The sequence below is a fragment of the Ylistrum balloti genome, unplaced genomic scaffold (genome assembly GCF_031769215.1).
Source record: "Ylistrum balloti isolate Yb309-2 unplaced genomic scaffold, AGI_CSIRO_Ybal_v1 Utg369616, whole genome shotgun sequence".
NCBI classification, from domain to species: domain Eukaryota; kingdom Metazoa; phylum Mollusca; class Bivalvia; order Pectinida; family Pectinidae; genus Ylistrum; species Ylistrum balloti.
The window spans coordinates 1,749,654-1,893,832 of record NW_026781889.1 but is presented as its reverse complement, the minus strand read 5'-3'; the positions used below and the strand labels follow the sequence as shown (position 1 = coordinate 1,893,832).

General features: G+C 33.8%; 5 protein-coding genes across 6 annotated transcripts; 2 read left to right on the top strand and 3 right to left on the bottom strand.

The window, feature by feature from the left end:
* Positions 1–21,094: 21,094 nt before the first annotated feature.
* On the bottom strand, positions 21,095–25,194 carry LOC132548674 (toll-like receptor 2). The gene is made up of 2 exons (XM_060212557.1): positions 25,137–25,194; positions 21,095–23,517 (listed from the first exon to the last, which is right to left on the bottom strand). Exons 1-2 carry the CDS (start codon positions 25,192–25,194, stop codon positions 21,095–21,097), a joined length of 2,481 nt encoding a protein of 826 aa, XP_060068540.1.
* A 16,904-nt stretch (positions 25,195–42,098) lies between these two features.
* On the top strand, positions 42,099–92,215 carry LOC132548286 (transforming acidic coiled-coil-containing protein 3-like). 2 transcript variants are annotated; one of them, XM_060212148.1, is made up of 18 exons: positions 42,099–42,129; positions 44,224–44,800; positions 45,564–45,645; positions 46,102–46,366; positions 46,616–46,671; positions 47,128–47,197; positions 63,726–63,780; positions 67,142–67,316; positions 72,572–72,667; positions 77,873–77,941; positions 78,270–78,284; positions 82,781–82,959; positions 83,271–83,314; positions 83,899–83,966; positions 84,680–84,772; positions 85,324–85,430; positions 86,664–86,784; positions 87,260–92,215. In XM_060212148.1, exons 2-18 carry the CDS (start codon positions 44,280–44,282, stop codon positions 87,323–87,325), a joined length of 2,082 nt encoding a protein of 693 aa, XP_060068131.1. In that variant the 5' UTR covers positions 42,099–42,129; positions 44,224–44,279; the 3' UTR covers positions 87,326–92,215. The 2 variants fall into 2 exon arrangements, with proteins under 2 accessions (XP_060068131.1, XP_060068136.1); XM_060212153.1 differs by lacking the exon at positions 72,572–72,667.
* A 3,210-nt stretch (positions 92,216–95,425) lies between these two features.
* Positions 95,426–112,059, bottom strand: LOC132548726 (rab GDP dissociation inhibitor beta-like). The gene is made up of 10 exons (XM_060212609.1): positions 111,941–112,059; positions 108,339–108,546; positions 107,941–108,078; positions 104,722–104,968; positions 102,171–102,302; positions 100,887–101,058; positions 100,427–100,529; positions 98,732–98,891; positions 98,026–98,080; positions 95,426–97,109 (listed from the first exon to the last, which is right to left on the bottom strand). The coding sequence occupies exons 1-10, from the start codon at positions 111,983–111,985 to the stop codon at positions 96,960–96,962; spliced, it is 1,410 nt and encodes a 469-aa protein (XP_060068592.1). The 5' UTR covers positions 111,986–112,059; the 3' UTR covers positions 95,426–96,959.
* Positions 112,060–116,514: 4,455 nt separating this feature from the next.
* LOC132548354 (ADP-ribosylhydrolase ARH3-like) lies at positions 116,515–123,201 on the top strand. The gene is made up of 7 exons (XM_060212214.1): positions 116,515–116,665; positions 117,314–117,455; positions 118,122–118,335; positions 118,808–119,034; positions 120,721–120,824; positions 121,284–121,366; positions 122,550–123,201. The coding sequence occupies exons 1-7, from the start codon at positions 116,515–116,517 to the stop codon at positions 122,766–122,768; spliced, it is 1,140 nt and encodes a 379-aa protein (XP_060068197.1). The 3' UTR covers positions 122,769–123,201.
* Positions 123,202–137,851: 14,650 nt separating this feature from the next.
* On the bottom strand, positions 137,852–140,671 carry LOC132548684 (M-phase inducer phosphatase-like). The gene is made up of 8 exons (XM_060212567.1): positions 140,645–140,671; positions 140,203–140,361; positions 139,938–140,015; positions 139,231–139,377; positions 138,805–139,056; positions 138,544–138,668; positions 138,268–138,385; positions 137,852–137,986 (listed from the first exon to the last, which is right to left on the bottom strand). Exons 1-8 carry the CDS (start codon positions 140,669–140,671, stop codon positions 137,852–137,854), a joined length of 1,041 nt encoding a protein of 346 aa, XP_060068550.1.
* Between the last annotated feature and the right edge of the window lie 3,508 nt (positions 140,672–144,179).

Sequence of the window (144,179 nt, the reverse complement as noted above, 5' to 3'; positions counted from 1 at the left end):
TATATTGGTAACTGTAGTTGCATGTGTTGTGTTGTATTACCAAAGGAGCAACGGTGAAGGGGAGTTGCTCTCTTAAAATTACATATGTATATGTAATGACATGGGTCTTATCCACACTTCTGTTACTAGTGTAAGCTTGCCCACATATTATGTAATGTTTCTCAGCAGAAATAACAAAACGGAAAGTAAGTTTCTTACGACTGTATTGTAATATACGGTAAACATTACACATAGCAGAATTAACTGTGGTAAATGTATTTTTTAATCATCGTCAATAAATATCTTCTCGTCGTTGTAATATTACGACTACAGATTAATCATCCCGTCATCACACACAGTTGTCATGCAGGCTTGTTTGTATTTATTTGCAACATTCATTGTAATAGTATTCAATAGAGATTACCAATAAACGATTGACTTACTAGGACTGATTTTAATCTGAAACCCATGACAAGATGATTTTGGAATGGCTGTTGCTAATTCAATGAAACATTATTCGTCGAGTTTAGACATTGCTTTAGAACTACGTCACGACAGAGTATTTCGTCATCGGGAAATAGTTATATGGCTTTCAGCCAGATTTTACTCCATTTCAAGCAGTATACATGTCAGCAATTCCGCTAAAGGCTGATTATGAAAGACCTCTGCATCACTGAGGCCGCTTAATTGTAATAAACGTTCATCCTGCATGAGCCTTAAGGATATTTAGCTTGAACAGTGATGTAACAGATTTTTTTTCTAAATCTTAAAAAAAAGATTTATGAAGTGAAATTAAAGATGTAATCGGGATATATTATCTGATGTTTGATTGGTAAACGTGAGACCACAGGAGGGCCAGGAACACTGGCTCGGATGGGTCACGTTTTGTATTAAGGTATTGTAAGGTCCTTCCTTTAAGTTGATCTGATCTCACCCAATCAGACGCTTGATTTACTGACATGATTATGTGTGATCAACATCCTTTAAACACTCCTAATTACTAGTATCCAGTCATCCAATTGACGTACCGTTATTTCCACAGTTATATCTAAGTTGTGCCGTTCTTATTAATATTAAAACTTAATACTATTTATAGACAGAATAGCCATCCTCTTTGCGCGCATGTGTGTGTGTGTGTGGGCTGGTGTGTGTATGGGAAAGGGTGTGGGTGGATGGATTGGTGCGTGTGTGTGTGTGTGTGTGTGTGTGTGTGTGTGTGTGTGTGTGTGTGTGTGTGTGTGTGTGTGTGTGTGTGTGTGTGTGTGTGTGTGTGTGTGTGTGTGTGTGTGTGTGTGTGTGTGTGTGTGTATGGGTGTGTGATGGTGTGTGGGTGTGTGTGTGTGTGGGTGTGTGTGATGGTGGGTGTGTGTGTGTGTGTGTGTGATGGTGTGTGTGTTTATTAGCCTGTTTTTATTCTTTTGAGGCTTTTCCCCTACACATTTCTCATTAAGAAGAAGTGTGTGCCGTTATTCTGTTATAGCTTTGGAATCTATAAGACCTGCATGACATATCTACTTTTTTTAAAATGTTTAAGAAAATTACGCCGACAGGAGAAACATATCAAGATGATTGTCTTCAGCATACCTACCATTTTTGGTTCGAGATTAGAACTGATGACAATATTTTAGGTCCTCGGGGTAAGAGCCGTTTATCTGATACACACCTACACAATCAACAGTATGTGTGAAACGACTTCAAATGAACGAAAACGTGTTTTAATATTCACGTTTAAAACCTTTTGACTCTCGTAATTAGTGAAAACGTTTTCAGATGCAATAAGGAAAAGTAATGAACATATTTCGATTTAGGCTATCCCACTTGACTCTATACATTTATATATACCGAATGTCCTTCATTACTGCCGATGTCCAAGTTCTTTTCAAAGAAAAGTATCCGGTACACTTAATAGCATTGACATATAAATTATGTTATACACTTGATATACCCAAAACACACGTAATGCAAAAAATGCACTAAAATCATACATAATGCACTAAATATACCAAAGTGATAAGAAATACACTAAAGATACCAAATACACACGCAGGACATTAAATATACCAAAGTGATAAGAAATACACTAAAGATACCAAATACACACGCAGGACACTAAATATACCAAAGTGATAAGAAATACACTAAAGATACCAAATACACACGCAGGACACTAAATATACCAAAGTGATAAGAAATACACTAAAGATACCAAATACACACGCAGGACACTAAATATACCAAAGTGATAAGAAATACACTAAAGATACCAAATACACACGCAGGACACTAAATATATCGAAACCAAATGAATAATACTATATAAACCAAAATCAAATGAAATAAACTAAATATCCCAAAACACACGTAGTACACTAAAAATACTCAAATCAAACGTTATACAAAAACATACTTCATTCATATATAATGCAATGAACATACCAAAATCATATAAAATACACTAGATATACATAAACCATATGAAATATACCAAAACCACACGCAGTACACTAAACATATCAAAAAGCATTACATATATTAAAATTGAATTTCTCTCTCTTTCATTATATATATAATGCATCAGTATTACCGTAATTTCATATAATGCATCATAATGTGCCACGTACAAAAAGTACACAAAGATCATTTATTTCTGTAATAGTGTTATTGATATTTTTTTCAAAGAATCACCTTCGCTAAATTAACTAAAAAAAACTAACAAATAACGGAAAACATCTCACCTTATAAGCGTTAAAAACGTGGTGCCAAGGAAAGGCAGGATAGGGTCATTGGTAAAATTTTTATGATATGTTTCATGGTAGGATCATCATTTGAAGCAAAGATCAAAAGCCAAATTGAAACATCATTCACAAAAGTATAGAATATAGAAATGAAAAGTCGTGTCTATTCAATCTCTTTTTGATATAGTAGGTTATAATTTCTCAGCTGGAGTATATGTAGACTATAAGTGAACCGTCCAAAACATTCGTCAGGTATGTTGACAAAAACACAGTTAGCAATTCTGATGCACATTTCATGAAAAAATGTTCCCATTTTAAAAGAAATAACGGAAGACGAAATCTTAAAAATAAATTTCTGGTTGACAATATCTTCGTTGAGGTTGGTGGTACGATCTTCCAAACAGGCTATTGACAATACCTACGGGAACTAACTGCGCCAAACAGGCTATTGACAATACCTACGGGAACTAACTGCGCCAAACAGGCTACTGACAATACCTACGGGAACTAACTGCGCTAATCTCTTTGCTTTCATACCAGACTGGATTTATCGAAGAGCTTATCAAAGCATGTTACAAATACATTACCAATTCCTTCGATTTCACTTTCAGACACATTGATAACGTGTTTTCTTTTTCAAATAACAATTGACCATGTCCATAGCTTATATTTAAAAAAATGGAAATCAAGGACACGTCGGACTGTATTCCTACAATGTAACCAACAGCGACATCTTTCCACCAAACTGTATGATGAACGCAATCATTTCTATTGCCCTTTCGTGAATTTTCCATTTATGGAAAACAACAGTCCTGTATTCCTAACATATGACGATTGCAGGTTATATGTATTGGTTGTTATATAGAGGGATTGTTCCCATATCACGATTTTCGTGCAAGATTTCGACAACTAACAGACTAACTCTCAACACGTGCTTTGAGAGATGCAGGTTGATAAAGTTAATGGAGAAAATTTACAGTCGTCATAGTTATGTCATCAGGAAATCTTTACATGGCGGGTGTCGTCGAAGAAGCAGAAGACGTTTAAGCTTCCTGAACACCTGGTCTTTCCTTGTACGTTTTCAGAAGATCTGCGTATAAATATTTTTGTTCATATTTTACTTTTGTTTCATTGAATTTGAGTTTGGATTAAGATTGTATTAGTATTTAACTTTTTATCGCAAATTATTACAAAATAAAGGAGATGAATCTGACGCATAAATTGATGCTGTAATGGATTATTTCTTCTAAACCAGAAAAGTTATGGCCATTCTGACGAAGCGATAAAGTGAAATATCTAATAACATAAAATAATTACTGCAATGAGACTTAATCATTTCAAATTTTGGTTATCTGATGCAAACAATGTGATAAACACTTACTTCTTTACATCAGAAAATATCACGAGTTGTATGGAGGATTCTTTATTTTTAGTACGTCAAAAATCATTCAATGTCTTGTTTTGCTCAAGTAAAAAGTCACATATCATGAATCGCTCAGTAAAATAGACTGAGATATTTAACGTAAAAAATATCAAAGAAAATATGTAACAAGACAACACGATTGAGCAGCCAGCGTAGCATTACACCATGAATTCGATGTGTCTTAATTTTCCGCTTAAAACTATCATGTGAAAATGTACACAGTTCACTAGGTTTATACTCTCTGCTATCCGTACAAATGTTTCTAGCTAAGATATTTTAAGGTAGATATCCTGTTCCGCATTTATCTTTTTTTCAAAATTAATTGAAAACATTTTCCGCTTGGTGTATCAAAACATTTAGATAGTTTACCTGCCCACCTTTGCGCACGTATGAAATACCCCGAGGCATTCCGGAAACCACGTGTGTCCAACAGAAGAACTCTGGCACGTGTATAAAACTTTAAGCGTAATGTATCCTTATTTGGAATTTAACTTCAATTTTGGCTTGGCCCAGGACAGTCATTTGGTGGGAAATCCTGGAAAAACAATGCGAGTGATATGAATGACGTTCCGGATGAACGGATAAGGTCAGTATATAAGGAATAAAGAAATCTTCATATTCATTCCCGTTATACAGGCTACAACACAATTGTTTTAAAATGACTATGCTGTTTTCATGTATGTATTGCTTACCTTCAGTTTTTTAAAACTTAAAACATTTAACGAAATTTAAAACTTTTTCGTTTACAGATCATTGCTATTATTTATGCATTTATATTCAATAAATTAATATTTCCATCAACAGTTAAAGTGGGTTTTTTTTTTTTTTTTATCTAAATACTATTTATATTTCTAATTTTCGTGTTGAATGCGGAAATGGTGTTCCTCTGTTCGAACTATACATGAATGTTACTTTAAGTTCTAATTATTTCTGTGTTTACAGTGACTGGATTTACCCGGTTATTTCTGCTGTTCTGGATTTATCATACCGAATGTTTAGGAAATAGACTTCCCGGAAACGTCAGTTTTTGTAGCAGCCGACGAGGTGGTGGGTCGTGGAGCATTCAGAACCCAGAAGCGGAAACGAGTTTGGATAACATTTCCGTGTCATTATCTGAGGTTTCACAACGATTGGTAATAAAATTCCAATATGTTGCTGATACCACGAGAAATCTAAAGTCTTCATACGTAAGTACTCATCAAATAGCAATATTTTGTGACATATTCCCTTGTGATAACAGATGAAATTATTACAGTTTGCTTGTCATCATAAAAGGCCTACTTTATTATACAAAGACAGTGATGCTATAGTGCTGTTATTTTGCTTTAAATATTTTGCTTTCATGAAATATCAGTTACTAGGATTACAGTTAATACTGCAGTAATTTCCAGTCTCGTGGTTATGAACTTGTAACCATAACCGACATTGCCTCGCTAATAAACATCTTAAATATGGTTTAACCACATACTGGGACGTTCTATCATACAATCACTATTAATTTTCTAGTTCACTTTTCGACCAATTTTTCTAGGCAACAACTTTCCCAAACAAATGTTCCTAACGTTTCCACGTTGAGCTTCATATGTGCAGTAATCTTACCTTATAAAGAATTAAATGTTGTTATCACTTATCCTACTGCCTCTTTAATACGGTCATCACTTCTCCTGTCTCCTTACTCGTGCCATCACTTATTCTTCATCACTGATACGGCCATTATTAATCTTTCTATTAATGTCATGAATAAACATACCTCTTTAATGAGGTCTTCACAAACCCAACCTCTTTAATGCGGCCATCTCTGATCATGCCTTTCTTTTGTGATCATCACTAATCTTTTTTTCTATTTATGTTATTACTTATCTTACCTCTCTAATACAGTCATCATTAATCTCACCTCTCTATTGCGGTCATAAGTAAATTTACCTCTCTATTACGGTCACCACTAATCTACCATTGTCTTTTTATATGAAAAACCTCCCTGTTATCTAATGTCTCATACGAAGTAATTTCCAAGACAGTAGATGACTGGGTCATCGAGAGCCTGTCATACCTAATACCAAATAACCATGCCTATGAGCAAAGTATTACATTCTGATTGGCTAAAGAAGTGAATTGGTCTGAGTTTTATTTACTATACTTTTGTTAAATCCTTATTAACGATCATTCGCATTATTTTTTTCTATTTAAGGCTGTTAACAAAATAGAAGATTCCAGTTTACTGGCCGTCCTGGCCACCACATCACGCTTGACCGGTTTCCCGCCGAATCCTACTGGAGGAATGGTATGCTTTACAACGTTTAGAATTAGGACAGGATCATTTTGTCAGCATCATTTATAAGCACTTATAGACAAGCTATGTGGATCAATGTTTCTTTTACTATAATGGTTGTTTGTCAATGCTCCAATCGTTAAACAAATTGATAAAAAAGACAATATTTACGTAAAACTTCTTAATTACTAGGAATGTTTCCTTTTATCATATTGCATATTCAAGATATCTATTTGTCGCGATAGAGTTTCGTCCTTGAACAAAGCTAAACATAGAACCTTTCAAAAATAGCAACACTTTCCATTTTTTTTAAATATCAGATAACTACCATCATGTCAGACTAATTTCCTGCTGAAATATATTACAGTTTGGAAATTTTCGCAAAGAGGCCCTATAAGTATTGGTGTAATGGTGTACAAACACCTGTTTCATAAGGGATTTCACTAAATCGTCTCAAATGTACGCTTTATATAGATAAATCCTTCCGAATGATTGGGAAAATGACAAAAATCACAGTCTCCGTTCTCGCCATTTTGTAAATGATTGCAACTGAACTAGAAATTGTTTAAGAATAGTTCATTGTTACAACGACTTTAATTTTGGTTCACGAGAACTGTCAGTCTAGAGATTTGTTTTTATCTGTACTTATAAAATCACCTCATGATGTCATAACTTTATCCCATGGTGTAAAGAAAGTATAAATCTAAGGTTGAATCATTAATTCTGATATCGATGTACAGCCTTATTTCACAATTGTATTCCTATGTTGCAATTCTCGAAGAGTCAAGCTCAAAGTATATGCGTTTTCCACACCAAATATTATGAATTTTACACTCTCCGATTTTTGCAAACGATTTTGCATTTTTTTAAAAATGTTATCAACCAATGATTTTCCATTCCAGCTGAGAATCAAGATTCAGGATAAGGTCACTTTCTTTATCATGACGTTGTGACGTCATTGTAAAATATCAAGTTCATGTTTATTCTACGAAATATCCAATTACTGTAGTTCCGAGATTGTAACGACAATTAAAGTCTACAACGTGACGCTAGGATTAATTGTAACACTCTCAACAGTATTCCGTACATGAAATTCTTGAAAATCCTGTTCATCCGGTTTTGAATTAGACGTTAAGACTAATTATGACAAGTATCGCCTACACATCATTTACCGAGATAGGTATTGGTGTGCTTGGGGGATCTTGGATGCAACTCGACCCGGAAGCTCTTTTTCATTGTGTATATGTTTTGATAACATCGGTATTTTAATGGTGGGAGGATATCAGTTTATCTCGCAAATTAATGTTTAAGTAAGTAATTTTCACTATTTAAAGAATATAAACCCACCACTAACATCTCCTTTTATATTCTCCTATAGAAAAGAAGTTGATATTGCGTAAAAGTAAATATGTGTAGTGGGTTTTCAAAATTATCACCGTGGGTCTTAGCACGCAAATGTTTTCAGTTTTTAATTTATAATTTTGTTAAAGTGAAATAATCCAACTTTCCTAGTTATGTGTACTCTTGTCAGGACGTTAATTGCAGAAAGGTCACCTCTGTTTTAGTAATTAAAATTGTGAAGTCATAGGATAAGTAACATTGTTCATTAATCATAGTGGGCATTAAGAGGCGGAACCAAAAAACGGAATGAGAAATATTTATAAATAGCTTTTATATGATAAACATTAAATCATGCATTCTACATGAAGATAAGAACATAAAATAATCGTTATATTTAATATATACATAAATGGTATTCATATTGTGAAGCGCTTAGTCATTTCTTGAAACAAAAGGAAAATTTTCTGTTTTCAATTTTATGTTATATATCAGTAAGACGGATGTTACGGTAGTGTGGTGTATGTCCTGGATACTAAACCAGCTTCAATGGTTTTGATAATGTTGTTGGGGCAGGACAGTATCAAATATCTACGTGTTTTTATAACGTTTATATCAATAACGAGCGGTGATAACCAAAAAATGAAAGACAGGGAAGCCTTAGAGTGATCTGTCCTTCTTGTAGAGGCATATGAATAACACATAGCTCTAACGTCAACCTATTGTTTTGGAAAATTAGTTCGTTTTGTAAGAAATATTGTATAGATATTTCCGATTTTGTGTAAAACAAAAGAAAATTTTAACATGTCAACATAATAATCACTTAATTTTAAATTCAATAAAACTAAGGCAAAATATGAAAAGAAATATTTACACAGCGACCCCTGAAAAAGTTCGTGTGAAATTAGACCAGATGTTCCGGAAGCGTAAGAGTCTTCTGCTTCAACTATGACACCCACCATGTAAATCTTGGTTAAACCAAGTAAGTAATGTCACGTTCACAAATGAGAACAAGGTATACAATAACGAAACCAGCCGACAGACTAAGGAGCAGCAAACACATCTAGTTTTGTATCGCACAAAAAAATATAATAGTTCTCAATTATATCATTATGACGGCTGTAGAACTTTCCCATAATTTTCATCAACATATTTACCAGATTCTGGGTTTTTTTCAGGTCAATGACACATTGCTGAACAATTTCAACGGGTTACAGAATATTCTAGCTTTTTTAAGATTGGCGAAGAAAAACGAATATTCCCAAGTATACAAGAGAAGAATCAGCGCCATTTTGAATCGTGTTAAGGGGATCCTCTGTGAACTTTCAGTACTGTTAAGGAGGAGGGATATATCAACAGACCCAATCAGATTTCGTATGCCGAACGATTACAAGACCATGACACAGACATCCCGATACTCGTGGATATATATTCTTTTACGAGATGTTTTGGAATTCTTTGAAGGAAGCATAACTCTGTACAAGTCATATAGTCGATAGAACTGGAACGAAAACAGAACATAATCAACAACAAAAACCAATGTGGTGAAATCCAGAATACGTTTGTGGATATTTTGTGCGAGTGTGTGGGAGGTAGATGAGTGAATGTGTGTAGGTATGTGTGTATATGTACTTATGTGAAAGGGTGGGTGGGCAGGGATGTGTATGTATGAGTGAATGTATGTGGGTGTAGACACATATAGGTGAGATAAAGAAAAAAAATTGTCATGACTTTGTAATAAATCATAATTTATTTATTTATTCATCTATTAAATTGTGATATTTGTGTTTATTGACCTTCGTGACCTCAGGTAAAGAGGTCAGAGGTTAGTGATCCAACGCTCCCTTACCTCTGTGGCGGTTTTTGTTTCTCTAGACGACGGGCCTCCCCATGGTGCTCAGGGAGTTAGCCACCAACTACAACAGTATGACTCCGTTCAAAATAAATCTGAATGTAGAGTGGTCACAACAGACCGGGATCTCGGAGATGTTAGTAATTATGGTACAATTTTTCAGAACATTAATTATATTATACTTGACATAATAAGATAAAAAAAAAAAAAAGATAAGATATTTCATGACTGTCATTTCTACAGAATTACATTTGTCTACTGTAAATTTTCTTAAAAAGACTGTATCCATGTATCTGTTATAACAATATGATTTATTTGCAACTGCACAATGCTGAACGTGTCTGGGTAAAAATAAACTATCGTTCTCAGTACTTGTTGATATTTGTCATCTGAGAAATATCTTTTACGGAAATTTATATCATTCAAAGTATATATTTCGGTGAAAAATGTAGAAGTCTAACTCCATCTCAGGTCAATTATTTCCTTACGAAAGATACGTTACTTTAAATATTTGAGTAGTATTGATTTATGTTTACTATCATGTGTACAGCTCTACTCTGTTAGAAAACATTTATTCTTATATTCTTTGTGACAAGTCCACCATGACATTAATAAATTAACATTTTCTAATACATTAATATATTGTATGTTATAGAAAATTAAGACTTAGTTATAGAAAGCATATTGGTATAATTTGAAGTTATAGCCATCCGAAAAAAAATACTTATTCAAATAAAAATATTTTCAAATAGTTTACATACTGTGTGTCCGTTTATCTTCACACAATCTAATCATTTACCAAACAAATAAAATTTTTGAATGATTCTCAAAAAAAGGTCAGATGACGCAAACACTACCAGGGCAATCTGTTTCTTTTCTGCAGTTTTACGAGAAATACGGTTCAGGGGAAATAACTCTCGAAAATAGTTTTTTCATGCCGCCGCTCTTTCACATTTAAAAGAGTTGTCTCATATTTATTCGCATTTTAATGCCTCACTTAAAATACATTCTCTACAACATATATGTTAACAATGTTTCTATATTCGATAATTAAACATGAAATATTACAATGTGTATTTCAATTATATACATTATAGTAAATTCAACAGTGTATCATTAATTCCAAAACAAAAACAAAAAAGAAAAGAAAAAAAATAAGAACAAAATATTTGATTGACTAAAAGATGAGCATGTGCAATGAAATGTGGATAATGTTCACATGTGCTACACATTAATAATGTCTGGAATTATGGTCTAGCCCACTTGGCGCATTTGATGCGTCGTATGAATTGGAGGAATATGCAGGAGGCGGGTGGGCGAGAGGTAAAGGTTCTGCATATGCCCCGGGGGGTTGGTTGTCCCCGTACACCATATAGGCGGGAGGCGGAACGTCTGGGTAACCAGCCATATTTGGTTGGGGATAGCCTGCCATTGCCGCGGCTGCTTCTCTTTGTCTACGCTCCCTGCGTTCATCCCTCCCTGTAAAACATGCATCGTACAATATAATCTTCAGTCTCTGTTTTCTTAAGAAAACAGCGTAAAATCAATAATATGTTTTACTACGCTTAAAGAACTTATGACAAGTGACAATACAGTGATTTAGAGACATCATAGAATTACTGCAAAGATAGTTTCGTTATCTTATTTATTTATTTATTTATTTATTTATCACTTTGTCGGAATTACCTTGCAAGTTAATACCCTTCTTTAACGTATTCGTTTCGTAGTTTGTAATAATGATATTTTTTATGTAAATGGATATCGTTTCACTTACGGATCGCTGCATTTTGATTTTCCGTGATTTGTAATACTGCTACACGAGTAGTTTTCCTGGAGTGGTTTTTCATACAACAAATCGCTAATCCTATCGCCAGAATGATAAACACAATCGAAGTAGCAACGACCCCGATCACTAGACCATTGGTCGAGCTCCTGAAAGAATATATCAAAGCATATCTTTACATTTGAGCCATTTTCATCGAGGACAAAGAATATTAATCGATACACGTTTACCAGGCATTGCCATGATTTGATTATCTAACCCCCAAACTTTCGACCGAACTCCCATTCTTGGTCATCTGTCAGCTACCCTTTAAAACACGGAGAGGAGAGGGGTTGGGATGTTGTGTATGAATGAAGTTGATAGTTATATTTCTATAAACCTTTAGATTGTTAAAATATCACTATTTTTTCTTTCTTTTTTTTCTTTTTAATCTTTGTGTTGCGAATTGACAATACAAATTAAAAGTTTTTTTTTCTTTTGTATATATATGGTACCTTATCTATGATGTCATGGCATGGGACGAACGGGTTGACTTTGCTCTATCATAAACTGTGGTGTAGCAGCTTAACTTATCTTTTTACCAGAGTCAGATCATATCACAAAACATTAAGCGACAAGCTTGTTATATTATATCTTTAATAACTTTATGTCAGAGCAACTTATTGTAATATGATACCATTCAAAATAAGAACATGAAAAAATAACATATAACGTCTTCTGGTAAAAAAAAATAATGTTCTTTTATCTGTTATCCAAAATGTTTGGTGTGCCTATTGGTGTATAACGAAAGATTAATGATGAGAAATGTAGGGAAATACGTCCATTAACACGTTGAAAATTGAATAAAAGTCACACAAGTTGATATCTCATTTCAGCGGAAATTTTAAATTAGAAGACATTTGTCAGTTTATTACAAAATGTCATTGGTCTCTGTGACAGTAAATACCCGTGTATATTTAAGATTTACTTCTAATTTCTTTCTTCCTAATATTATAACAAGGAGGAGTATGGTTAATATCATATACAACTAAACATCCTCTGGAAATATTAATCGAATGTTTACATTTTGCCCAAAGAAATTCTTATCTAGGTATGTGTATATAATACGTTATGAAAATAAAAAGATATATATGATATTACTTATCAAGCAATATAGTCGTGATTCAAACTCAGAATTCAGCCATAATGTGAGATGATTTTTGTATAGAACATGTCTTCTTAGGACTACTGTCTAAGGCAGCCGAAAACAGAAATCTTCCACTAAACCGTCATTTCTAAAGGTTTTAGATAATGTATTTGATCGTTCATCATTATCATACCTACTAATTAACTAAAGGAAGGCTTTGTCACGACGTGACACTAACAAATAAAGAAAATGCCGACATGTGAAGAGAATCTTAATTTGAACTGAAAAGAAGAAAACATAAGTCCTAAAAATATGAGTTGTTCCAGGAGATGAAAAGTCTCCGTCTTCAAAACGACACACAACGTGTAAATCAAGTAAGCAATGCCATGTTCCAAAATACGAACAAAGGAACCAACAGGCAAACTTTCCCAATGATATCACTATGACGACAGTAAAACTTTGCTAGATGATGCGATAACTTACTCGCAGCAGTACTGAGCGTTCACGTCTCCACAACATTTTCCTGAACATTTGGTGTAAGTAGCGGTTGATCCTGTATTACTTGTCGTGACTGACTTACACACGCTTTCCCCATCACATACTGCAAAGATAAGAGAATCAAGTTATTCAGGGTTTTTTTTTAGAAACGTTGACTCGCTAGCCTGTCTCCTCGTATTGAAATGTATTTTGTTTAATTTAATGAAGAAATAGTTTCGTTTTGGCTACAGAGACGAAAATGCAGTGTATGTATCCCTATAATATTTCAATAAACGATAAAATTATTTCAGAATACAAAATATAATCAAAGCATAATCAAAGCATAATCAACGCGTAATCAAAAGTATATATGTATATATACATATATATGTACATATATGAAACTGTTTCAAAGGTCACTGATAATAAATAGAGATACATTTGTCTTAATTTCAGAAAGTGAGATTCCATCATTGTGGATTTCGATGATACGGATGCTTATTTCTCCGGATCTTAGTTTGAATAATGAATCATTTTTCAGTAAGGAATTATAACTTATTCAGTCAAGTTATTTCAACACGAGAACGCTGAAAATCATTTCAATGCAGAACATATTGTCAGACAGACCTTATGTGAAAATAACAACAAAAAGAACGACTACAAGCCTGTGCTATATTTTCATTTTTTCTTGTGCTCGACCGTAAAATATAGATTATCTATGGGTCCTAAGCTGAATAGCATGTCATGTTCACCTCTGATATACACTAAGCTTTGTTTATCGTGAAAAGCATATTTCATATATATATATATATATATATATATATATATATGTCTTACAAATGAAATATATGTATGTAAATTCGACATGCATAAGAATGTGTACAATCGCCAATCCTGATATAGTTATATTATCGAAGCTCGGACACGTTCCGGGCGAAAGAGGCAGACGCATCGGTAAATCGATTTCATGTTGAGAGAGAGGGATGTGTGATAACTGACATAGAATTAAAATTACGTTTTTATCTGTCCAGATAAAAAATTGGTACTTACACTGTAAGAATAACCCCAGCACAAAGACGGTGCCTTGTAGCACCGCTATCCGATTCTTTATCTTCATTTGTCATTAACTGGTTGAAAAGATCACTTACAACATGTAGTGAAATTATTTACTAAGTTCAATCCCATAATAAAAACACACAGCCGTTCAATGTCGTTTCGAGACTTCAAAATGTCCCAAAACTTCACCAGGACTAAGTGGTACAATATGTAAAGATTTGTTAGCTTGACGAAATATTCAAATAAAAATGAAATACTTAAATATGTCTTTGTGATATTAATTCAGAAGCATTTCAAGTTGAAATAATCGCTATCTACTCTAAAAAAGATGAATGGATAAATAAGAATGTGTTATTGTATTGTTAACATGTTATTACAAAGTTTTAATAAAATGGAGATAACTGACAAAGCTTGATGTTATAGAATAACAAATATAGTGACGTCACGGTTCAAATGAGATTGCATGTTGTAGTATGTGTACATGTCACGATCGGTATTGTTTTAACTGTTTTAGTATTCTGTGTTTTAAAGCTATTGTTAATTAAAGTCGTTAATCGGCGATCAGAAATCCAATGAACCGATAGTCTTTACAATTCTTAACAATCACAATTTTACAGATATTCAAAACATACAATATAGTTGCCTTCAAAAAACTTCATGTCAATGTTTTTAAAACAAATATAATTCAAATATCTATTTACATCAATTTCTTTTCTTTTGTATTTGATTGTTAAATAATGATCAAACAAGAAAACCTGACGCAATTGTAAATTTTTCACATTTTATATATGATATTATTCTACATAATCAAGCAGTAAAAAATTCTCCACTTGTCGCAATTGTAAATTGTCAGATACTTGAGTTAAATGAAGTACCTTATCTTACCCCTGTTTTGTGTTCTCTATAGACACTATTACAGCATGACTATTTTTAATTTATAGTAGGGAGACATTATGAAAAGAAAACAACCATCTGTACAAACATTGGTCAAAATTTGTATAGATTTTAATACACTAACTCATCACTTGTTTGTTATTTGTTCAATCATATATATATATGTGTGTGGGTGTGTGTGTGTGTGTGTGTGTGTGCGTGCGTGCGTGAGTGTGTGTGTGTGTGTGTGTGTGTGTGTGTGTGTGTGCGTGCGTGCGTGCGTGTGTGTGTGTGTGTGTGTGTGTGTGTGTGTGTGTGTGTGTGTGTGTGTGTGTGTGTGTGTGTGTGTGTGTGTGTGTGAGGGTGTGTGTATGTGTGTGTGTGTTTTATTTCCTTGGTTATTCACATTTAAGTCACTTTTTATTTAAGTACTTGAACAAACCCATATTATTATTACTGTGTATTCTCTTTTGAAGTCCTACAAAATGACTATAATCTGAAAATCACTTTATGTAAATTATCACATTTATAAATTAATAAGTAGGTAATTAAATATTCTGAATGATTTAGATTTCAAAAATCATACATAATGTTGTCCCGATAATAGACATACATCGACTTTTTCCTTTTACAAAATGTAACCAATAATTTTAAAACATTTAAATCACTTCACATTATATATTGTATACCTACTTTTGGTCACATGTGTTGTATCATGTTAACTCTGACTTAAAGGTCCTGTAATCCGACCATTTTTGTGCTGTTCTCTATCGCATTGAATGGTTCACGTTCTTGCAAAATGACAGATGACTGAGGACGAATAAAGTTGTGACGAGCATCATTTTGCAGCATATTTACATGTTAACGTAAATATTTGAAAAGAGACTATCAACTAATGACAGAATATCTCTTCTTTATAGCTTGACTCTGCTTATATTTGACCAAGGGAAAACAGTTGTGGTCTTCAACGCTTGGTTTTGTTTCTTACATTGAAACATAATATAGTTTACCACTGAAGGATACATTAACATTGTTGTGTCATCAGATGGAGGCCCGAATTCCTTGCTATATGGTACATGATTAGATCTCTGTATTAGGTTCTCATATTTTGTTCAAAATGGTTGATCATAACGGTAATATCATCTGCTGTTTTCGTCTACAACAACGTTTTCATTTTCTGTTACTCCATTTATTAAAAAAATGTTTATTTTTCTTTTTGTTTAATATAACATCATTTTTTTAGCCATAATGCTTTACTTTTCTCTTTTAAACGTCAATTATCTAAAAGAAATATAACAAGAGTTTAACTCTCGGGCGCCTCGGGTGCCGGGGTATTGCTCTTAAGAAAATTGTGAAATGGGCATTAAAAAGAGTTGCCTCCTTTCCCACAAGTGGCATCAATGAAAATCGTTTGGTCCTAATGCCGAGAACAGTACTCAGTGGAGAAATAGTCTTACTCAATAATCACTTAAAAGTTTCTGTGGTGATTGCTGTATCTCGTTTTTACTTGATTAAATTCGAATTCATTCATTGATAGAAGAATACATATTTTTATTTTTTCAAAGAAAATTTCCCGATCAAACTCTGTATAGTTTTCAGAACATATGTTAGTTTGAAGTTAAAGTTTTGAGTCTGTAAGCACAGTTAGGTCAGACGAAGATACGTCAAAACTAAAGTCAACTTTTTACCAAACACTTCATGACTCATGTATTTTGCTTCATTTACAAATTAAATCTTAACGAGATACAATATAATAAAGAATGGAAGTTATTATAACATAACCAGTAGAGGACTACATAGTCACCTTCATCAGACAAATGACCAGTGTGGAGCGTAGTAGCACTGACGTGCATATTGTACGAGATAGTAAGGAAACAAGAAACTGGCTGCTTTCAGAAAAATATAGATCAAATGAAACCGATGTTAATGATTCTCCATTCGCCGACAGCAATAGAATGATTATGATCAAAGGTAGGACTTATGTAAACTTACTTGGCTTGAAAAATGATGAGAGAGTTATTGGGTATATTGTCGGTATCGGATCATTGTCCGATATCCATACTGTGCATTTCCACTGTCAGACATTCCTTTACCGTGATGTTGATATTCATACCGGGGTCACATACATTGTGCGAAACTGTAGAAATAAAGGCAGTCAATCCCGGAAGTTGTTATCTTTACGAACATGCTGAAGTTGGCACATAGCCATCTACAATATCAAAGAACGAACAACACAAAGAAGTATGCTAACCATTCACTGTAAAGCATAACAACTAACAGAACATATTGGTAAGTATAGCAACCTTTCACGGGGAATAGCATACTTATGTGCGAGCCCAAAAGGAAGATTAATTCCCCCATCTCCCTTAAATGGGGGGATCTGGCAGTTTCATATTATATATAATTCATATCATATAAGCGGTTTGTATGAATGTTTAGCTGTATGAACTTAATGAAGTGATATTCACTTACATATTACATGTTCACGGTGTTTGTATTGTTATTATACTAAGTATGTTTGGATATACGTACATCCATTGGCATTGTGACAGTCATTACAACCGACAGTGTCATCGGTCGTAATATCATATAAAATGTCACCTTCTTCCAAATTCTCTCAGGCCATCAAATTCGAGTCAATCGTAATGCAGTCCTCTAAGGGAATGTCAGTCAAAGTTCTCTGTAAGTCACTCAGCGGCATGTTTCTTTATCTACTGCGACACTTTCGCCGCACATAAAACAGTACACAATTCCATGGCGAGTCTTAAATCTATTAAGGAATCCATTGGGACATTTGAATACAGTTTACCTTATTTTTCAGCAAAGTCCTCTGCTTTGGCCATAAGGATTGGACCTGGAATGTTGGGCTCTCGTGCAGATGTAAACCATTTGAATAAGGCATTTTCAATATCTTCATGGATACCGGATCTAAACCTTTTACGTTCCGGAGAAATATTTCCTGTTTGACTGGCTTCCAAAATTACATCATGATTCTAAGAAATTTATGTGTGTGTACTCGGGTTAATTCCGAAATCTTTTGAAATCTCACTCTCAGCTTTTTCCTTTCGATCAACAGGTCGAATCCGTTCATAGTTTTCGTCGATCGTTAGTTGTTTATGGTTTTTACTGCAGGAACTCATTACAACTGCGGTTGTGATTTCTATTCTTATGTTGACTGACTTATCTGTGTGTCCGAATAGCAAACACAACTCACTGATTAATACTCACAATTTATTTATGTTCTATCAGACTTTTACCTGGCTATTGACATCGTTAAGTAGATTCATTCTAAGGATATTTTCACTGCACGGTAACGTTAAGCCAAATCAGTTACAGAACCTGTTCGCGATATTATTGTCCAAGAAATTTAGGTTACATGTTAACAACGAAACAATTTGCTTTTAATTCTACTAGTAATTCAGTTGGTCCCTAGATATGTCGTTGAATAAAAACATAAATCAATTTTGATAGTCATCTATCTTTCCCTGCAAAATACGCAAAACTTTTGACTATCTTTCGAAAAATATATATATATTTTACTTAAATGGATATAGAATGTGTATTCCTTACCATCCAATATAGTAATCTGGAATTTTACAGCTAATTGCTTGATATTGCCCGAAATAGAGCTTAATCTCTAATATATCTTAGGATATAATTCTTAAAGATTTTCTTCCGTTACAACCTAATTTTCAATTCATTACATGAAGTTAGCTCTCCCGATGAAAATAATTTCGTTTTAGTGCACCGATTACTCATAAACCTCTAGCTGATTATCTTATTCCCCTAACGTTGACTAGTTTTTTCGAGTTATTCTTTATACTTGTACAGAAAACAACAAGAAAATACCAACTTGTCAACATAATCATAACCCAAACACTATTTGACAAAACTGGGGCAAATATGAACAAAATATACATGGAGACTCCTGACAATGTAAAAGGAGAATAAGTCAAAGTGTTCCAGAAGAGTAACCTTCTTCTGCTTCATCGACGACACCTGTCATATAAAGCATGGTCAATCCGAGTAAGTAATGTCACGTTCTCAAATGAGAACAAGATATACAACAACGGAGCCAACAGACAAACTAACATGCATCAAACACGTCCAGCTTCATATCATACAAAGAAATAGAATATTTCGCAATGAGATCACTATGACGACCATAACAATTCACCATAATTTTACGGGCTCGTCTCTCAGTTCACGACTTCTTGCACGAAAATCATAAGAATAGGAACATACCCTTGAATATCGAATCAACTGCGACATGTAAATACCGTCGGTATAGGATGCAGGAATGTTGCTATCCAGAAATGGAAGCTCGGGGCCGGATACTATGTTTCCCTGATACAGGTGAAAACATAAAAATATATTTAATAGAAAATTGGAAAACGTCCATCATGCAAAATGATGTATATCAAAAAATTCTTTATGAGTTTATTCCATCTACAACGTTTATTTTATTCGGTTAACATACCAATGAAATCATGAGTACATTTATATCAATTCTTAGTCGTAGTTGGCCGATGAGACGGTATTATTACATTCATATTTATAGAATATGTATTAAAAACAGAAGGTGGAGAAGATACGATAAGCTGGATTAGTTTTTGTAGTGTCGAATGTGGGATCATTCGTTTACTTCCAATTTGATCAATCAAAATGTGCAATATTTTAGATAGAAAAAATTATCTATTTTTAGCACTCCATCGTCAGATGGTTCGCAATTCAAACAGCTGTTCGTTTATTTTCCTGTAAATCGCTACTTGCTATGAACTACGGAATGGCGTTTGAAAATATTGGGTCAAAAGCCTCCTTGGGGAAAGAAAATGAATTTTATATAAACGGTGTATTGAAAGAGGGATTAAAAAGTGAAATTGAGCCCTTATTAAGCATCCTTCTATATGAATGATTGCATTTTGTGCATTGTGTGAAACTTTCTCAGGTAAAGTGACTTAATTCTGTGTATAAGGTGGATCTCAGACCTCTCGTTCGGGAGTAATAGGCCCAGTAGGGAAATACAGGCCCTGTTAACCTCTTGTTTAAACTGTTAACTCCAATAGACAGACGTGTTATCGTGAACACGTGTACAATAAGCATTAAGTCTTTATCAGCTAGCCTCGAATAAAAAAATGTAATGATTGTGACAGTACTCATACATAGAAATTAACACGATCTTGTATCTAAATAGGAGAGTTATGCAATACTGTTTTGTAATACTATTTAAAAAATTACTCGCATAGACATCTATATAAGCTTTTCACTACCCAAAAGATTTCCCATTTTTCTTATTGCTTTGAACTGCGCTAATTTCTATTAGGTCTTTATACCGTCATTATATGGCTATGACGTCTCTGTCCTTGGTGATTAATCAAGGAAACTCTCTACGCTTGTTACCCAGTAGCAAAATAATGACATCAACATTTTCACGACCATCCCGAAATCAGCTAGGTCATGGACAAGCGCAATGGGGTGTATCAAGATATATGGAAAAACCAATGTGATATGATTATACCATGACAAGGCAGGATGCAACGCCTAACACAACCCTGAAATACTAGTAGACTAGCACCGGTATCCATATCGACGAAATCTTAAAACGTATTTTCGCTTCAAAGTCTAACAGAGAAGACTAACAATAAAAAGAAGTGCTTTCCACCTTTTAATTTTTAAAGTTCAGGGAGATTTTCTTAATGGATGTAATGATTATGAAAGCTATATATTAACGCAATAGTTGTTTAAACTAGACATGCGAAACATAATAAACCGCACTTGTCCCGAAGATAACTTTATTCTATGAAACAGGTTAGTGATAAGCAGGAAGACAGTGTTGATACTGTCGATGTGTTTCTTATATATAGATGGGAATTGGTGACCACGTTCAAAAATATTTTACATGACTGCCTTTGGGGTAATCTTAATTGAGTTAATGCAAACGAAAAAGATCATGTGTGTATCAGGTATTCCAGAATAACTCAACAGCAAGTATTGTTTTGTAGCAATATGAAAAAAACATGTATACGTACACAGTCTTGGTTTACAATATAACACATATGTTGTCATTGAATTTACAAATTTCAAAATGAGATTACGATCTGGTGTTAGATTAATATACAGATTTCAATGTCCAATTAGTTTTGTTACTAACCATTGTTCCTCGACACAACATTCAAAAGTGTTTCACGGTTTTGACACATTCGTCTCGCATACAGACGTTTGTGAAGCGTTACCCAATTTGAAGCGTTTTAGCAACTGCTTCCAAAATATTTTTTTAGCATTGATAACTTGCTGTCGATATGTGTTATTTTCATTTGGCCATTTTAAAGGACATATGACGTCCCAGTTCTTGCGAATGAGTATTGGAAACTCGCTACGCTTGATGTCGTCCAACCGAATAATAATATTCATATCTTCATGCCCCTTCCGGAATGAATAATAGCTAGCTATTCCCATTGCAAACATTGGCCATTTATGTTCTAAAAACTTGTAGCTGACAACAAAAACAGTTTGACGTGAATTATCTATTGCATTCATTATGTTGTCGGCGAGGTCTAGGCAAAGGTCAAAATCCTTATCATCACAGCAAAATGTAATTCCTTTCTTCTCTAACCATGGCACTAGGAGTTTTCTTACCCACCTAGCATCTTCGTTACCGTAGCATATGTACATGTCATAGTCACATGTTTTATGGACTAAAGGTTCTCGACACCACGTTCGTAACAATACGCTTTGCTTCCAGGCCACTCGAGAGAGAAAAGCAACCAAGATACCAAGCAAGGCAAGAGAAACGGAGATTAATAACCAGAACTGAGCGACACAACTGTCCCGGAATTCGTCAACAGATTCAAGGAACTCCGATATCCTGATTTTATCTCCTTCATTTGTGCTGCATGAAATGCTTTTCCTGTTGTGAACCAACTTGGTTTTGTGAAACCAGACAAGAAACTCTAAATTGTCACAACTGCAGACTAAAGGATTATCTGCTAGTTCGATTATAAAATTTTCTGATTTAGATACGTATGTATCAAGGAATGAACGTTCTCTTTCTGATAAGGTAGATATATGATTGTTGCGCACATCAAGAGTTTTTAATGCATTCAGATTCTTCAGACTTTCTAGAGGGAGATGATCCAAATCATTTCCATTTAGAACTAGAGTTTCCAACGAATACGATTGATCTATAAACGTATTTGAGTTGAAGGACGTAATATCGTTTAAAGTCAGATCAATAAATGAAAGATTGTACAATCCTTTGAATAATGATGTCTTATTCGACCTTAGTCTTTTTCCGAGATTACATTCTTTAGCCTCAAGACGTGATAAGTTTCGCATATCAGCAAACATCTGGTCATTTGGATGTGAGCACTCGATACCAGATACATAAAATTCAGTTAAGTTAACAAGACCTTTGATACGTCCTTCTGAACATTTGAACCCAGCAAAAGGATAACTGATGTCTAACACATTCAAATTGTTGCTTTTCGAAACCCAAATATTTCCAATATCACCCCCGAAAGGATTATGAGACAATTCTAAATGCAGCAAACTGCTAGGGATAAAAAAGGTCTGCTCTCTATGCATTAATTGGCGACGTTTCCTTGAAATAGAACTGGCTTCGTACGAAGCATACACATGAGTTATAGACGGAAACAACACTAGAAGAGTGAGCAGTTGCCCTGATATAATGGCATTGGTTGAAATATTCAAAACTTCCAGACAACTCCTACTTTTCCAAGCTAACACTGCTTCCATTGTTATTCCTGAAATTAAGTTGTGGGCTAGGTTTAATTTCCTCACACAAATTGTTCCTAGAAAAACTATATCTGATTTCTCCAGGAACCCATTTACAGTATAGCGGTAATGATTTGACGTGAGCTTAATTGATTCCATTTTTCGTTCTCGTAGACCTTCGAGAGCCAACAAAACCTCATGAATAGACACGGTTCTTTTGGAATCCAGTTCAAGCGATACAAGTCTGTGAAATGGTGATAAAGATCCGGCCTCAATCTTCTTCATTTCAAAATGTAATTGGAGATGTGAAATGTTAGACATCTTAAGTCCTTCGAATGAAGTGTTTCGAATTGACACCCGTTTTCCTTCTTTGTTATTGACATGTAAATTTTTCAGTTTGGTTAAATTAAGAAATCCCATTCCAAATACAAATCCCTCAAATATATCTATGCTTAAAGTGTTGAGAGATTTGATACTAGATATCGCATTTTCAGGATATGTACCTTTTAAATGAAACATATTACTATGCAAGTAGAGAACTGTAAGTTTATGAAGATGCTTGAAAACTGAAGAATCAAATGATGAAGGCTCGAAATAGTTCTCAGATAGATCTAGATATTCAAGGTTCTCGATAGTGGCAAATGCTCCAGGTGAAATACTATGCATTCCATTGTTGGCGAGTACTAGAGTTTCGAGGTTGGATAGATGGGTAATTGAATTGTTGTCCAACTTTTCAATATTGTTGTTTTTAAGATTGAGTACAGTCGTGGTGATTGGCAGGTCCTGAGGTACGTCTTTCAGCAGACATCCTGAACAGAAGACATGGCTCTCCCACTCCATTCTGGTAATATGGCAACAGTCCGTCACAGAATCTATTTTTAATGAAATATGATTATATACAATATTTAATATATATAATTAAAATACATGACAATGTAAATTCGTAACTGATTAACCACTTTAATTACTTTGGATTTAAACTTTGAAATATATCACAGGTCGAGGAATGGAATCATATTGCGTCATATGATATGGATTACTTAATATATACACTTGAATGTTAAGAAATTATTGTGAAGAAACATCATTACCACAAGGCCTGCATATCTTAATGATATACAGCGTGATGTTTTCCAATATTAATAGACTTCTTCGACCACTTTGAACAGTCTCATAGAACCTTGAGTACATCTCCTTTCCGAAAGTTAACACTTCATTTCATTTTTTTTACATTATGGATGCTATTGAAACTCAAATATGAGTTTCCAAATATATCACATATCATGATTTGTGAAAAACATCATGCCGTCGCCTGTCGAGATTCTGGCTCACTCTAACTATAAACAGTTGTCGTTAGGAGTCCAAGGGGCATGGCTCTATCAATTTGTTGATTTAACTCTACTATACAGAATCTTAAATCTTATTAGAATATGCTATTTACTTAGGTTGTAGTAGGAAACAGTTAATTGCATTGTTCCTGAAATTATTGGTCATGTTTGAGATATACAGGTATAGTAGATTGTCATGTTAACAAACTACTTATATTTCAGGAAATTCCAACTAGGAACGGCTTAGCTGCATGACCACGTGTAAACATTGTGGAAATTTAACTTCCTGTTAAACTAGCCCTTGCTGTGAAATACATATTTGAGACTACCCAAATTGTTATCTACACCATAATGCTAAAATATTATTCCGAAAATTTTGAAAACCCCACATTGTCCACTGTAACATTACAAGAACAACTTCAGCACGGATTTATTATGTAAATATTAATTAAGTTATAATGGGGACATCTAATGAACAAAATATCACCCATGGCCATACCAAGAGACTATGTGCTACTACCAGTGCTATTTGAACACATTTTGATTTTACAGGTAGACATTGTCTGTGGACTAATCAATCCTGCATGATTTAAATCGGATGGTGGGGCACATCAGAATATACACATTTTCTTAACATGATTTAAAATCATTCAATATTTAAGGTAAATGCAAACTCCGCCCTTAATCTGTTAAACCAATCCACCATGGAACATACATGAATATTAAAACCAAATAACACTGTTTTAAAACCAAAACAGAAAAAACAGGGCATCATAATTTTAGGAAAATCCGTTTTATCATTTCATGCCCTGTATCTGACTCCACACATTGCAAACAATTGGCCGAATTCGTAGCATGTAGCTGATAAATGGTGTCCATGTACAGCATCTAATCAAATTTATATCGTCATAACATTAATGTGTAGGTAACTGCTTTGTCAGACACAATGAATAGATTTCAGATATAGCCATCAATAAAATAAACAAAGTACGGATCATGTAGATCAGGAACACGGTCACCAGCCATATAAAAACAGCGACCGGGTTGTTTAAAGGGGACAGTAATCATAAAGGGGAGTTAAAGTGACATCTCGAAAGACAATACCTCTGTCCTCGAAACATATATTCAACGAAGTATATAATTCAATAGTAAAATATCATTACCTGAGTATCGAAATGTAGAGAAAAAGCACACAATCATCACATTTACTTTAGGCTCCATGTTGTTGTGTCTACTATCATTCAGGAAGTAAGGCAGTATATATCATGTATGACATATACTGTATCTCTTAATCTGTAAAACAAGAAAACTGTGTAGCGGTGTAACAAACGCTACCCGTGCTTGTGTGTCTGAAATATCATAGGTTTACCTGTTGACATGATATGTGTTTGACTGACTGTGACGAAGCGATAATTACAATTTTTTTTAAACTTTTTTGTCGAGATAAGGCCGAAGCAATTGAGAGTTTAACTTAAACACTATCAAAATTAAATTATATGTAAATATTCTTAGTTCAGGACTGCAATGGTATCAGTGTGACTTACATTCTTACATCCAATCTATTTCAGCATGACTGGTCAGAACCACAAGCACAGATGAGATCTTGTAAGCAACAATATTTGACCAGAATCATAAAATTCAAACTCAAATTCAATAACACCATAGCGCATCTTAACCTACTGAACGATTAACACGAACACTTCCGAAGAGGTACGACACATGTGTTAGTTTCCTAGTAGTTGTATATGTATAAAGTTTAAGAAAGCAAAGATGACTAAGCGAATATCAACATGTTTCAATATCCAAGTAGTTTTGTAAATACTCATTGTTCCCAGATTTAAAACACGTAAAAGTTTTTTTGGGTTTTTTTTTACACAATCGACTCGCATATAGATGTGTGGGAAGCATTCTCTGGTTGCAAGCGTTTTAATATTCGTTTTCCAAATAATTTGCTGTTTGTACTATTTTCATTTGACCATTGCAAAGGACGCTTGACGTCATAGTACTTGCAAAGTAGACTCGCTACACTTGATATCGTTCAGCAGAATTATGACATGCATATCTTCCCATAATGAATAATAGATGACTTTTTCATTGTAGGCGTAATGATGGTCATTAGTTTGTATGTTGGTTCCGATGTTGTATACCTTTTTCTCATTTGAGAACGTGACCTTACATTAGATTGACCAAGGTTTACGTGGTGGGTGTCGTTGATTAGTGAGAAGACGCTTACTCTCCGGAACATCATGCTTTATTTTCCTTGTACTTTTTCAGGTGTCTACGTGTAAATCTGAGTCTCGATTATGATGATGTTGGTGATTTTTTTCCTCTCTGTGTTTCGAATAACAGCACACATCTGGTCATTTTGATTTGAGCACTTGATATCAGGTACATAGAATTCTTGTAGATAGACAACACCTTAAAAATACACTGAGCATGCAAACTGCCGAGATTAAGTAACATCGTATAATCGTACATTTAAAAAATTGTTTTAATTTAAATAAGTGGTCTTCGTTCTTTTGTCTATCAGGTACTAAAGGGAGGTTAAATAAAGCAGGAAGTATGGTATGAAGTTGTCAGAATCAGGGAAATTGTTGATCATATGTATTCACTTAAATATCTTGATTGTAAAGGAGTACAGTAAAATGTAAAACCAGTGTGATATGATTATACCATGACAAGGCAGGATGCAACGCCGAACACAACCCTGAAATACTAGTAGACTAGCACCGGTATCCATATCGACGAAAAACGTATTCTCGCTTGAAAGTCTGACAGATAAGACTAACAAACAAAAGAAGTGATTTCTACCTTTTAATTTTTAAAGTTCAGGGAGATTTTTTTTAATTGATGCTATCATTATGAAAGCTATATTTTAACGCAATAGCTGTTTAAGCTAGACATGCGAAACATAATAAACCGCACTTGTCACGAAGATAACTTTATTCTATGAAACAGGTTAGTGATAAGCAGGAAGACAACGTAAATTCGTAACTGATTAAAAAGGATTAACCACTTTAATTATTTTGGATTTAAACTTTGAAATATATCAATGGAATGGAATCATGTTGCGTTTTATTATATTAATCACTTAATATATACTTCAACTTGTTTAGAAATATTTGTGAAGAGACATCATTACCACAAGGTCTGCATATCTCTATTTTGAAATACTAAGAATGGTATACACCATATGTTTTCCAATATTAATAGACATCTTAGAACCTTGAGTACATCTCCTTTCCGAAATTTAACACTTCATTTCAGTTTGTTTTAACCGCTTAAGTACAATATTGCCTCCGAGATCAGCTTCAGACCTACACATCATGGATCCTATGAAACTCAAATAGGAATTTACATCGATACTAGGAAAATCCAGAGCCCTAAGTAGTAAGAAAATTATACAAATCACAATCACAATACCATTTGAGTACCCTCAACTTTTCAAATTTGTACAAAAATAGCAAAACACATAAGTTACCATTTGAGTACCCACAAATTTTCATGCTAAAATTTTTATTTAGATAATTATCGTTTCATCATATAAATTTAGTGTTTTTGAATTAATGGACATACCAAGATTTTGGAACTTCTTTGTGTCTACTTCCTATTTTTTCTGATTATCAAAGCACTGAAAGTACATGGTCAATCGTACAACAATACTATCTTAACAAGTGTATGATTAATCGCTCTCCAGTTTTGACATGATTTTATACATTGGACCTAGATGTGCATATTTCAATATGTGACAATGAAAATGACGATCAGGTCTGCAATGCAAAATGTAATGATGAAGGCAAAACAATGACAAAACTCCGTCAAATATCTTAGTGTAGATAATGCTTCCTATGCCCCAGTTTCACATCGAATGTGTAGTATATGTTGAAAATACGAAAAGACATATACAGGATAACAAAGCCAGCTAGAAACCAGTTATTGCTTTGGCATTATATCTGATGTTCTAAAGAAGCGAGGGTATGCTTCAAGCATATGGTTGTAAATGATTTGAATCCTGATGTCACAATGTCTGTCTCCAATAGGGATTAATTAACATGCCATATGAATGACAAATCTAAAGACATAATCAATGATCTTTTGGAGATGATTTGCGAGATGGCATTTCATCTCTTCTATTTGGCCACAAATGCATAGACAATGACGTTATGATAGTATGGACAGAGTGGAGCAACGATCAGTTCCGGAAGATTCGTGATACTATTGTCAATTGTCCAGATATATCCCATATACAAGGCATATCAACTCAGAATCCATTGTAAATGTTTTAGACAAAATTAAAAACAGACATTTTTTTTACCCAGATGGCTTCTTTGTTTAATATTCACAAGTCAACTGTAAGCAGAATATTCCAAATCATGTGTAAGTTTCAGGAGTCCACATTCGTCAAGGGAACAAGCTCTAAGCCATAATACTGTTTTTAAACAGTTTTTGGTGACAACGTGACACTCATTCTTGATGGTACTTACATATCTATTGATAAAAGTGATGATCAAACTATACAGAAAAAACCGCTATTGTGGTCAGGAAAAAAAGGAATTATGTCATATTCATGAGAGTATGGTTATTACTTATGTATGTAAATTAGACACTGTCGGTCCCTTTTTGGGATCAGAAAATTAAAATATAATAGACAAGAAACTAAAATGTGTTGATAATTTGAAGATTCTTTTAATTAATGCTGATTACATAACAGTTGGTCGTGGTTTCCGAATTTTTTTAAACTGACAGATTATGGATATAAGCATTTCGTGCCTTCATTTTTAAAGCCAGGAGAAAGTCAACACGATAGCGCGACAACAAACGCTGACAGATGTATCACTAAATCACGATGGGTTGCTGAATCTTACCATTCTAGATTCAAACACTTCAGATTTTTTCAAACTGAGTTGACATCAAACTTTTTTCTATCTAACACCAGCAATTTACTTAAATTGTTTCAGCAGCAATTCACTCCATATACTCCCCGTCTGATTCCAAGAATTTTAAGAAACTTTCAATAGTAAAATGAAGCTTTTACTAAATACAGAAAATGATTTAGCAAAAGGTGTACAAATCGAGTTTGAACTGTATAAGAGGTCGCAGGCAATCTGGACAAAATTTGAAGAATCCCCTTGGATTCCCTGTGTTAGATTGTGTAGCAAACACCAAGCTATCTTTCCGAACACCTGAGTGAAGCAGTAGCCGTTGAAATCATTATTTATCGACTATACGGTGTCAAATCAGTTCGAGACATACATTGGTTTTCTCAAGTAGCATTGGCAATGAAGTTACAAATATGTGCATAATGTAGCGAAAAGACCCTTTTGTGTCACTTACATGTCGTTTGGGTGCTTAATGATCAGATACAGAGCAAAACAGGAAGTCTCTCCACTGTCTTTTGAGGACTTAGATATTTAGTACTTTCAGTAATTTTATATTAAGTGCAAGTTTTATGGAGGGTGGGGGTGGTGGTTTGGTACAATAAAAGTTTTTAAAAGAATGCCATGTCCAGTTATATTTATCATTTCGACAATTATATAAGAGAGAGATATAACCCTCAAGTTATTTCTAAATGTCAATATTTTAGGGAACATTTCATTTCAGAAATTTTGTCTAAAGTTCTTGATAGACAAATTAAATTGAACATCAGTAAAACCTATGAAAGCCCTCTCCATAAAGTTATATACAAGTGTATGACACATGAATAAGATGAAAGGTATTAAAATTACATAAATCAAATAAGCACATGACAGACTATTTCAAATTCACGCAAAAAGAAAAAAGAAAACACTGCCGTCATTTATCATATTACATATTTTAGAGGAAATAACGCCAACAATGCAGCTGTCCCGGGGTTAGGTCCAGCTGTGTTTAAGGATGAAGAAAGACACTAACTGTCCATACATATACAGTTCTGTGCTTAATAAACAAGGATGGAGAGTGGATCCAAACCTTCATGTCGGCCGCATTTAATAAGGAAATGACTATTTAGTATATTAATATATTTTATTACCTGCCAAATATCTATCCTATGATTGTTACGGTTTATATATACCGTAATCATAATTATTTTTATGGTTACTACAGCACCTTCAGTATTGGTAGCACCTTCGCTGCTTGGTAGCACCTTCACGGTAGGCCTAGTTCCTCATATAAGGAATTGCACCTTCACTATGACCTGCACAATTGAAATATGTAAATTTCTGGGGATGAGCCTATTAAATGAGGCAGTAAGGACAAAAATATATTGTATGTATTTGCTATTTGTGCTTGATAATAATTTTGAAATCTATACATGTATTTGTTTGTCTGACAACTGGGGACAAGAGACCCACAAAAAGTTGTCCTTCTGTCCCAAAATCAAGGCGACAACAATAGGGTGACCACAGTTACAGGCAGGGCTATCGATCAGGTGAGAATGATATAAATCTTCATTCAAATTACTAGCAAAACTTCTTAGTTGACTTAGTTGAATTATATTAACTTTTCTATTTCCATTAAATTTTAAAATGCCAGTACATTGATTCTCAGTATCAGTCGCTGGAGGTAAAAATGGTTTCTTTAGAGCACTTATTGATGTCATAGAGTGCAGCAGACATAAAGGACTATTCCATTCAGACATTATTTTTGGAAAGAAACTGGAACAATATTGCTGGGTTCAAAAAGTCTGTTATATCAAAGAATGTTGAAGAATGAGGAGTTAAGAAACAGTATTTGTTGATCCATATTTCAGCAACAGACTATTAAAGTGAGAGTTGGGATTAAGTTTCAACTTGTCTTGATTAATGTCACCAACCAGAATTACTTCCCTTTGTAACTCAGTTATACCTTCAAGTGAAATTGGGAGTCTATAAATACATCAGAGAAGAATAAGCATGAGTGGTTATCTCAATCCAAAGTAATTCAAGGTCATCTGATTCAAGGTAATGTCTTCTTTTGATATTCAGATTATTTTTGTGTAGATCGCAACGCCACCACCAGAATTATTTCTATCTTTCCTAAAGATATTTCCATATTTTTTTTAAGTTTTACATCATTGTATTAAGAAATAGAGTGATTAAAATGAGTTTCATTAATACATAGAATGTCATAATAAGAGAATTCTGAGAGAGGATGTATCATGGAGTAGAGTTTGATTTCTTAAGTATTTGGATAAATGGTATGTTTATTCTTACAGTGAAACCGTTTAACTGGATTTTGACGATGAACCGTAGTCGTTGCTATGCCTAAAATACTGACGTCATAATGGTCATGTGCTTTATATAATTCTTATATGACTTCGCCGTGTAATAAGCGGTATTACACTAACAGTTTGGACAAAGAAAAAAATATATATTCACATGTATTGAAATTACAATCGATTACTTTCCTCAAATTTTCACAACCAAAACGTATTTCCTTTTTTATTTGTTTACTTATTCAATCATTTTATTTTACTTTATTATTTGTCTTATTTATTTATTGTCCATAATTCAATTTAGAATTTGTCTTGCTAAGTGTTAAGTTTAGAAATCATGACTTGTAGCTTGTCACAAACTATCACTTGTTCTTTAAGAAAAATAATAATCTTTATGTTTTAGTAGTTATTGCCTTTATCCAAAGGGTTACTTTCTGATGTTGTCCCCGAGTTATAAAAGAATCTGAACGATGCTCGATCGAAGTGTTCCCGAGGCAGATTACGCCAATATTTCAAGCCTCACTATACCTACAAAGCCGGTCAATTTTCATACTGATGTTATTATTGAAGTAGTTTATTGTAATTAGACTTCCTTTTTTTTAAATATGTCATATATAAGATTATATTTAAATGTAATAGGTATATGTTCTTTATGTAAGAAAGATTATTTTCCTTTGTGTATGTTACCAGTTTTAAAATCCCAGGAAGATAATGAGAAATCATTTTTAGTATTCTTGCCTGGAAGAAACAACTTCTAGATATTGACACTGTATTCAAGTATTTGGGTAAAGGAGGCACTGGTGTCGTTAATGTTAATGGTGAGATATTGTTTGAAAGAATTATCAAATCCATTCCATAAATTTAAGGAAGAGGAGACAAATACATTTTGTCCGCACATTAGTAGTTAATAGTTATCATATCTTATCAAAGGTAGTAAACGATGAAGACCATCAGGAACTAATCTGTTGTGAACCTATGAAAGTTAGATAGTTTAAACTTAAATGTAACGTAACCAACCAGTTTTCAAGGTATAATATCTCTTGTGAATCAACAGAACAATGACCATACACGACTCTATCAGCTTCTTACTGGACCCTTTTCAAGCCATTTGGCAATCCATCGGAACAACCGTCCCAGACATGGTAATTATATCCACGAGATGTTCTAACGAAATACATATGTATATGTATACGGTATTTAATATGTTCTTACTTCGTTTATTTTTCAATTGTTTTAGAGTAGTTTTAGAAGCAGCTGTTTTGATAAGTTGATGAACGTGATCATACCACTTGACGTTACTGCTGAGAAACACCCCAAAGTGGTAATAAGAATCGATGAAAGTCAGTGGTTTAGTTTAACATCATGTGGTCTATAAGAAAATATAATAACTTTCATCCTTCGTGGATTAAATAACATATAGTTGTTTCTGTTCAGTTATTTAATGTAACGACTCTTAAACAGAAAAATCGTCAGGAATCAATTATTTAAAAAATAAAAAGAATGAGGACCAAGAAAGATCCTTGAGGTACACTAGCAGATGATATTTGAAAGAGGAAACATAATTTCTGTAAATAATTGGAAAACCAGGAAAACAAGGTTCCCTCAAAGCCATACTGAGAAGTTTAAATAGAAGTTCAAAGGAGTGGGAAAGATCGCAGAAGACAACACGCGGATTCTTTCTAGTCCACAGAAGAAACAATGTTAAGAAATGGCTTAATCGGTTGATAAACAATTGAATTTGGTTAAAAAATGTATATTATTATCCCTTGCGAATGTACCTTACCTTACGAATGTCAGTAATTTATCGGGTGACAGTCATCTTTTTTAAATAAAGACAAAGCACAGATTAAACTTTTGAATATCATTGTTAGGATGGATGATATTATCTTCTGAATAGCTTAAAGCATGCGGTTACTGGCCAGGTGTCTTGAAAAACCTTTTGGAAACAAATGAACCAATCAGATTGAAGATCTAGAACAGCTACAATGTGGTTTTCTGTGAAGGTTACAACAATAAGGCTTGTGCCTCTTATGAGACGCCTAGGAAGGAACCAGGTTTATTTTCGATATATTTCCTTGAAACAAAAATAAACTTTAAAAAGAAAAAAAGAGAAAAAAAAACAACACAATTTATCTTGTAATAATTTTGGAACAAGATATCGGCTTATATCGATCAATCAATCTTGTGGGCTCAGATTAACTGAGCGTAAAAAGAAGAAATCGGAGTACCAGCCGGGATAAAGCCCCAATTTGTAAGGTGACTCAACACTTTACATACCACATCCAATATAAATGGCAAGCGGCTCGAAATATGCAACATTTTAGATACAGAATATTGTACAGCACGATTCGACATACAACTTTAAACATAAAATAGGAGTTACCGGCCTTCGGACTGGTGACGCCCTGTAATCGCTCAGCCAGAAATGTGAAATTCTACACTATTGCAGCCTGCTGGTCGGTCACATAAGCTGGACTATGGTATGGAATATATCCGTATAGCTGGACACCTGTAAATTTAACATGAATTACTGATATTGCTCGTCGAAATATTGCATCGTGTCCTGAGATCGCCATACTATTTACATATACACCCGTGTATATGCTCGTGTCCGTCACGCCTGCTGACCACAATATACTGTGTCTTACCTGTATAGATGCGCTGACCTCAGCCGTTTAACACACCTGTACTCATCTGTTTGTTTACATTTCCAGTGCGTGCATGAATGGTTTCTGAAATATTGTATACTCTGACGTTTGTTTATCCATCATGAATACTACTTCAACTTCCAATAAACATCTTCTGAATTCTCCATCGTCGTCGTCTCCAATTTTTCCTGAAGTAAAAAGGCCAGACAGGGATCCCTTACTGAAGAGAGCCAACCGAATTACCCTATGTACCCTGGTCAACCCGGCCTATACCTTCCAATGGGTACATCGACTCCCTCAACTCCCCATGGAAACGTCCTTCCTGGTAACTTCTATCCTCAAACTGCTGGGTATCCTCTGGGCCACGCCTCTAATACTCAAGCCTTTAATGTAAATCTCTCTCCGGAAAACATACGAGATATAGCTATGGCCGTTAAGGAAATGGTAGTGAGTGAAATAGCTGGCCTCATACAAAAGGAAATAGCACCACAAAGGGCTGAGCTAGACGCCGTGAAGCTGGAAACCCAAGACCTCCGGCTTAAACTGGACGATTAAGAGCAATATAGCCGGAGGCCTCTGGTAAGAATTTCTGGAATCCTCGAATCCCAATCCGAAAATACTACTGCTCTGGTCCTTGAAGTCATTGATAAAGTCGGGATAGATGTAACTGCTGGTGACACTAAAAGGTCACATCGTGTTGGAAATCCCACGAAAACGAGGTCCAGACTTGGCCAGATTATTATGAGGCTAAGGTCATACGAAGCTAAACGTACACTTTTAAGATCAAGTAAAACATTTCGGGAGTGTCCTACCACGAAGTCCGTGTCAATAAATGAAGATCTTACTAAATATCGCGACAAACTTGCATTTCTTTGCCATCAGTTTGCGAAGAATCCTTATAGTCCAGTGGTCCAAACCTGGACCTGGGCCGGTAGAGTAATGGTTAAAGATAAGTCGGACCGGAATCATCAGATATTCCAGGAGAAGGACTTGTGTATGTTTGGCCACGTCCTCAGTACCTCCGTCACAGGGTGTTCAAATGTCAGACAATTTCTGAGTATCCTACACGTGATCAATCCTTTGTACTAACAGTCCGAATGTGTCCACAAATGTGCATCTATTCATTATCAATTCCTTTCAAGAAGGAAATGGTAGTATACTTACCTGTAAACTTACCGACATCACATGTTCATATAGCTTATGACGTTTATTCATCTTGAGTGATCGCAAAGAATTTAAGTATTTTTCCAGTGTCCAATATTAATTTTTTTCGTTATATTATCAATCAATGTCTATATCAACGTGAATTTGTACACGTTTTATTTTTTTACAAAATACTTTCTTGAAAAAAAATGGTAATATACTTACCTTTAAACTTAAACGACGTCACATGTTCATATAAAATGACGTTCATTTATATTGAGTGATCACAACTGAGTTTGTGTATATAGTCAATTGTCCAATATTACTTACCTCGTTTAATTAATAAAGTCTAAATTAACGTGCATTTGTACACGTTCTATTCTTTACAAATTATTTTCATTGAAATGGTAATATACTTAAGCCTGCATAAACTTAAACGACGTCACATGTTCATATAAAATGACGTTCATTTATATTGAGAGATCGCAATGAATTTGTGTATTTTCCCAGTGTCCAATATTACTTACCTCGTATTATATAACAGTCAATGTCTAAATTAACGTGCATTTGTACACTTTCTATTCATTACAAATTATTTTCATGAAAAATGGTAATATGTACTTACAACTGGATCAATTTAAACGACGTCATATGTTCATATAAAATGACGTTCATTTGTATTGAGTGATAGCATTGAATTTGCTCCACTATCCAATATTACTTACCACGATTTATTAACAGTCAAATGTCTAAATTAACGTGTATTTTTCACACGTTCTATCGATTACAAATTACGTTCATAAAAATGATCACATACTTACCTGTAAATATTTGTGCATGAATCTGTGCATGTTGGTGTTTTTCATATGTTTATCTTGAAAGTAGCAATAAAAATATAAATATAACATGTGTGCATGGATGTATTGTGCACGCATATTATGCCTATTTACGAGGGTTTGATGTTAGAGTGTATTATATTGGACTTGTTTTTGTATGGTGTACAGTATGGTGGATTCTGTACGCGCATGAGATGATAAAATTTTCAATTTAACTATATAATTTGTAATATATAAACATTGTTGTATGTTGTGTAATAGCAGGCCAAATTCACTAGAATTTCTCACCCAAAGCAAATGATTTCTCTTGGTTATACAAGTTTTTCCATTTCCATTTTAAAATTTTGTTACTCTTTATGTCTTTGTAATGTGGTGACTTATGATACTTACCTTCCTAAGTATATTGGTAAAGTAATTCTACGACTAAATCCTGTGTACATTGTAACTAAGTGGAGCTATTTTTTAACACGTAAACCTCGTCTTTTGCAAACTGACTATGTTTGGACACGGAGATATCCCTAATTACATAATGCCTGTTGGTTGTTTTTCGCACCGTGTCCTCATTGGTTTGTATCACGCGAGGTCAAGTCGGTTACCTTTGAGCAAACAATTAGACTTATCATTTTAGCAACCAATTTATTTTTGGTTTATAAAATCAATGCGATGCCTACTATGGTTTTCTTCATTTGCTTATGAAAAACAAACCTTTAAACTTAAGTAATGTAAATGAGCCGGATGAATATTCTGATACTGATACTGCAAATGCTATTTTGAAGATTATTGTGTGCTATGTATTACTCCTTTGTCTTTACTACTCCCTCTATATTTGTGGACCGTACTCCAACTTGAACTTTGTAAGTGTTATTGACAGTTGGTCGACTGGTATGAGTATTGTATATCAAATATTTTCAACATTTACTCTTACGTTGTGGAGATATTGAAAGTAACCCGGGTCCTGGTAGTTCATCCCTTTCTGATTTATCAATTCTTAACCAAGACTATTTATCAATAGTGCACTACAACGTTCAGAGCCTATTACCTATAAAGGATCTTTAGTGAACTACATCAATATGATATCTTATCCTATACTGAAACTTGGTTATCACCTACAACAGAAAAGTCTGGCGAACCTCTTCTTTCTAAATTTCATGACCCATTTGTAAAATCTCGGTCTGATAGGATCGGTTGGGGTATTGTCGTATATGTTAATAAAAATATTACTGCGATCCGCCGTTCGGAATTTGAAATAAATAATCTAGAATGCATTTGGGTAGAACTACAGCTTAACAATAAAATCATTATGCTAGGAACTTTTTATAGACCTCCAAACTCTGGAAATGAAATTTGGAATTTAATTGATAACTCTATTGATATGGTTGCTAATTACAAATCTGATAGTATATTGATAACAGGTGCTTTTAATGAAAATCAATTAGCTACAAACCCTTATCGTATTATTGATTTAATGTATTGATATAATTTTATTCAACTTGTTGATGAACCTACTCATTTTACAGAAAATTCATCCTCTCTTTTAGACATATTTATGACAAATGATACAGGCGTTGTTAAGGAAGTTGTTGTTGGAGAATCTTTTGTACCTGCTGAGACTAGATATCACCGTCCTATTTATATATTTTTAGATGTTGGTCGTAACTCTTTGAATTCAAGTATTCAAAGGCATAAATGGTTATATACAAACGGTGACTATAAAATGTTTCGGGATAGATTGAATAATATTGACTGGATTTTAAAATTTATCAATTGACGAATTTACCATTTTTTTTTATTCCACAATTTTAAATACTGCTAAAATATGTATTCCTAATAAAACAGTAACAATAAAGCATAATGAACCACTATGGATGCATAATGAGATAAGAAAATTAATAAGGGATCGAAAACGATTACACCGAAAAGCTAAAGGTACCCAAAATCCGTATCACTGGCAGAAATTTAGACAGGCAAGAAACAAATGTATTGATGCTGTAAGGAAAGCAAAAAATGAATATATTTTAAAGTTAACCGATAAGATAAAATGTATGTCTACATCAACACGAGACTGGTGGAAGTTAATTAACAATTTTACAAATTTTTCAACCAAAACCTCTCATATACCAACGTTGATACAAAATGATATATACTGTGGTGATAGTAAACAAAAAGCTGATCTTTTTGATAACTACTTTATAAGTCAGTCTACTATCGACGACTCTAATATAATACTACCACATCATGTAGCTACTCCTAATAATAAACTTGAAAATATTGATGTCACTGAACAAGATGTTGAAAATGCAATAAATATGTTAGACATTTCTAAAGCTTCTGGTCCTGATAAAATGAGTCCAAGAATTATTAAGGAAGCAAAGACGGGGTCTGTTATTTCAATCCTTTCTAAATTGTTTAATAAATCTATCGACTGTGGTATATATCCTTCTGTATGGAAAGTCGCTAATGTTACGCCAGTTTTTTAAAAAGGTGATAAATCCATTGTTTCAAACTATAGACCTATATCTTTGATAAGTATCGTTGGCAAACTAATGGAAATGTGTATTTTAAACATGTTTACAATTTTTTTAGAGATACATTTTTTTACAAATTGTCAATCAGGCTTTTTTTAGGTATTTTCTACACCGCTGAAAATGGAGAGAGGAATTTTACAAGGTGGGGCCCTATCTGCCAAAATGTACTTAATGAACTTAATGAACTATTAAATGAGGTTGACAATTCTGGTTGGGGGGGCAAGAATAACCGACATGCCTATCAATATTCCAACCGTTTAACTATTAAACTAACTGTTTAGTAAGTTCCAATATTGTGAGTCTACAAAAAATGTTAAACATCTGCGGATCCTATAGTCGAAAATGGAGGTTTATGTATTCAGCATCAAAGAGTAAAATTGTTGTATTTTCAAATAAAAGAATTGTAGATATAAGTCAAAATTTCTATCTCTACAACAGTATATTACCAGTTGTCGCAGACATTATACACGTTGGTATTCTATTAAACTGTAAGAATAATTCCATGGAAAGAACAAAATCTGCATGCAATAAATTAAAAAGTGGTGCCATGGCCCTTCTACACTCAGGCGCCCATCAGTGTGCTCTAAACCCATTAACAGTTTCAAAAATTATGAAATTAAAAGTTTATCCTTCTGCACTTTATGGATGCGAACTGTGGTTGCTTTCGACTACTGAGTTACTGATGTTAGAAAGGGCCCAGCGTTTTATTGTAAAGTCAATCCAAGGTCTAGATAATATAACAAGAACTGATATGTGTACCTCTCTACTTGGGTGGACGTCATTAGAAGCATATATAGATACTAAAAAACTTTCGTTTCTCGGTAGAATATGTAGAATGAGAAGAAGTAATTTGACAAGTAAAATTTTTATTGTAAGATGTTTTATGTATACAATTAATGAATATGTACAAAATGGTTATATACCAGATATTGTCAGAATCCTCAAAAAGTATCATTTATTCCAGCATTTCGAACTTTTACTGGATGACGGTACTTTTCCAAACAAAACACATTGGAAGAAACTGACTCATAATTCTGTAAAAGACTATGAAACATATGCATGGTTACAAAGAATGTCTAACAATGCAGATTTTTCAAGATTTAAACTACTGCACGATTGTTTAAAACCACACTGTTTGTGGAAACTAGCTCTGTATCACCCTAGTTCTCTCGATAATATCCGTTATGTAATCAAATTTATTGTTTCCATACGAAACTCAAATACACATTTTTGTGTCATTTTTGTGGATATTTTTATACAGATATTATAAATCATGCAATTCTACATTGTTCATTAACAGAAATTGTACGTGACGAGTATTGAATTTATTTCATACTTACAATCGTTGCCAGAGTATATATTGCTTCACATTTTACTAGGAGGTCCTCTGGCCTATCAGTTAGACAAACATGATTTTGAACAATTTAGACTGAAGTCAGCATGTTCTATAAAAAGGATGCTTGAACAATATGGCTATGTATAGTGCGCCAGGAGGCCTTCTGTATTATATACACTTAACAATTGTATGCTTTTCAAGTTGATTTATTTTGTAATTTGTATGTAATGCTCTTCATCTTTGGAGGAAATAAAGACAATAATAATACATTTTTTTTACAAATTGTCAATCATGCTTCACACCTGGGGATTCTGCAACAAATCAATTACTAGATATTACAAATGATATTGGAAGGGCTTTAGACGCGGGTAAAGAAATCATTGCCGTATTCTGTGACATAAGTAAAACGTTTGATAGGGTTTGGCGCAGGGGTCTTATACATAAATTGGAAAAATCTGGCGTTTCTGGTAAACTACTATCTTGGTGCAAAAATTCTTTAACTGACAGAAGTCAAAGGGTTGTTATAAATGGTCTTTTTTCTGAGAGCCAAAATATCAAAGCAGGTGTACCTCAAGGTTCAATATTAGGTCCTCTCTTCTTTCTAGTACATATATTAATGATATATGGAATGATATAAATTGTAAAATAAGATTAATTGCTGATGACACAGCCTTATATATCATAGTTGAAAATCCCAAGATTGCTATTAATACCATCAACAATGATCTTTCAAAAATGCATGTATGGGCAAATAAGTGGTTAATAAAAATTAATCCAGACAAGACAGAATCTTTCTTAATTAGCCGAAAAACTATACCAGGAATTTATGATCCTATCATTATGGAAAATGTCAATGTATCTTATGAAAAAACTCATAAGCATTTAGGGGTATTAATGTCTGTTGATGGTACATGGAAAAACCATATTGATTACATATTGAAGAAAGTGTCTCCAAGACTAGCGGTTTTAAGAAATTTAAAAAACATATTAGATAGGAGTTCTCTCCAAACAATATATTTTGCTTTTATCAGACCTATTTTGGAATATTCTGACGTAGTTTGGGATATTTTACCAAATTATTTATGTCAAAATTTAGAAAACATCCAAATAGAAGCTGCAAGAATAGTTACAGTGTTACTAAATTGTCAAGTATTAGTTAATTGTACAAAGATGTGGGTTGGGGAAAACTTCTAATTCCAAGTAAAAGACATAATACTAGAGAAAATCATTAATTGCAACTTTTTCAAAAAAAAATCATTATTGAAAACATTTGTGGAATTCTCCAATCATATTTGCGAAAATCTAATTCAAAATGACAATGTAATTATTTCTCACTATTTTAATATTGGTTTCAAAATTTGCATACCCATAGACATAATACTAGAGATTCAAACATTTTACTGTTAATTAATTGCAGGACTCAGTTTTATAAAAAAAAATCATTATTGAATTCTGCAGTATGAAGCTAAGTAAACGTTTTACCTAATGTTTTTGGTCCTTTAGTTCATAGACATCATGTAAAGCAGCTTTGTAAGGTAACCTGTTTTACATACCAATGAATTAAGGTGCCACTACTTAAGTTAGAAATTACATTTTGTAATTCTATCCACCACATGTGCGTAAGTTTATAGATATTATTGTTATATGTAAATGTTACTTTTTCGTCCAATGTCGATGTTAGGTGTTCCAGTTCCGATTTATATTTGTCTTTGTATGTACATGGGAAAGGAATTGATATAAGCTTTAAGCTTGTTTTCCAGTCCCATAAGATTAATGTACCTGTCTGTGTTTAAATGCTACTTATTGAATACAATATCGTTTAAACTAACTTTAAACAATCATAATTGGAATTTCACGCACATATGTCCTTGGAAATACGACGTTCAAACGTTCAGAATGATTTACGCGACAGTTAATATAAACTCTCATTTTCCAGCAAATAATCCAGAGAAGTGGGAAGAATCAAGAGTATCCGGAGAAAACCCAAGCACGTGATCGGACTGGATATTTATTTATTTATTTTGCGTAAATGAACGCTAATTTTATTGTTGTTACAAAAACAGAGACCAAACAACAACAAAAATAACTGCATCTAAATGTTTCAAGCTTTCGACCTCTTGTTTATCATTATTATTATTATTATTATTATTATTATTATATAATCATCTGAGCCTGGAGCTGTAGTGATTTTCATTCTACACGCAAAGAAATTCACTCTTCACTGTAACTTTTCTTGTTTATAAGGCATCCTGTTCAGGTTTTTTTTAGTATGGATATGAATTTCAGTAAAAAAAATACTTTCGTTATGATCAATGATTTTTAACAATAATGGTCCCTTGAGATTCTACAGTTATACATGTATTTCAGCCTTGGACGAATCAGTAGTTTTGTAACGATTGGTAGTTACTTCCCTTGCTTTTGGAACTCTTCTGACAAAAGTACGTGTTGTTATTGTGCAGAGGATGGGACCGCGAGAGGGAAAATGTTAATTTGAGTACGTAGATTGAAATTTAAGTATACAATTGAAACAGATAGTTTCTTAAACGTGTAAAGATATTTCTAGCAATATAGTTTATGTAAATAACTTAATATTGGATCTTCAAATATTTCCGAAATAACTTTCACAAACTTTTGTTTTGATGGGTGTTTGACATATCGTCTGAATCACTGATGGCTGCGGGCTGTCATATGGTTTGTTTCTTTATCATTTATGACGTGGTATACCATCCATTAAGGATTTCAGTGTGGTTTGTTGTTTGATGTGTTGTGAATTATACCTTACGTTCAATATATAGGTAGAGTAAAAACTATTGGTCCTGGTCATCTGTTAAAACTGTTTAATGAAGCTGACCACAGACACGGACGTCTGAATATCATCGAACACAGTCGTCATTAATTGTGAAGAAAAACAATAGAAGTATATTTTTTATTTTATTTTTGCTGCTCACGCCACTGCTTGAAATAGGTGTATTTATATATGTTTGTTCCATCGAAACATTGTTTTTCATCACCAGTAGTTAATTATCAATGAAAACAATAGCAGTTTGTTGTAAAAATCATGTTATGCCAGATGAAAAATCAACATGATTGGTTAAACAAACAGACCATCTGGCATCTAACTGTTGATTTTTACAACACACTTATATTATGCAACATGCTATTTATACCTGTTTAATATTTATCTATTGTTAATCTATACTTACATGCAGTTGCAATATATCATACTCTGTAGTTCTAGCGATGTAGTAATGGATTCAGTTAGCTTGTAATAATAGATTAATACATATTCCCCCAAAATTTAGAAATGTTTTACTTGGGTCTCTACAGAGGAATGTAACAATACATGTCACATGGTCTTTTGTAGTATGGTCATTCATCACTTCTTAAGAAGTGACTGTCAAATGGCAAATAATGAACTATCTGAACCGTGACTTCCTGTAACATTAATTTATGTTAAGGTAGTTGGACCTGACCCAACTCCAGACATCATTATGTCTTCATTAGCAGTCAATACTCAATAACCCTGTTAAATTGTTTGTTGATGTATTACAATACATTAATAATAATTTATAATAATAATTTTTTCATGCTTGTTCTTTATATTGTTTATTAGTATACAAACAGTGCACTTATATACTGAATTAGTGTGTGATCATTACTAATATTCCTGATAAAGAGCAACATGGCATTTAAAGACATAAGATGGCAATCTGACACCCTCTCTGTTTTCAAAGCTTTTTATTATTAAAATAAATCATACTGATGTGTACCCAGCAAAAAATTAGCAGCTTCAGAGAACAAGTCCAGTTTGGTCCTAAAATCAGCAAGTTTTATTTTTGTCCTTAGCAAATCAACTTCATCACTGATTTTTGTTTTCAAGGCATACATGTGCACATGTATCAGATCTCTAGAACTGGGCTGTGAGTGGATGATCATTGATTATCAGTTATTTATGTTGGTTTTCTTCAGCAGTTTTATACTTGTTTGAACAGCATATAATCCATAACCCTGCAAAATATGAGCCATATTTAGCTTTAACACTTTCATTATAAGTAGATTACAATAAATTGATGATCATTGAAATCCTGACTGTTCATTAGCACAAAATTTACAATCCCTATCTGTGTTTCAAGGGAGGATTTTTCAATATAAAAGGAAATTCTTGTACTGCTAATCTTTTATCCAGCAGTTGCAAATTATTGGCCTTATAAAAAAATCTGAGATACATCTCTTTAGTGATTTTCCATTCAAATTTTGAAAATCATTTCATCTCTTGGTAGTATATATATATATAGAGAGAGAGAGAGTACATGAAAAGAAAATTGTCAGAGTGGTTGAAATAAATTGGTATAATGTTTGTTGAAAAGTTTTACTTACTTTCGTAGATCCAAACATTCTCTCTCTGCTTCAGTTTTATAAATGCAATTTAGCCTTTGAAGGTGGATGTAGCTTATGGATGAGCTGCATTCTAGCCTGAGATGCAATGAAATTGATCAAATTAATATGATTGGCATGTCTGGTGATGACAGTGACTCTTGGATTATGATATTCATTTTTTGTTTGAATTTTGTCATACTGTATGTTGTAGGTATCGGTGAACGGAATCCCTGAACTTTGGACAGAGTTCATGTATATGATTTAACAATGGAAGAAGACAGGCACTCTCCAATCCCCATACCTAGGGGTTCCTATAACTTAAACTTTGATGAAATTGATGAAAACACAAATCCATTTCAGACTAAAACAGTTCTAGGACAGTCCCCACCAATTGGCGGAAATGTTAATCCTTTCCAAACGGTATCAAAAATGGGCCACTCCCCCCCTACAAATTCAAACAATAATATTTATGATATTGAAGATCCATTTAAAAGTAAGAACAAATTGTCATCTTCTCCTCCTCCAACACAGCTAGAGTTACAAACAAATCCTAACCCAGTGTTAGAGGAAATTTCCTCAGATCCTTTTGAACCAACACCAGATATCTCAAAACAAGATAACAAAATTCCTTGCTCACCTGAGGAGCCTCAACCACCAACTACATGTACAGAGCAACAAGGCCTTTCTGCAGCTGATGAGGGGGATAGTAAGGTCACAAAGGTCAAGGAGGAATCTAAAGCCACAGATAGCGACATGAAAGATAACAAGACGAAAATGAAGCCTCCAAGGTGATAAAGCATATATACTTTTTTTTTTGAACATTTACAGTGAAAGTAGTAACCATAAATTTTTACCTTTCACCTTTCATTAATTTGATGTTTTGAATGTATTGCTGAAGCATAAAAGAAACTTGTTCAAGAAGTACATAATTGAGCATGCATATTAGAACTAATTCATAATACATATTTTTATGCCCCCGCCATTTATGGCCGGGGGCATATAGCGTTGCCCATGTCCGTCCGTCCCGTCCCATCCTGTCGCGTCCCAAATCAGTATATATCACCTAACAACTTCATTCGGAAGGCAATTTTCATGAAACTTCATACAAATGTCAAGTATGGAAAGACCTCATGCAGTGTTGAATTTCTCGGCATTCTAAAAAAAAGATGGCCACCAGGGGGAGATAACTCAAAAAAGAGGAACATCATCTTATTTCTACATAATTTGGTACTTGTGGGTTTTAAGGCATAAGGAACTAATATACTCCCTCATTTTTTCCAGAGAACAAAATTCCAAATTCATGTACGTTAAATCAACTTGTCAATTTAAGTATGAAACTTAAGTTGTACATAGTTGCATACAAATTAACAAAATCATCTCTTTCGGACCTTTCACCATTATTTCACATAGGGGGGGGGGGGGCGGGGGCATTCATGTCTTACAGACATTTTCTAGTTACAATTATTATAATTTCTATATTTACATAAAGCTATAGACGATTGTTCATTTATGATATGCAAATGATATATGTTCTTTGCATACATATTTCAGCAAAAAACCTGGTGGGAAAAAAGGAATAAAAAAACCGAAGATAAGATCCAAGTTTAAACCTCCAGAGAACTTTGGTGCACAAGTGAGTTATCTACCCTTAGACCTTTTGACCTTGATATTAGCCTAACAACAATTCAATTTTATTTGAATTTTAATCTCATGATTCTAATTAATGTTTGAAGAGATTTTAAGTTTATTAGTATTTCTGTGTGTCTAATGTTACTTTTGGAGATAGTGTTTATTTCATTATTGGAAAACGTTTGAAATTTGCAAAAGAAAAAGAAATTCATTTAGATATTGATTTCAATCAGGGATTTAAAATCAAAGAAGAAATATTGTAAATGGAACAGTACTTGTAGCAAACATTTAGAAAGTTAATGGGGAAAACAAGAACTGTTATGGAACATAGATATATACTCTAGGAAGCAGTGAAATGGATGAATTTCAACTGAAGTTCTCATCAACTTTTTGGAGGGTATTTGATTTGACATTTTTAGAATATGTAATTCATTTATATACTTACATTTTTCAACCACAGGGTGATGAGGACATTCAAATTTTTGCTCCAAAGAAAGAAAGCAGCCCATCACTACCACAGGAAGATGAGTCAGTCAGGGAGACAATACCTGTCATGGAGGGAAATGTCTCAAAACAACAAACAACCAATGAGGAGGCTGGAAGTGGGTCAGGTGATGTTGAAACATCCGATCAAATGGCACAAAGTTTGGAGATTATGCATGACTTTGGAGCAGCTGAGATGCCAGATTCCGATGAGAATGAAGGTTTTGTGCCTGCCAATGAAGGTATGATATTAAAAAACTCATGCAAGTATGTCGGTATTTAAAATATAGTTATGACCAGTCATACATAAATAAGATTATTTCAGGGCATTTATGATTAAATCAACATTCATCATTTCTTCTTTAATATCTTTATTCCAATTTTTACTTTATAATTTGCAGGAGAATATTCCTTTAGTCATGTCTTATTTACAATTGTATAAGAAGTGTCCTTTATTTCTTCTATATATTTGTGAAAACTTTCTGTTGCAGTTTTCTCAGATACAGCTGACTGGGAGATGTTGGAAAAATTTGGTAGTAAAGGCAAGGTAGGATGATGTTTATCTCCGAATAATTATTTACATACTACAGCTAGTTTATATTCTTTTGGTGTCTCATTGGTAGATATATCTTCAGTAAATGATACATAAACTTAAGTGCATAATGACTGACAAATTAGCAGGTCAGTTAAGCTACATTTAAATAAGTTAGGTATTTTTTTATTCTGGGGTGTTAAAGATATACAATATGACCCAACTGTGACAGAAAATGATATATTCAATTTTGTTATACTTATTTAAGCATATGTATTTACAAATTTTTGAAAATTTATGATATAACCAGCAAACTAATTTAGAATTGTGGTTGAACATCTGTGGCCCAAAATGTTGTTGTTCCTTCCCACATCCACATAATCCTCTCAGATATGTTTTTGTTTTCATGATTGTATTCTCTCATTCAGTATATATTGTAACCATAACATGAATGCTCACTGACTGTTGCAGGGAGACCTAGAACGAGACTCTTTGTTTACAAAGTTTGACCCTCTTCTACAAGAAAATACCTCTAATATGGGTAAGTGTGCCTTTTGATATATCACTTTTGCTAGATGAATTGTACATGTAACCATTTACCCACAAATTGTTTGATTTATTGCCTTTTAAAAAATTATACTAGTGTTGAAGTTACCAATTTCAATTGAAGAAATATTAGAGGGACATAGTTGTAAGGGAGGACCAGTAGGATGTTTGTTATGTTGGGAGGTGGAGTTTAAAATTGTTATTGATCCCACACCGTCACCAGTCTGTCCAATATGTATGTCCTTTTGTCTCTCTATCCTTCTATTCTTCGTTTCTTCGTTATGCTATCTTTTTCGGGCTATATCATCTATGCTTCTGCTAAATGGAGCTTAGATTCATACTTGGTTTAAGGGTTCACCTTCTTAGTCAGTGTGTTGGAGGGGAAATGTAATTTACTGAATTGTCTTTTAGGTTACCTGAGACAAAGTCTCAAGTGACCTATTGCGATCGTCTTTTGTCTGGCGTTGTCTGTTGTAAACAATTTACTTTTCAAACTCTTGTCAATCACTAAAAGGCCAAGGGTCATGATATTGGGCCAGTAGCATGCTTGGATGAAGGGCTGCAAGTTTGTTTAACTGAATTACCTTGACCTACTTTCAAGGTCACAGTGATCTAATGTGTTAAAATCTGTAAATGACTTCTTCACAATAATATCACAATGACCCAGATTCATAATATTGGGCCAGTAGCATGCTTGGATGAATGGCTACCACGTTTGTTCAAATGAATGACCTTGACCTTCATTCACATACTCACAGGGGTCAAATATGATAAAATGAAGCTTTTAAACTCAAAGATAATAAAAACTTTGTAAGTATGCATATATCAATTCTGTTCTGTCTGCCCCAATGCTGGGATTGATGGACTGGTTCTAAACCTGTCCAAAGACCTGAAGACCTCAGATGACCATGAAAGCTCATGGGCCTCTTGTTATTTGTATAATGAAGTGAAGATAAAACATTTTTGGTCCTGGAAGTCAAGAAATGTATTAAATTTTGAAAAAGCTTTTACTGGAGCTGTCTTGTGTAGTGAACATTGAAGTTAATAAAAATGAAAAAATTAGTTGTCTTCTGTTGAAAAGCAAAATGTTTACTCATTACTAATTATCTGAAATAATATTTTTTCAAAAAATATAAATATATAAATAAGACATCCCTGGGAATGAATGTGTTGCCTTTTTTTTTTACGTAAATCTAAGGAATGCTGTAATAGATATTTCCTGTAATTTCTAAACAATGCATTTCAATCTTATTTGAAAAGAATTTTTTATAGAAGAATACAAAACCTTAACTCATTTGAAATTATTGGACTTGACCTTGTCTGATTGCATAATATTGTATTAACTTTATGTAAATAGGCAGTGTCAACAAGGAAGCTTGTGTCTAAACCTTTTGTTTGTTTATCAATAAAAATATGTTTGAATGAACAAGGAAGAGTTATTTCCCTTAGACCATTAATGATCTTGTGGGTCTTAAGTGGGTTATGGGGTGTCTTGCTTTGAAGGTGATTTTGTTCTTTCATTGGTTTCTGTTGAGGAATGAAGGGCTTGATATGGAAAAATACCCATAGCTAGGAAAGAAGGATGTGTGTCAGTCTGGATCTGGGTCTATTGTCTGTATCTGTATCCAATAAGAAATACAAACAGATGTTTTGGCATGTGTCTGTATATTACTATGTTTGCTGTATAAGTTTCTGTAAATTCTTTTATTATAAGGGCGAAACAGGAATCAATAACACATATACTGCACTTCTAATTACACATGTCCTAAGACATTGCAGATACCATAGTACACTGCTAATGGAACATTACATGTATAGAGAATGCATGGTCTTATTAAATGTAAGCTGTATTTTGCAAAAGTGAAGAAAGACAAATGTGGGGAATCTTTGGTTAATCAAATGCAGCTGATATTTTAAGTTACTGACCATGTTTTTTTTCTTTCTGCAACATTCATTGAAACTTTGACAGCCTGTGTTAAGACTGTTTCCTGATGTTGATGTATGCTGATGTAGACCATAAAGTATATATGCCAAAACAATTGCTTTGCACAAAGATATAATTCCAAATTTCAATGTATGCAGTAGCAGTTTTATGATGTTTCCTAAAAAAAGTTTACCAAACAAACAAAATTGGTTCTTTCTACACTTGACTCTATCTAAAGTAATTTAGAGTGTAACTTCAGTGAATCAGTACACATGCTAAAATACAGCTATTTTCAGTCGCTGCCATACTCAATACTTCATGGGTTATACTCACTATCACTCTCTACACTCTTGAACCTTTCCTGGCAAAATTGATGGCATAAGCGAAATACCTTGATTGGTGGAGAGGGGGTTTCAGGAGAAAAAATTGACCAATCACACATTGATACACTCTTTTGAAGATTATGAAGTGGTGACCCCCAACTTTAGCCAATATAAACATACTGTTATGTGACCACAATATTTGTTTGATAGACATTAAATGATCGAACTCGTCTTCTCATCTCATCCACAAGGATGCACATTGAACCTTCTATTTTTGCCATGACATGTTTCCAGGGTTATGATCACTTTAGCTCTCTGCACCCATAGAGCAACTAGAATGAGTCGCTGCTTAATGCAGTAGATTTGTGTGGCATGTGTATTCTGCCAATTACAGCACCAGTAGTAGGATAGCACAATATGTTTTTGATCTTTAATGAAGCAATAGATTTACATATTGTTGCCCTTCTTCTTTTTTCAAGAATTGACTTGAATCATGACAATCAATGTTTTAAATCTTATGAAATACATGTATTTAGTGTTTTACCCCATGTCAGTTCAGTTCTTGCTCGGTGTAATTTTAAAGTTTATACCCAGTAACATTTGTAGTAAAATTCTATTCCAATTTCATTTGACCTGAAATTCTTGCCCAGTATCATAAGTAATAAAGTTCTTGGCCAGTATCATTTGTAGTGAAATTCTTGCCCAGTATCATTTGTAGTAAAATTCTACCCAAATGTCATTAGTAGTAAAATTCTTACTAAGTGTCATTAGTAATAAAGTTCTTACCTAGTGTTATTTGTAGTAAAATTCTTAGCCACTGTCATTAGTAATAAAGTTCTTGCCCAGGGTAATTTGTAGTAAAATTCTTAGCCACTGTCATTAGTAATAAAGTTCTTGCCCAGGGTAATTTGTAGTAAAATTCTTAGCCACTGTCATTAGTAATAAAGTTCTTACCCAGGGTAATTTGTAGTAAAATTCTTAGCCACTGTCATTAGTAATAAAGTTATTACCTAGTGTTATTTGTAGTAACATTCTTAGCCACTGTCATTAGTAATAAAGTTCTTACCTAGTGTTATTTGTAGTAAAATTCTTAGCCACTGTCATTAGTAATAAAGTTCTTACCTAGTGTTATTTGTAGTAAAATTCTTAGCCACTGTCATTAGTAATAAAGTTCTTGCCCAGGGTAATTTGTAGTAAAATTCTTAGCCACTGTCATTAGTAATAAAGTTCTTGCCCAGGGTAATTTGTAGTAAAATTCTTACCCACTGTCATTAGTAATAAAGTTCTTACCTAGTGTTATTTGTAGTAAAATTCTTAGCCACTGTCATTAGTAATAAAGTTCTTACCTAGTGTTATTTGTAGTAAAATTCTTAGCCACTGTCATTAGTAATAAAGTTCTTACCTAGTGTTATTTGTAGTAAAATTCTTAGCCACTGTCATTAGTAATAAAGTTCTTGCCCAGGGTAATTTGTAGTAAAATTCTTAGCCACTGTCATTAGTAATAAAGTTCTTGCCCAGGGTAATTTGTAGTAAAATTCTTACCCACTGTCATTAGTAATAAAGTTCTTACCTAGTGTTATTTGTAGTAAAATTCTTAGCCACTGTCATTAGTAATAAAGTTCTTGCCCAGGGTAATTTGTAGTAAAATTCTTAGCCACTGTCATTAGTAATAAAGTTCTTACCTAGTGTTATTTGTAGTAAAATTCTTAGCCACTGTCATTAGTAATAAAGTTCTTGCCCAGGGTAATTTGTAGTAAAATTCTTAGCCACTGTCATTAGTAATAAAGTTCTTACCTAGTGTTATTTGTAGTAAAATTCTTAGCCACTGTCATTAGTAATAAAGTTCATGCCCAGGGTAATTTGTAGTAAAATTCTTAGCCACTGTCATTAGTAATAAAGTTCTTACCTAGTGTTATTTGTAGTAAAATTCTTAGCCACTGTCATTAGTAATAAAGTTCTTACCTAGTGTTATTTGTAGTAAAATTCTTAGCCACTGTCATTAGTAATAAAGTTCTTACCTAGTGTTATTTATAGTAAAATTCTTAGCCACTGTCATTAGTAATAAAGTTCTTGCCCAGGGTAATTTGTAGTAAAATTCTTAGCCACTGTCATTAGTAATAAAGTTCTTACCTAGTGTTATTTGTAGTAAAATTCTTAGCCACTGTCATTAGTAATAAAGTTCTTACCTAGTGTTATTTGTAGTAAAATTCTTAGCCACTGTCATTAGTAATAAAGTTCTTACCTAGTGTTATTTGTAGTAAAATTCTTAGCCACTGTCATTATTAGTAATAAAGTTCTTGCCCAGGGTAATTTGTAGTAAAATTGTCATTAGTTAGCCACTGTCTTATTAGTAATAAAGTTCTTACCTAGTGTTATTTGTAGTAAAATTCTTAGCCACTGTCATTAGTAATAAAGTTCTTACCTAGTGTTATTTGTAGTAAAATTCTTAGCCACTGTCATTAGTAATAAAGTTCTTGCCCAGGGTAATTTGTAGTAAAATTCTTAGCCACTGTCATTAGTAATAAAGTTCTTGCCCAGGGTAATTTGTAGTAAAATTCTTAGCCACTGTCATTAGTAATAAAGTTCTTACCTAGTGTTATTTGTAGTAAAATTCTTAGCCACTGTCATTAGTAATAAAGTTCTTGCCTAGTGTTATTTGTAGTAAAATTCTTAGCCACTGTCATTAGTAATAAAGTTCTTGCCCAGGGTAATTTGTAGTAAAATTCTTAGCCACTGTCATTAGTAATAAAGTTCTTACCTAGTGTTATTTGTAGTAAAATTCTTAGCCACTGTCATTAGTAATAAAGTTCTTGCCCAGGGTAATTTGTAGTAAAATTCTTAGCCACTGTCATTAGTAATAAAGTTCTTACCTAGTGTTATTTGTAGTAAAATTCTTAGCCACTGTCATTAGTAATAAAGTTCTTGCCTAGTGTTATTTGTAGTAAAATTCTTAGCCACTGTCATTAGTAATAAAGTTCTTGCCCAGGGTAATTTGTAGTAAAATTCTTAGCCACTGTCATTAGTAATAAAGTTCTTACCTAGTGTTATTTGTAGTAAAATTCTTAGCCACTGTCATTAGTAATAAAGTTCTTGCCTAGTGTTATTTGTAGTAAAATTCTTAGCCACTGTCATTAGTAATAAAGTTCTTGCCCAGGGTAATTTGTAGTAAAATTCTTAGCCACTGTCATTAGTAATAAAGTTCTTGCCCAGGGTAATTTGTAGTAAAATTCTTAGCCACTGTCATTAGTAATAAAGTTCTTACCTAGTGTTATTTGTAGTAAAATTCTTAGCCACTGTCATTAGTAATAAAGTTCTTGCCCAGGGTAATTTGTAGTAAAATTCTTAGCCACTGTCATCTGAAGTAAGTTCTGCTTGTTATCAAAAATATCATATAATTGTCAATAGTTACTTTGTTTAGATTGATTTCATGTTCAAAGACTTTCGAAGTTGTAAGATGTTCTTTTTTTACTTAAGTATTATCCTATTCTTCTTATTAAACTGAGTAATGCATAAAGTTTAAGTTTGAGGTATGTACTATGAACAGATGGATGTTTGTGCTATACCTATATTCAAGACAACATTTTATTGTGAGACAGTATACAGGGCTTATATATATAGTTACCTTGGCAGAGGTCACCTTCGAATTCTTGTCTGGTGTTTCAAGATCAGAGCTCTCATGTTGATGAAAATTCTTGAAAATTTCTTCTGCAGCTTTAAAACCAAATCCTTGAATCCTTGTCAAACAATCAGCATGCACATGGTATTCCGTGTCGGAGGGCATATCTGCAAAAGCACAAATATTTTAAGTAGCTTGTCTGAAATCAATAATTCCTTGTGTGATACCGGAGACCAGATAATGGCATTGTGGTCTGTAGTGTTGTTGTGTGTTGTGTAGTAGAGTCATATGGTTGAGATTTAAATGTACTGATTGGTGTAAGTCACCACAATAAACTGTTTATCCTGTATTGTAAATTACCTGTACGTCTACAAGTAAGTAAATACGGGTACGTGTGTCTGCACATACAAGAACATTATACAGAGGTCACATTGAAACTTGTTAGTCACACATTAATTCTAAGCTGTTTTGTTTGGTCTGTAAAAAATGACATTGTATATACAGTATACCGTAATTACTCTATTTACTTTCTCAGTCTTAAACACCCTTATTTTGTCTTTTTATATTTTATTTTCATTTTAGGGGAGGGAGGGGAAATATTGTTTATGTAATTCCATGTCTGTCTTGGCATGTCATCTCATTCCAAATCAGTGTCATAGCAAGAGAACCTTTGAACAAATTTGGTTCATATTTACCCAATAGTATTATAACATCAAGTTCTACACCTGGTCTGATTAGGTTTGAATATAAGCAGGACATTCATGCAATATCTTAGATATTTTCTAGTCATTCAATAAGAAAATAATGAAGAAAAGTATAAGAAATGCTTATCAATCCTTCTGTATACATGTACATGTTCCATTGGTGTTATGTGCTAGCATCAATTTATTTTATGTTAAATATCAAATTTAAACAAAGTATTTATTTTACACAAAATATGTTATGGTATAGTATATATATTCAATTCTTGTGGATAGCACAATTGAGGTAACTGTACATAACTTCTATAAGCTTAAGAGACTTATTTCTTAATCCAAAACACTTTCTTGTTTGTTTGAAATTGTGTTTATCAAGAGGTATTTCATTTTCAAACCTATACTCCTGTTTTTTCATTCATTTTTTTTTTAATTTCATTTTTTTGGTTTTTATATTTAACAAATTGTAATTCCCTATAGTTTACCAGAATATGGTGTTACTTGTTCTTTAACAATATAGTTGAAGCAAAGCAAGATATGATATTTGTAAGAAAAAACAATGAAGTACAAACAGATTTAGTATGAATAAAACAAAGGTGATTTCTCAATTTTGACAGAAGTGCAAATTGCTTGATACATAATGAAGGTACTACAGATTCTTAATGCTATGTAATTGTCAGTCAGGAAAATAAAATAGTTTGAAATCTTGAAATGCCAAAAAATCTGCTACACAAGTTAATGAATGCTTTTAAATCTAATGTTGTTATACATGTATATCTTTACTATAAAAAGGCAGCCTACTCCCAAAATACAAACACAAAGTATTATTGTAATATGTGTAAAATATATATATATATATACCCACAGATGGCAGATCTGAAAAAATTAATTACTCTCACTTCATTGCCTCAAGGTTGATTGTTAATCACATAAATTTCTCTGGGATAAGTATCCAGGTAAATCTAATTACAGGTACAATGACTGGTATTATCATCTCAAGTGACAAACAGATGTATGTAATTATGTTTGTTTATATTTAATCATACGCCAAAAGTGCTTGTAGATCACACTTCTAATTATATAATATTGGTATCGTAGGTCTTTTGGAAATTTTACCCTGTTATAGTCCCATTGGTTTAATCTACCTATGTAGGCGCATTGTCAAGTTCACTTCATTGTTATCAGATATCTTACACCTGGGAATGCCTACCTCTTACCTGGCAGATGTGCGATAAACAGTTTTCATCAAAATTGTTGGAGTAGTCCCAATTGTGGAAGTTGATCTAAAGTACCAGTATTTCCTTACTTTGGATTTAGTGAAAAAAATGCAGACATCAGACTTGGAAATTTTTTAATCTGTTTTATGCATGATTTTAATGATGGTATGAGGAAGCTTCAAAGCTGTTTTTCTGTCAGGTGTCTGTTGGATTTTACCGTATTTGGGAGAAATATGTATTCTATTATGCATACCCCTCACTTACACAAAGGTAAAAACTTCATTCTAAAGTTACTTACTTAGTATATAAGTAAAAAAGCCTTCAAGCAGAATTTTCAAATTGAACATTACCAATTCGATACCAATACTTAGAGTAATATTTCAAATTGACTCATCAGAAATTCAAGAACTTTTGAAAACTTTTTTTATACAAACTTTGCTGTTAATAGCAATAAATGTATGTCATTATTTTTGTTACTTTGAAGGAACAAATCTCATTTAAGTAATAATTCCACTCTTATGGCAAGGTAGTCAGTCTTAGTCACTTTTAATAATGTCTATAGAACCAATATATATATAAATATATGTATAATCAATCCTTGATGTACTTTGAACAGTATCAAGGCAAACAGCAGAAGAACTTTTATTCAAAAAGTCCATGAGAGCACCCAGGGACTGAAATGACACTAATCTCATGTCCTTCATAATCCTATGAATGTCAATTCTGTTGCTTGTGTTTGTGTAGTGTAGATTAATGCATTGTAATTGTAATGAAGAGTATTGAAATGATCAAAAACATAACAATCACAATTCATATTGAAAGCCAAGATATAAAATAGAAATAAGGTGATGTACTGGTGATTGAAATTGTGACAAAAAAGAAATTGGTGAATTTGATTCACTTACTTGATGAATTTTCATACCTTTATTAAGTAAATATGCATTGTTGTGTTTAAAAATATCCTCTTAGAGCATGTTTCAAGTAGCTTCTTTGTATCATAAGGGATATAAATATTTACAGCAATCAATAAGGTTATATGATCAGACAGACAATTTCTTGCTTAAGAGGTTAACACAGACTGAAACTTGATTTTTTTATATAATCTTTCATGTAAACAAACTTTAGGGTTGAAGTATTTCAGCTTTATGGCTAGTTCTAACATTTAAAGTATATAAAAAGTATATATGAATCAAATAAATTTGATATGATCTCTGCTTATTCATGTAGTAATCAAATTAATCAAGGACCGTAAGTAGACCCTATGCTGTGTACTGTTAAATTTAAGGTAGATAGGTCCTAGGCCTCTCATGGATATCCAGGGGTATGCATAGGATTGATGCAGTAGGGTGAGCTAAAGTCTGTAGAATCAATCACAACAGTCTGGAGGCAGTTTCTAGGAATTTATTAGGCATCAGATCTGTTGTAAATGATTCTCAGGATTTTAAGTTAATTAACATTTTTTTTAAAGATTAATCTGATTTTTTTGTTTTGCTTCAGTTATTTAATACAACAAAGCATGATTAGCATACTGACAAAAATAATTAAGTTTTTAAGTCTGGGATAGTTATAAAGTTAAGATAATTGTTCTCACTGATATTCAGATTGCTTGTTGATTTTGAAATGTTGTCAGTTAACATGCTCACTTGTAATATTGAACTTATGCTGGAAAATAACAGGTTTATAGGTACTGAGTATGTGTGAAATGAAGCTTGTTTGTTGTAATACAACCTCTAATATGAACAGTCTACCACATGGGATGTAATCAATGCATCTCTTAATTTGTTTTATGGTTGGGTTTACTCTTTCATGAATAACCAGGGCCCAGAAAAAAAGCTCACTGGGCTTATATTTGTTAAAAAATTCAAAATAAGGGAGATAACTTGATAGGAAAAACACATGTTTTGTTCCATCAAATATATTGGGATATTTTATTCACACTTAGTAAGTCTGGTTCACTCAATCACAGAATTAAAGGTAAGTTGACTGGAAACACCTGATTGTTTTCACCTGATCAGCTGTGTACCTGTCCCTACCTGTAGCTATTTATAACCCTGTACCTGGTAAGGTTTAATTTGTATGAGAACAATTTCCTACCTATGGAAGGGGACAGGGCCAAAGTGTTATACGCATTGTGTTCTTTCTCAAATATTACTGTCAAAAAAAAGCACAGTTATTAGTGAAATATTTCTAAATGTTGAATGAAAAAAATACTAAGCCATATAAGGCATTTTAGTCTGTGAAAAGTAAAAGTAGTTTTGAATAAATATTTTTCATACCAAGGTTTTGAATCAACGAATTATCAATTTATTTGTTTTCTTTTCTTTTAATAGTTTTAATTCTGGCAAAACATACAGTCTAATAATCTTTTTCTTTCTTATAAAAAAATATTTCAAGTAAACTGGTTGCTATGACATAGAAGTCTTTTAACGACCAACTTGACTTTGGGCAACTTCACGGTTCATGTTTGTTTCTGGCTTAATTGTTTACAAGCTGACTAAGCTTTTCTACAACTGAGGCTTTTGTAGTGACGGCCAGTTATTTACTTATCTCTCTGAGCTTTAGTTTGTTGAGTCAATGCGATTGAATGGATTGGGGAGTTTGTATACATTTCTGCAGAGCTAGAACATGTTTTATGTGGCAGTGTTACCTCGACCAAGTTATATCTGTTATAAGGTAAATGTGAGTTCAGTTATTTGGATCTGCTTTAAAAAAATTTCAACGGTGAGTTTTCAGTATAATTATTGTGTATAGAATGTGAATTGGTTAATGTTGATTTTTAGTTTTCTGTTGTGTACATATAAAATAATTTCAGAAACACACATGACAGGTGTAATTAAATGCTCATTAATATACACACTCAATGGCCTTACTTAACTAAACTTGTTATGTTGAGGTGGTCAAGGAGAGCATTAATTGTGTACAGTTGAATCTCATTAGTAAAAGCAGTTCAATAATTAATTTACAAAAAGCAAATACAAAAAAACTAATTTTCGGGATAAATTATTTAAAACTTGTCACAATCATTTAGCCCCAGAATTTAGAATTAGTCAAAGAACAAAATTGAATTATTTGGATCATTAGAAGCAGATATAATGAGGATGTTAATTATGTATTGATTATACCTGTCTTCAGTTAACTGCATTCTGATATATATTTATTGTTGTAGAATTAATCCACTTATAGTTTATTTTCAGTTTGATTTTGTATAACATCATATCATACTACAGTAAAAATTCAAATTAGATTTTGTTACGAAAAAGCCCCCAGATATCTGGTTTTTGATCTATAATAACCATGACTTAAGTTTGTAAACACTAGCTATGTTGTCACAAGGGTGTTTTATAAACAGTCACCTTTCTGTTTACTGCCTGAAATGATGTATGTGAGAGTTTAAAGCCTTCTTTGTAATAACACACTACATAGTATCGTTTGTCATCCATTGTTGTTCCTACCTTGACTTGTTTCCTGTGGTAGTAAGTCAGATTCTGTGTCATCGATCTGCTTCAGTTCTCAGTCCTATGATCATGTTGTATCAATCAGTTTCTTGATGCATAAAACAGAAATATAGATCAGACTGTGTTGTACTGGTGAACGGTTGGGTCATCAAATATCGATCAGAATGAGTTGTCGGGTCATCACATATATCGACCTCCCTATACATAACGGTATATAGTGGTATACACTTACCTACTTGTATATAGGACGTCCATAGTCTCACAAGTGAAATAGGCACCGTCAACACTTTAGGTATTTGTTGTACCATGATCAACAACAATATCTACAGTATGGTGTTTGTTTAAGGTTCTACCTGGTCTCCGTGTGTTGGCGTAATTTCTACCGGATTTGTGAGTTGGATTCTGATGGCTTGCATACATTAGTGATAAGCAGGTCTTATAAACTCTTGTTGACATGTACGACCATCAGCATCGACCCACGCATACACACTGCTAGATATTGACGTTTTATTTGTTGCTAGTCAACCGATCGCTGGAATTTTATTTCCCATTCAGCCATTTTTGTTTGGTATAGTGAGCGTATTTTCTACACTGATATGCTAATTAACATACAACCTGCCGTTTAAGGACGGATGTGCGACTATTTACGAATGCAATGAAGAGGTATGCAGATTTTTTTCATCAGGAATGTACAGAGTGATAGTTTTGGGCTTCATTATGTTGATATGAAGGTAAACATGTGAGATTCAGACTGGTGCCAGCTCGTAATAGTTATATATGGATTAAGGTGCAACTGGTATACTTAATTTTCTGTATAGTATTCCAGTGGTGGGGGTTGGCAGAGGGAAGGGGGGTGTTAAGGGGAATCAAAGTGTACAGTGCCAATTTATATAAGAAATTTTACACCGTTGTTGATTATAGGTTTATGATAAATGTATAGCAGATTTTAGAAACATTTCTATAATTACTATGATTTTAAGGGATATCTCTACTCTAGAATAAGTGACATGACACTGCACTGGTAGCTAGCCTACTTTTCAGTTGCTTTTGTTGAACAGAATACAGCAAGTAAGAGCAGAATGAAGCACCTCAGGACAGGGATAGAGATGTACCAGTAGATAATACAAAGTTGTAGAGGCTAATAGGTGGACAGGGAAAGGTAGACAGAGAGGAGGAGCAGGAGTGGAGAAGTGGACAGATTGTAGGGAATATAGAGGTGGACAGAGAAAGTCAACAGAAAGGAAGAGCAGGGTTAGAGAAGCAGAGAGATCAGGTTTTAGTGACTAGTTAGGTGGTCACAGAATGGTATGATACCAGGCAGGGATAGGGAATTGGAGAATAGGATAGGGGCTAGATACAGAATGATAGGAGAAAAATGCAAAGGATAGCGGCTGGAATGGTTGACAGGTGCTTATTGAAAGGAGATGTAAGATTAGGAGGTTATTTTGATAGTGTTACTACTGCTATGTTTTGAAGTTAATAAAACGGCACTCGTAAATAGTTTCTATACTTCATGGCTATGATTTGCCTCATTTTAAATCAGTTGCCAGCTCTACATTGAATGCAATATTTCTCCATTACAAGAACTATGTGTATAACCATGAGTTTGGATTGTGGAATGATGTCCGACTATGATATGGTTATGTTGTATAAATGTTAAATGAAAAAGTTACACAATCATGTGGTTTTGAATTTTCATATTAGTTGATTTCTTTTACTGGATACAAAATTGGAAAAGCAATTGATAATTATAATGTAGTTAGGAGAGATAATTAATTTAGAGAAAGGAAGGTAGACCTTTTCAGTGATAGGATGATTGGTGTCTGTAGTAGATCTATGTAGGTCTTCTGAAGTGTTTGTTGTCCTCATGAAAAATTCATCATGTTTGTACATGGTTATTGATTGAGGGGAGTAGGATCTAGAGCCCGATTTATAAGACTTGTACTTCATCCCCTGCACACATAGCTCCATTGCTTTTGTGAATGTAATGGACATGCTGGAAGTTCATGGAGTGTGATTGAGTTATAGACTCGTAAACTGGTGGAGGTACTGTAAGCATTTGTAATGCTACATGGCACTTGACTCTTGTTGTTTATGGAGCCTGGTTATCTTACAAACCCATTGATATTCAGTAGGTATGGTGATTCACAGTGCCATGAGATTTTCTGTACATCAGCATATTGCTGTACTGTTATATTCATCCAGCACAATACCCAAGGGACCTACAAAGGTTGACCTCTTGCAGCATAATTGTTTATAAATCTCCTAATTCAGTCCTGAACAGAAATACTTATGGATGAGTGGGCTTATTACAGTTCTTTAGCTTAAATTTTTTCTACTGATATTGTGTTTGATGGAGATGGCTTGTTTGCAGGCATGGGCTTATTACAATTTTTTTATCTTCGCCAAATCTATGGAGATGAAGGCTTTCTGCTTGATAGGTATATTGCTATTTTGGGGGGATAGGTTTATTACAGAACAAAATATAATGTTTGGTGCTAGTACCACTGAATACCCACTGAAAATCCAATGGATATAGATGAATCTGTTAAATGAAATGAACTTCTTTAACCAAAATTGGACTTATTACCAGACATGGACTCTACCAGATACAGGCTTTTACCAGACATTGGCTTATTACCAGACATGGACTTTACCAGACATGGACTCTACCAGATACAGGCTTTTACCAGACATTGGCTTATTACCAGACATGGACCTTACCAGACATGGACTCTACCAGATACAGGCTTTAACCAGTCATTAGCTTATTACTAGACATGGACTCTACCAGATACAAGCTTTTACCAGACATTGGCTTATTACCAGACATTGGCTTATTACCAGACATGGACTCTGCCAGATTCAAGATTTTACCAGACATTGGCTTATTACCAGACATGGACTCTGCCAGACACAAGATTTTACCAGACATTGGCTTATTACTAGACATGGACTCTACCAGATACAGGCTTATTACCAGACATGGGCTTATTACTAGACATGGACTCTATCAGCTACAGGCTTGTTACCAGACATGGACTCTACCAGATATAAGTTTTGACCAGACATTGGCTTATTACCAGACATGCTCTTTACCATATTTTGGGTGAATTACTGGATAGATACATTAATTCTTAGGATAACTTTGATGTTATAATCAAACAGATTTCTCTGTTTTTTTTCCCTACAGTTTTCAGTCATAAGCAATGGAAAATGAGTGTATGAACTGCTCAAGTTTTTCGAGAACATGTTGATGTTGTATGGTAGTTTATCCATATGCAGACAAAAAATGTGTTTAGTTCTAGTATAGAAATGAATCCCAGGAAGATCCACTAGACATCTGCAGATTTCGCAGCATACAGTGGCTTTCTAATGTGATAAGAAATACTAAGGTTATGGAGAGAAAAGTTCATACATGTGCTGTTGTATATCACAGGTTTATAAAGTTTGAGTGGAAGGGGGAGTGGAAAAGGGGGAGAAGAGAAGTGTGTACTATGTTTGTCCAAGGAACTCCCAAGTGAGTACTGAACAATTGGTTAAGCTCAAAGAACAGGCTTAAGGCAGAAAAAATAGGGGTTTATACAAGATGAGGGTTGAAAGAAGTGAATAACAGAGAGAAAAGGACAGGCAGACAGGAGGATGGGAGGTTGAAGAATGTAAATTCACAATTATGGGAAAAAAATGAGGAGTGAAGAAACAGTACAGGATAGATCATTTGATCATTGTCAGATACATTGAAAGATGCAGAGGCAGGGATTAAATCTTATACCTCCAGATTTAGGATGGGGGTCTGAAATATTGGGCAGTGGACGGGGATTGAGGCTTAAACCTCTAGATTTAGGATAGGGGACAGATACATTGGGAGGTGGAGAGGGATTGAGGCTTATACCTTCAGTAGGATGTGGGACAGATACATTGGGAGGTGGAGAGGGATTGAGGCTTATACCTTCAGTAGGATGTGGGACAGATACATTGAGAGGTGGAGAGGGATTGAGGCTTATACCTTCAGTAGGATGTGGGACAGATACATTAGGAGGTGGAGAGGGATTGAGGCTTATACCTTCAGTAGGATGTGGGACAGATACATTGAGAGGTGGAGAGGGATTGAGGCTTATACCTTCAGTAGGATGTGGGACAGATACATTGGGAGGTGGAGAGGGATTGAGGCTTATACCTTCAGTAGGATGTGGGACAGATACATTGGGAGGTGGAGAGGGATTGAGGCTTATACCTTCAGATTTAGGATTGGGGTCAGATACATTATTAAGTGGAGAGTTATACCTTCAGATTAAAGATAGGGGTAAGATACATTGGGAGGTGGAGAGGAATTGAGGCTTATACCTTCAGATTTAGGATAGGGGTCAGATACATTGGGAGGTGGAGAGGGATTGAGGCTTATACCTTCAGATTTAGGATAGGGGTCAGATACATTGGGAGGTAGAGAGGGATTGAGGCTTATACCTTCAGATTAAGGATGGGGGAACAGATACATTGGGAGGTGGAGAGGGATTGAGGCTTATACCTTCAGATTTAGGATGGGGGAACAGATACATTGGGAGGTGGAGAGGAATTGAGGCTTATACCTTCAGATTTAGGATAGGGGTCAGATACATTGGGAGGTAGAGAGGGATTGAGGCTTATACCTTCAGATTAAGGATGGGGGAACAGATACATTGGGAGGTGGAGAGGGATTGAGGCTTATACCTTCAGATGAGGGATTGAGGCTTATACCTTCAGATTAAGGATGGGGGAACAGATACATTGGGAGGTGGAGAGGGATTGAGGCTTATACCTTCAGATTTAGGATGGGGGAACAGATACATTGGGAGGTGGAGAGGAATTGAGGCTTATACCTTCAGATTTAGGATAGGGGTCAGATACATTGGGAGGTGGAGAGGGATTGAGGCTTATACCTTCAGATTAAGGATGGGGGAACAGATACATTGGGAGGTGGAGAGGGATTGAGGCTTATACCTTCAGATTTAGGATAGGGGTCAGATACATTGGGAGGTAGAGAGGGATTGAGGCTTATACCTTCAGATTTAGGATAGGAGGGGAATTTTTATGTGTATAAGTAATAAAATAGAAGAATAAAGGGTGGGGAAAGAGAAATGATTAAATAGACTGAAGTGAAGAAGAAAAAGGAGGGGGAACCTGCTGACATTGCTTCCTGCTAACAAAATTAGCCACCATCTGTTTAACGCCAATGTAAGCGTGATTACCAGCTCTGTATCTGAACTGTATATGTAACACTGTTGTATAATGTAAGTGGTCTGTTCTGTCTTTGCAGTGCCAGACGCCAGTCTGATCAGGAATGACAACACAGAAACCCAGGCTGACCAGAGGTAGGACTAACATGTCTGTAAAGCCGCAGAGTGTAGTGTAAATTTTCATCGCCCAGGTCCTTAATGGGACCAAGTATAATCTGGTGCTATGTTTGAATAAATACAGCACCTTGGTGCTATATTGGGGCAATGATCTGGTGCTACATACATATACAGTCCCCTGGTACCATACAGAGCCATGATCTGGTGCTACATACATATACAGTCCCCTGGTACCATACAGAGCCATGATCTGGTGCTACATACATATACAGTCCCCTGGTACCATACAGAGCCATGATCTGGTGCTACATACATATACAGTCCCCCGGTACCATACAGAGCCATGATCTGGTGCTACATATGTATACATTCCCTTGGTGCCATACAGAGCCATGATCTGGTGCTACATACATATACAGTCCCCTGGTACCATACATGTCCATGATCTGGTGCAACATACATATACAGTCCCCTGGTGCCATACATGTCTGTTGTTATCTAGGTACCCGACCCTGTTAATACATTGGACCAGAGTCTGGTGTTACCTTGGTACCCGACCCTGTTAATACATAGGACCAGAGGCTGGTGTTTCCTAGGTACCCGACCTTGTTAATACATAGGACCAGAGTCTGGTGTTACCTAGGTACCCAACCCTGTTAATACATTGGACCAGAGTCTGGTATTACCTTGGTACCCAACCCTGTTAATACATTGGACCAGAGTCTGGTGTTACCTAGGTACCCGACCCTGTTAATACATTGGACCAGAGTCTGGTGTTACCTTGGTACCCGACCCTGTTAATACATTGGACCAGAGTCTGGTGTTACCTAGGTACCCGACCCTGATAATACATTGGACCAGAGTCTGGTGTTACCTAGGTACCCGACCCTGTTAATACATTGGACCAGAGTCTGGTGTTACCTTGGTACCCGACCCTGTTAATACATTGGACCAGAGTCTGGTGTTACCTAGTTACCCAACCCTGTTAATACGTTGGACCAGAGACTGGTGTTACCTAGTTACCCGACCCTGGTAATATGTTGGACCAGAGTCTGGTGTTACCTAGGTACCTGACCCTTTTAATACATTGGACCAGAGGCTGGTGTTACCTAGTTACCCGACCCTGTTAATACATTGGACCAAAGTCTGGTGTTACCTTGGTACCCGACCCTGTTAATTCATTGAACCAAAGTCTGGTGTTACCTAGGTACCTGACCCTGTTAATACATAAGACCAGAGGCTGGTGTTACCTAGTTACCCGACCCTGTTAATACATTGGACCAGAGTCTGGTGTTACCTAGGTACCTGATCCTGTTACCAACAATACATAGTACCAGAGGCTGGTGTTTCGTAGATACCCAACCCTGTTAATACATTGGACCAGAGTCTGGTGTTACCTAGGTACCTGACCCTGTTACCAACAATACATAGTACCAGAGGCTGGTTTTTCCTAGATACCCAACCCTGTTAATACGTTGTACCAGAGTTGTTGTTACATAGGTACCTGACCCTGTTACCAACAATACATAGGACCAGAGGCTGGTGTTTCCTAGATACCCGACCCTGTTAATACATAGGACCAGAGTCTGGTGTTACCTAGTTACCCGACCCTGTTAATACATAGGACCAGAGGCTGGTGTTTCCTAGGTACCCGACCCTGTTAATACATAGGACTAGAGTCTGGCGTTACCTAGTTACCCGACCTTGTTAATACATAGGACCAGAGTCTGGCGTTACCTAGTTACCCGACCTTGTTAATACATAGGACCAGAGTCTGGTGTTACCTAGGTACCTGACCCTGTTACCAACAATACATAGGACCAGAGGCTGGTGTTTCCTAGATACCCAACCCTGTTAATACATTGGACCAGCGTCTGGTGTTACCTAGGTACCTTACCCTGTTACCAACAATACATAGGACCAGAGGCTGGTGTTTCCTAGATACCCAACCCTGTTAATACATAGGACCAGAGGCTGGTGTTTCCTAGGTACCCGACCCTGTTAATACATAGGACCAGAGTCTGGTGTTACCTAGTTACCCGACCCTGTTAATACATAGGACCAGAGACTGGTGTTTCCTAGGTACCCGACCCTGTTAATACATAGGACCAGAGGCTGGTGTTACCTAGTTACCCGACCCTGTTAATACATTGGACCAAAGTCTGGTGTTACCTAGGTACCCAACCCTGTTAATACATTGGACCAAAGTCTGGTGTTACCTAGGTACCTGACCCTGTTAATTCATTGGACCAAAGTCTGGTGTTTCCAGGTACCCGACCCTGTTAATACATAGGACCAGAGGCTGGTGTTACCTAGTTACCCGACCCTGTTAATACATAGGACCAGAGATTGGTGTTTCCTAGGTACCCGACCCTGTTAATACATAGGACCAGAGGCTGGTGTTACCTAGTTACCCGACCCTGTTAATACATTGGACCAAAGTCTGGTGTTACCTAGGTACCCAACCCTGTTAATACATTGGACCAAAGTCTGGTGTTACCTAGGTACCTGACCCTGTTAATACATTGGACCAAAGTCTGGTGTTACCTAGGTACCCAACCCTGTTAATACATTGGACCAAAGTCTGGTGTTACCTAGGTACCTGACCCTGTTAATACATTGGACCAAAGTCTGGTGTTACCTAGGTACCCAACCCTGTTAATACATTGGACCAAAGTCTGGTGTTACCTAGGTACCTGACCCTGTTAATACATTGGACCAAAGTCTGGTGTTACCTAGGTACCTGACCCTGTTAATTCATTGGACCAAAGTCTGGTGTTACCTAGGTACCTGACCCTGTTAATACATTGGACCAAAGTCTGGTGTTACCTAGGTACCTGACCCTGTTAATTCATTGGACCAAAGTCTGGTGTTACCTAGGTACCTGACCCTGTTAATTCATTGGACCAAAGTCTGGTGTTTAATAAATATTCAAAGTATAATTAATATGAGATTTGACTTTTAATTTTGAAAGACTGAAATTCCCAAATTACAAGACTCAAGTGAATGCCTATTATGTGACCTCATTTAATCTTTGAGGAAAAAATATGGAAGTATGCTGGTGCTACCTAAGACCAGAGTCTGGTGCTATGCAGATGAGACTCTAGTTTGGATCTATAATACCATGAAGAACTTGTTTAATAGGAGCTTTATAGGCCAGCTGCTATAGATAAGATACAACGAGGCAACAAGACAACGAAACACTAAATGCATACAAAATCTTTTAAACATGCATTAAAAACTACCTGAAACCACTAAATTTTATGATTATAAAAAAGTTGATATCATCAATTGTGTTAAGAATAATTCAATATTTGCTTTGTGAAATTGTGAGGTTTGTTGATGTTAATTTATATTAGATTAAAACTTTATTTGACAGTGTGGATTTACTGTCGATGACGACCCCCCCTCCCCCTAGTAAGACGTCCCGCGTCCCCAAACATCCTGCGGCCCGTGTGCTCGAGGACCAGGTCGAGGAGAATGGCAACCCACAACAGGAGGCCAGTGCTCGCTCTGTTGACAAGATACTCTACAACCCTTCCAACAGTGTGAAGGTGAGTTTTGAAAAGGAGGTAACCCCAAGCATGTCCTCTGTCAGCTGGTGATAGGCAATCAGGGGAGATAACTCTCTGCTGTGTTACTTGTTGTGTGGTTGCAGTGCTTCAGCATATATAGTAGTATCAAATTTAAATTTCTGTATATTTGAGTAACAGTTAACTTCTCAATCCAGATTATTATATACAGATCATTTTTAAGGATATTTAGGAATATATTAGATTTTTCAATATGGATATTTTATAAGTCTAAATCCAGGTACAATACTCGATAATATAACCAGTGGACCCAGTATATCTATATGTATGAAATACTCTATGTATTGCATTAACTTAACCATTTGGCAGAATGATGACAATAACAAGTTTACTTTGAAGAGATGAAACATTGGCAAGAGGAAGAACTGTTAGGTATATCTTGCTTGACCTCAATGAAACACAAAAACAAAATCTTCCACTGTTCTGCAATCCATAAAGTCTTAGTAAAGTGTGAGTGTAGAAATGTTTTATATATTTCAAATAATACATATTATATCAAGATACCTTCACAGTATGAATATCATTTTAAATGGGAAGATCTTTCTGATAGAATAAAGAAATTTCAATATTGTTTTTTATTATTTCAAAAGGGCTTCTTATTTTTTGTTTTTTATTTTTATCTGATATGAGTTAAGAAAAATGTTTTTTTTGCCAATTATATAATTTTGTTGTCATCAGTGATACTTGGCAAAGTTTGGTTCCTAAATTCATGAACATCCAATGTATCTGCTTGAATGCATATGAACGAGAAACTACCTCACTTTTGGCTTTTTAGTTTAGCCTTTGCCACTGTGACTTCGGGTTAGGTACCCTGGCCAAGACATACCAGAGTCTTTAAAACTGATAGATACCATTTCTGCTTAACATTCAGTATATGGTTATGTAACAACTGGACCACCTGTGATGTGGTTTCCTGCTGGAGGCCTTCGGTAGAAAACTTAGCACTACAAAGTTGGATTCAATGTAGTGCTATCAGATGGAGACTTACACAAACCTATCAAAGTCTGCCAAAAACACACACATGTACTCACCCCGCTGTGTGGCCGTCCTTAAATGACCCTAGCTTTCAATAAGACGTTAAGCAACGTTAACCAAACCATTTAGCACTTTTCAGATCATTACCAACTTTTGACCACTTTGTCTTTGAAATAAAAAACATATATAATTTAATAGAAATTGATTTGTCTTTACTCTCAAACAATCTTCTTCTTTCAAATTTTTTTTTTTTTTTTCAAATAGACTAGCTCTATATTGCAAAATTTTTAAGATTGCAATTGGTGATTTTATGAAAGTGGAAAAAGTTTTGGTTTGTTCAGTTTAGGAGTACATAATCTTGGATGTGAATAGTTAATGAATATATCTATTATATTTATACAATGAAGAAAATATGATAATGGATGTTGTACAACAAATGTTATCTATTGTAATCTATAATTGTGTAATTACTTACTGCTTTGTATGCTTCGATATTGTAACTCTCTCACAAGTAAGGTTTTTGACATTTGAAAATTTAATATTGCACTCAAGTTTCGCAAATGTTCTCTCTTATCAAATAAAATATCTTCTTTGGCAGGAAAAAAGAAACAAACAAACCTTTAATAATTGCAGGATCAGTTGACAATGGTAAACTGGGATATAATTTGTGAAATTAAGTTTGATGCTAAATTTTGAATGTCAGAAAATGGATTTAAGGAATTATCTTGTGAGAGACAGTCATTAGGATTTATGATGAACTAGATCATTGATGTGACAAGAAAAGCATCATTCAACTTCATTTTATAAGAAATGGTAAAAATCATCAAAACAAGTATGCATACTGGTTTTTTTTTTAAATAATATGTTAAACACCTGTCATTGGATTACTTTAGGATGAGATTTGTGTAATGACCCTCTCCTTTGAAGTCTTGTATGTTGGCCCCTCCCTTTTAAGACTTGCATGTTGTCCCCTCATTTTAAAGACTTGCATGTTGTCCCTTCCCTTTTAAGACTTGTATGTTGTCCCCTCCCATTTAAGACTTGTATGTTGTCCCTTCCCTTTTAAGACTTGTATGTTGTCCCTTCCCTTTTAAGACTTGCATGTTGTCCCTTCCCTTTTAAGACTTGTATGTTGTCCCTCCCCTTTAAAACTTTTTTGTTGTCCCCTCCACTTTGAGACTTGTATGTTATCCCCTCCCTTTTAAGACTTGCATGTTGTCCCTTTCCTTTAAAACTTGTTTGTTGTCCCTTCCACTTTGAGACTTGTATGTTGACCCCTCCCTTTTAAGACTTGCATGTTGTCCCCTCCCCTTTAATCTTACATGTTTACCTCTCCCCTTTAAGACTTGTATGTTGACCCCTCCCCTTTAAGACTTGTATGTTGACCCCTCCCCTTTAAGACATGTATGTTGTCCCCTCCCTTTTAAGACTTGCATGTTGTCCCCTCCCCTTTAATCTTACATGTTTACCTATCCCCTTTAAGACTTGTATGTTGTCCCCTCCACTTTGAGACTTGTGTGTTGGCCCCTCCCCTTTAATCTTACATGTTTACCTATCCCCTTTAAGACTTGTATGTTGTCCCCTCCACTTTGAGACTTGTGTGTTGGCCCCTCCCCTTTGAGACTTGTGTGTTGGCCCCTCCCCTTTGAGACTTGTATGTTGCCCCCTCCCCTTTAATCTTACATGTTTACCTCTCCCCTTTAAGACTTGTCTGTTTTCCCCTCCCCTTTAAGTCTTGTATGTTTACCCCTCCCCTTTGAGACTTGTGTGTTGATCCCTCACCTGAGATTTATTGTAGGATAAAATATAAAGAGTATGTTTGTTTTGATGTATTTATAGCCTTACAAGGTTATTGCAGATGTATAGACATATGAATGGATACCTTTGAATTAAAAAAAAATAATTTCAGGAAAACCAAGGAACATATTGCTATTTCAGTTCTGTCTGTCCCAGTAAAATAATTGATGATGTTACTGGAGTCTATGAGTAAATTATTCCAATTCAGGTAAAACTGAAAAGAAGATAAAGGATAGAAATATATGGTATTTATAAAACCATGTGTGCTCTATGAAATGTTCAACCATTTATCAAAATGTGAACACCATTCATAGGATATTCATGGCTTTTGTGAAATATGAACTCAGGATTCATGTAGGTACAAGATATGAAATGTGAAAACTTATGTACAGGACATAAAATGTGAATACCATTCATAGGATATATATTGTTTTTGTAAAATATGTACTCTGGATTCATATACAAGATATGAAATATGAAAACTTATGTTCAGGACATAAAATGTGAACACCAATCACAAGATACCTGTGGCATATACATTGCATAATGTCAAATATGAACACCATGTACAGGATTTGAAATACGAAATCTGTAAAGTACAGAATATAAAATATGAAAAGCATGCGGTGGATGTAAAATCAGAACACAATGCCGATACAGAAAATGTTCATACTTATAGATAAATACAGAATATGTATACCATCAAGTGTATAATTAAATGTATATAGCTAACTTTCATACATGGTAACATATAACAACATGTAAAATAATAGTCATGCTATTGGAATACATCATACACCCTTAAAAGATTGTCAGTTGTTTCTCCCCATGGAAACATTTTAAGATTGTATAATTTCATAAGTAATTATCAGTACTGCTCTAGATTGTTTTTATCTTCCTTGATAGTTAAATGTTGTTGAAGTATCTAAGCTCTTAAGTGATTATTTGTTCATGTTCTATATTTACACAAATGTCAGTTATTACTTTTAAAACCTTTCAATGGGTCATAATACTTGCTTTATAAGAGATTTTGGTTTAGTTTTACAAATTCCTTTGTATTTTTCTGGGAGTTCTGGTGACTGATCTTTGTGTTGTTAAAATTTCTCACTCACTTTTCTCATGTAGCACCATGTCTAGATAACTATCTGGCATCTTCTTAACCTGCCAAAGAAAAGTTGGATATTTTGCAAGTATTTCAATAAATTAATGGTTGGTGGTGGATTGGGGGGGGGGGGGGGGGGGGGGGAAAATTATTTCTATTGTTTTTTTTTTTTTTTTTTACTTTATTTTTCTTAAAAGTTAACCAAAAGATTGGGAAAAAAAGTGTGTAGTTTTTGTGTTTAATTTTTTTTTTCAATTGTTATTATTATTTCTGTTTAATTTCTGAGATTCAGAGTGTAGCAAAATGTGAAATTTGCCTTCATTAATGAAACATTTGAAAAAATGCATTACCAATAATTGAAAAATTACTGATTTTGAAAGGTTTTTAATTTCTGATTAAATTGATATACATTTCCCTTTGTCACCATGTTTGATATTCACTTTTTCACAACTTCACATCTTGCTTGATGTCTTTATCAAATCTTTTTCATTTAATAGTTTGTGTTAGTGGCTCTCCATATATGTAATCAGAGTTGTCTCCCTCCAACAGTATTAGGAGTTGCTGGATTAAAATTCTGTCATCTCGTTTTCTCATCTGTTTTGTTTGATCATGGATCTTTTTTTTTATCAAGAAATCAATTTATTTACCTAGTTTACAAACTAGTTTTTTTTCTATAATCTAAAGAAAAGTAAATTACTGCTGAAGCTAAATTGTGGTTGCAATTCACTTCTCATGCGATGTGTTAGATAGAAGAAAAAAGAAATTGAATATTATCATTTTTTCACAATTTTGTATTTCAAAGTAGAGAGTAAGGATTTTTTTCACATAGTTTTACTTAGAAGTAGAAAGGAAGGAAAGTTCACATAAAACAACCTCAGTCTTCCATAAAAAATGTTGGTAGCTATTATATAGATGTTTGTTTACTTCTGATTGTCTCGAAATTATGATTGGATATACAGGTACATTGGATAATCCGAAATAGTAGAACATTTAAGTATGACTGCATCTGCTTTAAAACAAATGGTGTTTATTGGAAACAAATTTTCAAGCTTAGTTAGAAGCAGTGCTTAAATGCTTGCATTGTTGTTTGTTAGTTTTGCTTTATAGATGCATTTTAAATATTAAAAACAACTTGTTTCAGTATTCAGATCAAATCTTAATATTACTGTACAGTGCTAAAGAAAACCCTGTTGCAGTTTCAGGTATAATTTGGTCTCTGTTGATAATAAAGTGGTTTGCTGCTGTTTTTAAGATGACTTTTATGTGTTGATAAAAAATGGTTTGCTGCCATTTTATCGATGACCTTGATGTCACTTTTCCTGACCTTGTTTTTTGTCGGTAGCCGCAGTCTCCTCCTGATGAAATTGATGGTTCCAGATATTACGATGCTTATGACTTTCCACCTACTGCCAGGGGCCGTAACTCTAGAGGCTCAAAGGTATTGGAGAGTTGATAAATCCAGTGTCTCAAGCCTTTTTGTATCCTAATTCTTTATATCCTCTCTGCCTGCTTTTGGTCTCACTAACGCCACTTATTGCATTTATATAGGTGCTGGAAAAGCCTCAATGGAAACTCCATTCTGATGGACCACATTTATTTATTTACAAATTTTATTTTCACTCTTTTACAGCATGTTTTAATTGCATTTGCTGTTAAATGTCTTTTACAGTTCTTCTTATGTGAAGCTTTTAAAAATTTGTAAGATAATTAGTTCAGTGTTATGTTACAAAAAATGGTGTCATTGTAAATAAATGACAAAATGTATATATATGTACCATCCTGCAGGTAAAACTTGTATTTTGAATTGTTTCTTGAAGAAATTTTTTTATTGAAATTATAACGGCCAAATCAGTCAGACATTTTGGTTCTGTCATTGTGGAATTTGAGGATACTTTTTTTTTTTAATGTATATATCCAGGGATGTAAAATAAGTTATATGTCCCTGATATATCATTACATTGGAGATGCCAGATATCACTACCAAATATATCACAGACAAGAATGAATATTAATTGATTCTGATGTTGGAATATTTTGGTATGATATATATCTCATGTCTCCTGTAGTTTCTAGTAGAGCTTGTATCTGCATGTTTTGAATATGCATGACTGCTTTCATTATTGCATGCGTCTCACTGTAAATCTGTACCATCCAATAATAAGTCTTTATTGATGTATCACTGTGCATTTCATTTTACTTTATTTCATTTTTATTCTTCGTTTCTTTTTTTTTGTTTTTTAATGTCTTTTTTTATCTTTTGTTACAGGTGTGGATATATTTAGTTGAAGTTTTAAATAACTACTTTTTTACTTTGTTAACTTAAATATTAAGAGTGAAATATTGAGTTTTAACGATTATTCTTTTTGTATTTATTTGCTATAGGAATAGTATTTTTGATATATAAAAATGAGATTTTATGGATTTTTTCTTGAGTAAGGACCCAGATTTCAACAGATTTTCTTTCAAATTAAACAATGCTATTGAGTACACACTTATAGTAGACTTAAAATGATAATCAAAGGGGAGGTAATTCATTCCTCTATAGCATTTGTTAAGAAAAAATAGATAAATAGAAATATAGATTTTTTAAAAATTGATGTGAACTAAAGAATGTGATATATAAAGTAACTTGTTTTTCAAAACATTGTATCCTCTCCATTTACAAACAGAATTTGATTAAAATTTAGATAAAGGAATAAGCATTGAAATGGATTTGATATCAGCTTGATTGTTATATTGATAGCAGGATTCAGAATAAACAAATTCCTACAATGAAAAATTACTCTGTAATGAAAATATGAATAAAACTTACACTTCAGATAGGACAGTAGTCACCTCTTGATTACATGTATCTTAGGGCAAGGTCTGATTTACAAACTCCCAACCCTTTGTCAGAGTTTTTGTTCACTGATATGAAATATATAAGTTAAATTGCATCAGCAAGTTAATTTGATCTGTTTTGGTTTCAAGACTGGATGCAGATATTGATATAGGACTGAGATATTTACTCCTGAATGAAAATAATGATTCAGGACTTAAATATTGATATGTCAGTTAGATTATTATAATTTCAAGTCTTTGATATTAATTTTTCAGTTGAGACATTAACTGAAAACTGGGATTATTGACTCATTTGTATATATGTTAAATACAGGACCAAGATATGACACTTGGGAAAAGATTGATATATGACCTTAGGATTAAGGTATTAACTCATTGGGAATCTATTGTTATTACGACTGAGATATTGACTCCTGTATGAGGCCGTTGCCCTCACGACTCGGACATTGACTCTTAGGTGAAGCTAATTTAAACTCAGCCTAAGGACTAAGGTATTGATTTCTTTGTGAAACTGTTGACTTCATAACTAAGTATGTTGATTCCTTGGAGAAGATATTGTCATCAGGACTTAGATATTGGTTATTGAATGAGGTTTTGGACCTCTTGATTCAGATATTTACTCGAAGTGGAGAGAGATATCAACTCAGGACTTAAATTATGGTTTTTTCCAGGATTGAGATATTCCAACCCGCGAAGAAAGAGATTTGCTTACAGGACTGAAATATTAATTTGTACACTGAATTGTTCTGGTCCATTGATATTAAGAACAATTTAAGAATATTGTTTGATATTGAGGTCTAACTGAAGGGAATTAACTACTGTGTACTGGTTAATCCTGATGGCAGCACATCGCTATACAGAAGTCTGACTGTGTGTGATCAATACTTACGTCACTCAGATTATAGAAAATACACAGGCAATGCATCATATTTTAAAGCTGGAATTCCATCGTCTTACAAAGGAGGAAAGTATTTAGGGATCAGATACATTGTCATTTCACCTGAAACGTATCCCTGAATCATCTCTGGCAGAAAATCAATCACCTCAATATTTTACAAGGGGCTAAGGGGACCATGTATTATGCTGTGAAATCCCAGGCAATGCAGAACAACACACCAGCTGGCAACAAGATTAAAGTTGAGAAACGAAGAAAACAGGCATGACCAGGTTTTTTATGTTACAATTTTTTACTTGGCTGCATGCAAGCTTAATGATACTGACTGAACGGTGTGTTTTATATTTGTGTATGTGTCTGTACATGTGTGTATTAAGGGGAGGGTATATGTGTATATGTATGTAGATTGGGTACTTATGTCATTCCGTTTTCATTATGGTGTATTAAACACATGTGATCTTGTACTTTGAAACTTCCTGTCAGGTTTATTTAAAGATATAGTAGGTTTCCATGTACAGGATGTATTTTACAGACAAAATTCATTATCAACAAGATGTATATCAGATTTTGGGTTTAGTTACTGTCAAACAGCAAATGGATACTGACAATGGTTATTTCTGTGTATGGTAAATAGTAGTAATTGGTTGTCAAGTGATATTCTGGATAAATGATATGATTATTATTTGTGTGAATTTGTGGTAAATTGTGAAAATACTTCCGGATGGCCAAGTTGTCAAGGTGATATCTGTATGATGGGAGGTTCAGCATCAACCAAACCCTATGAGGACATTGTAAGTGTGAAAGTCTGAAAGGTTACTAAAAAATGATCAGAATTCATTTTAATGAAAATTTAATTATTCTCTCTTTTTTTCCCTGTCAGTTTAGATTGACAGGATTGCTTGAGGTATGTAATCTCTGAAACATGTTTGTGATTTAAACAAGGTAAATAATAGTAACAGAAATTTCAACATAACAGTGTACCTCAGGTTTTACTGCACTAAAGTACTTAATTGGTAGGTTTTGAGACTGAAATACATGTAAAATTGAATCATTAGATTTATTATATTCTGACCGTTGATGGATAGTATTGACATTACTATCTTATACCCACCTTATCCACAGTGTTCCAATCACCCTCCCATTCTTATCTCCTGCAAACCATCCCCTGCCCCCAACCAACTTCAATCCCCATCCCCATTGACCCACATGCCCTGCCAACCAATCCCCATCACCTCCATCTCAGCTTTTATTAAACCATACCACATCATTACATTTCCAATTCCCTCTCTTATCTCATCTCAAGCATTTAATTCTCAATCTCCTATCCCCACCCCTTTCCTCCATCCCTTCCATCCCTTCCATCCTTTTCCTCCCCCCACCCCCCATCTCCCATCCTTATGTCCCATCAACCATTTATTACATACCTATACCCCTAGTCCTCCATCTCTTCCAAACTCCCATCCCTGTACCCATCCACATCCTCTATCCCATACCAACTATCCATCTGTCCCTGACAACCACATCTATTCCATTCCCTACCAACATCATGCTCATCCCCTACTGACCCCTTCCCATCCCAACCCAACCCTTGCCGACCCCTTCCCATCCCAACCCATCCCCTGCCAACCCCTTCCCATCCCAACGGATCTCTTGCTGACCCCTTCCCATCCCAAACCATCCCCTACTGACCCCTTCCCGTCCCAACCCATCCCTTGGCGGCCCCTTCCCATCCCAACCCATCCCCTACCGACCCCTTCCCATCCCAACCCCATCCCCTACCAGCTAACTACCAGTACCAGATGTCACTGGATGATTCAGACTCCCTGATATGAGACTTAGAGAAAGGGACAGAAAACCCCACTGTGATCTAGAAGTAACAGATGGCCTAATATGGTGTTATTTAGTACAGATTAGACTATTTGTGAAGTTTACTACCCTGGTAGTCGGCTGTTCCTTCCCCTATTGGCTGTATAATACTTTTATGTAGAATATTTAGAAGGAGTGATCAGACAGGATTTGATGTCCAGCTTCCTGGCTGTTGATCTGTAAGAACAAACACAAAACTAGAAATTAATTGCTTCTTTAATTATTTCATAATTATATTTTAAAACAATAATGGTGTTGATAAGTTATATTCATAGTATTTATATCATATGTAACAATCCTACTACATAGATTATATAAACTTTCTGTGATTAGAAATATATATAATTGTAGATTTCCTGTAGAATTAGTCTAGTTTTATCGTAGTTTGAAAATCTGTCAGTTCTCAGCCCATGATTACTGTTGAAAGCAAGTTAACAATATTTCTACTGTGTTTTTATAGAGCAGTACCCTCATTCTTTGTGATAAGTCCATCCATATCTACTGATGTTTGCAGTAGAATCCAAACAAATGTTAATTTATTGTACTGCAATAAGCCAACTCAATATTGGCCCTAAATGGACTTAATAAATCATAAATACAATGTGTTTATAGATAGTTTTTGAGAATAAGTTGGACAAAATCATGTTCCTAGGTGTGTAACATATAGTAAGTTTATTTGGTTGACTGCTTTCACCTCAGTAGGTGAGGCACCATCAGTGTCTTTGTTTTGAATTGTTACATGTTTGCAATAGAACAGAAGATGTCAAAAACATGCCTATTTCTTCTTAGGTTGTCTTATACGGTCTTGTGTATTGCAAAGCCTGTTGAGAGTTGAATAAATGGAGAGAAATGTTCAAATTGTCATTTAGAATGACCTTGTGATGTGATGGAATTTGAAAATGTAACTTAAGATGGTCATGCATGACTATATAGGTAAGTTGGAACTAGAAAATTCAAGATGGAAATTCTGAATATAACTTTTAGAAAATTTTTCTCATTACCAAAATAAATAATTTTCCTTTTTTGTTTGGTTTGTTGCAGAGTGATGGGGACGGGGATCGAAGCGGATTCAAGATGGAGAATACGGAGTCGGTGGTACAACTTGTTCAAGTAAGTAACTGATATCCTGAATGTTTTTTTTTAATTTATGATAAAACATGTTTCATGTTGTTTATAGTGTAATTACATTTAAAATCTTGAAACTTTTCCTTTTTCTTGTTACATCTGTATATAATGAAACTTCCTTAAAATTTCCATTTGTTTTTGTATAGCTTCTGTCATGGCCCATCGACAGTTGATGTCATTAATGCCAAACTTGCAGCTCATCGGTAAAACTCAACAACAACGGGTTAAAACACGTTGTTCGCTTTACCATAAAGTTTTTTTTTAATGTTTTTATGACTTTGCTGTAATTGTTTTACATAATTGTTCCCCGCAGGAAAACAGTAAACAGGTAGAGTATGCTGTTCTGGTATTCATGATACTGCACTTTCTGTGTGATGATGCTTCTAACTGCAAAATGTTCGGTTCAGTTGGAGCCCCATGGGATCCAGCAACAAAGCTCTCGTTAACTCTTCCTTTCCTTCAATCCCATCTATAACGATTGCATTTCAACCTTTCCTTCCATACATAACTCCCTAACACTCACCATTTTGTCATAATGATTAAATGTTTAAATTTGTTTCAAAGAAGTAAACATTTAAATAATTACAAGCAGAGGAAAAGATCATCCTTTGTCACAATATACAATTATCTATGATTACTCTGTATGATACATCGCATGTTGACCCTGGAAAGGCAAGGTCTAAGTCAAGGTTAAAAATCTTAGTGAAAAGGAACTTCTGGCACATGTAAATTGGGTCAAGGTCACAATTGGAAAGCATTGAGGACATAACAAGGGATTATTGAGTACATTTCACACCGATTCTATTTCGTTTATTTTTATATATCATTATGGGTTTTCTGTGAGAAAGATTTAGAAATAATTACTATCTTGATTGGATTTAGGCTAAAAAATTCAAGATGGTCATTAAAAGAATATTGATGTGTATCTTTACTTTAATATACAACACAAATTAGAGTGAACATGTTTGTCCCATGCTATATATGTACATCAGAATTACATTTCAAAATATAACATACATCAGTATGATTTAAAATTTTAAAATATAATGTACATCAAAGTCATATTTTAAAATGTAACATATATACATTAGTACTATATTTTAAAATGTAACAGTTGTCACGATGATATTTAAGAAAAGATAAAAATCAAGATCATATTTCAAATTGTAATATACCAACCAATACATGCTGGGATTTCTGTAAATGTCTTGCATTTAATTTCAATTCCACTTGACCTTGACCCTTTACATTAAATATCAACAGTTCAAGTGACTTGCTAACATTAGGCCTATGGTTATGGTGATGGTGGTAAATTACTGGTGATTCAGGGACAGATTGTCAATTTTTGAATGACAGGGCAAGTTTACTCAACGAAAAAAAACCACTAACCATGAAATCTTTTTTCCCATTTTGTTAATGGGTCTGATTGTGGCTGGAATTTCATAAATATTAGTTTACAAAAATTTGATTCAAAAATCATAAACCTTATAACTTCAATGTTTCTCATAAGAATAGTTTAAAAAAAAAAAAAAAAAACAATTGCTCAAAACTAGCATGTTCTCAAATTCACAAATGTGACTAAGATAACCCTCTGCATAGTGATGTACAAAATTTGTCTATAATACCAGTCATTGGATATGATATATACACTCAGATGACAGCACATAATAAAGAAAAATATTTTCAAATTGAACCTGACATTCCCAGAAGGTAAATGGAGTTGACATCTTGTAACAATATCACATTTTAATTTTAATTTCATCACAATTCACTCACAATTTGTTGACAAGTTCTGTTATAAGATTTTCACATCAAATTCGTGTGAATAACAAATCTACAAAAAGAAAAGAAAATCAAAGTTAGGCATCAATCAATACAAATGCAAATATTGTCTTTTTGTTGTCTGATTCAAATTATCATTTCACCTGAGACTTCCATAAACTCAAATTTAATGCTGTAAAGGACAGATGTAAAACAAGGTCTTAATAACATAACTGGATTGTGTATCTATAATATATATATATAATGTAATAATTGTATATAAACAAAGGTATAAGTTATATCTACTGCTAATTATTATATCTATTTATATCTTAAGAATGTGTATACAATGTAAACAAAGAAATAAGACTATACTCGGTGGACTGATTGAAGCATGGTATCAAAGAACTTTAAAACAAATTTATGCATCATTGAGTTACAGTGTATAAGGCCTTGACAGATTTATAAATCATCATTTTTTTTGTTTTGACATCAAACAAGGAGAAACAAGCTTTGCGCAAAAGAAATAGAGTAGAGATTGCTATCAAATGATTTCAGACAAAGATGCTTCATAGAGCTGCTTGATCCTCGTCATCCATGATCATTGAAGAATGGAGGAAAACATGATGGAAACATCAAAGCTTCATGTGCCAGTATTTTTCTTTCAGATTTCAATCAATGGAGAAGTTAACATGTATAACTGCAGAAATCAAATTCAGAGAATGCTTTAATGATGTACTGTTTTTTCTTGAGTCATTTTTTTGTTGACACTAACTCTCAGATAGTTGCCTGAAACTTTAGTCATAGATCAGTTAAATCTTGATATTGTCTGTTCTTTTTTCCCCACCAACCAATGCTACTACATTACTGTTAAACTAAATACATCACAAAATATTGGCAAACTGTATTTAAACACAAAACCTTATTTGCCTATGCCAAACATTGCCTCTGCTAACCACTGATAAGAATGTCCTTTGTTTAAAGACATCCTTGACCTTTGTTAACCAATGTCAGGCATTACCTCACTGACCTGTCAGAGTGACCTGTGTGTAAAGACATCCTTGACCTTTGTTAACCAATGTCAGGCATTACCTCACTGACCTGTCAGAGTGACCTGTGTGTAAAGACAGTCTTGACCTTTGTTGACCTATGACATACATGACCTCTGTGAACCAATGTCAGCATGACCTCTGTTGATAGCCAGCTTTGAACTTTGTAGACATATAACATACATGAAATCTGTTTACTCATGTCAGGCATGCTCTGTTGATAGACAGTCATGACTTCTGTGGCCCACAAGACACAATATCTGTTGATTGTCTTGACATCTTTTAGCCTATATGGCTGGCATGACATTTGTTGATGCAGTCTGAACCTATATATGTTGACCTATGTTAACCATGACCCATTGATAACCTTGACCTCTGTTGACCTATAGCAGGCATGACTTCTGTTGATCCTTGACTTCTATTAACTTTATGGCAGGCATGACTGTTTGCCAAAAGCCAGCAACCAGTTTTCAAAAATTACATATTTGCTATACTGAGACAATTCAATATTTTAATATTACAGTAAATATATCTTGATTTTGTGCTTCTAGATGGTGGAAAATGTCTCGGTGTAGGAAATAAGTGTTTTTGTTTGTTGATGGTTCTTATTTTATGATATCAGCTTTAGGGGCTGAGCATGACCTCATTTGGCTTTTATGAAGTCAAATTGTAATCACAGTTAAAATGTGGAGAAAAGTTATAATTATAGATTATAATACTGTATGACTGCATGATATAAATATACTAGATGAATGATTACCATTGTTTAGTATATAAACTAAAGTTGAATATCCATGTGCTTAGCTCTATAGTTGAATAAATAATTAAAGTGATGTTACAACTAATTTGTGTTGCCTGAATGTGACATATCACAATTTTGAGAATATAAAGTAGGTCCAAAGTCTGATTTAAAAGTTTCAAATCCAGTGTCTTTATTTTGATATCACTTCTGAAAATTCTGGCTTAAGTAGATCATAACGGTCATAAAAATTGCCAATGGATTTTTGTAATGAAAAAGCTTGTCAGGTCATGTTTTTATCCATTCTTTATACTGTTTTAAAAGATAAGAAAACTGTATGATAAGAAAACAAAAATTTTGACAAATATGATGTATCAAAAAAAGTATGGAATGTATGGTGAAGGTTTACATGGAGTAGATTCCTATAATTTCCCTTGGACCATTGTGACATAAGTAATTAAAGGAGAACTCTGACAAGGGAGTTAATTTTTTACAGGGAAGACTTTTTTGTTAGGGCACAAGTGGATGATTTCAGGTAACATATGTAAATCTTACTTACAGACTAATGTCTAATGATGTAGAGTTTAACAGAAACATATGCATAGAGGTAAAAAGTTAAGAGTAAGATTTCAAAAAGGAGGAAAACAAAAAATTATTAAAAATGAAAAAGTACAAATATAAAATAGTAGTTTTGGTTCTTGCTTCTGTTACTGCTAATGACGAAGATAATAGGAGCAGATTAGAGCTTCTTTCATCTGCTGTAGATATTGAAAAACTTTATTTAAGTAGATATCATGATCTACATATTGATGGCTAGATATACAAGAAAATCCTGTTGAGTTGAAATTCTTCCATTGGACTAAAAAAAAATGTGGGAGAAGCTCTAAAGAGCTGTGCCATGTAATTAGTACATTTTAAATCATGCTAGTTCAGCAACAGATCTTTGATTTGACTCAGAACACATTGCATGTATTGATGAGTTTGTTTTTGTGGTTTGTACATGTTATTTGATTAAGAGCAGATAGTATTCTTATGATTACTTACAGGCATGTAGGTACTACTTTGTACAGCTGGGTAGTTTTGTACTTGATTAAATGTATTTTGTTCAAGGACAGCAGTAAGCCTTTGTAAATGACTTCAGTGTCTACTTACACTGGGCTTTCTTTGTTAGATTCAGTGACCATGTTGATAAAGGACAGCAGACACACAGTCTTGGCTAACTGGTTAAAATTTTGGTAAATTCCAAATTTCATGACTTGTTTGGTGTTATGACAGGTGCTAAAGTACTCACAATCTGAGTGGAATAAGCTGAAACAAGACTTGGACTTAGAGTTTCAAGCCAAGCTTCTCAACAAAGAGAGGGAATGGAGTCGAAAACTTGCTGACCGAGAGAAAAATTTATCTCGCCTGGAAGATCAGTGCAAGAATCTAAAACAGGCCAACCATGATATGAGGTATGAACAATAGTGATTGGTGTAGGTAATGGGGTTATATAACCGAGGTTTTTGACAAGATGATGAGAGTCATTTATCATGTATGATGTCGTTCACTAGGTATGGTCAGGTTTTTCTCCCTGAAATTTTCATATTTAGATTTAAATGTCTTTTATTAAAACCCAAGATAATTCCAACTTCCTTGTCTGAGAATATGTCAAAAAAAAACCAATGCAGCATTCCATGATAATGAGACTTTATATTTAGTTTTTACATCATATAATTACAGGTATTGATGTGTGACACATAATAACTTGTCATTCTTTACACAGGTGTGTCGTGGCCGAGTTTGAAAAAACTATTGCCCAACTACAAGGTATGTATAAAAGGGTTTTTTTCAGTTCTTTAGGAATGAATTGTATGGCTTTGAATTTGTGAGAAAGTTCTATAAAATCTACAATTTGAAAAATAATAAAACACCCAAGATATTTTAATTTAATCATTACTAATAGATTTATTGTTAGAGCAAAAACACAGAATGAAAAAAAATCAGTTGTACATGGGACATAACCATCTATTTTTAATTTCTTTAACTGGCATTCATTTTGGAATTTTAACATGGATTGGGGAAAAAATACTGGCTTTACCAATGGGAATGGGTCCTGTATTGGCCCCAAATCCTGCAGGAAAAAAAGCCGCTGTATTATCACTATAGAATCATTCACACTGGTGAAATATATCTACTCTGACACCAATGTGGATACAACAAATTGGCCAGGCTAACTTGTCTTATTTGACTCCCTGTAAGATGCTGTAAAAGACATTTATTGTGTCTTTATAGGGGATCTTTGGAGTGAATTGTATTGGTCAGATTAACCTGTCTTATCTGCCACCTTCATGAATACAACATATTGATCAGATATCACTGACATTGTAAGAATTTTGTTGATTCAATTTCAGCGGAAAAGGAAAAATCATGCACAGAATCTCAGCAGTCCATGGAAGATGTTGTAAAAGAGAGGGATCAGGTGAGTTCAAGGCCACATGAATTAAGGTCAAAATTTTTAATCTTATAATGAAAAATGCATGATGTAGTTCATCAGTCTCAATGTAAAGTTCAAATAGAAACAAATTTTAGAACTTTTTTATTCAATGACCAACAATTTCTTTTGCAAGTATTGCAGATTGCACTCTTTTGATTTCATACCTGTAATCATGGTTCTCTGTGGTTTGTATCAGTTCTAACATCAAAGTATCTTAATTGATGATGGTCCACCTACAAACATATTAAATATATTAGTGCATTTACTGAAGAAAAGAGCAATTATGAGATTGAGAAAAGATATTTTCAGAATGACTGAATAATATTTGATCTCTACAATTAAATCTCAATAGAAAACATAACACACAGTGTTTCTCAGGAAGCTTAGAAATGGACTGGTCTGTGCTGACAGGGTTGTGTCCTTTGGCACTTTACCCTTTTTTCCCTCCATGGGGTGTGATAGGCCTCCCAAATGTTGTGCGGTGAAGTAGCTACCAGCTACTACAAGGAGGCTCCTTCAAATGACCCTTGTTGTTCACAGCACTAAACCCAGCAAACAAACATACAGAATTATCCTGTCAATATGACATTTAATTGTGATATGAGCATGATGCCTAACCTTATGGAAGCATGTGTAACTGCTGAAAATATTCACTTTTAAATATCCATCACACTGTTGAATCTGTTTGTTGTTTTTAGGCCATAGAAGATCTGCAGTCAGTGGAGATGGCCTTCTCCGATCTCCACCGTCGTTACGAGAAAACCAAAGGTGTTGTGGAAGGTTTTAAAAAGGTCTGTTCACATTGTGGTGTTAATTTGTTATCATGATAAATAGTAATAAAAGTTATTTTTTTGTCAGCACAAAGATGTCAAGTTAGATGCTTTAGTGAAAATAGAACGTTGCATTTATGTCTAAGATTTTGATATTCTCTGCTCACAGTTGTAAAATCCAATTTTCTTATTTTGTAACTCACCAAAAAAAATCAGGTTTAAAATGTTATAACTTAACATTGAAAATATTTTCAAATCCATATCTTTGATCAATTCTTACAAGAAACTGATGTGATTACTCATAACCTAAAAGCACTAGGACTTATTTTGTACTAAAATCTGCTAAAATTGGACACATGGTCGCCACAAAAATATTAAGATGTCTCTTTAAGTGGACAAGTGTTTTCTGAAACAAAGCATAGTTATAGAATATCCTTTGCAGTTCTCATCAAGTTCAGCATCTGGTAGAAAGAAAGCTGTAGATTCTCAGTTGATTAAATATGAACTTTTCTTAAAATTAAGATATTACATAATGATTTCACCATTTCAAATTTTACATTTTTTGGTTTCAGAATGAGGAAGTTTTAAAGAAATGTGTTCAAGACTACCAGTCCAAACTAAAGAAGTCCGAGGAGAAACTACAGGATGTTTTACAGCAAGCGGAGGATAAGTTAGATCTGTACGGGCTATAAACGTTATGTTGTGCTTTTTATTTGAATTTTCCTCTTGTCAGCTCTTCAGATGATGTGACAGAGATGAATGTCATGTTTATGACTTGTCGGTTTGGGGAGAATTACCTTTGACTGGCTGCCACATTATGTAAACATGGTCAAATTATATGAAAGCATTGCATTGATAACCATATCTGCTGTGAACTTTATTAGGTGAAATGTAACATGTAATACATTAAGGATTTACTAATAGAGCTAACACCATTCGTGCTAGTTGGTTGGTTCGTGGGTTCCTTTACTCTTCAACTGGCTACCCAACAATATGCTGGGTGATTGAGCAGTAGGGAAAATCAAGTGAGGAATATCAATCACAACAGCATCAGAGTGAGTTCTTCGGATTTATTACTAATGGTGTTGATGAAGTCTGGAGGGAAGGATATGGGTTGACAGTTAGTAATAAATCAAAATAACTCATTCTGATGCTGTTTTGATTGATAATCCTCACTTGATGTAATACATTAAAATACATACCTAGATTTTCCATAAATTTTATACAGATGACTTTGCAGATTCCATATTTTGAAAGTTCTTACTATATTTAAGGGCTTGTCTATGTAGCATTTTGAGCAAAGTACATAACAGATTATTGGCATTACTGTAGCTTTATATATAATTTTTGTGAGACTCAATATTTGTGGTTTTTCAAAAAAAATCTTTTTGTGGACGCTTGATTTCATGGGTAAATATTGCTCAATAAATCCATATAGACTAATTTCAACAGTTCATAGACATGAATTCAGGAATTAAGAGAATCCCCTAAAAATCAATGCCCTACAAAAATTTATCATTTTACAGTATGTAAGGTATTAAGAAATCGTTCATTGCAAATGCATTTTTTTAGAATTTATAAGAAAAATTCTTACGATCAGTCATCTGTTGTTATCACTCCGACATTGATTTGATTATACTTCACATGTGTTTCTGAACTGAGTTGAATTTCAAGGTCTCAATGTCCCAATTTAAATGTTGGAATGTATCCTTCTGTACCTTTGCTCCTTTTGTTGCACCAAGCTGTTGTTGACCAAGGAACAGTATTTATACTCCCAAATATTCCTTGGCTCATGAACACTTAATTACTCTAAGTGAAGATGCAAAATCATAATTAATGTCAGTCAGTGATAAAACATGTGAGAAAGTATGTGAGAAGAGTTAAATATATTTTTTTAATTTCTTTTATTCAGAGCAAATCAAGAAATTGAGAAAGTGAAAAAAACAACAACAGCTGATGTAGCTCGACTTGAAGCGGCCATGAGAAAATCAGATCTACGTGTACAAGGGCTAGAAAAGACTCTGGAACAAAAAGTGATTTATTGTTTATTGAGCAATATGTAATCTTTCTTTGTATAAACATCTGCAATCAGATTGAGGATGATATCAAACAGAAACATAACCAACATGAAAATTGATGATTTTACAGTCTTTTGTGTAGTGTTATTGTGTTGTAATATAAAAGATCCGAAAAAACCTTATATATAGCAGAGCAATCAATGTTATGAATAATACATTTGTTACTATTAAATATCTTCTGTTTATTGATCCATTACAAGAGATAGGAAAGGGATCTTTTTTTCGACCACAGATTTACCATACCTAACAAAAACCAAGGTAGTATTAATTACAAAATGAGTAAACATAAACAAATAAATAAATAATTCTAGAATTCAAACGGATATTACATCGAGTAATTTTCTGGGAAAGGTATGGAATCTAGAATTCAAATGGGTATAACAATAAATAACTACACAGAAAATATTGACTTGTTTCTGGTCATTTTCAGGTTCAGGAAAATCAGGAACTGACAGCAATTTGTGATGAACTTATAGCGAAGGTTGGTTCGGACTAGTTGCAAATTTATTCCTCAAGAAATGATTCCCTGTGACCAGTCTGGACAATACTAACTAGTACCTTATATGGACACAACAGGAAATGTCCACACTTAAGCTTTGGACAAGTCGGAAATGTGGAAATCCTTGAATGTGGCCTGCTTGACAATATTTAAATGATGAAATTTATTGTGGTGAAAGCCAAATTGAATGAAAGTTTGCGTGTAAATGTAGCTTACTTGGGGTCTATACGCTGAAGTAAATTGATCATCTCTTTTAAAATATTTGAATAGTTGAAATAATAATTTTTCATCAGAATTTTATGAAAAATGCTTTCGTAATACAATGTATCCTATTGCAAGCATGTACATATGTATTTGAGTTGAGGGTATTTTGGTATCAGAAATCTGATACTGTTACAAGAACTAAACTATTTGGTAATGAGAATGTTTTATACTTGTGCAGATTCTGTGATTATTGATATTGCTTCTTGGATCTGAAGTGCAATGATGGATACGTTTGTTGACACTGTCTAAAGGATCACTGTATCAGTATTTTATGTTGTTTTTTTTTTCAACAACAAAGTTTGAAAATAGGTCTTACAAATTTGAATTGATGTTCAGGACCTTGTGGTCCAATGTTTAATAATGATGATGTTTCTCTGAACTGTAGCAATATTGTTACTGAAAATTCTGTTTCTGCTGTATAAGCATTTCCATAGCCAAAGTTTATGAGAAGTTTATCTGTAATCACAGCTCTTGTGGTTCATGACAAATTTTTCTATAAACCATGATCTGTTGAAAGCTTTTTGTTTTACCACTATTATTATAGGATTTTGGAAGCTTTTCTTTAACCAGTTTCATGGTTTATGGGCTTTTCTCGGTCCACAGGTATGGTTTTGGAAAAGCTTTGCTGTAACCATAGTTATCATGGTTTTGGAAAAGCTTTGCTGTAACCATAGATACCATGGTTTGTGAGAAGCTTTGCTGTAACCAGATACCATGGTTTGTGAGAAGTTTTGCTGTAACCATAGTTATCGTGGTTTGTGAGAAGCTTTTCTTTGGCCTTTTGTTTCACCTGTTTCTGTGTAACCATAGTTGCCATTATAGTTTATGAAGCAGCAGTTGATCAGTTCCTTTGTTAACAACTTTTTGTGATTCGTTTCTGTTAGAAATATTTTATTGTTCAAATTTAAGATTACGTGTACTTGATATTTGACACTCTAAGTTGATAGTCTTACACTGACCTTTAATTCCCTGCATGTGTGTGTAGTTGGGTATGTATGTACAAGTTTTAAGTCTTTCATAGTTTTAGTTATGGTCTGTGTGTAATATTCACATATCTTGTCCTTTTTGTCACTTGGTACAAGCTTCATCTGTCACCAGTTGTCAATAAAGGTATGCAGCCTTGTTCTGGTTAACTTGTAATGTTTATGGTGTCAAAACATGGTCATTATTGGGAATAGAAACAAATAAATGTCTTCAACTTATTCAAACCTTGGTACTACCTGATGTTGGTTATTATAACAACATAATATTTTGAGGCAGAATTGTGTGAGAGCCCAAGAGACAGATGATTTTGTGTTAAGACTTAAAGCCTCGTGTAGAATATCAGGAACAGTTTTACCTCCTTGTGAGATATGTCTTCTTTACATAGAAATGAGTTCATTATTCTACAGCGAAAAAACATTGTTTTGATAATGAACGAAAAACTTATATATAGTTTCTGTCTCATTCTAATATATCCAAATAAAACCAAAAATATTTCAGTTACAACAAAATCTGTTTTAGAAAGTTTACAAATTAGGCCTTGTTTGTTATCTGTATTAGCCCTTATTCGATATTAAAGAATGAGGGTTTGCAGGATTAATATGTATTTAACAGGTAGTATCTTATCATACATATAGTACATTTTAGGATTACGTAACACAAATTGCTTTAGCTTTTGCTCCTTTATATCACCATTATGAATGGTGCAGCAATTTTACTTGTCATTGATACAGAAACTTGAGATGAATTTTGTATTGTAATAAAGAAGCATCTTGTTACTCTTCAGAATTTTATATCTGCAAAAAACTAAACATTGAAATTTTTTGTCACAATTTTTTGGAACAAGAATTAGCATGAAGAAACATTTATCTAGGTCTGTTTATTGAAATTTCATAGTTGGACAATTTTGAAAATGTGCACCAAAAGTCCATCCACGGCAGCTTTTGTGTAACCTGGATTAAACAATCCAGGTGACACAGAATTATTCTATGTTAAGTGAACACACATACACCAGATGTGAAGAATCTTGTAGATAAGAGCTGAGCATGTACAATTTCAGAATTTCCTGTCAAATGTAAAAGTAACCAACCAAATTTCTAAAAACTAATGATATTTAGCCAGATTTGGGATAAATAATCTGTGATTTAGCCTCAGTCACTATCTATACTTGTCACCCTTCTCACAGGTTCAGCTGGGCCAACTGTTTCAACCGCTTACCTGAAAGCAACTGGAAAATGTAATTATAATTTTAAGGAAAATAACTCCAATGTTTCCATAAGACGTCAGTTTTGCGACGTTTATTTGAATTTCTCGAAAACATAAATAATTCTGGAGATGTGAGTTTCTCTACGGTTATCCATACATTTTAGTTACAAGTGAAATCACAAGAGAAAACAAGGAAACAACTAGATTTCCTTATTAATTGCACAACTGGGATGCTTCATAAAAAATCTTTGGGATTTGATCACTTTCAAGAATCCAGATTTTCAAGGTCCAACAATGTCTTGTTGTTTTGTGCTGACACCATCTGTAATAGGTGTCTCTTAAGAGATGTTTATTTCTTAATATATTTTCAACAACAATTTTAGAACAAGTAATTTTATTCATTCTTGATTTTCCTTTTTTTTACTTTAATTTGCTGCAGTAACTATTTTTAAACAATAATCAGTGTCCATTTCAAGAATGTGATGATGATAATTATTACAATTATACCTTTTTTGGCATATTTTAGGCATTGTGCTTTAAATATTAAGTTACATGTATTGGAGAATCCACAATATTTGATGATATTGTGGGACAAAAATGTTCTTGAAAAACCATATTTAAGCATTGATGATTTAGCTGAATGCTTGACCTGCCAAAATAAAACAACTTCTAAAATAAAAGTATTTGAAGTATATTATCAGTAATTCTTTATTTAATTTGATGAAATAGGCATGTTTTATTTCTAATATTTTACTGTATTTGTATGTTTTGCCAGAAGGTAGTAGAGAGGTAGAAAGATGGGTGATACAGAATTGTTTATCTAAATGTACATAATTTTACTGCCAGCCCAATATATATATATATATATGCCCTCCCCTTGTAATTTTCTATTCTTTTTAATAAGTGTAATGATTTTGTTAAAAATTAAATTGTAAATTATGCACTTGTGAGATATAACGTTGTATAACCTGTACACAGCTAAGTCAGATTAAACCATCAAATGTAGGTTGTAAGAGCTTTCTCAACTTCATGTAAATTTTCATGTGATTTACATAACTTGTGCTAGTTGTGTAATTGCTATCACATTACAATGAGTTCCTTGTGCATTGATCACATACTAATCATGTGACTTGTGATAATGGTGTCTGTGAATCTATTATCTTCCTGCCATTTCATCAAAAATATTATTATTATTATTACATCATACTTGTCAGCATTTTCGTTCCATTTATGAATGTGTTTTCTAGTTATTAAGTGCTACAAATTTACACTATTACTAGCATCTCAAGTTTCATATTTTTTTCCTGATGCTTTGTTTTCATGAATGATTGTCATGGTAACTATTTGAAATTCTCTTACATTTGTGAAATTTGAAATAATATTTAATATTCAGCTAAATTTTGTTTTCTGTTTGAAAATGAAAGTATTCAAAGCCTGTGGAAATTAATGAGGGGAAAAAAGGAATTAACTCTTGATAGTTATGTAGGATTTTGTCAAAACTCACAGCAAAAATATCTTATAAGTTATAAATATGTATACATGTTTTGACCTACAGAACTTTGAATAAATTGACTTATTGATGTTTAAGGGGCATTTTAAATTGTTTTTATTTTGTTATTTAATGAGAAAATAAATGCAAAATGTACTCCATAAAAATACAGGTGTGTTTAAGACTTCTATACCATATCAGTATAGATATTAAACATAGCTGCTTTTTAAATGATTGTAATGCACTAAATTGTTTTTGTGATATTGCTTTAAATTGCAATGTGTCGCCCATGTAGAAATGACAAAAGAGAGATTAATCTTATAAAATTGGTTGTTTTGATGAGCAGTTATCAGGGAAACTTAGTTATTGACACAAAACAAAACGAAACTTTAAATTGATATTCATTTGAAAATTAAGCCATACTCTTATACAATATTGTAACAAATAATTATGTGTTGTTTTGTTTACAACATACAATGAAAAGTGGCACTTTTTTTTCTCCTGAAAATCTGTTTCAAATATGAAAACATTTTTGCTTACTACAATACTTTTAAATCATCCTCAAATTAGAACAAATGATATTTTATTTGAATATTATAATTATACTCAAGATGTTATATTTCTTACACAATTCATTGCTAGTTATGTGAATATAAGGTACCGATATATTAGAAAATGGGTAAATGGTATTTTGACAGGAATATATGTTCATATCAACATAGTAACTGCACCCTTTATCATAGACTGAAAAACACTTTTCCACATTCATAGTTGCTTAAATCTGGAATTATCTTTTTGTGATGATTCTGAGAATATATTGAATGTGAAACTTGTGTCAGTGGAAATGCTTAGTAAGTCTGGTCATGCAGGAGAGAGACTCAGTTTTTTGTCTCTTGCTGTCAAATGATACTCAGCACTTCAAAAGTCATAATAAAAGTTGAAATGGATGTTGGATTATTTTTGTTGTGTTCTTCCTGGGTGTAGCTTCTACTTGATGGTCTCCTTTGATCAGATTTACTAGTGAATGTCTAAGCTGGGGCACCAGTGGCAGTTTGGAGTGTCTGATCATAATCGTCTTTATCACTGGCCTTCCACCTCTGCATTGCGAGTTTGAAGCCTATGTGGAGCAGTTGTTGCATGTCAGTAGTTTTTCTCTGAGAACTCAAATTAACTCCACCACCAAACCTGGTACATCCTTAAATGGTCATGGATGTTAATAGGATGGAAAGCAACAATAAACCATAAAACAATGGATAAGACATTGTTTTGAAAGACTGTTTGTTTCAGTAAGCCGAGAGAAGGACCATCTGTGCTTGAGCAGGACACTTTCCTCATATTGCTCTGGATGACATGGCACTGGCCTCCTGTATGTTGTTCAGTGAGGTAGCCACCAACTAATACCACAAGGTCATGCCTCAAAATGACCCTGGCTGTTTATTGGGCATTAAGCCAAGCAAACAAACATCCCCATTAAGACTAGAAGACCTTTTTGTTCAGGGCTGCTATCTGATTTTTTTTTTTTGTTTTTTGGATCAAATAAACTGCAGGGTACTTCATCAAATACATAGATTTTGTGATAGTTCCTAGATTTTCAAGGTTTTCATTATGTCAGAAAGGTGAAGGCTATTTATGTCTAAGTGTTTCATTCATTGAAAATGTAATATTTCCCTTTAAAACTGTTCAGATATACAAACTGGCCTTCAGGTGGCCATCTTGGATTTTTACAATGGAAGTTTGTTATCACTATTTCTTAAGAACTACTAGATGGATCCTTCTCAAGTTTCATTTGTAGGTTCCCCTTAATTACGAGTTGTGCTTGTTTGATCTTCATGCTGATCAGGAAAAAAATTGGCTTGACAAGCACCCATCTTGGATTTTAACAATGAAAGATCGTTATTGCTAGTTCTTCAGAGGTATTGCATGGATCTTTCCCAAATTTCAGATGTAGGTTCCCCATAGTCCCTTGTTGTGAACATTCCATTTAAACAAAATATGTTCAACTTCCCCCATGGATACTTCTGACTAAATTGGGTCAAAATCCCCTCAGTCATTCATCATGACTAGTTGTGTCTTGTAGAAACAGTTGATGGATGACTAGGTGGTATCCTATAGCTCACTTGGCCCCTTGGGCAATGTGAGCTAATTATCTGAGAAATATTCATGGATTTCCATGTACAAAGTGACAGACATGTTCACTACTATTTCATAATACTTCTTGTTGAAACTTTAGACAAGCAAACATCAAACAAGAGGCCCATAGGCCTGAATGGTCATCTCTATATATGACCTATATACGACACAACAATGGTAAGTGATAACCAGAGAAGACTGGTTTTCGGATTAATCCACAGACAAAACAAAACTTGGTCAGGATTATCTCTGGATCATTTCAGTTGAATCCTACAGGAATAATTTGAAAATTTGTTCTATAACATAACAAATATTCATACACGATGGCTATAAGGTCATCTTGACCCTTTGGTTCAGATGACTTTAATTAAAAACATGTGAACACCACTATGTACAGATTGTAAACTTCGAATCTGAACAGGAAAACAAAAAAATTCCATCGGGCCAAAACATGATGCAATGATACAAGGGTATTTTTTCGTCAAAATGAAAATTTCCTAATTTTTGCTAATACAAAATTATCAAACAGAATATTGGCATCAATAAAAAGAAATCTTTCCACTTGTTCTGTACCTTTATTTACTTATGAAGTATGTAAGCATGGTATTGGACAAGAGGGTGACAAACCTTAACTTTGCTTCACAGGAATACATTTATATGAAATAATAAAAGCTTAGTATATTTACTCCCCAAAATATTTGATAATAGGCAAGAAAAAAGTCAAACTCACTCTATACCCTCAAACTCTCTCCCTCTTCCTCGCGTCACTCAGACAAAGAATATCACACGATAGAGCTTTGTCCCCAGGACAGCAATAGATATTTTTGAAGATCAGAATTATCTTATAGATTCAACTGATTATCAAAGCAGTTTTATACCTGAAAAAATAATCTTGAAAAAGCAATTGATCAATTTTAAAAACACAGATTCAATTCACAAAGCAAAACTGCTGAAAGCATTGTATTTGTTTTAAGCTGTTAATCTCTATTGGAAATGCTTTCGAATTTTCATCTAAATTTTGTTAATACATCAGAGAATTATTGGTCGACCTACATTTTCACTGTAGATTTGTCAGGATTTCTACATCCAAGGACATTGTGCTCTTCTCCCCCACTCCCCCACACCCTTGTGATTAAAAATCTTCACAGATTAGTTTACCCTGGTGCTCCAATGACAAAGCTTTGATCAGAACTTTTTTCACTTTTCTTTCTCTCTCTCTCTCTCTATTTCAATGATAATAAGTAAATTAGTAAATACACTATGTATTATACAATTTAGAAAATATTTAAGAGTTTAATAGAACTCACATTGAAATCTCATTTGAAATTATCTACTGAAGTTTTGAAAATTACATACATGATTTTATATAACATGATTTCCTTCATAACTTTTTGAAAATTTCAAATTATCATTCAATATGATGTATTGTATAAATAAAATATATATGACCCTTCACTTTATAAATGATTCAGAACATGTCAGCCTACATATATCATCTTGTTAGAGGAACTAATCATCTGTAGGAATTACTTTTAGTAACCATTGACCACTTGTTAAGCTTTGTGCTGCATAGAAAGATAATGTCTTTAAGTTGGTGTCAAGTATTGCAGTGTCCTGTTAACAACACTCACTGTCAATTCTTCCATACCATCTTACACCAACCGAAACCACAGAAATGCACATTAATTATTACACAGGCAGCTCTAGGATGATGACCATGGTCTCGCACATATTTCTCAATAATAATAATGTTGGAGCTTGATATTTCTAAAAGCTTATATTGCACATAAGAAATCCTTTAAATGAATATACACTGTAATAAAATTAAAAATTATATCGAAATCCAAAGTTTTAAACATGGAAAGTTTACTGAAACCTCTGATACTTTTTTTACTGTTATGACTTGACTATTAATATTTCTGATTTACAAATCTTAGTTACATATCTATTCTTATTACAAAATACTACCCCACAGTAAAAGATCTGAGGTAGCCCATATTACCAACATAACAAAAAAAGCTGAGGAGTTAGCAATAACTTTTATCGAGAAATGCAGACCAGGCGTGGGAAGTCTCATCAAAGTCTATGTGGAGACTACATCTGTATGTTACATATATACATATATATATACAACTGTCACTAGATTGTTGGTCATGATGTTGAACAGATACCTAACACAGCTGTGTAGCAGCAAATAGTCTATTTCTACTTAAACCTGGTAGCAGAATGTACTACCAATCCAGAATTAATGATGAAATACCTTAATATTAATATTGATAACATTCAAATTAACTTATTTAGTAATTGTCCTTTAAAGCTTGTTTGCTGATTTAGTGTTTTTCAGGACAAAGACAGATTATTTGCTCTTTTTTTTTTTTTTATTTTTTATTTTTTTTTCATACTGATTGCATGTGGGTTGTAAATCAAACATTGTTGAGCATTTCACAGTAGAGTGACATCAAAGAACAGGAATCTTCAGAATAAATTCAAGCGAGTACCACAAGGCGGAACAATGTACGCCCATCCAAAACTATTTTTGTAATAAACCGTCATATGAAGTATCAAATTAATAAATGAAAAATTACTCAAGTTACTGAGGGGAAACCTATTTTGCAAATGTACCAAGGGCCATAACTCTGTAAATAATGGGCGAAAAATTTTGGTTATCAAACTTGACCTGGCTTTTATGGTAATAAACCTTCATGTAAAGTTTCAAATTAATCTGTAAAAAATTATTCAAGTTATCGAACGGAAACCTATGTGCGCCGCCCATGTGAAAACATAATATGGCTGTCCCGTCTTTCAACGGGCGTATATAAAAAAATCTTGAAGCAGTTTCCCCAACAGAATTAGAGCAATACTGAATGCCATTAATTGTACATTGCTAGCTTTAAATAACTAAATCAACTCTTAATCAATTTTAATGTAAATAGCAGTCTTGTTCAAAGACAATATTGTTTATATGGCAAAGTGAAGCAGATCAGATTGTGCACATAAGCTCTTTTGGCCCTAACTGGCAACGTCTCTCTTTGTGACTGTGTCAATTTGAATGATCATTTTTTGAAGAAATACTACACATTTTACTTAAAACATGCACCATAGATACCGCAGGAAAACATTGTAATGCTGAAAACAAAATGATTCAGGCTGATGTTACACAAGTATATTTCATTACATGATGCATAATACCGTAAATAATGTAAAAGATATAGACTTCTCGCAGTTTTCTCTACTTTTTCCACGATTATACCTTCTGTGAAAAACACATGATTAAAAGTGAAAGTATTCCACTTATGACTTCCATATAATCATATTACAATTTTTCTGACACCAAAAAAAGGAGATCTCTCTACATTTCTCTTAGTCGAAGTCATGGCATCAACCCATTCCAAGGACTACAAGTCATTATAGTCTAAAACTGCATTCCTCAATCTGAAGAAGAAATTATGGGAAAAAAGTCCTGCAGTGTGTTTGTCGAACAACCATCTCGGAAACAGTCTCACACTATGATAACAACAACGTTTATGATCACGGACAGTCAAAAGCACTAAGAGTCTCATGTTACTGCTCTCCTTCCGCCTCTTGGTTACCCATGTGTGGCATGTTTTTGAATTCGAATACTTCACCAGTTGCTCTCTTGTAAATGTCAAGGACATCTTCACAAGTTGTTTGGAAATGTGAAGTGGAATCATATGATGTTGATATAAATAGCTGAGGGAAAAAAAGCATTTGAATAATTATGTTACAATAAACACTTAAGATTTATCTAAAATAGATCTTTTTCAATGAATGATATCATATGTCTTCTCATATTAGCAAATACATGTATATTTGAGGTTTTTGTTGTAGGGTGGGTGTGCAAGAATAGAAATTAAGTAATTTTACTGTTCTTATTTCTTTGACATTGTGATACAGTTAACGATGTTGGTAATTACAATGTTAATAAGTTTTGGTAGCCATGGTAAAGACAAGTACATATACTAAATTAAGTAATTCTTGTCAAATAGATTTTATTCAGATGAGTCAAATAACTGTGTATCAACATAGCAATGCACTTCCTCATTGGTAAAATTTAAGTTTTTTGTTGAAATTTGGTTGGCTGACCCTGCTTCAACAAAGCTGAAAGAAATTGAATTCAAAATATCCAAGCACAGAAGATATTTTTTCCAATTGGAACCAAACCCTCTGTCCCCAGTGGGGTCAGCCAAACCATCCATGCTTCAGACTTTTAAATTAAGACAGAATCCTGACATTCATACAGAAGGAGGTTCTCAAAGTTTTTTCTTCTATAATGGCTACTGTCCCTCCCATGAATCTCCTTTACCTAAGAATGCAAGACCAAAATAGGGCAAAATCCAATCAATTTATACAGGAGGGCCAGGATTATAAAGAATTTGCTCTATTTCCCCTATTAGGCCCTGTTCCTCCCCTTCCAGTAGGCTAAGATCTGCCGCTTAAAGAAAATTGATTCCCTTTGACCCAAGGATGTTTCAGATTAAATTTCTACAGGAGGAGTAGGATTTTTAATACTTTCCTCTATTTCCTCTTGGGGGCCAAGATCTACTGCTTAATTCATAGTGAGTTTAAATGGAGTTAAACTTTACAGATTTTGAGGACACAAACTTACATTACTAGCTGTTCCATCATCAATTGGTTCCAGCAAGTCTGCTACAGCAATAAATCTGAAATATCAAACATTGATTAGTTAATGGCTGTACCAAATCATTTTAGCTTAACATCTGATATCTCTCTTTGCACCAGTTTTAATATGACAATGGAAACAAAGCATCAGAATTTATAGTACCTATTCTTCGTGTATCTTGTAAATTACTTGCTATCTGCATCAAGTACTACAATACTCCAACAGTAGACACTAACTTTTGTTGCTACATGACAAGAAAATGGTGACTGTAAGAGGCTTAAATAAGACATTACGGATAAAATGAACGAAAATGTTTTTAAACAAAAAGAAACTGTTTCAAATGAGAAGAAAGTATTTCAAACAAAATGAAAGTCCTTCAGTATGACATAATAACAATGTATCAAACACATGTCATTTCATTAAACGTAAAGTCATGCTTTGTTAGTGTAAATCGAGTGTATCTACTGATGTCCACAGGTTATTAAAGGGTTAAATTTTCACAGAAATTTTCAGCACAGTAGATTCCATAAATTACGTACTATTTATCCACACAAAGTCCCATGCAAATAAACAACTTCATAGGATATAAAAAAAAGTCAGTTTGAAGTTGTTTTCCCTACAAATGACCAAATCCATCTTTTCAACTATTCATGTTTATATAAAACCTTTTTCTTTGCTCTACTATACATACTTTTCTTGAATGTTGGTTTTGTCTTTGCCGTTAAGTATGTCGATACCAATCTGCAGTTCTGCTTCTGGATTATCGGTCTCAACTGTGGTACTGACAATACCTAGATAGTAATCCTTTGCTGTCACACACTGCTGATTGGACAGCACGCAGATGTAGATATCTGTAAAATTGTCACCAACAAATATAAAACCATACTCTGATAATAAAAGAGCCAAGTTGGATAGGGACATTGGAGGAAAGAAACACAACATTCCATCGGTTATGTAACAAATCGTATTATCTACCATATAGAATGTACCTACTAAAGTTATCTTAAGAGCCTCTATCTTGGAGAGGAGGGGAAGTGTAAGTGGACAACAAATAATCTTGAAATTTTTATAGTTTTGAAATGGAAAGGGGCAACAGGCGATTTTAAACTAAAAATCAGAGTGAAAGTTAATTATAACACCAAGAAATTGTAAATGTTGCAGAAATGAAGAGCATCTTTTACCAGACATCTCTGATAAATATCTCTTGCATACTCAAGTTAACTGTGAAGTACTATAAAATCACTCCTTTTTGTGGGGGATTTATTTCAATTTATTTTGTAGTCACTTGTAATCCATGATTTCATAGGTCCTGTTAAAATAAGCATAAGTAGATTTAAAGTGTTAAATTTGTCTACAAAAGTGTCAGAGAAAATGCAACTTTTGAAAAACCACAAAAATTAAGTATCGCCACCATCTCTGGCCAAGTATATGTATTCATTATAAAATATTAGAAACAGCTATTTGTCCCATGCAAAAATACAACTTTTGACTAGATAATGTTTGCCAAGTCAAATATTTGTATTTACAGGAAAAATGTACATATGCTTAATGTCAATGTTCAGTTTCACCACTGAAGCTTTAAACAGTGGCACCATTACTCAATGCAAACACAATCAAGAAGATTTATAGCATGTGTGAGTATGACGACCTGTGAAGTTACACATTTCAACCACAATATGTCATTGTTTTTTTCTGAAAACGAGTCCTTGCTACAACAGTTGCATAACACAATATGACCCATAACTAAAAAATTGGTTGAATTGGCCCTTGAAATGTAATAATGTTAATAATTTCTCCATATATTTCGGTTAAAAAATTAACAGACTATATATATATCATTACTTTTTCAGAGTCACTGTAAAAAATTAACAGACTATATATATATCATTACTTTTTCAGAGTCACTGTATCAAGCAGGGTTAGTGCATTCATCTATGTTTGGAGATGTCAAGATACTCAGTATGAGTTAAAGCAACACATATATTTCTATTGGTTCATTTTTATGGTTGATGGGAAATTTTGTGCAGCCTGAAACATTTCAACCTGATAATGTGAAAGCAGTCATACTATAAGTCCAAACTTTTTAAATTCAGAAATGCTCACCAATAACCCGTAATAGACTACACTCATCAAACTTTTAAATTCAGAAATGCTCACCAATTACCCATAACAGACTACACTCATCAAACTTCTGAATTGAGGCATTTTCATGTAATTATTTAATTGCCTTTGGTCGGTTGTATATTTACCAGATACATGTCCAGTTGCTTCATTTATCACCTGACAGATAGTGGGTCACAAAAATCATAAAGAATTTTGAAAGATGATTAATTTGTCAGTAGAAATCTATAGTGATATAACAACATTGTACAGCTTTTCCACTAACCATTTTTCCTGCCAATCTGGTTCTGTGGAATAATAATCTGGAGTGACTGGCTGTTGTTTACTCCTTCCAGCTTATTCTTCAGAATACAAATAGCTCTCACCACCTGTGTATAAAATGTTTTTTTCCAACAATATTAATTATTCTTTTCACAATGTAGTTTGTCTTTTAATCTACATTAAGGACACATATAACAAGACCAGAAAGTTGAGCATATCACAATGTAGATACACCTGAACAAAGTCTGGAAGGTATATAGACAGAAAAATTTGAATGCTCTTCAGTATTTTATACATCAGATTATTGTTTTTGTGAAAAAGTGTCCAAATCATCAAGACTTTATGGTAATTAGTATTTTAACTTTCTGACTTTAATAATAGGATATTATAGTCATTATGTAATGTATGAAAATTGAAGTTTAAAATATTTGGAAGAAATCTATGAAAGAATTACAACAACTTACTCTACCAGTCTTCTTGACTTTATCTGGTACATATGATGGGTCACATATTACCATCTTGGCCTTCACTGTCTCCTCCCCAGATTTGACACCTACAACCTTTCCATCGTCCCCATACAATATCTCATCAACTGTCTTGTCAAGCATGTAGGTTCCACCGTAAATAGCACTTAATCTGAAACAAGGGCAGTTGGTAAAACAAATTGAAGGACACATATATTGTGTCTTATCATTACAGGTTTAGTATCATGTGGGAATGATACGAACGACTTGTTTAAATAGTTCTAATATTTAATATTAATCAACAAAGTGCCATTACGTAATATTCTGAAAGGATTCTAATTTTCAGTATCCTCAAGGATAGAATTGGATGGCCAAAAAAGTGGTACATTAAAATCAAAATTAAAAAAGAACAGGAGATCCAAGAGGGATCTTTGTGCCAACCATCATATTGTCTTAATCCAATATAAATTAGTTCTTTTAAAAGCTACCAGTAAATACAGGTAAATTATATATATATATATATAGTAATAACATACTTAATTAGGCACAATATACAATTCCAACACTTAATCGTTAGGGCTTTTTTACACAAAGCAGTGCATTGCTGTATTTCCACATTGGTTACTTTTTTACGCAGCACAAACATTTTTAGCACAACCATATTTCAGTGGAATACTTTCAGTGCTTTTATAATAAACTAAAATATAAACATTTACAATTGTCATGATATGGTAAACATCAATAGGAACGTTTATAAATACAACAAACATAATAAAGTTAAACTCCATAAATAGCTGTAATTACAACTGTCTAAATCCAAGAAAGCTATCTTTCTGCCATTCTGTTTATCTAATCCTCTAAAAATACACAACTAGGGACCAAAAGGAGCCCAAAGATGAAATGTGAAAATGATCAATCACATGCTTTTTAGGAAATAACGATAACAAGAATTCTTTATGACAGGACAGCAAACAAATGGCAATATTATAACAGCCCACAGTCAGATGACATTGAGCTAGTAATGTGAAGAGGTCAAGATATTTTTACTTTTAAAAACACCCAGTTTTTTTTCATGATCTTATTCAGTTTGATGATGTTATACTGAATTTAATTAAAATTTGATGACTCGTCAGAGCTATAAACAGAAATTCAGACCTTTAGAAAATGATCAAGAACTTGCAGTTGGACATTAAAAAATCATCAGCACAACGCCAATGTTTAGTTTTTTTGGTCCTTTTTCCTAGTATCTAGTTTTCACACACATGTAGTTCAACTGTTTCTCACCTTGCAAATCCTTGTGGTAGTTCTCCCAGTCCATAGAGAGGGTACAAATAAGGAGACTTGCCATATCTGGCCAGAGACTGGGAGTACAGCTGAATTCTTTTGATCAATTCCTTGCAATTTCTTTCCAGATAACTAAAAATGCACACATATAAAATTATACATATTAATACATGGATGTATCTTTCAAGATTTTTTGATACAATATCTTCAGGTTTAACAATACACAGAAAATTTGCTGGATATATTTGTACTGAAAGTAACAGTGGCACTTGTTTTATTACATTCCTTTCCAATTGATCTTGAAATTGTGGATACCATGGCTATTTCCATCTTTTGTTTCATACTTTCTGACAGTTTTCCAGTTAACTTTCAACTTGGCCTAACATAGGTAATAGTTTAATACAAGCATTCTTAAAGTTCAACTCAAAATTCTGGATATTTCAAATTTTTAAATAGAAATATTTCAATTTCTGGAAATTGTCTTGTTAACCTCAGTTAGAAAACTAACATCATGTACATGAAATGTTATCAATTTATAATGTATGTACAGTCAAGAGTTGCGATGCAACATAATCAACTGATTAATCAATTAATAAGGATTAAGAATTATACCTGCAAAAAAAGGATGAGACAGTCAAAAATTTAATTATCAGGTATATCTATTAAGACTGATGATGCAGTAAGTGAAATCACATTTTATTACACCCATCACTCTAAGCAGGACAGCTGTAAACTTAACAAATGACCATTTCTTTTTTATCTAAAATGATTACTCATCCATATTCCTGTCTGTTAAATGACATAGGACATGATTTTTAAGTTTTTAACTAAAACAAATTAAACATTTCCTGAAGTTGTTTAAGAAGCATAACATTTACTTGTGGGCTTTCCAGTGTACCCCATTACCTATGTCAGGCTTTCAAATTAGACACTGTCACTCAGTCAAAATTTAAAATAGAAGCAAGGTTACGTGACACTGTGATCCCACTGGTGACCTGGTTTGGATACTTTTGGGAAAATTAACTAGTTTCTGTTGACGTTTCATTTTGTGTAAAAATGATTTCAGTTTGACTGGAATGACAACTATATATTATCTTTTGATATCAATAAATAATTAAGTAACATGAGTACTACAAGTGCATACTGATGGAATCAACATCTGTTTGACAGGTATTACCACATACATGTATATATAGAAGCTATCCAACTCCGGAGCATCATTGTCAAAACTGTCAGGATTTTATTTTTATAATTAACATTTTGTATCTTTGCAGGATCATCCACCTCTTCATAAGTTTCAGTAATTTGACTGATAGTTTCCACATAAATAATTCACTAATGCATGTGAACCTAAAACTGTATTCTTGAAAGGACATATAACTTGCATATTCTAGCATACATCTTACAGTAAGATATATTTCTAGAAAGTTGAAGTTTTGAACACATTGTGCTATATTTAATATATATTTCATACTTTCCTTATACTCTACATATATATATAGTTAGAGTAACAATTCAAATATTAAAGAAAAGTACAAACTTCATTTATTAGCTATTTGTAAATTTTGTAAAATTTTTAGTTGGGCCCATAAGTAAGAGATGTGGAATATGTAAAACATATGCTCATACTTTGGTATTTGTAAAACAGCGATCATCACGTTACCCATTGATAATAAGATAATGATATTAATATCTGACCACCAGTTCATAACTAATTCGATTAGGTATGGTTATTAAAACATAAAACCTCAATACTTGCAAATTTTTGCTTCTATACTATTAAACACATGTACATGTTCCACATTTTTTCCACTTTCCATGTTTACAAATACATCTGCTAAGTCAACTGTAGCAACTGCTCACTACAACACTGCACCACTTACAAGACAACAAAAATATTAACTATTTTGTTTGTTGTTTTATCCCATGCTTGACACAATTTGCAAAAATGTTTTATAGTCAACATGATCAGTGTTCTAATAGTAATTTCTTCCAAAAAACCAGATACTTTTTACAATTGTTTCACCTTTTTACTTCTTTTTATCTACACATATCACATGCATATCTGATTGTAATTAACATTTGAAAAATAAGGAATTGAACTGGCGCTTTGACTGATATGTACCTATATGTATTAACATTATAGTGGCTTATTATTGACAGGAGGTCACCAGTAATGCCACAAGTCCATCAACCTCTTTATCCCCCAAAAACATCAGAACACAAAGTTATCATGGGTGACTTATCTCGTAGGTTAGTCACCTAAGTGAGAGGAGGGGCGGTGTCTTGTGAAAAATAGCATCCACTGCATCATATTAGCAGAAAATATAAAATTATGAAATATTGTATCCCATGTCCTTCAGAAAATTTCATTGTTTAACATTTAAACAAACAAAAAAAACTGTAGGACAACTTTATATTTCCTTTGATCCTTAAATAAGATTAGTAATGCTCCTTAAAATGTTGGTTTCTGTATGCTGTTTCTTAGTTGTATTATGACTAGATACCCACAAAAGAAAGGCACTTTTCATATACATATAAATACACTTACTCGTCATTGAGATAAAGAGCAATGGCATGCCCAGTAAAATCCATTGTGTTTCTGTCAACATTAAAACGCTTATAAAAGTCCATGGCAGTCATCTGATCAAGTTCCTTTTTTTTTTTTTGAAGACTCTCATCCTTTTTTTGTTTTTGAAGACTGTCATCCGTTTCATTTTCTTTGTCACTTAGATCCATTTCCTGGGCATATACAAGCATCGACTTGAAACGACGCTTTTCAAAGAGTCCCATTAGTGCTGCATAAAAAAAAAGAAAACAAGGTGTTTTAAATCAAGAAAAAAATAATGAATAATGTCTTTTAAGAAAAATACAATCCATAGATCATTTTTTCACAAATCCAAATGAAAATCCTAATGAGCATATTGTTGAGATTGAAAGTTTTCAACCAGCTGTTATATCATACTATACTTATATTGTACTGATCAGATAACACCACATAAGCATCTAAAGGTTTCAGAAATTACACATCAGCTCATTAATGCAGTTTTACTAAGGAATATTTTTTCAGTGTCAAATAAACAGATATTTGGAATGATCAGTTGCATAATGATAATGAAACAGGATATTAATAACTTGTTGGCCAAGTTATTGTATAAAAATTGAATAAACAATATTTACAAAGTCTGTACATGTATCGAAAAGTATTTACATTGGGGTAACTGCCAGTCCATATCTTACTTGGTGCAGGTTACCCCAATGTTAATTTACTTCAGAAGGTGGTCATGTGACACACTGGTAACAAACTTTCAACTAGATATTCAGGGTTCGAATCCCCAAATGGACACTTTGTTTTCCTTAGAGAGTAACAAAAACCCTTTGTGCTCTTCTTTTAAGACTATAAATAATGAATAATAGAAGTCGGAAAAACTAGATTTGCAATGATGTAAAATAAATAAATAATATGCTCATACAGAAAATAATAAAAGTACTGAAAGCTATTGTGGCAACATAATTTTCATGCTAAATATTCTGATCAGATACATCTGTACTTGTGTCATAAAAATGCCACAATGAATTGCTACATAACGTAGATGTATTATTGTATTATTGACAGCATTCTGCACACAGATGGATATACACATATAAAAACATATCAGAATCAAACTTACAACAAATTCAGAAATCTTGAAGAAAATTACTTAATTTGTCACATTTCAATAAATGTTCTCAGCAACAATTAAAGTCATCAATTTCAAGTTCCAATCGAACTGAACTTGTATCACAATACTTGCAGGGGTGGGAAATGGGGTAACTATGACATGACCAGTCTCTCCAAACAAACCCATCCTGACAGATAATAATAATTCTGTCACGAATATCCATATTCTTATTTTTATTAATGTTTGTTGACACACTCACAATTGTATGGAACTGAATAAACGTATCATTGTATGTAAATCTCCAAACCTGACAAACCATAATCATAGCACTCTTTTAAACCTGTACAATCATAATTTGTTTTATATCAAAAAGTTAAGATTAACAGTGTGCTCTAACCACAAACACATATCCAGAGATATACATGCATGTATAGTTGAATATAGCTGAATCTTGATCCTTCGATAGAGTTTTCCACTATTTCAATGTATCAAAACAGTTTGATGTGCTCAGGTTTCTTTTTATAGAATGACATGTGGTATTTAAAATAGCATAATTCACTGCCAGTTAAGGAAATCACAAAACCACGATCACATGAGAAGTGTTTGCCTTCTACAATATTGTCAAGGTCTGTCATATTACACAACTCTTTCACATCACATGTACTACAATACCTGACCAGTTGATTCATTTAAGTTAGTGGCTGAATTCATGATCTTCATTTTTACTTGTGGAACTCTCAAGTAATAGTATATTTCATCTGATTATGAAAAGGACATTAGACCTAAGCACACTTACATGACAGAGTTGTAGTACTGAAAATATAGTCGTAATTTAGGAGCACAAAAAATTACTTGGAATATTTTAGGTCAACAGACAAAACCAGGTACTTAAAACATAGGTCTACAATAAGAATTTTGTTAACTGATAGGCTGGCCTGTTTTCGAAAACCCAAAATGTATATGGAAGGTTTTTCGTAATTTGGGTTCCAAATTATTAAAAATACTCATTGTGCCAGTAGTGGTTACCATAGTTGAAAACACGAATTTACAAAACAGGTCTGTCCTGATCAGTGAATTTTTTTGCCTGATTTTACAGCCAAAACAAGCTGTTTCCCCCAGTCAAAATTAATGTTATATTTCCAATAGAATTTAAATTCAAAAATAATTGTCCAATTTTTTTTGAAAATCCTACTTTATTTTCCCAAGTCAATAAAACATAGGCTGCTGTAATATCAACATATATGTAAGGATAACAGGAGGCCAAAGGGGCCTGCATTACTCAACTGGCTAATTTAGTTATTCAGCCATTTGATAAAGAATTACAATTATGACAAATGATTTCTGATATAATTTCCCTATTGGGTCCCGGTCTTGTAGTCAAACAAAAGTCAGATTCATTATTCATAAAAATTGCTCCAGACCAAACAAAAGATTTTTGAAAACTTACATTTTCTAATCCTCTCACCTGATGGGGCCAGGATGTGCTGTTTATAAAGAATGGAATCCCCTTCACCCAAGAATACTTCCAACCAAATTTGGGCAATGTCTATTGCAAAATTTCCCCTTTTAGTCCCCATCCCCAAGGAACCTGGGGGCTGAGAACCAATTTTTATACAAACTTTGTTCCCCTTCATCCAAGGACACTTGAAACTAAAATCTGGGTGATATCTAATCATTTCTACAGAGAAGTAGGAGTCAAAAGGAATTAGCTTGATTTCCCTTACTAGGCCCGATCCCTCCTACCCTTGGGGGTCAGAGTCCACTTTTTATACTCAATTGATTCCCCGTCACTAAAGAATGCTTCAGACCAAATTTTAGCAATATCCATTCATTACTACAAAAGCATTAGGATTTTAAAGAATGTACTTGATTTCCCCTAATGGACCCTGCCCTTTCCGCCTCTGACATCAGATGTAATGTTTATACAAGATGGATTCCCTTCATCGTAGAATGCTTCAGATCAAATTTAGGCAATAGCCATTCATATACCAATGGCTATAGGTCATCCTGACCCTTTGGGTCAGAAGATCTAAAAAGTTGACAGATGCCTGGCGAAGGATGCTAGACACCACGTTTCGGACCAGGTGAACTGAATATGACAAACTTACAAGAAGCCAGAGCCTCTCTCTCATCAGCAGGTACTTTGGCTAGCTTGCCATCATTCTTCCTAACGTAACTGCCATCCAAGCTTTTGAACTCCAGATATCTGGTTACACCAGTATACACCAGCAGCTGGACAAGCTTTCCTATTCAAAATAAACAGTGAATAGATCATTTCAAATGATTCTTTATTCAGTAGAGTACAGGGACTAATACATCTGGCAAGAATGCAAAGAACTCATGTCAAGATAACAAAGAGTCAAGTTTTAGAGAGATTCTCTTATACTGGAAATTACTTTGATGGTGTTAATGGAAAAGTGGGGAAATTCTCATTTTTGTTCCATTATCCTGTTAAGTACTATCTGTTTGGCAACATTTCAGAATGGGCCAACATTTACATACTAACCATTTGCCATAAGAAACTTTGGGATAAGGTCAACATTCCAGTCCCGTGGTCGACCATACTTGTCATCAGCTGGTGCAGGCATATTGAAGTGTTCAAACAGCTGGTTAATAGGTGTCAGAGACGCACTTTCACCTCCATAATATTTGTTCCTGTCCATGTGCAGCACCTTTTTCGAATCTCTGGACATCAATCCACTGAGGATGCATTCCTTTGTGGGGGAAAAAGACACACATATAAATTAACACTAATTCAATACAAATTTAGAATTCGATAGTGTAGAACCAAAAATGAATTACACTGCATTGTAAAGTTGCTTTGTCCTAGTGTTGAAATGTTGCTTGAAGTGTTGAAATTCAAGACAACTAAGGCAATAAAGGAAAATTGAAATTGCTTAATGTTGCAATACAGATGGTAAGGTGTACTACCACTTTTAGGTGCTAATTATTCAATTTCCTAAATTTTCATCACCTGTCACTTCATAAAATATCAGGCATATGTGCATATTCTGAGCATGGTGCATACAAAGTCTGTGTACATTTCTGAGTAGTCTTTAATAGTCCTATATCAAAGAAAAGAGCATCATGTGTCCAGCAACTATCATTTGTAACTTATCCCAAAGCCTGTCTGAAACATGCACAAGTTACACATTATGTGAAGACTTCAATCTTGAATGTGATTCACCAGTAATATATAAAGCGTTCATTTCCTATAAAGGCATATTAACTTCTGATGCAGTGGAGAATCTTTGGCCATATATAGAGAATATACTGATGTTGCAAAAAACATATCAGCAAAGTTTCCATGATATGACCCATATTTTGTTTTAATGTTTGATATGATTCTAATATGAAGTATATGGTATTTGTATGATATACACTGTCTGTTAAATTGTTTAAGAAAATAGATACTTTATAACCAAATATCTGTCAACTACACTGATAAAATTGTAGGATTACACAATGTTAAACAATGTGTGCATGATGATGCAAAATAGGAAAACCTGACAAAATTTGCAGTTGCACATCTGTATGCATGGTATGTGCCATTCTATCGCACAGATGTGCGATTCTATCATGGTTCATATAAATTTAGAAATAACCTATGAATAAGTATGGAATCTGGTTTACTCATTCCCTAATATATCAACAAGTTATGGTCACATGAATTTTCTGATTAATTTTCTATCTGTTATATTAATCAACCATTTTTACTACACTGCACAATATGCGTGATCCTATCACACACAGTTGTACACTAGATACTGTGCCACACATTTTTGCGGACAGTGTATGCACGATGAACAGACAATGTAGGCAAAATGTGCACACAACGATTTTGGTTTGCTGTGCATTACAATTATTGTATCTAGGGAAAGTACTTGAATTATCTGACACATGACTGTTCCAATATTTCTTTCCCTCAAAGACTACATACAGTTTATGAAAAAATATAAATTCATGTTTGATAAAGGCTGTAAGATACAAAGAAACCACTGCAAGTGCCTGTTATTTACTGGGGGCTCTATGGCAATGGATATATTGGCCCCTTTCCTAACATATTTATCTTATAATACAGACAATTTCCAAACTCCTATAAATTATCTTTAAGTTGATCAGTTTTCATCTCTAATTGAGACAGAAAAGCCTTTCCATAAATGAGTAAAAATGGTTCAGTATACATAGCCTATAATCCAACAGTTTAAAATGAACAAGATTTCAAGATACCATGTTTGTTTTAGTTGGAGAGGACCATGTTTTAAAAATAAACTCTACTATGAAAGATTGAATATTTGTCCACCTGGTTCAGTTCTTTTTACTGTGACATCCAATGACAATAGTTTCTTGTGTGCCAGAGAAATAACATCCAGACCAAATATCATGACTTTCACTTTTAATTAATTATCCATACATATACCGGTATTGCCTGTTTGAATTCATTCCAACCAAATTACATCACAATTAAGAATAATATAGGTAAAGAACCTGAACAACAGGTTGCTTTGTACAAGTGATAGTTGACAACAACTAATTAATATAAAAATAAGTGGCAAATGGGGTCACAAAGCCAGTATAATCTTTAGTATAATCTTTACATAAAAATGTTAATGTTTTAGCAAAAAGTTTAATTTCAGATACAATACCAGTGTATGTATCTAAAGCAACCCATGCGATCTACATTGAAAACCTCAATATTTCTGACAATAATCATGACAAAATATTTTTTCTAATCTTTTAATTGGAATGCCTCTCAGTGATTAAACAACATTTTAAAATATCTGGACATTCTCCACCAAAAAATATGCAAAATAATAAGACCTCCCCTAAAATAGACTTGTTATTAATCCCAGTTTTAATCAGACAATTTAGAAAAGTATATTGTCATTTGTGCTGGAATCAATCATTATCCTCTACATACCTACATTTACCTAACCAGATTCACAACTAATGTTATTACTTTGGTAAGAAATCTACATCAATTCTATTTTCCCATCATGTGCCCTCATACGTTCGTGTTTACTGCAAACCTTTATAAATATTCATATTAATGTCAAACTTCTTGATGAAAAGCGAAATCTTGCATATTTTCAGACAAAATTTTGTGAAATTGTTTTCTTTTTTTATTCAACAAGAATGTTCTAAATTAGTTTTATTTAAATAGCAACTCTGTGAAAGAACAGAAAATATGTTTTTCTTTACTTTCAAACCAGTAGTATAAAACTGATTTTATACAATCAGAATTTTAAGCATAAATATTTTCTTGCGATGCAGCACTTATCTTATACTTTTCCATTCTAAGATATGATCATATTTTAAAATCTTGTGGTTGGATTTTTAAACCATGGATTTGTGGTATTTTCTATTTAACTGAGATGTGCAATAATAATGCTTAATTAATGAACAATGTCAGCTTATGAGGACACAGAGACAGCATGTGTAAAGGCGTTACGTCATAGCAATTGATTTTGTCTGCACCTCAAAATAACATGATAATCCACACCAAATACATTTTAATCAACATGTTGATCATCTGCTTTTGGGACAAGAGGAAACTGTGGCAAATACCTGTTATATAAGTCCGTTGCTAACTGTTAAGTACAATAAAAATTTCAACAAAAAATCTCTTTTTTTAACATTAACGAATATTATAAATCATCTGTCCTTGTAAACATATGCATATATACTATTTTATTGCTATTAAATCCTTGATTAAAGGGCAGAGCTCACGTGTTTATAATGTATACAGGCTTACAGCATATCACAATACGGGTAAGCAGGATTATGGATACAGCTGTCTGCCTATTGCGCTAATGGTTAAACTAGTGGGGACTACAATCATGACTATCATCACCATCAGCATCAACATTTTAAGATGTAATGGTGGTATACTGTCGTCATGAGGTTATAATCATTCAATAATTGTTAAGGAGAAAATGGTGCAATAGAATCATTATTTGGTGTTTATAAAACACTAAATATGCAGAAATTACTACTGTTGATAAAAATCGATTTTCTGTGGGAAGTTCATGATAATGAAAGAAAAGGTCTGCGCATTGTAAATCAAGAACGATCTTTAAAACATAAATTTATCGTATATAAAATTACCTTCAGACCTGTCCCTAATACGATAACGTCATATACTTCGTCCATTTTCGCAGTATTTGCTAGTAATTGCGCTTTTTGGATTATTGAACCTCTCAGACACTGCCCCTAAACCGGCGACCGAATCACTCTCAATTATGACTGCGGAGTAATATCATAAAGCGAAGACAAAATTTGTACAGATAAAAACAATTAACGTTACTTATGGTTGTATTGAAGATGATACAAAAAGTTTACTTTATCACAGCGTTTTTGTTTCAACTTTACGAATTCAACGAGGAAAATTCGAAATACCCTTAGCGACCTAATTATTTATTCAGCGTAGTCTTATCCGATGAGGTAATGAACTTGTTTTGTCTCATTTCCGGTTAAATGAGTTGTCAAGTTTAGTTTCGTATTCAAATTTTTCAACATTCAATTTTACAGAACAAGGAATTTTCTGCGGTCCAAGTAACAGTGCGAGCTATCTAATTAATTAACTAGTTATATATAGACCTTTCCTATTTCACTATTCATGATTGCATTGTAGCGACTACAGCGAGATCATTTCGACGCTCAGGAAGGGCACAAAATAATAATTTTCAAAAATCAATAAATTAATATACATACAAAGAAACAATTTCTGACACGGTTTTATTCATTTATTTACAAATGAAAAATTGTCAAAAATGTTCCACCAGATCATCATTGTGTATAACTGATGTGTGTAGGTATATAAATGAATAATAATAATAATAATAATAATAATAATAAATTTATTCAGGATAAAGATGTACAGATTTGTATACAAAATATATGAATATATGGCACATATAACATGTTGTACACAATCATGAATAAGTTGTTTGCTACTAGCTAGTGATATTTATAAATAAAGACAGAAGTATATATATCCTAGGATTTCCCAAAAAAAAAGCGTTGAAACGCTTATTTCCATTGGGGTCCTTAAAATGGATTTACAAATGTATTTCCATCAATAATATACATAATAACTATCATGTTTCTTTTGCATTTTGTTTTGAAAGTGACATTTCACTTGGATTTTGAACTTAAGCTTGTTTGGTATACTTTTAATATAATCTGGAAGAGATTTCCATTCTTTTGCGCCTGTATAGTAGAATGTTGTAGATTCTTTATCTTGTACTGATGGGAGACTGAAATTATATGCCGAGGATCGAGTATTTTGTAGACATGGATTCTTGTTAAAGGATATATACATACAGTTTGGAGCCTTTTCATGGAAAACATTAAACATATGATTCATTCTGATTTGACTAACCCTATAATTAATGTCTAATATGTTTGTACGCAAAAAATCACTGCATCTTATGCTGTGCCTATTTTGAACATTCAAAATAAATCTTATTACTTTGTTTTGTGCTAATTCATATTTTAGTTTTTTGACAAACCTTCATACCAACCAGCACTGGCATAGTCGAAATTACAAAGAATCAATGCCGAACATAGAGGTTTTTCTCGACCTATACGATAGACATCGGTCGTTTCTGTAGAGAAATTTTAGTCGTTGATTTACTTTTTTACCAATGGAAACTACAATTTCTTCACCTGATAGCAAATCGTTAACGATTTGATTTTTTGATTTTGATTTAAACATATTTATTGCCCCAAAATTGAGCAGAGGATTAGGCACAAGTTATTTCAACTTATGACCGCCTTTTCCTCTAATACAATACATGATAAATATTTACATGATATCATTAACAAGGCAAACATAATATATTTAACATTTAGTACATTTTACTTAAAATCTGTTGCTGGATTTGATAAAAATTTGCACGTGTCTGAATACTTATGTATTGGTGGTTAGGGACAGATTTTCATTTCCAAATAAAAATAGATGTAAATTCACTTGATCTAAATTCAACATGTTTATACTTTGAAAAAATGATATTCTTACCCTATCATAAAGCTTACATTCTTGGAAAAAGTGCCCAACATCCTCACAGTAATGTCCACAAGCACACGATGGGTTATCGTTAACGTCTATACCAAGATATTTTATTCACTTCATAACTTCAATGTCATGATTATTGCAAAATATTTTAAAATTCATATTTGTTGCCTTATCCAATTTTCTTTTAGGGCCAACAATAATACTTACTAAATGTAGAGAAAGCTTGTTATCTACTAACCATTCTTGACAGGACTCTAACACCAAAGACATTTTTGCGCTATTACTGCTGGGTTTAGATGGGAAAAAAGTATAATAGAATTGTCTGCATACAACATCAACATGCAGTTAGAATCAATGCTGACTTGCATTTCATTGACAAATATCAAGAACAGAAGAGGACCTTATAAACTCCCCTGAGGTACCCCACATTTTATCTTACATGACTCATATGTTACTCCATTAATATCTACAATTTGTTTCCGTCCCGAGAGATAGGATCTAAACCATTTTCGGATTCCACTCCAAGAACAGAGAGCTTATCACATAAAATATTGTGGTCAACTGTATCAAAGGCTTTTGGCAAGTCGAGCAATACCATACCTGTAAACAAACCCTTGGGAAGATTGAGATTTGATGTGGTCTAACATATGTATTAAACATGTGTCAGTAGAATATATTTGCTTCTGAAACCGGACTGAAGTTCATAAAGTAAGTTATTTCTGACCAAGAAAGTTTCTCTAACTGGCTATACACAGCGCGTTCGAGGATTTTAGATACTACACTTAGAATAATAACAGGTAACATTTAGATGATTTAAATTTACCCATACATTGTGATTTAGATTTGATATTGTATGGTAATAATGATCATTCTTTTGAAACAAACTCGAAAATTTTTTGAATGTCCAAAACTTTATTAAATCTAGTAATATGTTCACTTGACGTCATCCGCCTAAACTAACCCCCCCCCCCCCCCCCCCCCCCCCCTCTCTCTCTCTCTCTCTCTCTCTCTCTCTCTCTCCTAAAATATGTAGTTACTGTATTTGTTGTCATATTGCTATTGCGTTGTCTAACTATATTTTGTTATATATTGAGGAAAGGGTGTTTCATAAGTTATAATAACTTGTACCTAATCCTGTTGTAATAATTTTTGCAATAAAATATGTTTTATTCAAATACTAACAGGTCTTTAGTTTTCGGCATTAAGTCTATCCTTTTTCTTGAAAAGTGGTTTGACTTTGGCTACTTTTAAATCATATGGAACAATACCCTCTGATATTGACATATTAATAAGAAAAGTGAGGTGAATTTTAATAATTGGTGCAGCATCTCTGAGAAATCTAGCTAGCAAAGAATCAAGTCCCGTATATTTAGATGTATTCAATTTACAGAGCTCTTTATAAACAAAGTTTTCATCCACATGCTTTAAATTAAATTTGTTACAACTTTTGGATCTATAGAAGTTTTTTACTGTATCTGACGAAGCAACATATTTCCCCTTTCCTTGGGGTAACGTCTTAACTAAATTGGCAGCAACATTTGAAAAGTAATTATTGAAATGGTTGGCTATTTCCACATTATCGTGGCAATTTTTTTCATTTGTTTTCAGAACTATACTAGAACCTGATTTGGTATTTTATTGATAGCCCATTTGTTTGAATTGTCTCCACAATTCCTTTGGGTTGTTTCTATTTTCTTCAATTTTCTTGTTGAAAAAATTAGACCTTGCTTTTTTGCAAAGAGGGTAAGGAGGGTAAGGGGAGATATGATTGAGCAATATAGTAAACGGTGTATACAACAAGGAATGCTGCAATGCCTTATCATTATGGGAGGAAGCATCACAAAGACATAGTTGCAGAGGAAACTCAATGAAGATATATCCCAAGAGAGCAACATGCACATTACGGAAAAACAATTTCTATATAAGAACTGTCAAGATATGGAACAGTCTACCAGAATCAATAGTATCCGCACCCAGTATAAATGCTTTCAAAAACGCCATAGATAATGACTGGAATAATCAAGAACTAGTATATAACTACAAAGCCGAAATAACATAATTTATATATGGAAAACAGAACTGTAAATTTTATTTTGAATGCTTTATTTTATACTCAGAAGTTACAGTTTTTTTTTGTTATGGAGCCTGGTATAGAGGACTACAACAGTCCTGCACCGGAATAAACTTAACTTAACTTAACTTAACAGTATTTGAACATGCTTTCTGGTTTTCTTATACATGCGCAGGTCATCTTCCTTTCCAAACTTAAAAAAGCATCGGAAAGACACTTAAGTTTACTCTATTGCTCTGTGTGACATCCAACGGGTTTCCCGTATGTTGTTCAGGGAGGTAGTCGGCGGCTAATACAATGAGCAACGCCTTACTGTTCACGGAGTAGCCGAAACAAATCCGCGATACTAAAATTGAAACAAGCTACAGACACGCAGTTCGTGGTTTTCCAAAAACACTTTAGTATAGAAAGAAATGAAAATAAAATATCTTAAACTTTAGCACTACGGTTAAATATTCAAACACTGAATGATATTTTTTAATCATAATAATTTTGAAAAAAAAAGATTGTTTTCAAGAGCTTGTGGTACATCTGCCGTAAAAAAGGAAAACACACATACACACACGAGTTGCTCCCCTTTTTTAAATAAAAATGGCACAGGCTCGTAGCATTCTCTCTCGGTTCCGGGGTTGTCTTGCGGGTGCTGCTATTGGAGACTGTATCGGGTCAGAATTTGAGACTCTATGGGCCAATTCGATTGACATCACAAAAATACTCGGCGTAGATAATCAGATTCGTGAAGGTATTACCATGCTAACTTGCTCATTATATATAAGCTGACGAAACAGGACTGACACCACTGTTGTGGAAACGAAAGTAGCTTGTTGTAGTTATTAACAGATGGTTACAATGCTTATCATATGTGTAAATACTCCTCACGATATCGATTTCCTATTGTTTTCTAACATATGTATAGCTGATTTAAAGCTTCTAATGTATTTACAACTTGATATTATTGGCAAAAGTTAGTTGTAAATTAATATTTCCGTCTACTGTGCATTATACAAAGTGGAGTGGATTTTACATGAGTGGTTTACATTTCAGATACAGGTGCCTGTGATTTAACTCAACGAAAATTTCTATTATTCAAATTGTACTAGGAATGAGTAATGAAAACACTTTCCCACCGTTGGGGTTAGAACTAGCGACCCTTCAGTTTCTAGCCAGACACTGCAAATCAACCAATGGGAAATTCATTAAAAAAATGATGAACTTATACATGAAAACAAATTTTTGCTGGTGTTTGTTAACTATGAGAGAAAAGAGCCCTTTGCATAATGTTTGAATCTTCAGTTAATACAGGCTTAGGTGTGAGGGTAAGTATTTTTTTTATTCAGTTGATTATCAAATAATTTTGAGATACAAATGCTATTAACTACATTGTTGTTAGTGGCAGAAAAAAGAAGTAAAGGAGAAGGGGAGATATTGAAAGGGAAAATATGGGAGTTCACAGACGACACGGCCATGGCACGAAGTGTGGCAAAGTCTCTTATCGAACAAAAAGGATTCAATGCCAAGGATATGGCATGCAGGTAATTGATAGCAATAAGTTTAATATTGCTAGATTTTTTGTCAATACCTTTCTACATGCACCGCTTATATGCTTATTTTGGTTTTGTTCTATTTGAAAGTTATTTGATGTAAAAATTAGCCTTAGTTTGATAAGGATATACTTTTTCTTGTTTTTGTTTTGTAACTTGTTTCGCACTTTAATCTCAATCTATTTAACAGAAAAAAATAGAAACTATGTGTTTTAATCCAGTTTTGAATTGAAATTGTAAGAAATTCGACAAACTTTCACCTCAACATTTTCTATGAAAATCCCCCAATATCTGATGTTTAGAATACCATAGATATGTAGTGATTGCCAATTGGTTTAATTGTCCCTTTTAATTTCTGTGTGACTGATGTACACATGGATGGAAAAGACAGAAAAATTTTTAAATATTGTCAACCAATTCAGTTTTTACAAGGAGCAGTTATATTTTTAAAATTGCTTGAAATATACCATGTATACCTGGCAAGAAGCCAATGACCTAAATTCAAGGAAATAAATTCTTCTGCAGTGAAATTACAAACAAATACTATTTTGTTGTCTTATAATAAAACAATCAATATGCTCGGAGGTGTGTTTTCAGAATTGAGGCATTAATACTGTAAGTGGAACGTTTTATTTCACATTTGTATGGAAATTTCAGATTTTCCAAGGAATATTTAAAGGATCCTTATAGAGGGTATGGTGGATCAGTGGTAGTAGTTTTCCAGAAACTACATGATACTGAATATAAGGATCCTTTTGGACCAGCAAAGGAACAGTTTGATGGGAAAGGTTCCTATGGCAACGGGGGAGCCATGAGAATAGCTCCGGCTGGTTTGTTCGGATATAAAGACAATGACTTCCACAGACTACGGGTATATACACTTAAATGGCATGAAGTCTTTTGAAAGAGTTATTGGCCTTGGTTCATTTTTACTCCAATGATATTATAGGTTTACATGAGAAGAAACTTATGACTGGTGCCTTGTAACAGGATAACATCAGATAATAATCACCGTACAAGTGTCTTGACGTAGAAGTACAATAATGTGCGTCTAACTGTCAAGTTATCTCTACTCTGATTTGTCAACGGTTGTGTTGCTAGACTCTTGATTTAATGTGTTACATGAAATGTGTTTTTTGCATTGAAAATACAAGAGTCCTTATTGTAATTGTTATTTATAAAGTACACATATTTGACATATTTTAGATTCTCTAACTGTAAATTCAAAATAACTGTATAGGTACCATCTGATATGCCTAATGATCATGATGCTGTTAATATTGTCTTTTACCTTTATCATCACTTGAATCTGTGATTTAATTAATTTGTATTGTTTGTGGTAGGAATTGGCCCAGAACATCACCAGCATCACACATTCCCATTATCAGGCCATACAGGGGGCAGTCCTTCAGGCTTATGCTGTCTACTTAGCACTGAGAGTAGAAGGTCATGTGGATACTGATAAATTTCTTGATGACCTGATTAAGCAGATGAAACTTATGGAGACAGAAACTGAGAAATTAACGAGAGAGAAAAATGAATCTGTTGCTCAGGACAGAGGAGAAGAAAGGTGTTCATGATGTTCTATTTCTTAAATTAGTATTTTCATTACAATTAGAAAAAGATGTTAAGAGATCAAAGTATTTGAATTAGACTCCAAGTCATACCAATATCTAAAATTAGTACCAAATCCAGCTTCAGCATCGTTTGTTTAATTCAGTAAATTCTTGCACTCACAATATGTCAATCACTACAGAATTTAAATGTAATTAGATATGTAATTTATGAACAATTTGATACTTGATAATTTTCAAAGGGTAGCATCAAGTCATCATGGTGATCACTATGATAAGTGGTTAAAACATCAAATTGGAATGTCATGACTTTTAAAAGATTTTCACATTGTATGTCCCATGTCATGAAATGACGAGGTCATATACCAGCACTGATGTCCTTAGTTGTTATTCTGTCCTCATTTCATTTTCATTCATTACTCTGTTATTATTGAGATGTTGAGATGAAATTTGATACTTACAATCACTTATACCCTCACTTAAGTAAGAGGTGGATGGATGGGTATAAACATGTAGTATATACTTTGTCTTTGCTTGTAATGTCATGAACCACTGATTGAATTTTGGTGGCCATGGGTCAAGGTTAAAGGTCAAAGGAGACTTGAACACTTTTGAAATAAAAAGGCTTGTGTACAAGATATCACAAGCTCCTTAAATTATCAACCTAATAGTTTGAGATCAGAAAAACATGTTGGGTGGATGAGAATATTATCAATGCATTTTGCAGGTTTTTTTTTCTATTATGAGAAGATTAATGGTTTCAAGTCGAAATTTGGTTCTTGTCAACGTAATTTTCTCATTCTCTTCTAAAGTTCTCACTGTTGGATTGAAATATGGATATGAACATGGATTATTGTTTTGTGATGAAAAGATGCATGCCAAGATGATAATGATTTAGTTCCATTACTAGTGTTTTATTTTATTTCCAATGAGCTTCATATACTTTCCAGAAGTTCTCCATACATTAAACTGAAATTTAGTTTTTGTAGTTGTAATATGAGAAGATACTGGTCGTACCTGGTTACAGGACACAAATCCTCCATATTTTATTATACTAGAAGATGAAAAAAAATTTAATGACTTATTAAAGATACACAACTTTTGTATCATTTGGCCACTCAACTGAATCAGTAATAAATGAATAGCTATAGCTATTTATGTGATTTTTTATGCACACAGAATAAAGTTATGATCCAAGTCAATGGAGGTAAAGATCGCATTTGTCCAAGTTAATGTTAAGACACAAGGGGTGCAACTGATTGGATTTACCTCAAATTAACTGTAATAGAACTCTCTTTGGGCAATCTTGTTATATCTCAGTTCAATAATTCCAATTCCATCAATTGCATTATTTTCAATTTTTGAAACATTGACTCCACCACACATTGAATTTCAGACATTACAATTGGTCAATTCCTGTAAAATTTCTTTCAGCAAACAAGCGGTACCTGTCACCAATTATTTTACTTCATCAATTTTATCTGTTTGTACCAAATCAGTTTGTTATCTGCCTCAGCACTGAGCATTGGTCATCCAATACCTGACACAGTCTGGAAAGTGAGGAATACATCTTTTTAAAGCAAATAACAGTAAAAAGCTGCACAGTGGGAGGTATCTGTGTCACTCCAATATATCTAGTTTCTTGAATGAATATATCACTGTTTTTGACTTTGCTTTTACAGGAGCACGGCATCAGAACACCCATACTGTGATAAATTGGAAAAGATCAGGACATTTCTGAAACAAGACACTCCACCTACCGCTGATGAAATCAATAAAGATTTAGGTAAAACTACAAACAAAAAGCTTACAATCAAAATGTCCATTGATCTTTTTCTTAGTGTATTATGATATCTTACTGTAAGGCATTGTATCCAGTTTCAACACTATGGTGATGATTGAAAGTTGATATTAAACTCTTCAACTTGTAATACATACAACAGAACATTGGCTCAGACTTGAAGTTCAAGGAGGAGGGAGCTTGGGCTTATTTCAGGGCAATGTTTGTGTTGGCTTTGTGATAATCCTGGGTAACTGAGTTAAAGGCTTGACCAGCCCCCTATATAAATAATGTTTTGAAAGAAAAAGAAAAAAATCCAACTGACCCATCTTAATGTTTTCAAACATGTAACCTTAAACATATATACCTACATTGTGTATTATTATTATCAATTTTTGGCTTGTAATTTTATCAAAGGATAAGGAGAGGTTAGTTCTGTCCATTTTTCTTCTTTTTACCCTTTAGGAACAGAGATATCAGCTGTAGAGTCCGTTCCTGCTGCTATCTTCGCCTTCCTCTACTCAGCTAAAGAAATTCCACATTTAGAGGTGAGATGTAAAATGTTTAAACCAAGGATTCTTGAGAACAAATTTACATATGATATGTAATGGATTCTGGGAGTATCTTAAGTGCTGAGGTAGTTTTCAAGGAGATTTCAGTGATGTTCAGAATGTGTTGGTCATAAACTAAGCTTCATCTTAATCAGCCAGAGACGTATATACTTCTTTGTATCATTTAATCACATCATTGTGACGTTAGGATTTTAGATAGATAATTGTGCATTTACATTTTTGCCTGTTTGTCTTTAGGATTCAATTTCGGCAGTTTTACCAAAAGATTGAATTGAAAAGGATGTATTTTTCAGGCAAATCATGAAATGAAGCATTATGGTTTTTTTTTTTTTTCTTCAAATGTTTCTATGTCAAAAATATTTGGTCATGTTTTTTTTGTCATGATTTTTAGCTCACCTGGCCCGAAGTAGTTGAGCTGTACCGAAAGGCTTAGGGTGCTTATATTGGGCCTGTGGCATGCTGGGATGCAGGGTTACTAATTTTGTTCATATGATTGGCATTTTCTCTTTTTAAAGGTCACAGGGGTCAAATGTGTCAAAATCGTATAACAGATTCTTCTCAATAGTAAAAGGTACAGGCAGTTGATAGTGGTGATATAAGGGCTACTGATTTGTTCAAATAATTGACCTTGACCTATGTTAAAGATCTTTTGGGTTAATTGAGTTTAGAGCTTAAAATTTCTTTTTCAACAAGCAATAGGTTTGGAGTAATGGCATTTGTGTAGTAGCATGTATTAAGAATATGATTTCAGGTTTGCAGAAAATGTTTTTATGAACCAACAATGTCTTCTTTGTAAGCTGTAGAGTAGTTGAGCAATTCATGTTAGACCTATTTTCATATATAAGTCTTTAGAGTCAGATAACTGTTTGTTTTATGACATAAAAGACAGAAACCTTTTTGAGGATGGTTGAAGTTTTATAACTTTATGGCCCACAGAACAGAAAGTTGTTTGAGATTGGTCAAAGCTTTATCATTTTATGCTGTACAGAACAGAAACTTGTTTTAAAACAGCTGAAGGTTAAAACTGTTTGACAAAAGACAGAAACTTGTTTTAAACCAGCTGAAGGTTAAAACTGTTTGACAAAAAGACAGAAACTTGTTTTAGAATGGTTTTGTCACATTATGACTGGTTGAAAATTTATCATTTTTTTATCTACAGGACAGAAACCTGTTTGAGAAGACAGTGATATATGCAATATCTCTGGGCGGTGATTCAGATACAATCGCCAGCATGGCTGGAGCTATCGCTGGAGCATGCTATGGAGAAGAACAAGTGCCTGATCACTGGAAACTTTGTTGTGAAGGAGTGGAGGATGCTCTGAAATATGGAGAGGAGCTCTACAAACTGTCACAGCTGAGTGAGGCAGAAAACAGATGACACGTTGTCACAAGGTTCAAGGTCATTAGAGCTAGGTTTTAAGTCACATGAAGAAGGAAATGACTCATTAAAGCACGCTAAGGATTAGCTAGACTCAAAGTAAACTCAGTCATGAACACAAAAAATAAATGATTGAGGGCTGTGAGAGAGAAAATGAAATAAGAGTACCTGTCAATATAAGGATGTAGAAACAGGACTAAGTAACTTCAGGTTAACTATCACACGTAAAGGACATATAACAAGGCAGTTATACTTAAGTATGTATCCTTCAAGAAACCCAGAGAGTCCACATCTGACCTAAACCAAGTGGAAGGGTTATTAGTGGGCAATGAAGAAGCATGTATTACAATTGAGCTTAATACCAGGTATAGGCATACTGCCAGATCAATGCAATAATCATGTTAGCCAAAAATACAGTATCTGTGATTCTGGTTTCCTGACTACTTTTTTTTGCTACCGGCCCCAATTTTTTCAATATCTTTTTGGGAGAAAAAAACCCGCAAAATTTTGATTTTGGTCATTTCTTCTTGCTCTGCGATCCCCATAAATACTAGTACACTGTTGCAAATTCACTTTGATGTTTGACAAACATTTATACAGATTGATGTCATACATTCTGTCCACACCTTTCTATTCAGACTAATCTAATATTTACAATGGAAGCCACTTTACGGAATCTCGCTTAAGTTGTCATTCTAAACCTACAAATAAATTCTCAGTTTAACATCCTGGAAAGTAAAATTGTTGGGGAAAAATGAATGGAAACGTGTAGTTTTCAGCATTCCTTTGGGAAATATGCAATTAAGTAGATAAAAGTTGCAATCAATGTATATAAGTAACTTTAACTTTGTTGTAAACCATTCAAAACACTGCTACATGTCGATCGATTAGCTCACCGCTGAAATTTCGTGGCTTTATAAAGGGAGGAATATTAATCGACGGAGACAGAGACACAAATGGAACAGATAGTCCGAACTCTTAGGACTAGATATACATCTGGTAAAAAACACACATGCTACACTTACCAGGTATCAAATATTCCATGGTCAATATATGCTGTACTTAGAGGTCAGGTCTAAAGCTAGCGAACATAATTGGGGAAAAAACTCTGATATACAGGCTCTATTTTATCAGATAGAAACCATGAACATAGATATTTTTTATCCCTAACAGTGGTTCCAATATCACCAAGTCAATATCTTGCTTACAACGAATACACACAATGATCTGGATTTTTTTTAGCACTGACCTGTGCACTCCCTAGATTGCCACTGCTATGTTTTAGAAACGTGAAATGTGTGCCTTTGGGAATTTCTATATCAAAGTTCTTTGTTGCTGAAAATCACAGGATATTTATTAATATGATGCTGTGCCAAGCCTAACTTAATCAAAATACGATGTTTATATTTCATGACATTGATAGCCTCTGACAAGAAAAAAAAATGGAATAGATGCGGTGAGTTGTAGAAAGAAATAGGATGTAGAAAGAAATAGGATGTGATTCCGCTTATCACATGTTTGTGCAGGAAATTATGAAAACAGCAATTCTGTATAAAATTTGAGTTAGTGTTACAGTGAAATCATATATTTAAAGGAGCTCAATTTCATGGATGAATTCTGCTCCAATAACACTGTTAATGGATTTAGAGTACAATCAATATTAACGAATATGAATCCCGTACGAAGATTCATGATCTTACAATATTGAATCAGGGTAAAAATGAACAAATGATTTACACGGTGAACATTGAAAATATACGAGAATAAGACCAGATGTTCCGGGAGGGTTATTCTCTTCTGTTTCATTGAAAATGTTATGTTTGCAAATTAGAACTAAGTTTACAGCGAAGAAGTCATCAGTCATACGAAGTTCATCTAACACATCTAATATAGAATCTTTTCACACAAGAAAATGGAGTATGCAGTATTTCAATGAGATTATGATGGTGAATGAACAAGCTAGAACGATCAAAATCCAAGATGGATGACTGTTGACCATATTAATTTTACATGTACAATCAACATATTTATCATGTGCAACAATGGAACCAAATCAAACCTGTCTAAGTTTGAGAAAGATGTACCTGGTACTTCTCGGGTAACAGCAACAAGATGGACTGAGGATGGACATGGGAGATCGATTGGAACCAAAGGGACAGGCAGTTCCGTAGCCAAACGATTTTGTGGTGTTCACAAAACTAATGAATTGGGATACAGGGCGAAACAGGTACTCCCTGCAATTTCTGAAGTAGAATTAGAGACTGTAATTGTTATGTTATCGGATAATCCCAAGTTCACCAAAATATGTTTGATTGACCCATGACACGAACGCGGCCTTGGAAACTTGTAATTATGGTAAGGAAATGTTTTCTTTTTTACTTTCCGTCTGTGGAAACATTGAAACATAACTTGGATAAAGCATATGCAAAAATTCATAACCAGGAAACATGTTCGATCGAATATTTATTTTAACAGTTCGTTAATGTTGCTTCTTTGAACAACATACATTTCCTGACTTCAGCTAAAATTTCGACATTTAACAGACACTCCGGCTTGCGTGGTAAACTTATAGACATCCGAACTAATCGATGCCAAAACCAGTCTTAGATACCATTTCAAACGAAATATTGAGAGAAGGCTTTAAGGCACCACTATATCACCGAGAGTTTAAGCGTTTCTTGTCTCCTCAGCTTACTCCATAGAGAGGTCTACAAGTATATCTACGCTTACAACATGTTGTTCCGAAGAATGAGTAGTCCAGGTTGAGACCTGTCTGATATAAATGAACAACTATTGCTGTAAAGAACCAGGAGCCTGATCATTGAAGTTTTTATAGATTAATACAAATTTACGAAAAGTATAGAAATCAAATATAGGCGTCAAGTTCAAACTCTCCAGTAGAATTGGAAGTTGGAATAGAAATACCTTTTAAAACACTCTGTCAGATAGTGACAAGTTTGTAGAATCACTCCTTACAGAACAACAGGAAAGCTAAAACGATAGTTTTGTTTTTGACACCTCTGTAGGCAGGAAAGGTCTTGATACACTTTAAAACTCCAATGTTCCTTGATAACGTTTTACAAACCTAAGTAATTATATATAAAATCCCATGACAGTTTGGGATAGTATAGAGTTTGATGATAGCGTCTTCTACATTAATGGATCATTTCTGTGGGTTTTTTTGTTTTGTTTTGAGGAATCAATAAGTACGCATTGAGGTTTTGTTTAATTAGACTAATTTTGGCTCATACACTTACATAATAACTGAAAGTCCTCATAGCTATACGTCACTGACTCCAGGAATTTCTCATGCTATTTAACACATTGTACTCACTTTTAGCCAATGTCTATTCAATATTAATTATATTCTTATCAATAGATTTTCATTATCATTAGCAATTAAACACTATTTATTATTATTACACGACTATTTCCCCTTATCCTGATCGATTAGTTCTCGAAAGTGGTATTCCAGAAATCTCGTGGATTAATAGATCAATCTATTGATTTGTTCCTCTGGCTTTACTTTATATAAACGAGGGACATTATATCGAGGTTTTACTGTATATAAACGAAGGACATTATATCGAGGTTTTACTGTGTATAAACGATGGACATTATATCAAGGTTTTACTGTGTATGAACGATGGACATTATATCAAGGTTTTACTGTATATAAACGAGGGACATTATATCTAGGTTTTACTGTATATAAACGAAGGACATTATATCGAGGTTTTACTGTGTATGAACGATGGACATTATATCAAGGTCTTACTGTATATAAACGAGGGACATTATATCAAGGTTTTACTGAATATAAACGATGGACATTATATCTAGGTTTTACTGTATATAAACGATAGACATTATATCAAGGTTTTACTGAATATAAACGATGGACATTATATCAAGGTTTTACTGAATATAAACGATGGACATTATATCAAGGTTTTACTGAATATAAACGAGGGACATTATATCGAGGTTTTGCTGTATATAAACGATGGACATTATATCGAGGTTTTACTGTATTTCATCGAATGCCATTATATCGAGGTTTTACTGTATATAAACGATGGACATTATATCAAGGTTTTACTTATATAAACTACGGACATTATATCAAGGTTTTACTGTATATAAACGAGGGACATTATATCGATGTTTTACTGTATATAAACGAGGGACATTATATCGAGGTTTTACTGAATATAAACGATGGACATTATAACGAGGTTTTACTGTATATAAACGAGGGACATTATATCGAGGTTTTACTGAATATAAACGATGGACATTATATCGAGGTTTTACTGTATATAAACGAGGGACATTATATCGAGGTTTTACTGTATATAAACGAGGGACATATCGATGTTTTACTGTATATAAACGAGGGACATTATATCGAAGTTTTACTGAATATAAACGATGGACATTATATCGAGGTTTTACTGTATATAAACGATGGACATAATATCAAGGTTTTACTGTATATAAACGAGGGACATTATATCGAGGTTTTACTGTATATAAACGAGGGACATTATATCGAGGTTTTACGGTATATAAACGATGGACATTATATCGAGGTTTTACTGTATATAAACGAGGGACATTATATCAAGGTTTTACTGTATATAAACGAGGGAAATTATATAGAGGTTTTACTGTATATACACGAGGGACATTATATCGAGGTTTTACTGTATATAAACGAGGGACATTATATCAAGGTTTTACTGTATTTCATCGAATGCCATTATATCGAGGTTTTACTGTATATAAACGAGGGGCATTATATCAAGGTTTTACTTATATAAACTAGGGACATTATATCAAGGTTTTACTGTATATAAACGAGGGACATTATATCAAGGTTTTACTGTATATAAACGAGGGACATTATATCAAGGTTTTACTGTATATAAACGAGGGACATTATATCAAGGTTTTACTTATATAAACTAGGGACATTATATCAAGGTTTTACTGTATATAAACGAGGGACATTATATCGATGTTTTACTGTATATAAACGATGGACATTATATCGAGGTTTTACTGTATTTCATCGAATGCCATTATATCGAGGTTTTACTGTATATAAACGAGGGGCATTATATCAAGGTTTTACTTATATAAACTAGGGACATTATATCAAGGTTTTACTGTATATAAACGAGGGACATTATATCAAGGTTTTACTGTATTTCATGGAATGCCATTATATCGAGGTTTTACTTATATAATGTAGGGACATTATATCAAGGTTTTACTGTATATAAACGAGGGACATTATATCGAGGTTTTACTGTATATAAACGAGGGACATTATATCGAGGTTTACTGTATATAAACGAGGGACATTATATCAAGGTTTTACTGTATTTCATCGAATGCCATTATATCGAGGTTTTACTGTATATAAACGAGGGAAATTATATCAAGGTTTTACTTATGTAAACGATGGACATTATATCGAGGTTTTACTGTATATAAACGAGGGTCATTATATAGAGGTTTTATGTATATAAACTAGGGACATTATATAGAGGTTTTATGTATATAAACGAGGGACATTATATCGAGGTTTTACTGTATATAAACAAGGGACATTATATCAAGGTTTTACTGTATTTCATCGAATGTCATTATATCGAGGTTTTACTGTGTATAAACGAGGGACATTGTATCAAGGTTTTAATTTATATAAGCGAGGGACATTATATCGATGTTTAACTTTATATAAACGAGGGACATTATATCGAGGTTTTACTGTATATAAACGAGGGACATTATATCAAGGTTTTACTGTATTTCATCGAATGTCATTATATCGAGGTTTTACTGTATATAAACGAGGGGCATTGTATCAAGGTTTTAATTTATATAAGCGAGGGACATTATATCAAGGTTTTACTGTATATAAACGAGGGACATTATATCGAAGTTTTACTGTATATAAACGAGGGACATTATATCAAGGTTTTACTGTATATAAACGAGGGACATTATATCGAGGTTTTACTGCATATAAACGAGGAAAATTATATCAAGGTTTCACTTATGTAAACGAGGGACATTATATCGAAGTTTTACTGAATATAAATGAGGGACATTATATCAAGGTTTTACTGTATATAAACGAGGGAAATTATATCAAGGTTCTACTGTATATAAACGAGGGACATTATATCGAGGTTTTACTTTATATAAACGAGGGACATAATATCAAGGTTTTACTGTATATAAACGAGGGACATTATATCAAGGTTTTACTTATATAAACAAGGGACATCTATCGAGGTTTTACTTATATAGATGAGGGACATTATATCGAGGTTTCGCTATCTTTAAAACGGCAGACATAATATATAGGACCTCCTGAATATATGGACCGTGTTCTACTGTTTAGTCTCCACATAACATTTCAGTATACATATACATGTAATACAACTGTTTCATTAACAATGAATCGAGATTTAAAGCAATATGGAAGTAAATTCTATATAAAAACAAGCGACATTGTTTGTAGAAGGATTTTTACTATATTGTACCTGTATATGAAAGGGGGCATGACTGGAAATATCTTACACAAATAAATTTACTGGCTGTGTACACGTGAATAGGGTTAAAACAGAGTAAGGGATGAACTACATATGAGGATAAAAGTAGGATGCGGAGGATGTGAACGCGAGACCTGACTTCAAAAGAGGTAAAAAGTCGCATAAGGGGAAGAATTACATGTTTAAGAATGAAAGCTGGAAAATCGTGATATCGTAACAAAAGTTCTTATAGAGCGTGCATTCAAAAATACGGTTTAAATCTAACTGCTGATAGGTCTCTTTACAATATCTGATCAACCTTTCGTGTGAAGTCTTTAAACAAAGTGGGAAACGACAACGTGCCGTTCAACAAAATTATAATAGAAATTTGGAAATAGGAGTGGATATATGATCGTCTTTGAATTGGTACAGGCGTGTTCAAGTGACCTAAAGACTCGTATTCCAATGGTTGGTTAATATAACCTCAAATGTATTAGTTCATTCAACCAGAAATTGTATATATATAGCTTTACAAGTTATATATAACGGTGTACGTGTATACCATATATATATATTTTTAAAAGACAACTTTTAAACGCTAAATAAAGGATATCACGATGTATCAGCTTTCTGAGATTTTTAAGAACTTCAACTGCAGTGACAACGGAATGTGGGTTTTGGATCAAGACTGAACATTGATGATAATTATAAGTGTTTATGAAACATAATTACAATTTCTAGGCCGTTTTCCATAATACAGGGACAACAACATTTGATGGACCGCCGTCTTTTTACCACAGGTAAGATGCAATAGTATGGCATAGTAAGAAACGTGTCAATAATATAAATAGTTTTCATAAAGAGGTATATGAGTACAAAGAATTATATAAAAAAATATTTGTTTATCCAAAACGTATCGATTGGTGAGGATCAAATGTGAAATATCAATTATGTAAAACAGTTAACAGTGTTCACAATGCTGAGGTTGAAGGTCAAAGTTTGAATGGAACACTAATGGATTTATATAGTGGTATATATTCCTTTTATTTATTTATTTATCTATTTATTTATCTGTCTATTTATTTCCATAGTCATGGTAGCAGGCTTTACATCTGAGCCGAACATCACCATCATCATCATCATCATCATCAACATCATCATCATCATCATCATCAGCCATTGCTTATATCCGAGACATATCAAACCAGCCCTGTTATAAAAATATATTCTGCTGCAAATATACTATCCCTCTACCTCTGGGTCGTCGGTCTGAGGACCTCCACCTCTGGGTCGCCGTTCCGAAAGCCTCGACCTCTGGGTCGCCGGTCCGAGGTCCTCCACCTCTGGGTCGTCGGTCAGAGGCCCTCCACCTCTGGGTCGCCGGTCCGAGGCTCTCCATCTCTGGGTCGCCGGTCCGAGGCCCACCACCTCTGGGTCGTCGATCCGAAAGCCTCGACCTCTGGGTCGCCGGTCCGAGGTCCTCCACCTCTGGGTCGCCGGTCCGAGGCTCTCCACCTCTGGGTCGTCGATCCTAAGCCCTCTACCTCTGGGTCGCCGGTCCGAGGCCCACCACCTCTGGGTGGTCGATCCGAGGGCCTCCACCTCTGGGTCACCTGTCGTAGGCCCTCCACCTCTGGGTCGCCGGTCCGAGGCCCTCAAGAGACTTTCGTCCGATACTGGCCGCAGGTCGCTGGTTTTTTCTTCGTTCCTAAACCATTCAAACCTTGCACGTCTTTAAATGACCTTGACTGATAATCTGTCGTAAAACAACAATTAACCAAACTTTACAAAGAATATGTAGACATGATAATGAAGTTCAAGTTATCTTATTTACAGTCATAGCTAAAAATGGAGGAATAAGGTCATGTGTTTCTGTCTTTTTTGTCAACTACTCCATGAAGTGACGGTTTAAATTTAACTTCATTGACATTTTGAAGATTCGTTTTTAAATGTTGTATATAGAGCTCACAAAAACCTTAACCATTCAATCAATTTGACCAACGCGAGTTTAACATGAAAAGTTGTGATGATTTAAAAGAGTTTCGAGATATTTCATGCAGATAAAGTGGTTCTACATTACGCGGTCTGTTGTTTAAAATCTTATTGAAATAAACATTTCTGTCAGAAATTATTTTAATTATTGATAATTACTTTTAAACTGTCCAGTGCCATGATCTTAATTACAATGGCTAAGAATGAAACTATTTACCTGGTACTCGGGTGACATTAGGAGATACAACATAGTAAAATTTAATGCTTGGATCGTTTCTCCTTCACTTTAACGTACACGTACTATAATACATGGTAATATATATTGATATCAGATAATATTATGATATCACATGACCTTCCAGGGCTGGCATTATCACTGTCTTCTAGATGGTCCGTAGGGGACGTTTCAAGATAGCGGCCGGCAAAGTACACTTACCGGTATATTTATTTTGCAATTTTTGCAGTGGAAATCTCATGACAGAAATTTTGAACATTATTATTAAAACGAAAGTTACAACCGAACTTGGAAGTAAATAATATATTCATCCGAAGTTGATTGTTTCTGCTACCTTTCTTTGTCCTATGTGAATTATAACATATTTCCAGTTGTATTTGAACGATATCAATCAGTTAAGTGAATTTTGCATTTCATGTATACACTGAATATAAAAATATTGATCCGAAACTGAAAGGGCAACTTTTCAATGAGGGTAACTTTCCAACTGCAATTCAAATAATGCCACTGTTTATATCTCCTCCGTTGACACATATTTCATTTTAAGCACAATCATTTTTATAAATGGTTTAAATGAGTACTATAGCATTTAACAGGCACGAGGCTAAATATGAAACCTTGATTTTCATTAGAAATATTCACTCGTGTATATATAGATAGCACACATTTGACGTTATGAGGTTTCCGATGAAGCTCGTTTGAACACTTGTCTAAAATAACTTTTGTGTGTCTATCTGTAAAATATTTCGCAATTTTTTACGTATTTCAATGTATCTATCGGACCAGAGACTGTTGTCGTATCTTCAAGATGTTTGGTATATTTATTTATAGCTTAATGTTTAAAAAGACTCAGAGACATCAAAAACTTTTGTATCTGTAAAATATTCGAATTTTTCGTTATACAGACTTATCTGCTCTTGTGAGAAATATTGATTGTTAAGTCATTAATTTGCGTGAGAAAATTACATCGTTTTCTCATGACGTTACTCTCACAATGTGACTATCAATACGTACTTGCCATTAAACGGTACAATTTTATCGTGTTTAAAATATTAAAATATTTCCACTTATTTATATCGATCTCTTTTTTCCTGTTTCAGAAATTTTTGATCGATATTTTTGACACCAGAATATATTTTCATAACAAGTTATAACCAGAGGAGTGAATACATGTGTTCATTTAAGCAGATTATATAACAGATGCCAAAGACGGATGTCGATACTTTGGGAAAACGATCGTCACGTTCCATTTTCTACATAAATAACTTAATTCTACTTAGCATGACATCCACATTTAAAGGTAAATGTAGGTAAATCACAAAGAGCGCCAATGATTTGAATCGTTGAACGCACCAATGATAAGAAAAGTATCTGCCATTTTAGTTTTACTGCTGTTCATTCCCACTTGGGAAGTGGAAGGAAAAGAATGCGAGGTCAGCCGTGCCCGACTGAATCCAACCCTCTACAGCACTAAAACATGTCCAGCTGATTGTTGCTCCGACCTAAGTTACAAATTCTGTTGTAAGACCCCTAAGTAAGTAAATGCATCCTAAGTACTTACAGATCTCTCCTTCAAGTCGCGGCTGTTGGAAATCGTTTTTTTTACCAAATCATATTTGATTGCAATTAAACAGATGTTTGACTCTGTTCTAGTTCTGGAACTTCTTGTGTCATACACGAAAAAAATTCAAAACCAAATTGGTGATCATAATTTTCGCTGATCAAGTACTGCCACGTTCACCTCGAAAGCTAATACTGCGCGAAAATGTGTCGACTAAGATCACGCTGTCATTTTTTGTACCATCTTTCGAACAGATACATGACATATTCTTAATGTGGAGAGTAAAATTTGGAAAATAAATAAACAGATCAATAAGTCAGCTCTAATTATTATTTTGCAGTGATGTGAACGTGACTTATGTCGTCGTCTTTAGCGTCAGCGTTGCCGTCGTCCTCATCGTAATCATCGTTGGTTTCTGGTGTTCTTATAGATACAGAAAGAAAGATAAAGAGTCAGAGCCTGAGGAAGGAGACAACGATAACGGTAAGTTATGTGTATATGTCTTTGAGATACAAATTGAAACTAACCACGATTGTCCAAGAACGAGAAACATTTTACAGAGGATGTCGAAATGATATGTAGCATACAACTGTTCCGGTATTCTATTGGTTTTTTTTTCGTTGTTGATTTTTGGTTATTTTGGGGGTTTTTTGTTTTGTTTTTTTGTTTTTTTTTGCTGGGGTGGGGGTATTTGTTTGTTTTGGTTTTGTTTTTTTGTTTTTTTTTGCTGGGGTGGGGGTATTTGTTTGTTTTTGTTTTTTGTTTTTTTGTTTTCTTTCTTTATTTTTCTTTCTTTCTATTTTTCATATCTTTATTCCTGTAAGCATGAAGAGTTAAATGAAATACATGTTATAGAGATACATTTGTACATCAAGTATAAGAAAAAAAATGATAAAATAAAGTTGACTGACAAATATAAGCTTAACAAAAGGCGTAACTGTAATACACTTCATATCCATAATTAGTATGATACAAAATAAAAAAGTACGCCAACATATTTACTGGAAGGTTAGATGAGAAGCTTTCTCTACAAAAATGCTGTAGTCTTGAACAAAAGACAAGAAATGATTATCGTCCTCTCCAAAAATATATCTCTAACAATATCAGGATGAAGACCAATAAACGTGGTTATTCAAATATCACAACGTGCCTTGTCAGGAGCGACGTAAAGCTACAAGGTCTGATTGATAAGTTGTCAGTCTCATATTTAAGGATTTGACTTTTGGCGGACATATTGCATTATTTTTCAACAAAATCTTCTTCGGCGGTGTTTAAGGGCCTCAATGCCACTTTTAAAGAAGCCATTTTCTTGACCGTTCAGACAGTTCTTCACTGCATGTATGACGTCATCAAGTGGGTACCGGAAATTGCCTTTTCTAATTTTGGAAATAAATGAAAGTCTGATTGAGCGAGATCAGATGATGCCCATTCAAATCAAAGCCTCAATCATTTCCTAGAGTCGCTACCATATATCAGTATGGGTTTCAGTGATATACCTTTTTTGCAAATATTGAATCACCGCTCTTTCAGCGATTTTGTCCATTTTACAAGTCACTTGCCTTGTTTACTTTAGAGCGCCACCTCTTTCGTAGAGCTGAAAAAGGACATCCCTATTCAACTTCTCCAATACAAGGATCACAACTTGTCCATCAGTCGAAGACCTATTGTTTGTTCCAATAATGCAGTTACTCATTATTAATATTTTGAAAGAAGGCCTTTTCTTTTACTGATACGTCTTTCCTCCTCCGGTCCTCCTTCATCTGGTTCCTTTTCCTTTGTTATACTCGCCGCAGTATTCACCAATTAGTATTTAGTACTTATGTTAGAACCCCTTACTTTGTATTCATTACTTTATTGGTATCTTTATTAGACAATAAAAAGTGTAAACTAAATGTTTTCAGTGAAATAAACTCCGAATGGATTGTTTGATAGATATCCCTTTACATGATGGAAGTTTTCCATTTTCTATGAGATATAATTTCATATTTTCACAGATCGTTCCGAAAAACATGCTGACAATAATGGCCCTGTATCACGGCACCAAGGACACCCGAATCCGAGTTTTTCGTAAAAAAAAACATTACTTCCAATGACGAGATGTTCCGAATGACGAATAAAACCATGAAATATCTACCAGAGTATGCCGGATAGATCGTCATAATTCTATCGAATTTATGAACAACTTTGCTGGATATCTGCCGAGCTAAACTTTGCCCTGACAGAACAAATGAACGAAAACAATACGATGATGAAGAAAATGATTACAGAAGTGAAATGAAATTGTTCTTTCCCTCTGGAGCGATAATCCTTAGGACCAACACTAATCAAAAATGGACGATCCGAGTGAAAGCGCTTGTCCAAATATCCAACCCTGAGTAGGTATGTCATTTCGTTGACCATAAAACGAAAATCCGAAATGTCGTCTAAAAACCAGAATTTTAACAACAAAAGAATAAATGGTTTTAAGGATTGTATTGGAATTAATTTGTGACTTTTCAATCGTTATTACTTATTGACCTACATAAAGCAGTCCATTATTTTGTGATTTAAGGATTTTCTTTGTTATTTGATCACTTAATTTTCATTTCCTATCGCTACAGTCGATGTAACATTAATATTTTTGAAAAGACCATCTTCCTTTCTTGTACACTTAACATATGAGAGAATAAAGAATATGGCAACATGTCAATATAATCTTAATTCAAACTCAAATTCAACAAAGATAGGATAGAAAAATAAAAACAAGAGTGATAAATACGCTGATACTCCAGACAAAGTAAAATGAAAAGAAGACCAGGATGCCAAAAGAGTGTGCGTCTTTTGCTTCATCGGCGACACCTTTAGGAGGAATATTGTATGCTGCAGTTTGCTCCTTGATCTCATAAGCAATATTTGTACAATTATGTTTGGACGTTAAATCCAAATGTATTTCTATTTCCTCTATAGTAGTAGCGCATTTGATACCGTGAACCAGTCTTGATTGCGACATTCTAGAAAAAAAGAATTGGTTACCATCTAGGTTTGAAATCTCTGGAAATTATTCTAGTTATCTAAAGTTTAGTTGAAGGACTTGGCAGGACCTTTGTTACAGCACCTATTTTGAGGAGTTTACTTTTTTCTGTGTGTGTGTGTGTGTTTTTTTTTTTCTCTCGTTTTGTCGCCGCGAAAAAACGAAGCTGCCCTAATGCAACAGTTGTTAGTTCCCATAGATAAGTCAACAGCCTGTCAGTGCATTTTGTCATTTTACGGAAATAAGATATTGTCTGAAGGATATTGAATCATTCTCACGATTTCTTTAGACGTGTTTTTCACGAAATACGCTCCAGTATAATCCATATATATATATCCTTGTACCGAATGAATACTGTTAGTGTGCAGTGTGGAGAGACCAAATGATCATGTAGAAGAAACATTTTTCAGGGTCGGGATGATCGAGATTACTCCAAACTTCTTCATAGTTCTTCAAAGCCACGATTATAACACTGATATGGTTGTTAGAATGGTTATAAGAACCACGGATAAAGCGGGAGTACTGTATCGACTTAGGGACGGAAATCTACTCTGTTTTTAAAGTATAAATACATGTTAGTGTTTCCCTATATGAGAGAGGATAACAGATTTGACATAAAAGCTGGATTTGACATTTGTACACAATAATGGAAGTCACCGTATTTATCTTCTACCTGAAAATAATTCTAGTCCTGTATATGGATATTTAGATATATATCCTGTAAGTAGCTTACACAACTATACGGGGCAAAAGTTTTGACCATGTGACCTTGATCATGACCTTTTATCTGCATTTAAAAAAATTGTGCATGCCTTACACAGTACAGGTGTAATGTCCCATTTCTGAATAGTGTTTCATAAACACATCTTGTATTTTCTGATGTGTTATCTGATGTACAAACACAATAAAGTGTAAACGTGTACAACAACAAATAAAGTGTAAACGTGTACAACAACAACAAAAGTGTAAACGTGTACAACAACAAATAAAGTGTAAACGTGTACAACAACAAATAAAGTGTAAACGTGTACAACAACAAATAAAGTGTAAACGTGTACAACAACAACAAAAGTGTAAACGTGTACAACAACAACAAAAGTGTAAACGTGTACAACAACAACAAAAGTGTAAACGTGTACAACAACAACAAAAGTGTAAACGTGTACAACAACAAATAAAGTGTAAACGTGTACAACAACAAATAAAGTGTAAACGCGTACAACAACAAATAAAGTGTAAACGTGTCAACAACAAATAAACTGTAAACGTGTACGACAACAAATAAAGTGTAAACGTGTACAACAACAACAAAAGTGTAAACGTGTACAACAACAAATAAAGTGTTACTTGGCCTGACAGGTGTTATCGAAATTAATGACTGTGCTTACTTACATACGACAAAAATATAACCATCCCAACATTTTGGAAGTTCTTAAAAAATATTCTGTGTTTGGCATGCTCGGAGAAAACATTCGATGATCGTCGTTTGTTTATGATATTTCAAAACAACCACTCTCTTTAGATATTTCTAATATATTTATTTACATAATTTTTTTGTGATCAATTTCCAACGATGACGTGTATTACCATGAAATAGTATTTTAACAAGAAAAATTTACATTGATAATTCATTGATATCTGTTCCTCGTTCCTCTGTTAACAATAGAAGTAGTTCATTCTTTTTACAAAATAGCACTAGTTTCTGCGTCATAAGTCCTTAATTTGATCACTTATTCAAAAAGCTAAACGCTGAGATCTTCTTTTCTTCGAGCCTGCGCACCAGGACTTTGACTTGGATCGGAAGTGGCGTAAATCATCAGCATGGTTTTCGTGAAGCATGGGTTTGTAACTCATCGGCTGACAGAATTCCTGTCAGAAAAAAAAAATTATGAATCACAGGTTATATTGATGTTTTGATGATGGTCAAACTTTTATAGATTTGTTACAATAAATGTTTGAATAAAAAAACCTTATTGAACTGAACAGTCTGAATGAGAGGGCTTGTCGAGAATATTTTTAGTTTGTATGAAGAATGTAACAGTGTTTTCACGTTAGATCCATTATTATTCCTTTGCTACATCATGGAGTCTATTTTATCTCAGAGTTCTAAATACATCATTTATGCCGCCTTTCCGATAAAAACTACTCACCTTGTGTGACTGGTAGAAACTTTTGTAGCCATCATGCAACAAATACACTTCCGGGAAATTCAAAAATGGGTATCGGCAGGTGTTCATTTCTCTGTCTTGACTTCGGAGGAATCGGGACCTTAGCAAATAGATTCGGCAGATAAAGAATCATGTAATCAAAAGGGTTACCTCTTCCTATTTTGGAAATAATTGTTTCAAAGTTTAAGAAATCAAAGAGTGTTCCAATTCCGAAGGTCATTATTAAAACTGACTCAAGAAATCAAAGAATTTACTTACATTTTCGGGCCCCTTTCTGAAGAGAATTCGCAGTGAAATATGAGGATATGCCTTTCGCCCTCTTCACATTTGCGCGACCTTAAAATATCCTGGATGTGGTCACGGGTGAATAAATTTTCAGCGTTCTGGGGAGAAAAAAATGCTTTAAATAAGTAAACTTAGGCCTGAACTCAGTAAAACGCGAAAAAGTAATTAGACTGAACAAAAATTAAACATTAAAATTGCATTATTTTATTAAAATTGTATCATGTCATAACATACCTTGATGTGACCACCCTCATACTCGTAAGGGTATCTACAATCGATGATGCGATAGCTGTTGATGACGTCATCATACCGCCCTTCCAAAACGTCGGCCATAATCTTCGGTGTGATGCTTTTGAGGTCAGAGTGTTTGCCAGGAATTGTGGGTAAAATGTATGTGGTTTCCCCATTTCCTGTCAGATTCTCTTCCTCGACCAATCGCTCAACAGCGGAAATGACGTCTCGAGATGAATTTTCGAAAGGTTGATCCTACAATGAAAAGACAATCGGTGTTAGATGTTGTAATCAATGGTTTTTCTTGATCGTAATTTGTTTTATTATTTACGATGCATGCAAGTGAGATTTCAAGTGAAATCATATTATTACAAATTTTCACTTACGAATGAATTTATGAAAATTAACTTAGTTCTGTAGTCTGCTTACCCCAAATGACAATGACTTGGTCAGAGCACGTGACGATGAGGTAATTTGTCTCTGTGATTGCCTTGGTTTCTTGGTGATGGATCCATCGTCGTCTCCGTCAAAGAGACGCTTGGACTTCTCAAACAGAGACCTACGTACGCTATAGGACTGGAAAACAGAAATATGTTATTTCTTGTTAATTTAAAAATTTCATTTGCAACCAAAGGACAGTAAATATCGAAATAAATCTTCTAAGAGCTTATTTTCTCTTTATCACTTATGTAATGTGACACTGTGAAGTTAACGGAATCTCATCAAAATGAAAACTGCTTATAGTGTTTGTTTGTAACATGAATGACAACTCATATACAGTCCCACCTCGTTATCTCGAACTCGTATCACTGGAAAATACCGTTTAATTCGAAGGTTTTTTTTATTTGTCCCGGCCAACCTTTTCACCAAACATTAAATCTCTCTTAAATGAAGTACTGAGATAACTCGAAGTTTTCTGAACGTCGGGTCCCGCCGACTTCGAAATAACGAAGTTCGGCTGTACATGTATACGCCTTATCACACATAATGAGGTTTAACATGTTAATTTAAATCCTCAAAATGCATACCTGGATTTCTAATTTTTTTTCAAGATAAATTTTTTAATCAATGGCATGACAGTAAGGGAATGAAATTTTAACCCACCAAATAAATGTTATTGATATTATCAGACTTACCTGTTTTGTATTTGGAGTCTGTAACTGACACGGAGTCTCGTTCTGGATCGATAATTTCTTATTTTCTTGAAATTCATCCTAAAAATAAAAGCCCAAACATTATTGTCATCATCGTATCTAATTCACTAATTATCAATATCATGTTTATATAGTTTTTTTCCTTTTCACCATTAATGGCATGGTATCAGATGTTTCTTGAGTCACGAAAACACACGTTGTATATCTTTGACAGTATTGTGATTAATATTGCATTCAAGTTACTTACGAACTCCATTCCAAGTCCTGAGTCTTCGTCATCCAGGATCGGGGGAGGTACAGATTTCGCCCGGGGGAGGGGAGAGTCCTTAGCCCGAGGGGTGAGGATTTCTGACAAGTCCATGACCTCTTCATCATCGCCGAACTTCAACACAGCCATGGGTCTGAACTCTAGCTATAAAAGTGAAGATGACGTCACACATTTACTTATATGTAAATCACATCGGTATTAAACCATTATTCATCTTTTTATTAATACCACGTGATTCGTCACCAGCGATTTTTCTGAAGTGTATTTTTTTCCGTTTTTTAAGAATACAAAATGACATTATTTATACTAAAATATTGACAATAATTAGTGTTAATGAAGATTTATTTAATTGTAAATGCTTTTAATTTCTTGGAACCAATACAATGTAATTTTCAAAAAAGTTTACTAAGAGACTACATACCCCAAAACTATTATCGGAGAAATCCATTCTGTAATATTCTGTAAACAAAACAATGCAAAACATCAGTGCTAAGATATATATAAAAATATATGTATATTGTATTGTGCTCCGTGTTCAAATATTTGATTTTCAATTTTTTTCTAAATTGTATACCATGTGTAACGTCTCAATCTGTTGCGGAGATAAGTAACCAGGACCTTAGTGGCATGAGAAGGAAAGTAAGACTGACCACTCAGTGTTACAGGGTCCTTTATATAGCTGGTCAGATTGTCCTGTAATCCTACTGACCAGACCGTGCAATACTGCCCGTGACATTATAATCCACGTACAGTATGACAATCAGACGGACAAACGGCCCCACCCCCGGGATTCGTATCTTAATTGTCCCTTACAATGGCGTATCACCTATCATCGTCGTCATCTACCAGATTATCGATTCTATTGACGTCTACTAAAGATCATCAGTATGGACAAATAGCCCCACCCCCGGGATCGCACTGTAACTAGCAGTAACAATGACCTACTACAATTGTCCACCAGTCCCCGTGGGGTAGGGATTGATCCGACTTTGATCCTAAACCAGTTAGTTGTGTCGTGTAGAGGTAAATCTACGTCAGATAAGGCCGTACTGTCCCGGGTATAGTCAGTATCGTGTAGTTAATTCTATATAACAGCCCCATGGGTGGAATTATAAATTACCAAAAAAAAAACTTGTTTCTTAAAAGAAAATATTTTAGATAGATTAAGACCAGATATAGAGAAGCCATCAACAAAACAAAACAAAAAAAAATTAAAAGTTATTGTAAAACAGTTCATAGTTGGAGTGTCGGAACTGTATCAGGTTTCGAAAGTTGAAATAAAGAATTCTATTTACATATTTTCAATGTCGGAATTTTCATGCCATTTTTTTAAAATCTGGCGGAAAGGTTCGCCGAAACAAGTTTTATAAATCTCTTATAGGACATAAACATATGATTTTTCCTTTCGTAAAATCAGTACGTAGGATACATGTTATTAGAACGTAGAGGTTGTGGAGTGTTAGAATGATTCCTGTTAATGGTACTGCTTTCGTTGTACCATTGCCTTGAATCCTCAAGTGCGTAACAATTAGAAGTCACATCGACGTGTCGATAAACAATAGTGATTATCGATAAGTCAGTTGCTTTTCCTTACTTAAGTATGATATATATAGAATTGTAGACAAACGCCATTACAGATCAGAAGTTACGCAGTAAAATTTTCCTGTTACAATGTGCTAACAATATTTAAATGCAGGGGTAACCTCCCCTTAACTTATATTCTAAAAGAGGAGCAGACCATTGTAATGTAAATGAACGGAAACAATTTCGACACCTTTTTATGCTAATTTTAAAGGATAATTTATAAACATATATTTGTGGGTCTGCGCTACATCACCAAGAGATTAATTAAAGCTAATTAGGGAGGTATAAATCAGGTGATATCTGAGAGAGGTAAGATTAGGGACGTATTGTCTTAGCGTTAATGATTGGCTGGACAGATTGACAGAGGTGTTAATTTCCCTGTCTAATTGTGTTTATTGATAATTCTAATTGTTTTATATATTCAAACATACTCACACTTAGCAGGAAGCATTCATACACATGTAATTATCAGGATTAAACCGATTGCTGGATTTTGCGAGAAATTCTTTTCTCATTTTCCATTAAAAGAAAATAGTATTTACCTGAAATTTGGTTTGAAAAATTGAAACGAAATAACTTTACTCTAGGAAAGAATTTCATAAAAGAATGTTTTTGCTACAGATATATTTAAAGAGAAATAACAATTCTATTTTTTCACATTCCATTTAAAATGTGATCAATGATACATTGCCAATGAAAATGTCATTAAACTGTCAGCAGTGACTTGAATTAAATGATTTTATCTTAAGAACATTTTAAGTTTGTAGATTGAAGAGGCGGTGAAGACGTTCTGTTTTGATCGAGTTATCTCCCTTATAACGTATCGTTCGAAGCGGCAAAAATGTTACGGTATCGCCTCAATAATTCCGTAAGATATCATTCGTCGTTTGTACTTATTTTCACTTGGAACTGATTAAGTCAATCAACTTGATAACCAGATATAAATTTTCATTCATGAAATAGTTTTACTGGATATTTATTTTGAACTTGAAATTTGATAACATTTTCGAATTTAAATGTATTTTCACATTTGACCATCAAGATAATTATTTTTTTCTTCAATTTAAAATTCATACAAAGAAATTAGATTCTTTTCGATCGGAAATAATAAAGGAATTCAAGTCTGTGTTTACAAAAATTCCAGTTTTCAAAATTTAGGAATTCAAATAAAAATAATTTAGTTAAATAGTGAAAAAAGTTAATTGTTGTAAATCTTAAAATAAATTTGAATTTGTAAGAAACCTATTTACCTTTGTCGGTTGTTGAAATCTCTTCAGAGTATAGGTTTGGCCGAGGATAGAAGTTTTTGTCGGTATATATACTGTTCTACACAGTGTGAGTGGTAAATGATACTGCATGAAGTTTGGTGGAACATCGGCCATTTATACACTGTTCTATGAGCAGAGGAAATTACATATGAAAGAGGCTCGTGTCAGCTACTGAGCACAGTTTGATAAAATTGCAATTTTCTGAATTTGTTGTATAGAATTGACCCGTCTGTTAAAATATGTCTGGGTTTTAAAAACATTTACCTAGTCGGGCGGAGATGATAATGATAATTACACTGAAGTGACTGGTTGTTTGTTATTTTGAGCCTGTTTTCTTCCCGAAGGTGTCCTTGATTATTGGTAATTAATGTCGGCCATAATGAGGCCAAGAAGTGGACTTACTCAGGTGTGTTTGTGTTAGGGACAGGGAAAGGTGTGTAACTTGTGAGTGGTAAGTCCCGGGGGTGTCGGGATGTACGCTAGCTAGTCGCTGTGTTAGGGAGAGAGGGCGGGGTTTTAAAATTCCGATGTCAACTCATTTCTTTATCTTGAAGCTGAAACTATGACTATAATTGCCTTCATAAGAATATCAACTAACATATCTTAATTGTTGCTCTACATTCAGTTCAACGTTAACAAATCAGAAAAGCTATATAATGTAGCTTGATCGTTAGTCGATGTTGTTTTTTAAGTAATTTTCCTAGCTCTCTTTTAATATTGAAAACCTACAATATACACTGCTAAGGTGGTTTATTATTATTATAGTTATTATTATTATTATTATAATTATTATTATTATTGTGTGTTTCGTAAGTCTGATTTGACAAGGAAAAACTATCGTAATTTATTCATGCTTATTTACCTGAAACTATATTTATAACTTTTCTGGTTGGTTAGAGCATTATGATATCGACTGGTATTCCTTTTGTTAGAGATGACAGTAGAAAATGTCTTGTGGTTATTCTAATATTGAAAATTCAAATGTATATGTAGTGTCACCTAGATTTTGTAAGGTTAGACATTTTAATATATATATTGGATTGATGCACTTTGTGTTTTTAAATGTGTGACACTTTTCCAAAATGTTTATTATAGCTTATATTT

Coding starts and splice junctions, on each gene's coding strand:
- LOC132548674 (XM_060212557.1), bottom strand. CDS start 25,194: ATGGAGCCTAAAGTAAATGTGATGATTGTGTGCTTTTTCTCTACATTT. Junction 23,518..25,136: donor CTCTACATTTCGATACTCAG/GTAATGATATTT, acceptor CATTAAAAATAG/ATTCTGTGACGGACTGTTGC.
- LOC132548286 (XM_060212148.1), top strand. CDS start 44,280: ATGGAAGAAGACAGGCACTCTCCAATCCCCATACCTAGGGGTTCCTAT. Junction 46,672..47,127: donor AATTTGGTAGTAAAGGCAAG/GTAGGATGATGT, acceptor TGACTGTTGCAG/GGAGACCTAGAACGAGACTC. Junction 82,960..83,270: donor CAGGCCAACCATGATATGAG/GTATGAACAATA, acceptor TTCTTTACACAG/GTGTGTCGTGGCCGAGTTTG.
- LOC132548726 (XM_060212609.1), bottom strand. CDS start 111,985: ATGGACGAAGTATATGACGTTATCGTATTAGGGACAGGTCTGAAG. Junction 108,547..111,940: donor TATTAGGGACAGGTCTGAAG/GTAATTTTATAT, acceptor TCCCCCACAAAG/GAATGCATCCTCAGTGGATT. Junction 98,892..100,426: donor CCAGATTGGCAGGAAAAATG/GTTAGTGGAAAA, acceptor ACAATTTTACAG/ATATCTACATCTGCGTGCTG.
- LOC132548354 (XM_060212214.1), top strand. CDS start 116,515: ATGGCACAGGCTCGTAGCATTCTCTCTCGGTTCCGGGGTTGTCTTGCG. Junction 117,456..118,121: donor GCCAAGGATATGGCATGCAG/GTAATTGATAGC, acceptor TGGAAATTTCAG/ATTTTCCAAGGAATATTTAA. Junction 121,367..122,549: donor AAGAAATTCCACATTTAGAG/GTGAGATGTAAA, acceptor TTTTATCTACAG/GACAGAAACCTGTTTGAGAA.
- LOC132548684 (XM_060212567.1), bottom strand. CDS start 140,671: ATGGATTTCTCCGATAATAGTTTTGGG. Junction 138,669..138,804: donor ATGAGGGTGGTCACATCAAG/GTATGTTATGAC, acceptor TTTTCTCCCCAG/AACGCTGAAAATTTATTCAC. Junction 137,987..138,267: donor GTTTCTACCAGTCACACAAG/GTGAGTAGTTTT, acceptor TTTTTCTGACAG/GAATTCTGTCAGCCGATGAG.